The sequence below is a fragment of the Apteryx rowi genome, unplaced genomic scaffold (assembly GCF_003343035.1).
Source record: "Apteryx rowi isolate R43461 unplaced genomic scaffold, aptRow1 scaffold_566, whole genome shotgun sequence".
NCBI classification, from domain to species: Eukaryota; Metazoa; Chordata; class Aves; order Apterygiformes; family Apterygidae; genus Apteryx; species Apteryx rowi.
The window spans coordinates 413,362-557,540 of NW_020450834.1; the positions used below are offsets into that span (position 1 = coordinate 413,362).

General features: G+C 40.1%; 3 protein-coding genes and 1 long non-coding RNA gene across 12 annotated transcripts; 3 read left to right on the plus strand and 1 right to left on the minus strand.

The window, feature by feature from the left end:
• The first annotated feature begins 10,596 nt into the window (after positions 1-10,596).
• On the plus strand, positions 10,597-71,985 carry CPT1A (carnitine palmitoyltransferase 1A). 9 transcript variants are annotated; one of them, XM_026082091.1, is made up of 24 exons: positions 10,597-10,697; positions 14,453-14,645; positions 24,242-24,396; positions 25,602-25,741; positions 26,152-26,323; positions 29,946-30,047; positions 30,877-31,014; positions 31,881-31,958; positions 32,532-32,639; positions 34,763-34,850; positions 38,525-38,720; positions 39,860-40,048; positions 40,286-40,391; positions 42,241-42,357; positions 43,428-43,592; positions 44,774-44,908; positions 48,416-48,568; positions 49,562-49,666; positions 50,765-50,857; positions 66,557-66,648; positions 67,310-67,381; positions 67,968-68,070; positions 69,574-69,711; positions 71,897-71,985. In XM_026082091.1, exons 3-24 carry the CDS (start codon positions 24,256-24,258, stop codon positions 71,963-71,965), a joined length of 2,700 nt encoding a protein of 899 aa, XP_025937876.1. In that variant the 5' UTR covers positions 10,597-10,697; positions 14,453-14,645; positions 24,242-24,255; the 3' UTR covers positions 71,966-71,985. The 9 variants fall into 9 exon arrangements, with proteins under 9 accessions (XP_025937876.1, XP_025937867.1, XP_025937874.1 ...); XM_026082082.1 differs by lacking the exons at positions 66,557-66,648; positions 67,310-67,381; positions 67,968-68,070; positions 69,574-69,711; positions 71,897-71,985 and adding exons at positions 50,175-50,239; positions 52,366-55,460; XM_026082085.1 differs by lacking the exons at positions 10,597-10,697; positions 66,557-66,648; positions 67,310-67,381; ... (1 more) ...; positions 69,574-69,711; positions 71,897-71,985 and adding exons at positions 11,697-12,091; positions 50,175-50,239; positions 52,366-55,460.
• On the plus strand, positions 57,561-66,589 carry LOC112973787. The gene is made up of 6 exons (XM_026082092.1): positions 57,561-58,193; positions 60,104-60,221; positions 62,066-62,127; positions 63,446-63,604; positions 65,823-65,899; positions 66,532-66,589. The coding sequence occupies exons 1-5, from the start codon at positions 57,717-57,719 to the stop codon at positions 65,838-65,840; spliced, it is 834 nt and encodes a 277-aa protein (XP_025937877.1). The 5' UTR covers positions 57,561-57,716; the 3' UTR covers positions 65,841-65,899; positions 66,532-66,589.
• Positions 71,986-108,733: 36,748 nt separating the features above from the next.
• GAL (galanin and GMAP prepropeptide) lies at positions 108,734-117,429 on the minus strand. Its single transcript, XM_026082060.1, has 6 exons — positions 117,393-117,429; positions 117,233-117,313; positions 116,564-116,618; positions 114,938-115,024; positions 111,531-111,608; positions 108,734-108,996 (listed from the first exon to the last, which is right to left on the minus strand). Exons 2-6 carry the CDS (start codon positions 117,311-117,313, stop codon positions 108,944-108,946), a joined length of 354 nt encoding a protein of 117 aa, XP_025937845.1. The 5' UTR covers positions 117,393-117,429; the 3' UTR covers positions 108,734-108,943.
• LOC112973768 lies at positions 113,112-121,317 on the plus strand. Its single transcript, XR_003256067.1, has 3 exons — positions 113,112-113,180; positions 116,626-116,682; positions 121,147-121,317. It is a non-coding gene; the product is annotated as an uncharacterized LOC112973768 (long non-coding RNA).
• The last annotated feature ends 22,862 nt before the right edge of the window (positions 121,318-144,179 follow it).

A 144,179-nucleotide genomic window follows, 5' to 3' on the forward strand; every position in this document is an offset into this window, starting at 1 on the left:
TTTTGTGAAGGTGGTTTTCTGAAAATTAACTGGTGGTGACATCTAGCGGAGAAGCGTATTTCAAATATTAGCGATGCACCAAAAATCACAGCCTTGGATTATTTCCTACCTGTCACTCCTGCTAGCAGGGTCGGTGGTCGTGGAAGTCCAGCCTGGATGCTTTTTCTTTGTGGTTGTGGAACCAGCTAGATTGCAAAAATAGAAGTAGATTAAAAGAAAAAAAAAGTCACCGCTGAGCGTAGTTGTTAGAACAATAAGTTGTCTGTTTTCACGTTGGTAAATTTGGGAACTACCACTTGGATGGAAGGTCTGAAAATCTTAAATAGTAGGAAGTTCCAATACAGCACTTTGCATTAATGCTGCTCTGGGTGTTATGGATTTCACAGTGTGCTAAGGACTTGGTGCCACCACCAGATTGCAGGTTCATCTTTAAGCACGCGAGCACTGTCACTGAAGGCACATTGAAGTGGCCTAAGTGCTCTGCTGGGCCGGAGCCAGGGACTCGGCATCTCACAGAACCGAACCCTCTTTAGTGTGGGAAGAGGAAGGATCTGCCGCGGACTTTGCCCTTTCTCTTGATAAGGGTCCATCGTTATAAATGATACGGCGCTGCCCCAAAAGTCAGGCAGTGCTATGTTTATTCAAGTGTAACCAGGATGCAGGTGCAGTAGGTGTGACTAGAAATTTTAACAAAACACTGTAGCTTCCGAAAACAGCATATAACGAATGACAGGCAGCAGGTAGCACGGTGACAGAAGTGGCCGGGTGACAACAGAGCGGGGCGGCTGTATCAAAACCTACCTCCTCCCGCAACGGTTGTTGGACCGGCCGGTGCACCAGGGGAAGAGAAAGTCTGGCAGCAGCAGACAGCAGAGCAGAGGGCAGGAGAGCTGATAGCGCCTCGTGCAGAAGGTTCACCCCAGGCTCCCAGGTGGTGCCAGCTTCAGGCTGTAGCTGAGAAAAAAGCGAGAGCCAGGTTGGATTTCAAAGGAGACTCCATCAAGGCAGAGGCAATCCTCGGGAAGCCCTGTCATTTTAACGCGGTTTAATGAAGCTAAAATGCGCCATCACAACTTTCTTGCTTCAATAAGGTGAAATGTTTTGTTGCAAAGTTAATGTTTCACATCACTTCCTTTTCCCATTAAATATTTCACTGCTCCGTTAGCTATATAGATATAGCAAAGATCATAGCCAGAGGTCCAGCTTGGTAGCTCTAACTCGCAGAACCTAACACTTCACTTGCATTGGAAGAAATGGGGCTAGCTGGTCCACTAGCCACTAGTCCACAGTACAGTGGACATCGGTGTAGGTAGGCAACCAGTCTTTGGCCGTAAACAAACATCAACTATAAAACCCTTGAGACCAAAGATCAGGGACAGCAGAGTAGGGAAAGCAGATCCCCAACTCCCAGTCCTACACTGCAACACTGGACCATTGCGCTTGCGGGGAGGATCCACCGCACTTAATCTTGAGTCTCTAAGGATTAGCCAGGTGTAAGAGCGTTGCAGGCTCCCCTCCTAGTCCTGGAGGCAGATGGCAATGCTGCCGGCCCATGCTCTGGCTACCTGGACGAGATTGCGTYGCCACGGCTCACCAGCGCAACCGGGGGATCTGAGGCCACGGGGAAACCCTGCTTTATCCTGGGAAGCCCCCGAGCTGGGGCACCAGCAGGGACGCTTTCTGCTTCCCTGAGCCTGCTGCTCGGTTTTCTTCTTCTTTTGACTCGCGTGAACAGCCTGAACGGGTGTCAAACCACCTCCATCTTCCCAGCGGTTGGTATTTTGCGGGATCCCGCCGAAAAAAGATGCGATGATGGCACGCTCGTCCGCCCTGCCTGTCAACAGGATGGCGTGTAAACACCAGACCGGTGACAGGGTACTAGCACTGCTAGTTACACAGGGAGAGATAAACATGTTGCTAAAGCTCAAAGCACGTGCCTCATGCAGTTCAAGAGTCCATTTCGGCCAAGGGTGCCCAGCGCTTTTGTGACGGTGTTTTTCTTTCGAAAGGACAGCCTGGATGAGAAAGACTCCCTCCATCTATTTGTCCCCACCATCTCGCTTTAAAGGCAGTCTCGAAGGTCTCTTGACTGCGGCAAGCAAAACACTGGCTGGGAAGGAGGGGAAGGAATGGGAAACTCTGCCTAAATTTTCCCAATAAGTCAGGTTATGCTGCCATATACTTGATGTTTACCATTTGCATATACCTGCCTTACGCGTGCCACGTGTATAGTTGTCCGATACCTGCGCATGCTGTACGTGCTTCTCAACACACCTGGTTCAGGTACGGTGCGTGGACAACCGGCAACATCCCACATGTGCAATCCCAGGCAAGGGCAGCCTCCCTGGTAACAGCCACCCGTGCAACACTGCTATCTCCTTACATCACGGGGTGGCATATTCCTTCAGAGGCTGCAATTACCATGCCGGAAAGTCAGGGGTGAGGTCCCAGGGCTAATAGCGTTATCAGTGCAACTGCACCAGGTACTGGAGAAGGATTATGAAGTGCCCCGTCAAGACCCAGAGGTTGTGCAAGCTGGTCCGCGCTGTGTTATTAGCAGAGCTGCTCAAAAATAGCGACGGGTGCACCAGGAGCCCTACTGTAAAGGCTGACAATGAAGCGAGGTGACAGACATTAGCTAAAAAGCCTTAAGTTTTCAAAGGGACCTAGCAGAAGTGACCACTGAACAAGGGTGGGAGCAGAGCTCCCCCCTTAGCTCTGCGCTAAGCTAACTTTGCGAAAGCAGAAACTATTTAAACAAATTTCAGGCTGGGTTTTTAAAACGTCGAGCTCCATGCAGGCAGCCCCACGCTCACGAGCAAGTGACAAATAACAGGAGATCACTTGCAGAGCTCATAAGATTAAAAAAGAATCCATAATTTGCTTTCCCGTCTCCAGACAGAAGAGCTGAAGTACCTCCCCGAATTCAGAGGAGCACAGAAATTGCCCGACTCTATGAGATYGCTGAGTAATCTAGGCAAATGCCCGGCTCTTGACAAGTCACAGCTGCTTCAAAGGCAAGATCAGAAAGTTTCACTATGAGCAGAAACGTGCGGTCTGTGTGGTTATGTTGGATTAAATCCTGAAGCGTTAAGACTTCCAAGGCCTTTTTTAGCAATAGCCACACGAGGGCAGTAAGTCCTGTTTCTTACTGAAGGAGATATTTTCCCCTGAGGTTCTGAACAAGTTTCCCCAAACACTTGTTCAATATAACACGCAGAGCTGATGTTTGCATGCAGGTATCCTGAGAAAAAAAGATATCCTGAGAAACACTGCTCTGCTGTTTGCATGGACCTCACTGGTAGACGGTGGAAACATCCCGCATTGTGTGATGTCTGGGAATATTGCTTTTCTCCGCTATCCATCATTTTAAACCATTCTGAGAGGTATTGTTTTTGGAGGGGAGGTGCCACCCGAGTCCCTTCTCCGATTCCATGTACTGTCACGTGAGAGAGCGCTGAGACTTCTTGGCACCACGTGCTTTTAATAATTCCACATACTGATGGCTTGCTAATCTTAGCCAATTCTTCCCTTGACATTTCCGTTCCCTCATTAAGCTGCAAGAACATACTTATGCGTGGTGATATTCTGGTCCTCCAGCAGGTCATCTGCGCTGTTCTTAAACCCATTAGCTTCCCTGGCACAAATGCAAGCAAGACTAATGCGTGCGCAAAGGCTCCAGGGTGCAGAGCATGGGGTTTTGCAACAGCAAATCCCCGGCTCACAGCATTTTAAGAAGCAACCTGTCAGATCCGGCTTAGCTAGGAAGCCGACCTGCCTATAGATCAGTCAGCCGCCTACAAAGTCATGTCTATCGTTTTTCCCTAGGGAGTGCAAAACGGCGTTGCAAAACACCCGGTCGATCCGCGCTCCCATTCACCTTTCCTTATCTGCTCTCCGTTCTTCCTGCGCTTTGGACGTGTGTTTTAGATACGTACGGGTAGAATTTGTGCTCGGTGCACGGCCACAGAACCGGGCAGGATTACGCCGAACTAACTATTCAGTCACAAACACGGCCAAAGTCCACTGGACGCTAACGTCACTTACAGAAGTCAGCCAAACAGCGCAGAAGTACTGGTGCCCGGCTTGGTTTACCTTCTGCTGCCCATCTTGATAGGGGCCAGAGTCAATGTTGGTAAATAGGTCAGGAAAACGTTTTGCTTTCTGGCTGTAATCGTTTTTGCTAAACACAAGGAGACAGTTAAACATGCCTGAATACTTCAGTTTCTCCAGAAATCATAACAATATTATGGGGATATTTACCCCAAAAGCCAATCTTTTACGTGTCTGTAACTGGGTGATGGGTACCACAAACTTCACTGCTTTCCGCTCCAAGCATAAGCCATTTTTCCAGCCTTGCTTGGCTTGTATTATGTAGATAGACCAATGTGTTCAGGAAATACTGAATTATAAAAACATAAAGGTAATGCGTTTTTCCGATTAAGTGAGGAAGAAAGAACAGCAGGACAAACTGTTCTTTCTGGAAGGGGCTTCCTCATGCAAGGAGGAGAATAAATACGAAGATTCGAGATATGAAACTGCTTTTCTTCCAGCGCAAACACTGCCTGGGCTTAGCTTAGCCAGAGTTTCCATCTGTCCGCTTCCAGTCACCGCAGGCCTCTCCCTGCTGGGACTTTCAGCGGCGCTTGCCTCGAAAACGAAAAGCTCGCGGCTCTGCTGTGCGATACCTTGCCGTCACTGGCCGCACTTGTTGCCTGTCATGAGCTTTCTTCCGTCTGTTCCACTTACTGCGAGTTTTTTCCCTCTTCTTACCCACTCAGCGCTCCGCTTTGCTTGAGATGGTGGTGCTACAAAGTTAGAGGAAACACATTGCAACTAAATTGCCTTTTATTACGGCTGCAGATATAGGAAGATAAGGAAATTCAACAGCAAAGGTACAAAGGTAGATCGTAATTGTATGTGTGCGCTCAGCTTTTACTGAAGATGAGACCTGCAAACAGTGCAAATCTAGCTACAGGTCCTTAAAAATCTCTTGTTTATGCATTATGCATTTGAAACCGAGTCTGTGGAATTTAGTTCCTTTTGCAGCCTGTTTATGGAAAGCTACTGGCGCAGTAAGAGCAACTAAAGCACAGATAGTTCTTACTTTGGCATGAATATTATAATGAAAAGGAGCTCTCTTTCGGGACTTTGCATACTTGGAATATCCTTTTCTTTCCAGAATCAGTAGTTGTGGAACAGCCTGTAAATAGCAGCACTGCGAATCTTAGACTGCTGCAATTATGGTGTTCAGTACTACATACTTTCTTTGGCTCAGTTTGGAAATAGGACTGGCATTAGTAATAGATGCCAAGAGAAGCTTGATGGGCAGTTTTGGTTTGATCCAGATTTCTTGGGGTTGCCAGGAGGTGTTCTGAAATGTAGAGCAAGAAAATCACAAAGAACCAGGCAGAAGAGCAGAGTATGTCCTCACCCCGCTGTACTCATCACTGAGCAAGGCATTTCTGGGTGAGCACGATAATTAATAAGGAAAATGCCCTAATGAAGTATGRATGTGCTTTGATCACCTATGGGTGAACTGCTGCCATTTGGAGGGAACTAATGCAGCATCGCTGCGTAACAGACCCAACAATAACAGTCCTACTGGGTGTTGCAATGCTTTGGGATTTTGTTTTATTTGTACAAAAACTATGAAGAAAGTAGAATCTTTCGATTCATTCAGCTGGAGGCAAGTCGTCTTATTTTGTGCATTTTTCATACTGTCTCAAATTGCAAAATCATGTGAAATAAAAGTCTCTCCTCCCCACCCACATCTGCACAAATTGTTTTTGCATGGCCTTCCCATGGGCTCTGCTTAGCTGGAGTTATGAACGCCATCGAGGATCTAGGCTGATATGCCTCGTCCCCAAAATCTGCAATGCAGCAAGGAATTGAACTCAGACTTTCTTTGTCTTAGGCTTGGACTCTAAACAGCCCATCAATCTTCTATGGTCCCTGGGAATTACTGTAAGGCAGTTAATAGGTGTGTTAGAAACCAAACAAATATTCACAAATAGCTAATGCCATTGTCCTTGCGGACCTGTGTGGGTGACAAACATCTAAACGGTTCTGCTTCCTTCCACTAGTTCACAGTAAGAACCCATACACACCATATTTATCGCCCCATGGGCAAAAAACCCTGCAGCACAAGCCCTTCTAATTTTGCCTAGCATCTGAAACTGTAAAAGAAAATTACGCTATCAGTTTGTGAGTAAACATGAGTCTCTGAGTGACAGGAAGGTGGATTATTTGAAATGTTTACACGTGGACATAACAACGTCTTTCCAAAAGTATCTGTCTGTTCCTTCAATCTGAATAAACGCGGCCTCTTCTCTTTATTAGAAATGATGGTGTGCATTTTCAGGCCAGAGAGATTTCTTTCCATCAAAGCCTTGCAGAGTTTAGGGAGAGTCAGGAGCACAACCGCTGTCAGTTCTCCGGTTGCAACATTCACTATAGCTTYTGCCACGATGCAGGGTCCTTCAATGTTGTATTTTTCCCTTGTTCCCTTACCTTAGAAAACCTCCCGCTGCACACTTTCCTCTCAAAGCTTGGCCAGGCTCCATTTTGCTCCTGCCAATATATCCTTAGGTGCACGCTGTGAGGCTGGAAGTGTTGCCCTTCATACCTGGGACGTGGTCCATCTTCTGGCATCTGGGATAGTATCAGGAGATCCATATTCCTCACCCCGTGTGACTGCGAAGCCAAAGGTCATAAATAACCCAGYGTAAGGGAAAAGAACTGAAACAGCAGAAGTTGTTACGGACATTTTGGTCAGCAGCATATTACACCCACAGCTTATGGTCTGTAGTGCTTTAGAGTTTCGTGCAGGCTGCAAAGTGGACATCGATTAGYGTTTGTGCCCGCTGGGTTCGGGTGGTCCCTCCGCGGGTAATGTTGCAATAGGTAAGACTATCCGAGATGCTCAAAATAATAAGTTCAGATACTGGGGGCAGAACCCTGACCACGGAGAATCCTTGGATCCGGTTTGGGGAAGTCAGGTGGGTTTTCGCCCCCTGAAAAGTTGTCGCTGTGCCATTTCTAATTCRATAACGTACTCCTTACCGGTTAAGTGGCATCTACAAGTGTTCACTTCCCAAGGAGGCTTTAAAGCCTAGCTAGTCTGATGGCCTAAAGCATGGGCCTGGGGTGCTGGGAAGGTGCATTTGTTTTATTTTGACCTATAAACTCTAAGCAAAACCTGCAACATGCTCACCTCACTCCAGACAAATTAATGCACTAAAAGTGAATAATCAGATTTTGAAAGGGTATTGTTTAAGAGAAGAGGGGTATATTTATTCTCCCCCAAACCCCTTCCCCTGCTGCAGTCAGAGATGCACATCATATGTCCTCTGCTAGGTCTGACGGCGCAGGATGGGCTGCTAACCCTGTTGACAAGGTAGTCAAGCCAAGTTAGCAGTGCACATTTTAGCTGGCTAAAAAGAAAAGCAGGGCAAAACATGGTAACTCACCTTTCCCTGCTTAAATACTGGTTGAGTTTCTACCGTATCCTCATGGGAACATATTTAAGAATGAAGAAAGATCAAGTCAGATCCAAGTTTCGCTTTCCTGAGGCACTACAGAGCTGGCGGAGTTTGGTGTTACTCATCAGCACTAATGACAGCAGCTGAAACGGTTGACTCAGAGAGCAGTAAGGGCTTGGGAGGCAGGAGYGGTCTGACACACATAAGAAGAGGAGCATGTCGCAAGAGGCAGACACTATTAATGGTATGTGAATTCACTCAGTGACTTCCCGTAGTTGGTAAGGTGAAGTACGCAGTGTTGCAACTGCACCGTGTTTGTGCTTCGACATAAAATCCTGCATCCTTTTGGATAGTGCGTTTTGTATGGGCCACCACGTCTACCCCATCGTCTCACAGAAGGGTAAATGTGGCCATTTGGCGAGTGTGCGTGTGTGTGTGTGCACGCGTGTGTGTGCACACTGTCAGGGCCCTATGCACAACCCCCACAACCCCTCCAACATGGTCCAGATGTCTGGTCTTGCAGAAAGCAGCTGGAAGAGGCTCTGCCAAGGAGCCTCAGCAAGGCTTGCCGCTTCACTTGGGAGTAGTTTTCACGCCACTGTTCTCGTCCTTGACCCCCTGAGCGATGCTGCAGTGGCCGTGCAGCCGTGCCCCTGCTTGGCCACGGTCCCTGTTGATCTGGACCCTGACCCTGACTTACTGCCTTGACTTTCYGGCTTGGCTTCGGACTCGCCTCATGGCCATAGCCTTATCTGCTGATCCGGCTGTCCCAGTTACCATCACCGGACCTGCTCTGCTCACTGTGCTCAGGTGCCGTGGGGCTGCACCTGTGCCRGTGAGGGCATTGCCCTGCCTGCCTCGCTTTTTGTCCCAATTTTGTCTTCCCAATGCTTTTCTCCCCAATTTTGGAGCACTCCCTCAGCTGCTACCAATTTGTTTTGCCACTCAGGGTTGGCTAAGTTGCAGTGGGGCACTGAGTTACTAGTGTTTATGTCCTAACTATGAAATGGATTCTTTCATTTTCAGATATATGAAGATAACATGATGGAGAAAAATGAATGGTCTTGGTTCTGTTTCAAATGAAATGGCAGTGGTATTCCGACTAGCCAGCAAAYTGGGAAAACATCTGCTCAAGCAACTGAGACTGCACTCAGTAATTTTGTACTCTGAAGGCCTTGAACGATCCAGTTTCAATAAGCAGAATAATTCGGTTTCAAGACATCAAAGAGAAAAGCTCATCTATATTAAAACAGCTTGATTCAAGTTACATGAGAAACTGAATTAATTCAGGGGGAAAAAAACAAAAACAAAAAACAGAACACCACAAAATCGCATGGGGGATAGTTAGGTTTCTAAATTAGAGCCAGACTTAAGGTCTAGTGCTTTGACATTGTTAAAATCCGTCCAAAAATAGACAATAGTAAAAACAACAAAAAAAAAGGTGTACTAGATAAGAAAGGCTGCTACAAAGAAGGCATGCTGCATGTACAGAAGCCAAGAAGTCTTGAAGGACTGGGAGAAGCTGACCAGATGTGGTTAATTCAAGGGCTACATAAACATCAAAGCAAGCTAGAATTATTTCAGTCTGCCCAGGCACAGATAAAAGTGGCCTTTCACTGATTATTTTGATTTCTTTGGACTGCAAGGATCAGAATGAATTCCTAGGGGCTCAGCCACATCCTTACAGAGCTAGGCATGTATGGTCTTTCCTGATGGTACTCGTCAGTCTTTAGAAATCAGAAGTATGACAATTATTGGAAAAAATATTTCGAAGGTAAAAAGCACCTAGAAGGTAAAAAACCGTAACAAGACCTTTTAGGATGTCTTTGTGCAACACGAAAAACATGCAGATGACTTTTTCTTTTTAAACTACTTGTAGAACACAAGTAGGCCAAGGGGAAAAAGGTTATTCACTGCATTCCAAGAGCTGCAGTCCTTCCTCTAACTGTCCAAATTACAGTCATACCTGTTAAGGCTAAAAATACATAAAGATGGATGCTGCTGAATCTGGGGGCGTAATTAGGTTTGTGTTATTTAGTCTTTTTGTTTTTTTCTTTCCCTGCTAATACTTCTTTCTCCCCTCCTCCCCCTGCTTTCTTCTGGGCTTTATGGTTCCTTCTGAAAGAACAACATCTTCTTATAATTGCACCATTAGGCAAGGAACATTAGAAGGGTGATTTCTGACCAGCAGTAGCTTTTCTTATTGACACTGCATCATCTTATGGGTAAGGGAGAGGCTCCATCTGTAGCACCCGTGCTTCTGAATTTGGTCATATGTTTGTGCATGTGCTGCCTGTGGAGTCTTCAGCCACATCCTGGAAATGGTGACCTCCCTTAGAAGGAGCAGCCCTCCTGCCGTTACACTGGAATGAAAGACCATCAGAGATAGCCAGGCCCCGAGCTCTGCAAAGTAAAAAGCAATTGCCCCATTACGAACCTGAAATTTAATCAAATTATTGGGCCATTCTGCTCTGCCCGAGGCAGACGTGTAGGCTTTTGTTTGGATTACTTTTCAAGATTTGGCACTTTGCAAAGAATGCGATTACTTTTGCTGGAAAGTGTTGTGTTTACACAATTCCTTCAACCCCCCTGTACGTGCCGGGGGAGGGCGGCTGCAGGGCCCCGCCCGGGGAGGCCATCTTGGCACCCCGGCTGCGCCCAGCACGCGTCCTGCATGCGGAGCGCTGCCCCGAGGTGCACCTTTTCCCTCGCGCCTTTGCACCTCCCGGGGCCTCTCCTCGCCACCCCTGCAGCTCCCTTCCCCAGGAACAGCCGCGCCCGTCCCCCCCTAGGGCGGCTGAGCCCAAAGGTGCTGTGCTCCGCCATGGCGCCACACCCGCCCCCGCCTCCCCTCAGGCCTCCCCTCAGGCCTCCCCTCAGGCCTCCCCTGCACGTCGCCGCGAGGCYTCTCCTTAGCTCCGCYCCCCGCGCTTCCCGCCAATCGCACGGCCCCCTCCCCGCCCCTAGCCTATGGGCGCCCGCCTCCCTTCCCGCCTCCGCCCCGCCCCCGCCTCTCTCCCTCCTCCTCCTCCACACCCACACCCCCACCGCCCCCTCGGGCGGCGCGCCGCCGGCCCCGCCCCCTCGCCGCCGGCAGCCAATGGGGGCGCGGGCGGCAAGCGCGGCTCTCGCGCAGGGTGTGCGCGGGGAGCGACGGGCCGCCGCACTCGGATCCTGCTCGCGCCGCCGCCGTCTCGTCGCGCGCTGGAGCCGGTGAGCGGCGGCAACCGCCTCCCCTGCGCCGGCGGCCGGCGGGGGGGTGGAGGGGGCAGCGCGCCGCCTCCCCGCGCCGGGCTGGGCTGAGGGGGCGCGGGGTGGGGAGGGGGGAGGAAGCCGTTGGTCTCTTTTCCTTTAATTATCGGTGTATCGGGCCGGCGCGAAGGTGCGGGTCAAGGGCGCAAGTGCGCCGGGGGCAAGGCGGCGGCGGGGGGCGCGGGAGGGGCAGCGGCAAGGCGAGGTCTCCTCGGCATCCCGCTCGCGTTTGGCCCGGGCTTCGGCGTTGGGGGAGCGGTGTGTGGTGTGGGGCGGGGGGGGAATGGTACCGCGCTATAAGCGGTCATTCCCTGAGTCTTCAACACCCTGCACCAAGTGCTGAAGAAAACCAGTGACCTGCAGTTTTGCAGGTTGGTGGAGCTGCTCCGAGCCATCAGCAGGATGAGCTCGAGCTCCCTGGAAGCGCGCGCACGGCTTAATATCGGGAGAGTGGGCTTTAAAGTGTGCGTGCATAAGAGTTTTGTGAATTATATACATTTTATTTATTTATTTATTTTATTTTTTTGTGGGGGTGACTGGTTCATATGCTTATGTGATTGGCGGTTGCGGAGCTTCTAAAAACCGCAGTTACTGTAAGGTGCATCCGAGATATTGAGAACTTCCCTTGTCTGTATTTTGTTCGTGACACTGCCCTGGGAAGGCCGGTTTACCGGTTGAGAATACTAATTAGACTTGTTGCAGAAGGTAGATTGTTAAGGTTTTGCGGCATTCGGGGTATTCTTGCCTCATTTTTCACGCAACTTTCATATTTTGAAAGTTACGTTTTTCGGGTTTAGACGGAAAAATCAACCTGCAATATTACTTCATTCATTTATAACCCAGTCCAACACAGTTCTGCAGCAGTGTTGGCGGAGCTGCAGCAGGAAGGGCATCTTTGGGAAGGGAAAAGTGCAAAGTAGGATCAAGACAAATACTTCATTCTTTCTTTTGTCTGGCAGTTTACCAGCATTTGGAGGACAATCCTTTTGAAACTCTGCAGTCTAGAGATTATAGAAAACTGCTCACTTCCTTATCACRTTTGTTAAGGGTGCAGCATGGAGAATGGGGAAGATCTGCCTAATGCCTTCATACCTATCCTTTTGTAAAACAATTGTCTTCCTGAGTGCCTGGCCTCTTGAATTTCCAGATCTACGAGCTATTTTATTCTAATTGGATGGTCATGTGCTTTCTGATCACGATGAATGGCCAGAAAATAAGGTTTACTGATGTTATGAGGAAAAAAAAAAAAAAAAAAGTATTGCAGTCCTCAGTGGGAATCAGTAGGCTCTTCTCCTGTGGCGATCAGGTCGATGTAAATTAATTCCCAACTTGCAGTATTACAGATGACATTGTAGGTAAGTATGACGTGGGTCTCCATGGGCTGAGGCAAGGTAACCTGATGTGATTACACAGATACCGGGCCTGTGTGGTGGCAGATGTCAAATCAAGTGGCTTGACTTACCGGCTGGCTGTGCTGAAGGCTCTTTAAGATTTTTTTTTTTTTGGAGCGTTATGCGCTTGATTCAAGAGCCTCTTCCTGACAGAAAACATTATTTAAAACAAAAAAAAAGGAAACTAAGACTTTTCTTTTTTTAATGAGTGGAAGCTGTAATAGGAAAGTATGTTGCAAGAGTAACTGAGGGCCTGTCCCTTTTCTGCCCCCGCCTCGGCTCTGAGTGAGCCCCCCCCCGTCCCCCTCCCTCCCGTCGCTGCGGAAGCCGCTGCCTCGCGGCGGGGGGGGGGGCGGGGCGGAGCGGCCTTTTGTTGTCCTGGCGCGGCGCGCTGCGCTGCGGCGGCGCGACCTTTCCCCTACTTCTCCGGGGCGGTCACGTGGCGGCGCGCGCGCCCCCGCGCGGGCAGCGGGCGCAGCGGGCGCGGCGCGCGCCCCGCCGGCCGTTGGAAAGGGCGGGGCGGGCGGGCGGACGCGCCCTTCAGAGAACAGGTGTCCCCTCCCCTCCCCCCACCCTCCTTCTCCAAGGGTTTTGCAGGGGGAATCGGGGAGAAAGGAGGCAGCAAAGCGCGTGTTTGGTGCTTTATTTATTTGTTTGTTTATCTCATTATTTTTTACATTTTTTTCCTTTTTATTTATTTATTTTTCCTCCGGAGCCACCGGCGGGTAGCTGCGCTCTTGGCAGGAAGGCCGCCCGCCTCCCGCCGTGTGCCGAGGGAGGATCGGCATGCCGCATACCGCGACCGCAGCGGCGTGTGTTTGGGAAACCTTGGGTTGAAAGGTGACCTAGGTGGAACCTCGTTTAAAATGATTGCGTAAAAACGGCGTGCAAACCTCTGTTTTCCTTATGCTTCGTAAACCCGTTGCCTTTGTGCTGTGGCGGGCTGTGTCCTAGCCCGAAACTCCAGACATTGAGGAAAACAAGATCTAAACAGTTGAAAGGCAGCTCTCTTTCCCCCTTCTGGATTAACTGCATTTTGAATGGTCTGTTTAAATGCTGGTAAAACGTTTGCACCTGGTTCTTCAGTTGTCCAACCTGACATATTTGTACAGTAAATAATCATTGAGCGTTACCGCAAGAACCATGCCTTTTGCTTGCCTTTGGTCACCAAACATTGCAGTCAGTGTTTTAGGACTGTTGAGGCCCAGGAAGATGGGCAGCTGACATGTCCGGTAAAAGTGCTGCCTTTCTAGAAATGTTACCACAGAAAAGGTAAATATTGTAATTCTGCTTTGCTGCATCAGCATATATAGATGCTAATTAGTGCAGAGGGAGAGAAAATGGGTAAAATTACTAGAATCTCAGTGCCCTGGCTGTGTCTTTTTATAATAGCATTAAAAAAAACCCAAAAAAATAGAGCCTAATTTGGGGGCTTTTTTTTTTCCTGCACAGTACGATAGCTGTGCAGTGCTTTGGTTTTGTGTGCTTGTCTCTTACTCAGCAGGATTGTTCTGAATTTCTAGAAGGTCAGAAAAGGTGGCTCTTGCATGGATCTGTACCGTTTGACATGTATTGCAATACAGGCTAGAATAATGTTCTAAAAAATCTAGGAGGAATACAGTATGTCCTACTCTGTGTTTAAAAAGAAAACTGGTAAGTAATATGACAATTGTAAAAGTTGCTTTTTTGATGACAGCCGAGGAGCATGTCAGTGTTTTAGAGGTTAATATTCCTTATTGTTAAGCCAGTAGTTAATGGTCTGCTGTAGCCAGTCCTTTCTACAGCCTTTCTTTGCCTGGAGTTTCCAGTCTGATCAGATGGTGGGAAGGTAGCTTGCTATCCATAGCCTTTCTGCCCGAGGTGCCAGTGAAAGCAGTCTGTTGTGTGAACAACTCTCCAACAAGAAATCTTGATGGGATCTGTGTTGACTGCATGGAAGCTTAAAGCCTGCAGGCCAAGACTTGTATTTAAATGTCTTAAACTGCAACCTGAAACTAGCTGTGATACCTAGCTCCTAAGATGCCCTTGCTTACCRCTCTAGCTAGCAATCGGTAGTTTGAGCCCTCAGAAAAAACTGAGAGGGAAGTAGATGAACTTTTATTTACCCCATTTTTACTGTCTCTGACCTGTTAAGTGAAGACAGACCAGTCCAGATGGTACATTCATCCAGTGTAATGGAAAATACTGTTTCAGAACTACTTTGTGACTATTCTCTGGCATCAGTTTTTCTGAAACCGTTCCAGTCTCTGATCCAGTCCCTCTCAACAGTTGAAAGCTGTGTGTGAATCAAAGCTCAGACTGTTTTCTCTTGACTTTTTATTTCAGAGCTGCAGTAGACTGTTTCCCGTTGCTGTAGTTTAATGGATATCAGCAGCTAATAGCATTGGAATGAGTCTGCCTTTTACTGTCTTAAGCTGAAGTTCAAGATCCCAGCTGCAGTGAGTGAGCTTAAGGGGAGACGATTTCTGTGTGACAAGTACATCTTAAGCGCTCTTTTGAGGAAGACAGAGCTGTAAAGGTATGCTTATGTTGCATTAACTCTTTCTGTCTATCTGTCTGTGGGATGTTTGTGTGAGGGTGTGGGTTTTCTGTTTTAATCTCTTCCTCTCCTGATATGCCTGTCTCCCCAGTTTACCACTTGGGAAGGGGATAAAGAAATGGGGCAAAGATTCCAAAGGAAAACCCTGCAGCAGGTAGCTAATACGCACCCTCACGTGATCTTGGAAAGCTGCTGAGGACAGGACGCAAGCTGATAGCATGTGCCTATGGCTTTGTCAGTGGGACAGTGAGTCACTGCAAGCTGCTTAGCTGTTCTGACATCAGGCTGCCTGCTGCGGGTGAGGTTTGTAGTAGGTCCCACTGTTGCTGTACCTGGGGAAATGCATTTATTCTGTTCTTCAGCTTGTCTTGAGCCACGGCGCTTACTCATTTTTAGACAGAGTGACTTTAAAATACTGTACTTCCAAGGGACCACTGCTGTCAGCTGTAGGGGAATTTAGTTCTGAGTGTGGGGAAGAACTGGAGCCAAGGATTAGTAATCACCAAAAATGAGAACTTAAAATTGAAATGTTGAATGATGGAGAGAAGGGGAGGCTCCTGTCTCCTTCAACACTTTGCTTAAGCAACTCTGAGCATGGATTACTAATCTGACCTTGAGGACTGTCTGAGAGACAACTCTCACATAAGAATCAAATGCATGTTTTGGGGAACTGAAACCTATTATTATGTTTTCCATTGCAGCTAAAGTGGCATGAGAGAACCTGTCAGTTTAATTTGGTTTTCATCTAGATCAAATGATGGTTGGTTGAATGTTACATTAATTCAAATTTTAAAGGAGAATGATCATTTTGTTCAATGTTTGTACCATAGCCATAGGTTCACCTGAGAAGCATTTTGAGTGAATTTAAATTCTCATCCACTTGAGTGTTTACTGCATAGGAATGACTTGACTTCAGTTCTCTCAGGCTTCTCRTAATGATTTTGTGTGTCTGTAGTCTTATTAGAATATAGTTAATCATTGTAAAGTAAGTGAGTTATTGTAAGACTTGAGAGCAGCAAGTATCTGCCTGTCTCTTTATATGTTGAATAGCATGATTAGATATTATTGAAGGTTAGCATGTGAGGAAGCTATTTTGCAATAGGAATTCTTCAGAGAATAGCAGTGTCTGGTTAATCTTTATAGTAAGTTCAGAAGTCAGCTACTTAGAGAATATCACATGACCTGTGAATAAGCCATCTACTCTTTCTGAGGTTCTAGTGTCTTGTTACCTTTTTGAAGAAATCTAGTATACATTGCAAGAAAGTCATATTAGCTAGTAGAATAACCACCCAACAGATGTCTTTCTGGGCATCTGTTTAAGTGCTTGAACTGTATATTTCATACTGTTTTCTGAAGACTTTATAGATCAAAACCTCAATTTCCTTTGGGAGGCATAGTGTGACCTCTTTGGAAAGTTATATGTGAATATATGAAACTGTAGACAGCTTTGATCTTTGTTGGGATTTCTGTTAAATTGAATGATTTTACTTTAGCTTTGGTTTTAATTTTGTTCAGATATGCATCAAAGTAGCACCAGGTGCATGTGAATAAAAGATGGGTGGATTAGCTATCTTACTTGGAAATGAAAATTCTGCTGTTGTGCTAAAGGGTAGACTATATCAGATAGAAGTGGGGTAGCACTCACATAAGAGCAGGTGAGACCTTGAGTTACTGAGTCGGTGCTGAACATTGCTGTACAGCATATACTGTAGTGAGCGAATCTATTGTATTCATAGCAAATGGTGAAAATGCTACTGAAATCACATCGGTTTTGTTATTGATAATACGGGCTCTCATTTTGATAGGAACTGTACTGTTTCCCTCTTTTTTTATCATTGGGCATAGCAGTGTAAGTGGCACTTCAGGCTAGCTCTAGAAATCTACCTGCTGCCTTAAGACTAGCTGACTCTCGTTGGACAACGTAGTGCTTAAAATGCACACATGTGCGCGTGCACGCACACCCACCCACCCTTGTGTCCCGATGCGCTGGTGCTTTCAGTGAGGGCAAAGTTATTGGAGCAATGTTGAAAAAAACCAGGAGAACTGGCAAAATCTTACTGCAAAATCTTAATTCCTTTATCCTCCAAGCTAATAGTAGGTTATTGTTGGTCCCCAAAAACTTACTTTTCTTGAATGTTTGACTGCTACGAATTTGACTTCCAAGCTGTGCTGTTCACTTAAAGCATTGTACTGTTTATGCACAGGTTTTCCTCATTCACTAAGTTTATATTTTTTGAAGCAGTTCTATTATAATATCTCTTGCATTAAATTACAAGAAGAGTCTCTCTTGATAGGATTACAATTAAAACTATGCTTTTTGGAAATGTTTTTTGTATTTATGTGCAACATGAGCAGTGCTAATCATGAATTGGGAGTTTTATTCTGCAGCAGGTACAGATCTGGCTGTAAACAAGATGTTTTTACAAGTACTGACAAATGGAGTGAATGTCTGTTGTATTTGGGCAATCCCAAAATTCTAAACATCATCAAGGAAACAAAAACCTTTGCATGACTTGATTCAGAATTTTGCATTCCTTTTCTATATTGATTTTTCTTCTGAAGCCAGTATTGAAATATTGAACTATAATTTTTTCTGCATCTTCAAAAGTGTTCTTCCATTGCTTGTTTTAACTTTGTTTCTTTTCTGCTGAAATGATATGCCTGGTATATGGGAGTGTAAAAATACAGTGAAAAGAAAATATGTTCACTCTAAGGAAGGCCTTCTGTTGTGTATGTGGTGCTTGTTTTCTTCTCACCGGTTGCAGGACTTCAGCTATTTTAACACCAGGTTTTCCTTTACTAAAAGGGATATGTGGGGTTTTTTTTGCTATCTTCCAACAGACCCTGTAGTTGTAAATCCATCTGCAGGTTGGGCTATTTTATTTTTTCCTTCTCTGTCCCCAAGCTTTGAACTAAGTTTGTAGCTACTACTTTTGCACAGAACATCTGTGAGGGTGTCAGACTGATTGAATTCTACCAGGGATTTGAGTCTGGCAGGTGAAGACATACTTGATGAATGTTGCACATGAAACTACACTTAAAGCAAACTTTTGTTCTCCTCTAACCCTTTACATTTGGGTAAGAAGAGTTCCTGCTGCTCGGTGAGTTACTTTTGATACTTTTTGCTTTGGCGAACCTCGCTGTGCAAGTCTTAAACCTTTACTCCTTAGATTTACATCCACTTCTGGGATGGCTTTCTGGAGCATTACGTTACTATTAAACTGTAGCTGGTGTCAAAGTGGAAGTAAGCTATCATACTAGGAAGTTATTTTTGGATGCTGGCACTGGCTTTGTGCTTCATAACATGTCGCTTCATTGCCAGCAGACTGTCTAGGCAAAGTCAGCTGCCATGGAGTGACATCGTTTGTATACTTTGTGTAGGTTGCACTGAAAGTTTGGACTGAGAGAGGAGCATCAATAACAGAAATCTAGAGAGAAATTTGGCACAATCCATGAAGAGTCATAGACACCTCAGTCTTTGGAATTATCTTGCTTTTAATTTAGTTCTGGTATGAAAACAACAGATTTGAGCATTAAACAATTTTTTGTTTATTCATATAAACAAACTGCTATTCATGCATAGTTTGGCTTTCTACAAAAGTAGAAAATGCAGATTTCTTTAGTAATAAGAAGTTACAAAACAGGCAAGAAGAAATACTTGGTCACTGTCTTCTACACAGATGCAGCAGAAGTGTTTTAGTGTTTTTCATACTGTCTCTGATTTCACTAAGTCTGTCCTCAGGCTCTTGGAATTCAGTAATGTATTCTAAGATGCCAAAATATGCTAACAAGTGAAGATCCTAATGGCTTGTTAGGAGAAAAAAGAAATGAGGTTTCTGCATTTGTTTCCTTCCAAAAGCTGTAGCAAGGTCAGTTCCTGAAGAGAGAGATTTAATTGGTTCCATTCCTTAGAAGGAATGTGTGGATGAGGAAATACTGGACAGAACTTTCTGAAGGTTTTCAGCTTTTAATAATTCTCAGAGTTGGAATCTGTTAAGAGAACTCGTGAGAGCTCTTGATTCCCCCCCCCCCCCATTATGTATGGCTTCTTGTAACATTCAAACAGTAACTTACTTCTTTACTTGTTGATAGAAATGGATGTTTTTTTCTTTTCTCTTTGCCTCTTCTGAAGCAGTTTTATTTCAAAGGCATTGAGCCAATCGCTTGGTTTCCCAAGACCTTCCGAGTTCAAGATGTCTAGCTTTAAATGGCAAGCTTAATATGGCTCTAAGTGTTAGGGCGTGGTCTGCTTCCTAACTAAAATTGGATTGAATGTACTTTCAACTGTTATTCCTCTCCGCTTCCCACCTGGAAAACATCCTTAAACAATGCAACTGTAAATGATTAGTATCACTTTTTCCTCACCTGTCTGTATCCCTATTTGCAGCTTCAGCACCCCTCTGAATTTTAAAATTGTAAGTGGATTTTAAGAAAGAAGCAAGAAACGTTTTAAGGTTAGGATCTCATTGCCTTTGCCTTTAAGTTAGAGGTTAAGCTTGCTGTTAGGAATCTGGCAGGAGGCAGAAGACACTACCTCTAGCACAAGATGTTTCTCATTGCTGTTTTTGTGGTACCTTGCATCTGCCTGAGGTAAAGGCTTCCAGGTACTTCTGAACCCAGAACAGAAGGTGCCATCATACTTTAAGATGTGATGTTTTCCAGCTCGCAGCATTGAATCGCATACTACTGCAAGCATGCCTACCATCTTTCAGCAGCCTGTATGTGGTTTGGGTGCCGGGGATGTCTATTTGAAGGCTCTGGCAGCCTTCAAACTTAGCGTGGGGCGGTACGTGGCAATGTTTTCAGAGAAACTGCGTGCAACAGTCACTGCTTTTCCAAGAAATCTGTTAACCTTTGGTCGTCAAAGCAAAATAATTGGGGAGACTTGTTTTGTGAACTTCGTTTGATTACTGATGGATGTATGCCCAGTACATAAATGCTAATATGTAAATAGATGTTAAAGTACCACGAAGACAACTTCAAACTAAATTGGTCAGCTGGCTTGTAAGTGATAGTCATAGAATTGTCCTTCACCAAGGTTTTAGCTCCTCTGGGCCACGTAAGTAAAATTTCTCTTCAGTTTTTTCTCTGCATTTATTAACTTGCTTTCTTTGCAGGAAAAGTAGCTATGGATGTCTCTTTCCAGTGGACATTTGGACTCTTATTAGTGAGAAGTGGCAAGGCTTGCCCTATTCCAAAAGAGATAGTAAACAAGAGAAAAATGTATCTGATTAGTCAAGCAATGTATGGGAAGCAAGTGACTAAAATTAGTTCTGAGAAAAGAGGTGACAGGGAGACCCATTTAAAGGGAGATGAGTTGCTTTTTGTGAGGTGGAGGTGATGACTTTGTCTAACTCTTTTCTATTATTATTCGATCATTTCATTATCTCACTGTATCAATTTATCTGTATAAAGCTTATGAAATCTGTAGAAACACGTAAAAGCTTCATACTCAACAGTATTTCCAAAAGTAACTGTTTCAGCAATTAGTATCTAGTTTTATGAGATGCACTCTGTAATACATAACATGTAGCATGTGTATGGTGGCCTGGTACTTTTTAAGATATACATGGTAAATTTTCTGTCTCTTAAATGTTGTGTTCTGTATTACATACTTCAGGGAGACGTTCCCAATGACAAGTGACTTTTTACATGCCTGATTAAATGGAAGGGTTCTGGAAAGGTTCTGCATGTGGTGTTTCTTGTGGCTTCGGATTTCCCAGAGCTGAGGCTGTCGTATCTTTGAGTGGATGAAGAACGCGTAGGGCCTATTGCAGAGTTGACTGTTCTGCATTTATACCTTGAAATCATAAGGTCTGTGGAGCACCAGGCACGAGAACCTAAAAAGTTGAACCTTGGTCTTTATAATGTAAATATTCTAAAGTTGCAAATAGGGCACCTAGGAAGCTTTATGCATAGTAGACAGAGCAACGTGGTTTTTTTGGACCTTTGTATCAGGGCTTAGGCTCCAGTATGCTGTGTGTTTTCTTGTCCGAAGCCTGAATTCCACCCTAGTAGTACTTTTATTTGTAACAATGGAAAAAATCGTGGTAAGTTTTGATTGGCTTGAGCAGAGGGGCCAAAAGGGAGGAGGAGCAGCATCTGCAGCTGTTACAGCATGTTTGAGTAAGGCTAAAACCAGAAAAGAATAAGGAACTGACAGCTTTTAAAAAAGCAAAACAAAAAAGCAACTTAAGGGGCGGATTTGTGTGGTTTCTTTTTTAAATACATGAATAGTTTGAAAGAACACTTAGTCATGAAAATGACCATTTCAAGTGACTTCTCGAAATTGTGCTTTATTTATTTATTTTAAAGCCTTGGCTAAATTGCTAAGAAAGTCGTAAGCTCTTGTTCATGGCTCACTGTTGGAAACGAGGTTAATTAGCACATGCTGTGCAGAAATATTTTTGCTGACCAAAATGCCTGAAGTTAAAAGGAGTTACTGTTTCGGTGGTGGTTAGCTGATTGATGTGGGTGCTGCCTTACCAACTTGGCAAGTCAAGTTCGTAAATCCCACGCATGCGCCTGGGGCCTGTGCCCTTTTACCTACTTCGCTAGCAAGCACGTGACTGCGGAGGAATGCAGCGGAAGGGAAGTGTACAGCAGCTTATGATTAAATTGCTCTTTAAGAGCAAAAGAAGTGGCCAAAGAAAGGGACTCCAGGAAGTCTTTTTGCTGCTCAGCCTTTGTAATTTGGATAAACAGTAGTCTCAGCTCAAAGACTGCTATTTTCCTTTGAAAAGGAAAAGGAGCAAGCCATATGTGTATGGTTGTGTTTTTGTTTTTATTTTTCTCTCCTGTATCTTTCAGGGTGAAGTAATACACTGCTAGGACTAGACTTGCCTTTGTTTTCAGGGCTTGTTTATTTGATTCATGATTAATTCTTACTGGATGAATACTCTTTATTTTGTACTCTGGGGAATGAGGAATACATTCCTTATGGAAGCTCATTTAATTGTATGATCAGGTTAAACTTGAATTCATTAAAACTTCAGTTTGAGTATATCAGTGTTTGGGCTTTGATTAATACTATTTTTAATTTTTTTTCTATCTTAGACAATAGAAATGCGTGTGCAAAAGAGAGAAGAATTTCATTCCTTCTCTTCAGAAGCAGAGAAGATGATAGTTACAAATCCTCAGGCTGAGAAGCCACAGGGGAGTTGAAGGATAATAGAAACTAGTTGATGCAGTACTTAAAAAGCCCTGGCATCCCAGCATGTAAAATTTCATGAGTGAGCTGGAGAACCAGTTGGCCATTCTGGAGACAAATATGGGAGCTTGACTATCCTTATAGGGATATGGGTTTTTTCTTTTGTTTTGTTTTTGCATCCCAATCCTTGTCTTAGTAGTACCCCTAAACATATAATGAATTTATAATTGAAGTGCTCTCTCCTGTTGCAAACCCTGCTGAATCCGGGTTGTACCATGTGATACTGCTGCCTGTCTGTTTTACTGCTGTTTTATAGTTTTGATCTGAAGTTAGAACTAGTGATGCATAATTCAAATGAATGGGTAGACAGCAGACTTTGACTTCCTGATACTGGTCTGCAGCAGAGCCCCTRTGAATAAGCTGTCATTAATGACTGAGTCACTAAGTACTGCAAACTGTGATTGCCACTAGGGCATACAGGGCTATCTTAAAGCTTTTGAGGCTTGCCTTCAAAGCCGCTTTGGTTCCTCTGATATCCTCATCGGACCCTGTATATGCACAGATCAAATTGCATATTACCTGTAGGTTGTTGTGAGCTTTAGCTGCTTTTCTGGAAACCCAGAAGACCAGGACTGTTGGCTTCAAAAACCTAAGCGATGGCTGATGGATTTTGGAGATTAGTGAATTGCCACCAGCCACTGTAAGCAGCAGGTGTATTGCAGAGGTTGATCATTGAGGCTGATCTAGGGACAGGCACTTGGGGTATCACAGGCAGTCACTTCCTGTTGCTAAACTCCCTTATTAGGTACTGTGCAACATCACTTAACCTATTCACTTCTGCCTAATGCTCTTTCTCTTCCTATGTTCCCTATTTATTTCCTAGATCTACTATTACTGCAACATTCCTGGTTCTTACGTTTCCTAACTGCCTACTTGTGCGCTTTTGCAACCCTTCTCTGCTCCAGAGGATTTTGACACAGTAGGATATTTACAGCATAGAGGAGCAGGATGGCAGTCACAACAGACTGTTTTTGAAGTGCCCAGCTGGAAACTGCAGTTGGCTGCATGCTCTCACCTGCTGTTTAAAAGAAGAAAATACCAGAATTTAAGTTTCATTTAAAAAAATCTAACCTTCAGGTTGGCAAAAATAAATCTAAATTTGAGCCCTTGGCCTCAAAAGGCACAAACTAGTCATACTTAATTTTGATTTTGCTAAAAAGTAAATGAAAATGCCGGCGTCATCTTAGAATGTAGATGTGTAGGCGGCATTGTGTTTTGTACCACTAAAATGTGAAATTAAAACGTGCACTTGAATCGTGACCTACAGATGGGTTTATGGCCTCCTTGACATATTTCCAAGAGGATGCTGTTTTTGGATTATGCATAGAAGTTTCACTAAGCTAATAAATTCATATGGACAAAAGACTTTAGAATCACGGTCTCCTGGAATATGTGGATTGAACCTTTCCAATATTATACTTACAGCCTATCTACACAAATCTGTTTTCTGTGTTCTGATTGTAGGCACTCAAATGACATTTCTATGAATTAATAATGAGCAGAAATAACTTTTAGGATATTTATGGGGAAGTACTGATTATAGAAGGAAAGTCAGCTACGAAGATGAGGGGGATAAAGAGGAGCTTAAAGTTCACTTCAAGTTGACTACATCTTTAAACTGATTTGAGACATATCTAGGCAAACTGGATGGCAGTTGCATTTCTGTTTTAACTGCTAGTGCTTTCTGTTTGAGCCTGACTGCTGTGCCTGCCCATTATGATGGTCTTTTCTCTGTGTTAGCACTATTGTTGATTTTTCTTTGTTTGCGTAGGTAAATCGAGCTGAAGTTCTATTGAATTTCCTCTTCGTTCAACTTCAGATTTGTTTATGGGAAGGTCATTTTTCTGATAGTTGCGATTTCATTTCCTCAGATCTGCTCAGCTTTGGTTTTGCTCTAATTTGCTAGTAAGACTATGACTAAAAAAAGACAGAAAATGCTTTTTTAGTATCTCCTTTATTGCTGCAGAATGAGAAGCTAACCACCTGATATGCACTTTTTCTAAATATAACTTTAATCTTTTGCTCTATTCTGAGCTCTTGTAAACTGCATGTATGCCCAATATTCAACTGGCTGCAATCCTGCCAAAAAGGCTTACGTTACCTGAGAAAATTTTAGTTCCATTTTCAGCAGTTCAGGTTAGAAGAGGCAATTTAATTAATCTGCTGGAGGCCAGGCTGAAGTGCGAGCGTAGTCTGTGAGGAAGAGGGTAGTGCTATACATAACTTTGGTATATTTTGAGATGTTTCCTGTAATGACTGAGTGCATTGAAGATATTTTACTGGAAAATGGTAGCTTCTAGTTCCTTTGAATGAAAAGGAAAAAGTCTAAATTTTTTTTGTTTTTTATTTTTTATTTTTTTGACAGAGCTCTCTCTCAAAATGGCAGAAGCCCATCAAGCGGTAGCATTTCAATTTACAGTAACTCCAGATGGGATCGACCTGCGCATGAGCCATGAGGCACTCAAACAAATATACCTATCTGGTGTCCATTCCTGGAAGAAAAAGTTCATCAGATTCAAGGTATTTAAGACTGGCACAGTCAAGTCTATCATACTTGATGTTTATTTAACGTTTTATTGAAGTCTTGTTTAAGTAGAACTCTTTGTGTCTATATGGCAAATAAATATCCTTATTGTGAAAGACTTGTGTGGGCTTTAGTGAAGACAGGGCATACTGAGAAAGGTAGCACTGGGTGATGCTGTGCTAAAATTACAATGCGAAGGCTGAAAGGATGTGTCTTTTTGGTCCGTTCTATGGAACCAATATGATACAGATGTCAGTTAACTATGGTTTTAATTTACTTCGTTCTTTTCACAGTAGGTCATCTAATTAAATTATCTTTTAGCTTAAGTCAGAAATGCAACTTTTTGGGGAGGGAGTGGGGGTGAGAGATGAGCCACATCACATAGACTAAGGGTCTTGTACCTCTTTATATATGTACTCTTTACCAGAATTAAGGTTTGAAATTAGGGAGAAGTGTTCCATATTTTCAGGTGATTTTTTGAACATCTGTCTTATAAATTATGCTAAGTAGTAATGTTTCTGCTGTGTGTTATGGGTATAAATGCAGCTGTCTGAGGTATTTGATCTAGGTTGTTCGGCGTTTATCCAGTTTTGTTCATGGGGCCATAAATGGCACTATCTGTTTTATTAATAGTAACCTAGGTAAACTGCAGGCTAACTTAATTATCTCTTTCAAATGCATACTTCTAAAATGTAGTCTTAATAAAAAAAAAAAATCTTATAAAGCTATGAGAGGGGAATGTTTAAATGGCATAGAAAAACTTGATTCTGATTTTCAGTGTCTTGTCCAGCAGAATATTTTTAAATGGATATTCTACATGGCAAAAAGGCCTGACTTGGTGCAAGTGGGAACTGCTGAGGTGTCACTTGTTCTACAGAAGCTTACTAATTTCAGTATTTTTAGGAAAGACTTACGGGCAGGATCAGTATTGTCTGCAAAGAACTTCAAGTTCCTTTCATTCCTGATGTTGTTGTGACAATTTTCTGCAGCATAGCTTTTTTTTATTCCTCCAGTAGTCCAACTTAACTATATCCATTCCCTACCTTATGAGTTAAACATATAGAAGAAAATGTTGGAAAATCCTAACTTCTTGTTTAAAACTGAATGACTTGAATGTGTTGATTTTTTTTGTTTCTTTCCATGGTAATATGAAGTCAACCGCTTTGGTATGAAAAAATTATGTGAAGGCTTTTCTTTCCAGAATGGAATTATCACAGGCGTTTATCCTGCTAGCCCATCTAGCTGGCTTATTGTAGTTGTGGGTGTGATGTCAACAATGTATGCCAAAATTGATCCTTCTTTAGGAATAATAGCTAAAATCAACCGAACCCTTGATACAACGTAAGTAGATTGGCATCTTACATTATTCCTCTAAACTGAATCAGTTTGATTTGTAACTACTCTTCATGTAAACCCCATTGAAGTGCAGTCAATATTTGAACAGCATGTTTGTGACAGAGTAAACTTAATAAGCGAAAGGTTTAAGAGGTATAAAATGTGTAGGCTGTTATACCAGTATTACTGCATTTTTTTTTAATGAGCATTTGTGTAGCACAGTTGGCAACTTCTGTTGCCTTTGTTCTGGCTAGGCGAGAGGATGTTTGGAAGAAATGTATTAAAAGGGGACAAACTGACATGAAGCTTGTGTAATGTCTACCTGCAGTATGGCGGGGCTTAGGATGGCACTGTTAAGTTCTCGTTAAAACATAAACTGACATTAACTGGCACCCGCTGGCTTTTGTTTTACATAGAGGCTATATGTCGAACCAAACACAGAATATCGTGAGCGGAATACTTTTTGGCACAGGGCTTTGGGTGGCCCTTATTGTCACAATGCGCTACTCTCTAAAAATGCTGCTTTCTTATCACGGTTGGATGTTCGCCGAACATGGCAAACTTTCTGCAGGCACCAGATTCTGGATGGTAAGGATACATTGCCTTTTTGTTTGTACCTTAATTTCTATCTGATCTGTATTCAAAGCCTTAAAAGGGACAACTTTGGTTGTTTTTTTTTTTCCCTTCTTGCTTGTCCTTTCCATAGGATGGGATGGGAAGCTGCTAGGTAGAGATTCTGGTAATTACTGTCTTACTTTTGATGCTATAATTAAACTACTCGGAATAGCCTTGTAGAAGGAAGATCACTTGAAGAATAACTTCTAAATTTGCCAACACCTTGGGACCGTATGACTCAAATACCTACTTTTTCTCTACGCGCAAATACAGTTAAATGAATGTGGGCTGCAGCCACAATGACGGTCTTCCCCAGAAAGTGCCACCCTCATTCTTTGTTGAAGTTGAAATGTTGGGATTTCTAGTCGTCCACTCCATGCACCGTTATTTTTGAGAATGAGTGTAATCTTTTCACCTTTAAAGTAAAGTAACTACAGCTTCTGGTAATGTGGCTTTCAGTTCAGTGGAGCTTGGATATGCTTGACCTAAAGGAGTTGGTGGTGGACTCAAATATTTTATGCTTTCCTCTTAGAGTCCAAGAGGACTGTTTTGAAAGACTGGTATTAGACTGCATCTACCAAGCAGTTTGAATTGAAGTTCTTCATAATTTCGCTCCTGTGATTAATCTTCTTTAGCGATGTTGTACTTGAAATCTTTTCAGTCTAGTAACTGATATCCTTCTTATTGAAAATGCGTGACTTCAGGTGTATTATGCCGAACAACTAACCGGAGTTGTATGCTGCATTTGTTTGTTTATGGTAACTTTTATTTTATGTTGAAAGAAAATAGCATTGAATGTCCTTTCAATCCATTTAGCAGTATGTTTCCAAAATGTATTGGAGATGAATGCGCGAGGTAGGTGGATTGTTATGCCTTCCCCCCCCCCCCCCATTTATGTAGGAACAGTGACAGAGATGGTAATCTGTTTCTTGTCAGGATGAGATTAAACAGATCTGGCTCCTGTTGATAATTACGGTGCTTTGGAAAAGGGTTTAAGAGGCTGTCCTTTCCCTCAAAGGATGTGGTAGGGGTGAAGTGAGGGAGTATACATACTGGTTCTCCTAAGGATGAAGCAAGTTTTTTGTTATTCAAACAACTGTTTCAACTCCTTCTCCAGTGTTGTAGAAATAACTAAGATAAAATTAGTCTCTGCAGCCTCGAAGTTTAACTGATATGTTAGACTAACAAAATGTGGTGATTTCTTATGGGAGGTGTTCGGTAACAAGCATACAAAAATGATGCACTAAAATAATTGAGTTGAATATTCATCTGTTACAAATGAAATTTCTAATTGATAGTTTCTCCTGGAAGTGGTATCGAGAGCCTCCTGACTTGAATTTGTACAGTGCAGGCTCTGAATGGTAAGGCTTGCTGTCAGCTGCTTGAAGTTCTCACTGTCTGGGTTTTCAGCATGTCCTAGCAAATGGATATTTTAAAGCTGTTAATTTCCATTATAATACCAGCCTTAAACAGTGTGAACTGTAGTGCTACTTACCATGCTCTGCTGTATATTATGTTTCTGGCTTCTTAAGAAGCTCTTTCTGTTCTCGGTTTAAAATGCAGATTGCTATAAAGGTGCATACCCACCAGTGTCTCACTTCTGCTTAATATGAAGTTTTATTTGAATCCCTTGTTTGCTCTTTAATTATTTCCCACCAAAGGGAAGAGTGGTTTTCCCTAGTGAGAGTACTAACTGCCTTAGCTTTCTAGATGTTTATTACCTCGTGATATTCTGTAATTTGTTGGAGAGGTTTTCCAATTTTTTTTTCCTTAGCTGTTTTTCTGATTAAAAGCATGAAGAACTGTTACTGTGAATTTGCTGTCCTCTGTTCAAATAGTCAAGCATCTAGAAAAACGGGGCTTTGAGCTCAGTCACAGGGCAAAGGGTTTCCCAAGCTAGCTGGAAATCTGGTGCAGCTTTTAAGGAAAATGTTTAATCTTCCTAATAAGTTAAATTTCCTGTAGCAGTATTAGGGGAAAAATCCAAGTAGTGGCTGCAGTTAAAAAACAAATCTGCAAACAGATGCAAAGCCCGCTAGAATGAGATCACTTGTTGTGTCTGGATATGAAATCAGGGAAGTTAAGTATGTCTGTGTTTCAGATCACCTTGTTGGTCTCAAACTGTTAAAAATTGTCTAGTATAAGTTTACTTAAGAGATAAATACCTTGGAATATGTTTGCTGTTAACGTCAGCTGAGCAGGTACCCTCTTTCTCTCTGATAAAATTTCAGCCTTGCATGGCTTAAGAGTTTTGGTGTAAAACTGTTTCGTTTCTGCATGAACAAGGGTGGAAAGCAGCTTTTCTTCTGACAGTCTGAGCTATCTTTCCGACCTGGCTTTAAACTTGTCTTGTCATGAAGCGCAACTGGATTTCATTGAGCTGATCGCCAAGCACATGCATGTATGTCTAACATCTCTCTGATGCAAATCCCTTTGCAGGGAGGTCTTTGTTCCTTGGTAACACTGCAGTTTTTCACAGTTGTGCTGCCTGAAGCAGCCTCCTGTAGCTGTGCTGACCAAGGAAAAGGAGAGGAGAAAAAGCTATAGTCTAAGAAATAGTTCTGTCAGTTGCTGAAAATCTTGTTTTCTGGGCCAAGCTCTGGGAGTTTAGTAATGAAACTTTGTGGTCTATTTTTTTTCGTCCCCAGTTTAAATACTGGGCTTCACAAAGAAGCTTCCACTGGATTGTTGGTGTAATATTTGCTTTGATGCTGAAGTGGGGTGATATGTCGGGATCCTTCCACGTGTAGCCCAGAAGCTGCATGACCTAGACGTTCAGCCTCGTGCATGTTGCAGCTGAGGAGAGGTCATAGATGGAAATGCTGCTTCTGTGCCCTGTGGAAAATAGGGGTGCTGTAAAACTTAAAGCTGAGATGGGAGCTGGTTTGCTTTGGCTGTTCTCTTTGTAATAGAAAGTACCGAGTGTAACACTGGCATGCTTGCACAACTTGGTGTGTTCAAATCCTGCAGGCGACTACTGGAGACAGACTCGTGCTTGAAGAGAAACCCTGTAACAGCAATACTATTACTGCTGTTGAGCTATAATTTTGGAAAATACTGGACCGTGATTCCCAAGCTTAATTATAATATTTTATGATGGCTATAATTATCTAGGATTCTTAGCTGAGCGAGAGGCTTGATGATAATCCCGTTTTGAAGCACAGTATAGATATTTTGTAGTGTCTGCTATATAAGTAAAAGATCAACATGTAGACTTGCTTTTTAAATCTTCACAGACAAAAAAAGCATTGCATAACTCTGTCTTTATTTTGGATTGAGATTAAGGTATGCAGTACATAAAGAGCAGTTTTGCTTAGTGACGAGAGCATTGTGTGAGAAGTCGGGAGGTCTCAATGCCCCTCTATTCTACTGGACTTTAGGAACTGAACTTTAGGAAGGTTTAACCTTTAGGAAGCTGGATTGCCAGTGCCTTGTTTTCTTTGTGAAGCAGTGATAAAGATATCGGTCTGTGAAAGTTTAGTGCAATATCATTTACTGATTAAAAGAACTGAGTTACATTACTCTTTTACTCCACCATGCTCCTTTGTTGAGCCTAATAATTTGAGGCATGTATTTTGGTTTTGTCTTTTTTCAGGCACTCGTGAAACTCTTCTCAGGACATAAGCCCATGTTATACAGCTTCCAGACATCTTTACCACGGTTGCCGGTTCCATCCGTGAAAGACACAGTCAATAGGGTATGTTGAAAGAATTTAACTCACTTTTTTTGGTAACATTGAATCCATATATAGATGTCCTCGTGGTCTTTTTCCGTGCCTTATATAATCACTATACGGTGGTAATTAATATGGTCTACCAGATTAACACTTCTGCACAGAAATTAAAATAAAGGCTACAAGAGACCACTGAAACCAATGATAATTTGAAGCCAAAGGTGGCATGTTAGTTTATTACTGGATCATACGATATCAGTCGATGCGGCACTATGTAATGAAGTATGACTTCCGGGGGTATTTATTAGTCTCTGACAGATCTGTTTTTATCTTTCGCAGCTTGAACATACAGTGTGTGTCTTATGACACACAATCTTATAGCAAAGTGTGCAAGTAAGACAGTATGTCACAGAAACTGAAGGCTTCATTTCTAGAGGCTTAAAACTCCTTCTGCCTGATCTTCAAGAAGCAGTATCAATTGACTTAAGCAACAAAAACAATTCCAGAAGCTGCCAGCTTGCTATAGCAAAGGGGAAAAAGAGATAATTTAAAGCCGAAGTACTGAATTCTTTATGTAAAACATCTTGCCTCTTGAGAGGAAAATATATCTTTAGAAAAGTCACCTTTTTCATGTGTGATTTGCTGACAAATGCCTGGAAAAGATTTGTTTCTATAGTTTGAAAGCGTGCACTCAGTACAGGAGGTTATACCCTTATTTTACCAACATAATACTTGCAACCCTGTGAATTGAGTCTGAGTGCTCTTTGTCTACTGTTCAAATGCTTTGTGAAGAAATGACAGCAAGCCGCAGATCAGAGACTGCACTGACACTGATTCTTTTCTTCTTTTCTAGTATCTGGAATCAGTTCGGCCGCTTATGAATGATGGAGAGTTCAGAAGAATGGAGGGTCTGGCCAAAGATTTTGCATTTAATTTGGGACCAAGGCTTCAGTGGTATTTGAAGCTAAAATCTTGGTGGGCCACAAACTATGTAAGTAGATAAATAAGAGATGTACTGTTTAACTGACATAATTTAATTTGTTCCATGATGCATTTTTGCCTTAATTTTCATTCTTTCTGAAACTTAAAAGAAGGCCAAAAAAAAACAAAACAAAAAAAAAACCAGCCTGATGTTTTATAAAGTGCATTTGAGACCACTTAATTTGGACAGAAATAAGTTGATGTGGATAACATGGTAAACGGGCAATGCAGTGAGTAGAACTTGAATGCAGGAATCCTAGTCTTGTGTTCGTTATTCTGGAGCAGGCTACTTACCTTTGCTGCTGTCTATGGTAGCTTTTGAGTTCTGCTTATTTGTTTGTTAAGCTAATTTATAACTTAGCACTGGGCCTGGCTGCCCAGATAGTTTACAAGAGTGATTTAGGTCAGCGTTTCTGTTTAGAGCTGCCGAAGCATATAGAAGAGAAACATAGGCAAGAATCAGAACAATGTATGTTCCTTACCAGAAAGGAAACCCAATACCACAGTGAGAGATGTGTAATGTAATTCTTTTCTGAACTATTAACTAACACTTAGCTGTACACAGTTACCCTGGCTTAGGCTGAATAACATTCAGGAGATCTGATGCATTTTAAATGTTAGCTGAAGAAGATAACTTCTTCAAAAGCATATTATCGGAGAGTTGCAGCTGAAACTTTGATTTTAGTTGTCTGGCTCTTTAACTAATTTCCCTAAATATTAACACAAAGAGTGTGCGTGTGTGTGTGGAGGGGGTGGTTCTTGTTTTAAGTATTATATTGCACAGGGTTGTGGCATTATTAACCTAGCAGAAACCAGGGAAACATCGAGATTTTACTTCTTTTTTCTTTTCTCCCCCCCCCCCCCTTCATATTGCAGGTTAGTGATTGGTGGGAAGAATATATCTACCTTAGAGGACGTGGACCAATTATGGTTAATAGTAACTATTTTGCAATGGTAAGTAAATACTATAAACACCTCACGTGGCAAAGAGGCACTATAAAAGTTCTGCTGGGAATCTTACTTCTTGGTATCTTCCTTCTGGAACTCCATTGCCATTACGCATGTGACCTTTGTTTTTCTTCCTTCTAATATAAGATGCAGCCCAGGTCTTAAAGTATAGAGGTAATTTATAATGGAGACTTAGCACGTCTGCCAATTACAGACTCATGCAGTAATGACTTTTTATAGTTATTTGCTTACTGCAGTAAGCATTGCCCCACCTTGCAAAAGCTCCATGTAAAATGTTGTCGATAACGCAGTTCAGTGGGGTGTTGTGCTCATTAACAAGTATCTCTTCTAGAAGTGAAAATGTAAAAGGCCCTGATATGAAAACCAAAAATACAAAATGCAGCAGTCAAGTTTGAAGCCATCAAGTCACCACAGTAGTGCGCTTTGTATATTTTAAAGCCTTTTCTGTAACGTCATCAGAATAAACTTCAAGGGAAAAAGTGCGTGAGAAGTACACAAGTACTTTTCTCTATATAATGTGGTACTCGTATTAATTTCTGATTCCTGTGTACTTTACAGGACTTCCTTTATTTAGCTCCCACTACCCTGCAGGCAGCTAGAGCTGGTAATGTTATCCATGCCATCCTGCTCTACAGGAAGAAACTGGACAGACAAGAAATCAAGCCAGTATGTATAACAGTTTAAATGGTTGCTGATCTTTTCCAGCACAGTCTGTAAGAAGTAGATCCATTTTTAAAATCTCTGAGGAGGGGAGGGGGGAATGTCTTGTGTCAGAACTGCACGTAAAATGTAACTAAATTTGTGGACTCAAATGTCTGGGCTGTCAGCTAAGCTGCGCATGGATGGAAACTACCAACTATCAAAAATACAGGCCTCTCATGTCAGCTGAAAAAATCCTCTGCTGTATTAGCAGTATTTAAAATTAACATATGTATTTGTCCAAAAGACAAATAGAGGTTTGTACTTCTATTTAAGTATTCCATCTAATGGAAGTTACTGGTATGCACTAAGCAGCTGCTGAAATCCTAATTTCCCAGCAGGAAAACATGTTGACATATTTGCTGCTAAAACCATTCTTAAGGGAGAATTTTAAATAATCTTTGCAATAGCAGCAGGTGGATCATATGAAATAGGCTGTATTGTACGCTGAACTTTAAACTATACTTGAAAGCAAGCAGGACATATTTATGCGTCTCTTTCAGATTTCCTTGTATAGTTGCCTAGCTTAAGTAAACGTCCCAAACGGGAAAAATCAGTTGACTTGGTTTATCAAGGTGGAAATTAAAATATGATTGTTGCTGGGATTTAATCTTTTCTTAACAGGATGTAACCCTGAAGCTAGGCTATTTTTTAAAAAAAGGTGAATTAAAAAAAAAAAAATCTCTGAAATGAAATGTAAGCAATTTCATGATTTACTCAAAGTACTTACCTCATATCACCTCAGGACACTGGGCTTCCTGAAAGCTTCAGTATCCTTCAAGCAGGCAACAATCAAGTGTTAGATTTATTTCTATTCCATATTTTATTTAAACAAAACCCCAGCCTGCATACTCATTCTATGACACTGAAATGGATGCAGTATGCACCTAGTGTCATACACCCAAAGAAACATGAAGAAACTGGTTTCTGAACGGTTGTGCTCTTCAAAGCAGATGTCCTAGAGAAATTCCTCTCCTGTTTTGTTTATATACATGTTACCCAGATGATTGGAACAAATACAGTGTGTCTAAGAAATCGTATTAGGCAGGCAAAACTGCATTTGAAAAGCTCCAGACTTCAGAGAAAATTAGATCCTGATTTGGATTTTGTGACTGTAAGAAAATCTGTCTGAAAAGAAAGAGTGCAGCTGAGTAGTCGCTAATACTGCTTTATAAGGAACTTTCAGCACAGGTCGCCCTTGCGCTTCTCTGTCATATTGTGATTTCTCTTACACACTGGCTTCAGTGAAGAAGGTATTGCTAGGTATTACTAAATGTTTAGTATCTCGTAGTACTGAGTTTTACCTGGCTTTATTCATGGGTAATGCTATCCCAGTGGTGTTTCTGTGGTCTTTGATTTGTATTTTGAATGTAGGATTCCCTCTCTCATAATGTGTTATGGTGGTAGATCTCTCACCAGCTCTTAGTTATGTGACAAAAGTGCTGTCACCACTGCCAGGGAAGAAGTGTCCTCTTGTTAGCCCAAGTATTCATACAGCTGGGTGGTAGTTTTGCTTTGACACCAATGCTTGCGCTTGGGTGAGTGTGTGGGGGTTTCTTTGTGTTTTTTTTCTTCTCCCCACTTCACTGCACAGTGAGCAAATGCTCACTAGAGAATGAAGTAGCTCTGTTGGTGGTCATGGCAGGGATGTGATTACTTGTATATAACTGAAAATGCGAGAATTTGAACTTTTAAACTTATTTGTGGATCCATAGGAACAAAAGATAAGAAATTAAGAGATAATGCCTGCTCCATGTGTATGTTTTGCACCCAGTCTGGCCACTGAGAGCTCCTTGGATTTCAGTTGATAGCTTGCTTCAGTCGTCCCTTCTGAAGGGGGAGTTTTTAATAGGGAGGGGGGAAAAAAAAAAAAAGAAGAGAAAGAATTGCAGCTACTGGAATGTCAGTGCAATCTTCCATGCGTAGTTCAAGGGAAGACAAGGAACAAATTTCAGTTGATGCATTTTAAATCTTCTGTTCTACAGCCTCTCTTTAACCAGACTTTGTTTTTACTTTCCTTTAAAATTGCTGCCTATATATATATATACACATATATATAAAATTACAATTTTAATCTGTTTGCGGCATAGATTCTTCTGCTGGGATCTACTGTTCCACTCTGCTCAGCTCAGTGGGAGCGGATGTTTAATACCTCCCGTATCCCGGGAGAGGAAACAGGTAAGCAGGACCAGCCAAGGAGAAGGAACACCTTCAGGGAATTCAGATGGGTTTGGGAGGTATTTTCTGCTAAAATCTCCTTTTCCCAGGTAAGGATCTGAAAGATGTAAAGGTCACCATTGTAGTTGTTTCTCAGAATTCAATGAATCACTACAGAGTGCATAAATATTTTTCCTTTTAGAGTGACTTTGGAACTTCGGTGTTTTCTGTCTCTTCCTTTATTTAAAAGCTGACTTCAGCAAACTGTTGTCTGCCCTGTGTTTTATATGTAACCTTTACTTTTTTCCATTCTGCTTCTTCAGGCTCCTTTGGTATCCATGTTATCTTTGTGAAAGCAGTGTTCTCTTATCTCAGCCATTCTAAAGTCTGTCGTCTTTTGTTTGCTTGACTTTGCTTTTTTCCTTTCAGCTTCTGATTCACAATACCATCTCAATGTGTTCTTCTCAGTATGAACACAAGTTGTTTACATGGCTTAGAGACAGGTACAGTCTTAGTCCTGTCAAAGATTTCAACCCCACCGTTAACCGTGACCATTTGAATGCATTATAAAATACCAGCCACGCTAAGAAAAGTGTATACTTGTTTTTTCGTAGCTTCTGCGCTGCCCCAACTGCCAGTTATGGATTGATTATCCTAAGTTGTGGGTAACTTAAGTTTTTACATTTTAATGCTGAATAAAGGGAGGCAGTTAACCATGTAATTCTGGGATATTCCATCTCCTTTTTTTTAACTGCCTTCCATCGCATGGCAAGGATCCTATCGCTTATCCGTATTAGAGTTTGATTGCTCATCCCAAGTAAGAGTGGCGCTCTTTAATAATAGACAGACCTCTGTAAGATGCATGGTTTTTCTGGGTACGTGTTCCAGACTTTCCATCGACTTCTCCGGAAACTCATTCGCTGGTGTAAATGTTGGTGCCTGCCGTACTGAACGGTTATATCTCGGGCTTAACTAGTATGCTGGTTTGGTCAAGGTACACTTGACTTGCACTTTGGTGTGTATTCTGTAGTGGATTGGAGCTTTAAAATTCCTGCATCCAGCTGTCCTGGAAGTTCTGAAGAGCTTCAAGCTTTTGCAGCTTTATTCTCAGCTAATATTCTCACAGCTGAGCTTCTTTTGCTGTTGGAGTGCTTTCTATAAGACCTTGAGCTATACCATAGGCCTCTCTGCTGTGGATATCTGCTGAACAGCCTCTGGGAATTGAATTCACGCGTTTACCTAGCACCATGCCATTGTGGCAGCCTCCAGAATGGAGTATGGCATCTGTCCAAGTTATCCTTACAGTCACGAATAGCGTGAAAGAGTTGCTGGTAATTTGGAACACAAGGGGTTGTTGGTTAGTCACCTACGCTGGGAGTGCACATACAGACTGTGGCTTGAAGATGAGAGATTGTGGTTTTTGTTTTGTTGTTTTTTTTTCTTCCCATACCTACAGTTTCTTCGAGATGTGTAATCCCCTCTTATGTTCCCACTTGCCTTTGAGTGCATTAGTTCCCTCTCAGCTGCTGAATAATAAGCTTAAGAGTTTCTAAACAGACGCAGGTATATGTCTGCTTCTCTTTTCCCTGCCTACGTGCAGCGCATGCAGGATTGCTGGCATTTGCTGTCCTGTATCGAATACGTTTTTTGTGGGGGGAGGTGTTATCCAATAAACAAAGCCATGGGCCTGTATCGGAGATAAGGATTTTACTCCCGGTTCAGCTGCTGGTCTTTCGGTAGATTACTGAGAAATTATTTCCCAGCTATGCCTCAGTTTCCTTATCTGCAAAACTGACAGAAAGGTACCTCCCTACTGTGGAAACCCATGATCATGAACTCTGACATTAACTGTGGTCTTTATAGTCCTAGATACTAGCACGTTTTAAAAATCTGCCTTTTAGGCAGCTGTAGTGTATGAGCTATTCTCAGTTGGAATACTTCAGGTACTGAAAGCACTTGCCTTTGTGTCGCCCCCCCCCCCCCCCCCAAAAAAAAAAAAAGGTATGAACTGTTTGCGTATAACTTTGAATTTGGGGTTCTGTCAGTCTGAACTGAGTTTTGCCAAAAAGCTATAAAATCAGCATGTTCTAATTATAACACCTATTAAAATACATCCTGTACCTGTTTATACTTCCCCCTAACTTCTCCTGCTTCAGGCTTAAAGTATGTCAAATAGAAATACAGTCAGCTTTGTAAAGTTAACTTCTTTTCCTAAGTGCTTTTCACTTCCCATTCTGCTTTTTCAGTTTTTCATATTTTTCTTTTTCTAAAAGAAAAGACTTATCTCATTCTGCCTGTGCACAAGTGACTTATCTTTGTTTTTCAAATACTTACTGAAAAATATATTTTCCCCAAATTCTGAAAAGTAGCTTGATTTCTTGCTGCCTGCTTTAAATGATCTTTTGAGTATGTTAAGGTTGCTACAGGAGCAGCATCTCTTTTTTGTTTTAATGCTTTCATGTGGTTGCTGATAAAATCTTAATAGACGTTATATCTGACAATTGCACAATTGTTTAATTTTCATGTCTTATAGCTAGGTACATGGTGGAGTAAGCTGTTTATTTTAAGCAGAGAAGARCCTTTATGTCTTTCCATTCCCATTAACCATAGGAAACCTGTGCAACATGTTGCATGCTTTTTTTTTTTTTTGCATTTGGACTTAAGAGTTGTCCTTTTGCATGGATGCATCATGTACATGACATGAGCACAGATGCTTTCCTGACTCTGGTTGGGATGATGGAGAAAGCTACCTCACTAGATGATGGCTCTGCTGCTTTTTTCGCCCTTCTGTGGGCTACTGTCTCCAGTGCAGGAGCAGAAGAAGCAACTGTGTCGTTTCTCCTCAGTTCATAGCTCACTATATTAACAGATTTGGAAATTTGACAGTTGGGGAGTGGTGCTTAGGCAGTGCCAGGAGGATAGTCAAAGGCTCAAACATATAACTGCTTCTGATCAACAGATGGAGCTTATCTGACAAAACATTATGGCTAGTTGAGAGCACCCAAAGTATAAAGCATTTCAATGGTACTGTGTTTCTCAAATTTGTCAGACTTGTGACTTCTTTTCTGAGACTTGGTCCTCATTTTTGTAAATAAAGTTAAGAGGAACTTGTGGCCTAGGTTTCTCCTTTGCTGATTACCATAACGTTGCACTTTATGGCCATACATGGAGTACTCTGCTCTGTATCTGCCAGGATAAATGTGAACAGAAGCTCATAGGACTTAATTTGGGCTCTCTTGTGGATTTCCCCCAGCTTGCTCCAAGAGCTGTCTAGCCCTTGAACACTGGTGGTTTAAAAGTACCTTCACATAGACTCATTTAGCATTCTTTTGCTGACTGCCTAATCAAACTACAGACTCAGGGCTCACTTTGCAGTTACTGAAATACAGAATTAGTTGCTTAATACTGGCATCTAGTATGGAAACTGTTGGTGTTACACRTGCAAATAATTATCACATCTGGGTATCTGACACTTTCATGCAGCATTCTTTGTGTGCTGAAATCCTGAAATAATGTGGGCTACCAATAGTGTTAATTCTACGCTGTACTTGCTACTTGTTAAAAAATAAATAGGCTAGGCTAACTGGTAGTATACTGTATGCGGTGCGCATTTGATGTTATTTAATGTCAAATGTTTAGTGTATTAACGTTTTGAGACTTCAGCTTTGTTTTCACGTAACCGATTGTAATTCCAGATACTCTCCAGCATGTGAAAGACAGCAAACACATTGTAGTGTATCATAAGGGGCGTTACTTCAAAGTGTGGCTGTACCACGATGGTAGACTGCTGAAACCCCGAGAAATCGAACAGCAGATGCAAAGAATTCTTGACGACACTTCAGAGCCTCAGGCTGGGGAGCAGAAGCTAGCAGCTCTCACTGCAGGAGATAGGTAGGATTATTTTTCATATTAATTCTAATACTTGGAGCCGGTTGCATAATGTACTAGTTAAGCGTTGGCTTTGGAACTTTTAAAACCGTCTGCAGTCAGAATTATATCATGACCACTGATTTCATCCATTGCTGACGTGTAACAGCTGATCAGCTCAACTGGAGTTAAAAGTAACTTGGTGATGGCCACCCTATGTGCAGACTCCCTATACTTCTTGGAACTCAAAAGTTTGCTCAAATTGTGCAAAATTTTTATTGTAAGGGTAGTAACTAGAAGCTTCCCAGTGCGGAGCATACTTAAATTTTAAATCTGTTCTGGGTTCAATTTGTATCTTAAAGAGTATCTTAAATTTAAGACTGAGAATGTGAACTCAGTAACTACTATCACATATCCGTGATTTGAACCTGCAAAATAAAGCAGTACTTAACCAGTTGGTTCTAGATGCAAGGTAGTTGAATTCAGTTAAATTGTTGACAGGCTTACAGCTCAATTTGTCTGGTTTCTTCTGGACACTGGGGAGAGGAGGAGTCTTGAATTTTAATGCACTTTCCTACTCAGTGGTGTTCCTTTTTTCACACTTGCTTTTAGAGATAAATTTTTAGTTGGAAAAGCATTTGAATRTATAAGTAAATGTGGCACAACTATACAGAAATTTCATTGTGAACGTTCAGGACTGCTTTAACTTCAGATATGTTTGGGGCATTTATCGTAGATCTTTTCATGGAGATTTACCCAGGCTCTTATGTTTAGATGTTACAAGAATGGATGTTAATATCTGTGGATTGTTTTCATGACTTAATACTATTTGATTTTTTTATTTTTTTTTCTCCTGTGTAATAGATGCTTTCTTTTATTCAATTACAAATGTAGATGATACGGGCTATGCATCTTGCGTGCAGGCAAGATGCTGAATTTTGGAAAAATAAGCTTCAAATCAGTGTGATATGTGAGTTAGTTCCTAGGATTCCGCTGTACGTGTACTTCTGGAACTTTTCCCTGATAGTATAGTTTCAATGCAATGAAAGTAGATGCTTTAAATTTGATTAAAAATATACACAGATTGTCTTCTAGTGATCTTAACATTGCTAAAACATTGACTAATTTATGTAAGCTGGCTATAAACCAAATTCTTTCTACAGAGTACCATGGGCTAAAGCTCGGCAGGCTTATTTTAGCCGTGGAAAGAACAAGCAGTCCCTAGATGCCATTGAAAAAGCAGCATTTTTTGTGACACTGGATGACATCGAGCAAGGGTACAGGAAGGAAGACCCGGTGACATCACTGGATATGTATGCAAAGTCCCTAATACATGGCAGATGTTATGACAGGTACAGTGTTCACTTTGTGGAAAATCCCTTCTCTTTGATATAACGGTACTGATTCACGTATCCAATACATACGAATCAATGTCTTACAAGCTGATAAAATTATGCCTGTTTATTTAAAACATAGAAATTTGCTCATTGGTAGGTGACTTTGTATGAGAGAGATGACGTTTCTCTTGCGGTGTAAAAATGTTTTTAAAAGCCACAAAACCCTAGAAACATTCCCAATTTCTTTTTTAGGTGGTTTGATAAAACATTCACTCTTGTTGTGTTCRAGAATGGCAGAATTGGCCTGAATGCAGAGCACTCTTGGGCAGATGCTCCTATTGTCGGACACCTTTGGGAGGTAAGTGTTTTCTACAGGCAGCTAATGCAGAAGGTCGCGTGATGTTGTCCACGCAACAGTACTGAAGATCACGAGGTCCCTTTAAGTCGTGTGTGTTTGTTGCTGATAAGTGATTACGGGACTGCTTCTGTCTGACTCTTAGAGTGACTGTAGAATTTAAAGGAGCTTGCTAAAAACAGATTGCGTTGCCTTAATTTAATGGTCATAACTGTAACTTAATGAACATTGGTGTGTTCATGGGAAGCTGGTAAAAACCCTCAGCTAACTTGTCTAAGTCAATGGGTGGTTGCCTCTGTGATAGGACATTTTATTTTGCATGCGTACATGCTCCTGAAGAACTGAGCTCTAAAAAAGAAGAAAAAAAAAAAGAAAGGAAAAAAAACAACAACCCCCAAACCCCACACTTGCATGCAAAACTTAAAGAAATGGTACTGAGTTTAACTGTTCCTCTTAAGCCATTGCATCATGAGCTTCAGATTGATACGATCTTTAAATTGGCAGTTGTATTTATTTTCAGTGAATGGAATCGGTGCACTTTTGTCAGGTTCGTTCATCATGAGCATAGCTTATTGCTTGAAATCCTTTTTTGTTTGTGTTTTTTCCTTTTGAAGTTTAAGCAAATTATGTGACTGCATCTCTCAAAACTCTTTCATAAGCATTAACTAATTCTGATTTCATTATGCATTTGTGCAAATGGGTCTCAGGCCTGACTGGTGCCCCAAGTCACTTCCTAATTTTGTTATCTGAGAGTATCCATTTGCGTAAAAACAAAAAATCCTAATTATAATCACTAGCCAGGGAAGAAAGACGACAAATCTGATTTGAGATTAGCCTGACAGTCTAGCTTTGACTAGCTATTCTGCTCAGTGGAAAGGAGTTGTTTTTATCTTCTTCTAGAGAATGGTTGGTACACTTCAGTTCATGTCTCTGTGCTTGAGAATTACTATTAGTTGCCGCATTTCCTGCTAAGAATTAAAAAGCCTAAAATAAAATAAATAGAATTTCATTTCCTAGAAAATTACCTGTGGTTAGCTGTTTATAGCTTGTCTATTTTTAGAAAAAATTACAGTGAATTAGATTTTATTTCATGGGTGGCATGTTCTGTCTGCTAAGTGAGAAAGCTAAATTAAACTAGCGATTAGAAATACGTATGTAGAATGTGTAATAGGCTTTCGGCAAGTTTCTCCTTTCCATGTTGAGCAGATCAGTTGACTTTTATATGAAGAATGCTGTTTGGAAACTTGTAGGACAGAGCCTTTTTTTTTTTCATTTCTGTACTTTGCCCYATTGGTCATCTTGAAAACATTCCACTTCCCCACCCAAAAGCTCTAAAGCACGTATGAAATATGCTGCAATATTAGGTAGGATGTAAATTTTCAAAAGGACGAAGTGTTCCTTATTAAATTCTTGCAGGGGTATGCACTTACTGTGAAATGTTTCTTGATGCCCAAGTCTTAACAGGTAACAAACCTGTAGAATCTCTTCAGAATCTAAATTGAACAACGCTTGTGAAATCTAAGACTCGCTCTTAATACTGACAACTTTAGGGTGTTTTTTTAATTGAAACATTTTAATTATGTCAGTAACATCTAACAGAAGGCACTGGTGTAGTTGTGTGGGCATTTCTGTGCATGTTTGGTGTTCTCCCACTCGTAACAGAAGTAAAAATGTCTTAAAATAAGAGGTAGAACAGAGGGCTTTGCTTGCAGCTGTTTTCAGAGTTTGAAAATTATTGTATATTGTATTTCACTGTGTATTGAAAATGGAGTGTACCAATTTAACGGTGAAATCCTAATCTGACAGCTGCATGTAATGTGTTGTAATTCAAAAGATGTTCCGTTCTTTGCAGAACGTAATGACAACAGAGTATCTTGAACTGGGCTATTCGGAAGATGGACATTGCAGAGGAGATAGCAATCAAAATATTCCTATTCCTACCAAACTACAGTGGGAGATTCCAGAAGAAGTGAGTACAGAACAACTAATGGGTCGGGGAAGCAGTTGCTCTTTTCCTGAGCAGTCGTATCCCTTCAGTAGTTACCTTATTGATATGGTGCTTTAACTTCTTGAAAGTCCCATAAGATGCGTATTCTACATACACGGACATTAATCAGTTGTTTGCTAAAAACCGTAGTAAGGTGTTCAGGGTTTTTTGTTTTGTTTTATGCCACTTTCAAACTTCTGGCTAGGGAACGTCAAGTTTTTGCTAGAGATCTTTCTTCTTGGTAACATGTCAAAAATAAGTGGCCGCCCATTTTAAATGGTTACTGTACTACAGCGAGGTTTAAGTGGCTGAGGTTTCGTTGCTGTTGTCACAACAGATGCTCTTGAGTGCAAGGTTTCCCTGAGACTGTCTTTTTTTTTGTGTCCAGAATTCTGTCTGCATATCTAAAAGTTTGTTTTTTGCCTGAGTTCAGGACAAACTGTCCTAACCCTATTTGGATTTTAACTTTAAATAAAATGGTAGTGGTTTGGCGATATGTTTAATTAGGCATGTATGGCAGATCAGAAGCCACACAGTCATTGCCATTCCATATCTGCGTGTCACTTTTCTATGTTCTAGTGATCTGAAAAGTCTTAATATTGGGGGGGGGGGGATGTGAAATTCTGTTGGACTCCAAATATATATATGTACAAGCTTAACTATTCTATCTGAAAAATGAAAGCCCAGAGTGTCTTTTTTGGCTACTTGAATCTTAATTGTCAGGCGATTGAAAAAACTCCCTCTTTCCCTCCAAAAAAAAAGAGTATGTAGACAATGATGTTGACGGGCGTGCGTAATAGCAAGATATCTTATTTATCAATTAAAAATATATTTGTACTTTTTCGTCAGTTCTTTCAGGTGCCATTGAATGTATGCATATGTGTGTATTTGCACATTTGTGTATTTTATATGAAAGTTAATATTTACACAACATTAATATATTTTATTTATATTATGTATAATATGTAATATATAAGGTACATTATACTTAAAACTATATTCATGTATGTGTGTATATATAAATTTTTCTTTTTTTTTTCTTTTTTTTTTAGTGCCAAGAAGTGATTGAGAGGTCTCTGAGCACTGCCACAGCTCTGGCAGATGATGTAGACTTCCATTCATTTTTCTTTGATGCCTTTGGGAAGGGGCTAATCAAGAAAGCAAAAATCAGCCCTGATGCCTTTGTGCAACTTGCCCTGCAGCTTGCTCACTATCGGGTAAGAACAGACTGTTTTGAGCTTATAGAACCTCATTAAACTGGATGTAGTACCTTTGTGTACTTGTGATTAAAAAATATATGGCTGTGTAAAGTACATAGGCCCTGAGTCTGTGCAAGGTTATTAAAGACACTTAGTGGAAGCTGGAACAAGCCCTAAATAGATTACTAGCTGGGAATTCATTGTCCAAAGGTTGGCTTTTTGACCCTTAGGCAGATTTTTTTCTTCTGCTTAGAGACAGATCAACTAGTTATTTTGGACTTGAAAGCAGTAGGTACAAAAATTCAAGTAGGCGTGTTACTAACTTTACAGTCTAAACCATATTCAATTTATTTTTATTTTGGGGTTTCCTTTAGTTCAATAATCATGGACACTCCCTAACAAGATTAATGGCGAGATTACTGCCTGTGATTTTTCTTAGTTTGCCTTTGCCTTTTCTATAACATGCTTTTAGACAACACCTGTGTATTAGATTTCYGCTGTCTTTGCTTTCTGGCTGTCATTGTTGAGATGCTGTCTTGCTCTATTTCTGCTATGTAATTACAAATGGAATATCAAAACGTGTAGATCTCCTGGTTGCTCTCACCACTTAATCGTTGCTGCCATTGGTTAGGGTGGCTACATGGCAAATAGTTTGATTTATAAACTCGTATCATTTAGCAGACCTTAATCTGTAGATCATGTGTGTCTGCAGGAAATATGGAAGCCATGCTTTTTGGGCTAGCAGACCATTATCGGTTCTCTCATGCTTGAAAATCTCCATGCTGTCATGCCTCTCCATGCTATAAAACTTTTGGTTGTGAAAATACCCTTAAGGGCATCATAGTTTTCTAGACTTCTCACCACAGCTGTGTTAATTTAGGAAGCCACTGAGCTTCCTGATGGGTTTTTGATAGTGTTTGGATGGGGTTCAGAAGCTAAAGAAGACTGAATGCAGATGYGTAAAGTAATCCTTGTTAGTTTGGTTTTTCTGATAACACTTATCAAATTGCCATTATTAATCTTACTTTGTCTTTATTGTCTTTAGGTAAGATTGCTAATAGTGGCCTGCTGAAAGTGTGTGTTGTCGAGTTTAATTTGTGAAATGATTCATATCCTGTATGCTTACCTTGAACTCTTTCTTAAGAAAGAGGAGCAAAGTCTGGGTAAACTTCTTAGGTTGTTATTTTTCCTCTTTCAAGGACATGGGAAAATTTTCTTTAACGTATGAAGCCTCGATGACCCGCTTGTTCAGAGAAGGCAGGACTGAAACTGTTCGCTCATGTACTGTTGAATCCTGTAATTTTGTTCGAGCCATGGAAGACCCAACTGAAAGCGTAAGTGCACTACATTATTTCCTAATATGATGCGTGAGGCATATGCGTTATCACTGGATCGCCATGTCATTTCCCAGATAGTTCTTAAATGGATGCATTTGTTGTGAGCAGTTAACTGCAGCGTAAGATACTTGTCTACATCCTCTGTCAATAAGGACAGGACCTCAAGGCTACAACAAAAGAGAACAGCAGTAACTTAACCAGATACACTGATTTTTACAGCTCAGAAGACTGAAATGACTCGTGAAATTTTTGATTTGTGAAACTTTGAATGTAGATTTGTAAAAAGTAAATCATATCAGTTAAGCTTTCATCTCTGACATGGAAGCAAATATTACTCTTAGAAAAGAAACAGTTGCTTTCATATGTTGAGTTCAGTGGACTTTTTACTTTGAAGCTCCAGTCAACAAACAAAGGAATTGCAGCCTAAGTGAAAGCCTCTTGGTTTGGAAAAATTAGACAGTACTGATTAAAAGGTTTGCTGTCAAAATGGAAGAATGTATCATCAGGTTAAAGACTGTCTGTCTGGTGGCAGACAGTTGTCTTGAGGACAGTCTGTCTTGAATCCACTGCTAGTCATTATTGCCATTGATGAAGTTGATGTGATAACAAAACCTGCCAATGCAATGACTTAAGTCAAATGGAATTTCCAGTTCTTTGGAGTAGATAGAAATTTGGCCTGAAAAAGAAGATGCTGTTAAATAGGGGTGTATGAAAGGTGTTGCARCCCAGGCGTGAGTAACATCTTCACGGGTAGAAATTCTAATAAAAAACCCTAAATCTAGGACTATAATCAGTAAGTGAGCACTGATATAGCRTGCTGACCCAGTGCTATGCCATCGTGGAAAAGGCAGTCCTGAGCAGTCTGGTTTGTCTTGCGCTCTTTAGTCCTTTCCCTCCTTGCGTTCCTCTCTAGTAGAGCCTTAGCTGGAGTGCTGGGTCCAGCTTTCGGCACCGTGCTTTGAAGGCAGGTAAGGACCCACTGGAGAGCATCCAAAGGTGAGCAACAGGGATGGTGAGAAGCCTACAAACAGGATCTGTGAGGAAAGGCTGAACCGATTGTTGGCAGTTTTATCTGCTTGTCTTCAAGTAGATAAAAAGGCTGATGCAAAGATGAGGGCAACTGTCTGCTCTCTGTCCCAAGAAGTGATGGACTTAAATTTCAACGAGAAACATACATTAGGAAAACCTTTTCTGGTAGTAAAGGTGATGAGTAGGGAAGTAAACAGTGGGAAGCCTGAAAAGGATTCCTTGGGGAAGTTGTGTAGCTTTTCTTTGAAAATCTTTAAGACTGGTTTATGGAATTGTCCTTCAAGCAAGATTTTTTGATTGATCTGACCTTAGGGCAGAGAAAAATATCTAAATAAATGATCAGTTGAGGCTTTTTCCAGCCCTGTGATTATATGAATAAACGTTTACTGCAAGAAAGTATTATATTGCTGTTGGCTTATTTTTGATTTTTGGCTGCTGTGTGCATCTTAGAAGTAAATATTTGGAAGTGACTGTTATGCTCCCTTGTGAGCATTGATAACAACTGAATTTGGCTGATGTCGTATCTGTGTCATTTGGTGTGCCAGACCGCACAGGCAAAAGAGAAAAGTGCTGAGGTCTTTTGCCATTTCATTATAAAATTCACGAAAAACTGCCAACTATTGTCACTGGGGAGCAGCATTTAAAAATAATGATGCTGGCTATTGATCTCAAATGTCCAACTATTCCTTTAAAATAGAAAGAAAACTTTTATTATTATTTTTGAGTTCTTTATTTATGTAGAATTTCTAGGTTAGTATCAGCCATCCACTCTTCGCTTATCTACATGTGGCCAGTTGCATAGTAGTTACTTACCCTCTCTAAGAGGGAAATGAAACAGTCTGGGCTCTTTACAGTTTAATGAGCATTAGATATAAGCATATGTGTGAGCACTTATTGCAAAGACTTCTTACATCTTTGCATTTCCGCTAATCGTTTTTCAGACAACTGTGGCCTCCCTATGAAACTGAACCCTTAATTCCCATGTAGGAGCTTTATGGGGAGGAAGGTTGCTTGTCTGTGTTAAATCCGAACAATGGGCTTTATTCAGAGTTTAGGCCAGGGCTGAGTGAGATCTTAAAATAAAATTTTAAGTAAATCCTAAAACATTTTAGATGTTTTAACATGGTACTTAATGAGAGGTCGAAATCCTGGTTATGAAGCTATGCAGCTGGTGTTGGTTTTATCAAAATGTGGGCACATTCTGCTAAAACAGAGAAGGCATCTTCTGGGTGTATGATTTTTTTTTTTTTTTTTTTATTGAAAGGCTGCATGCACCAATAGTCTGGTGAGCGAAATACGCAGGCACCTTGTCCCTATACTCAAATTTTAATTCAGAGGCTGTTCTGAGCTGTTGAGAGTAGTTGGTTTGAACAGACCTACATGTTTGACGCCAGATCTGTAAATCATTCTAGTTCTCCTTCTTTTAAATACTCGTTGCTTTTTCTTCTAAGGCTGCTTAATTTTTGAGCTTATAACCGAGATGGTAATCTTACTCTGGTAATTGGAGAAAAACAAAGATTGTATTGTCGTTGCTGAAAAGTTTCAGACTGGTGGTATCCTGTATTACTGGATCAAACATGCTTCTGATTTTCCTTTGGGGGTGGGGAGACAGAGAGGACTTTTTAAAAAAAAAAAAAAAAAAAAAGGGGGGGGTGGGAGAACAACCCTGCCTTCACTGCTTTCTTCAACTTTTTTTTTCTTTTTCTTCTTTTTGCCTCCCCTTTAGAATTTTTCTGTAGCACTTGATATCCTCCGTGGACTGTTCTCTTCCCACAGAGCTTTGCTCCTGAATGCCAGTGATAGGCACGCTTAGCGTGACTACCAGTAATTTACCAGCTTCTCACGCTGAAAGCAAATAGGCTGCTTACCGTTTCCCAAAGAGACAGCATAAAATAGTGATATTGGAGGTAGGAAGCGACAGGGTACTATATACTCGGTTGCCATTCCACATTATAAAATCTAATGAAATGGCTATCTAGAAGTGAGTTTTGGACAGCGATGTTTTTTTCTTTTGGCACTTGCAGTGCATTTATGCAGTGTTGTCAGCCCACCTTCTGAAATGGCTCTTGCAGTTCCAGCTTTCTTTTTTTTCTTTGCTTTTTTTTTTTTTAATCTAAAAGTTGAGACTTGCTTTTCTATAGCTTTCTAAGCCCACTATCTCTAGAAGATAAATTCACCAGGGAGTAGTAAACTCAAATTGTAATCATGTGGTTTTTACGCTATTTGATTCTGTGGTTAGGTCACACTTAAATGTTTCCTTTATGCATGGTCTACAACAGGAAATAGTCAACACTGTTAATACCCAAAATTGAAATGTGAGAGACTGAAAAACTAGAGGATCCTGGTATTTGGTGTTAGATGCATGCTTTGCCTTGTACATCATAGGCTTGAGAGCCGTTGCTGTAACTTGGTTCCTGCGTTCTACCCTCAGCCCAGTTCACGTCACTGATCTTCTGCATTTTTTTTCATTGTTAGAATGAAAACAAGCTCAAGYTCTTGAGGGTCGCTACTGCCAAACATCAGCTTTTATATCGTCTTGCCATGACCGGTGCTGGCATTGACCGTCATCTGTTCTGCCTTTATGTGGTGTCCAAATACCTTGCTGTTGATTCTCCTTTTCTTAAGGAAGTAAGTGGATTTTATTGATAACTGTTAACTACACTAAATAATCCTTTGTTTACTTAATGTTTTCCRAGATCTGCTTACGTACTTGCAGAACTCTGGTTGTTCCAAGAAAAAAGGTAAGAGTTTAGGTAAGCGTTGGTTAACAGTAACATCTGCTGGTAGATTGCAAATGTAGTATAATTTTCCTTTTTTATTTACACTTTATTAATAGACATACAGTAATGCTTTCTGTGCATTTTATAGTATAATATATGTAACTGAGGATTGACAGAAAGATGTAATGGGTATTAAAAAAACAAATATTGGGTGCTTGTGGCTTTTACCATATTTTCAAGGCAGCACAACAGGGGTTTTAACTTTCTCTCAGGATTGTTGTTTGTTTGGAATTGTGCCAAAATGACTTTGCTTATTTCCTGATTAATAAAAAACGTATTCTTGCTTTTCTCCAAGTGAAACTACTCACATTTGCCTCTTTGTCCTCCTACATGTGAGTAGCAGCCAAGTTAAGAATAAAAAAACCCTTCTACCAGCTTCCTTAGACTTTCAAGAAACTTCTGCGGTGTTAGAGATCATACAGAGTTCTGACTCACTGTGTTAGTTTACCAGGATTTGAATATGGCCTTGATGATGACGTGGTAGTTGTTGTGGTGGATGGTGGTTGTGGTTGTTGATTAAAAAAGACCTGTTAAGCAGACTTTACCGGGCTGTAGACCAGATCCTTCTGTTTCCAAAAAGAATTTCTACTGAAAATATTTCAGTTCTCTCTGAATTGACATCAAGACCTTCCATGTTAATGGTTTCYGCATCAAGACTGGTGTTTTGCTGCTTTTTCTTTCTAATCTTCTCAATTGTTCACTCCATTGAAAAGTGAACTGGAGTTAATTCTTTCTGTTGCTTTATTGAATGTTTTCTAACTTACCGTGACTAGCTATTGAGAAAGCTGTATGTTAGTAAAGAGTGTTACGCTTCGTTACATCCCTTTCATATCTATTACAGGTTTTGTCGGAGCCTTGGAGACTGTCGACGAGTCAGACACCACAACAACACATTGATCTAAAGAAGAACCCTGAGATGTTATCCTGTGGTGGAGGATTTGGGCCGGTATGTTTGCTAACTAYGAAACTATCCCTTTTAAACACAGTTCTGTTTTGAATGTGCTCATCTAAAAGTTTCAGTTCCATAATATCTTACCATTGCACTTTGAAGGCTTTTGAAAGCATGTGTTTAATGCTTTCCCATGATGTGGATGTGTTCAGAAAAATCTGTCACCTTTTTCTCCTATCTCACTACAAGAATGAATTATTCTTAAGGATATACATGTCTATCAAATGTGTTACGGGGCTCCATAGTAGAGACACTGGATGAACTGGGGGCCCTTATCACATTACCTATGCACACGAGAAAAATTTGTTCCAGCCCGTTAAACGAGAGGGATCGTAGGRCTACTTTGCCACTCAGAATTTGGGGTGATGGGTACTATGTATTTTGGCTAATTTCTCAAGCTGGAACGTTTTGGGGGCTTGGGGTGTAGGTTTGTTTTGATTCGTGTTTCTGACATGACTTCCAGTGCTTCTTGAGAATCTGAACTGAATTTAAATTTCATTATCAGAGAAACCTAGCTATTTTGATGCTGCTCAGTACAGGAGAAACCTGCTTTGTGCAGCAGATTCTAAAGTGAGTACTTAAAAACCAAAAAAGGTGAGGGTCTGTCAGTGAAACAGTCTTTTTGGCTGCAGGAATTTCTTCCTTTTTTCTTTTTCCTTTTGTCTTTGCTGATGCTACATTGTCTCCTCCCTTCTTACTACTTCATCCTAAACAGGATGTTTAGGTATATAGAACCAAACTATTTTATTCCTTTCTATTTAAGGACTGAAGTTATATAGCTGTTTAGGACCAAGCTGTGGTGGGAAAAGGTCTTTGAGCAAATTCTACTTAAATAGTAAAGTGGGGAAATATTACAGACTGTATCCAGAAAATGTTAATTCCGTACACTTCAGATGAGACCAGAGCTGTTGCCCCTAAGTAACAGCACTCTCTAGAAATGATACGTTAAATGTGGAAGCTTATTTTTGCTGAGAAAAAGTTGCAAATGACTTTAAAAATTTCATAGAAAAATAACTATGTAATTGTGTATCAGATGTATTTAAAAATTGAAGGGGGTGGGGAGTTTAGCACTCATTTTTCTTTTCTTCCCCACAGGTGGCTGATGATGGTTATGGTGTCTCTTACATTATCTTGGATGAAAATTCCATCCACTTCCATGTCTCCAGCAAAATCTCGTGTTCTGAGACGGTATGGGACAATCCTTTCCTGTAGCTTAATAATTGCATTTTTATATTTATTTATAAAAAACATTTTACTCATTGTCTAAAGATTTAGCAGGACTTGCAACATACAGTGTCTCTTTTTTCTATCTTAATATCTGCTGTATATTTTTTTTCTCAAATCCTATAAATTTAATAGCTTTATGAAGCAAGGAAACTGTATTATTCTGTTTCACTTGTGCTTTCAGGTGAAATAAAGCATGTGGCCCGAGGTCATCCTTAAACACGTACAGTTCCCTGGAACTTGAGTGAAGTAATGCGTCTCTGTCGCATAGACAGTCAGATGGGATGCCTCCCACTTTCATTTACTGCAGTTTTGCTTTGACTTGGCTCTGGCTGCAGTTGTAAAGACAGTGTAAAATGCTGCTCCCTATTTTTTTAAATCTCCTTGGTCTAAATAATACTGAAAGAAGCTGGCCTGTAATCTGTGATCAGTGCTTGAGAAACATTAATAATTAATCAAGACTTTATTGGAATAAAACTCATCTATTAGGATCTAGTAGATATTATCTATTCCATATCCTGCTACTGTGGAGGCCTGCACTAAGCGACCTTTGATTCATCCTTCCGCTTCATATTTTATGACTTTGTAATAAAGTCACTGAGTTTTGCCCACATTACGTACATCTAGTCTTTTGACCTTAATTGCCCGAGAGATCTTGGTGCCTTTGGCTAATCATTAAAGATAAGGAAATACAACTTTGTCCTTGCATAGTTTAAATTGTTCTTCAGATGCCTTTTAGTTTGTACTTTGAATTTCCCTGTATTTTTTTACCAGTCAAGTCAGTGTTCCATACAGAAAGAAGGTGGCATGTCCTTGTGTGCCTGGCCTTGATTTTACTAGGGTATCTTTGCCTGTAGTAGGTTATCTAATGTTGCTAGTAACTTACATTTATAATCTTTCTTCCTTGTACCATTCATCTGACACTTACAAGAAATAGAGCAGGTTCACAGTTTATTAACACTTTGGGTCACTGCGATTTGGTTATCTTCAGTACTTCATACAGTTTTTCATTGACAAAAAATAGAAGATTCAGATGCGAACTCAAATATAAAATGCTGCTCTGTCTTTCGGCACTTCTGGGTCATGTCTTACGCTTTCCCAGCATTCTGTGGCCCTATGGAAACTAGCTTTTGCAAAATCATCTTGTATAAACTAGGTTTTTTTCCTTTTTTTTAAGTAACAATAAAAAGCTATGGAYGAATCTGATTTCAGTAAGAGATTATTTGAGTTCTGTCTGTAGGAAAGTAAATTGATAATGAAGGAAGGACTCATCAGTCATTAGTAACATAAACCCAGGTTATTTTATATTGCATTAGAATTTCTTTGTAGTTTCAGATTCCTCATTTTATGTGTTTGTTTTCTTTTAAATGCCCTAATTCCGTAAGTTCCAAAATTACAAAACATTAAAAGGTTTGTTTCTTTGCTTAAAAGAGAAGCGGTGACTTGACAGTACAGCTTTTTCTTCTTTTTAGGATTCTCATCGTTTTGGAAAAAACATCCGACAAGCAATGGTTGAAATCATGGCTTTATTTAGCCTTAAAAACTGTACCAAGTGATTTGCCTTACTGGTGCCAAGTAGACTCCTGTTGTTGGAATGAGAACTCTTCTGAACAGTGCATGAAAGCAAGGTTTGTCAAGAAATAATTGGAGAAGAAACTGAGTCGCGATCCCCTCAATCATCTATGAAAACCTTAGCAGTAACTTGTGTTCCATGATTTCTCAATAGTTTGGAAGAGTTTCTTTCCACAGAGGACAACTTTTGACATTTTGTATGTTCCCAGGGTTGACGTACAGCATCGTAGCGTCAAGGCGTGCATATTCTAACTGCTGCAGTTCCCTCTTAATTTGTATACACTTGCTCTTTTTTTTTACTTAAAATTGGAGTGTACTTTTATTCTGTAAATGAAGGGATGAAACGTATCAAGTCTTAACCTCATAATCCTAGAAAAGGTTTGATTTGGTATGAATTAATAGCAGAATGTTCATTAATGCATCTGCTGCTTTATGTCAATGAGTGACAGAACTTGTGGCTGTTTACCTTCATTGACTTTTTCTTTAAAGGTAGTTTAACATACAGGTAACCCTTGGTATGACCCAGTGTAACACAGCAACTAGTAGAATTCTTTTGCTTTTGGGGAAGAAGTATGTGCTACAGTAGGTAGTAAAGTGTGTCACCTAAATTAGCAGATATCACATTTTTCTAATTACTTACAAGCATATTTGCCACATCTTTATTTTATCTCTGTATAAATGGACCTGCATGCTTGTTCATGCCAGTGCCTTAGAAAACAAAGATCCTAAACAAGGGAAAAATCTTACACTGGGAGTTGGTTTTGCGTTATTTTAGTGGTGGACAAGCGGAGGTAGAAATGCAGATTTAGTTTTCAAATTGTAACTTAGGTGGGTGTGACACAAGTAGACCTGAGTATGCTTCCGAATGGTGCATTTAGGTTTAAAGCTGTAATGAAATGCTCTTATCTCAAATGGCAGGAAGTGGGTCCCTGTGCAAAGCAGGAGTAACTTTGTTTCAGAGCTAGATATTCAAATGTTTGTTTTGCTGTATGGTATCAGTTGTCATCTGAGGTAAGAGCTGCATCTTTACGCACAGTTTCTGGGTCCCAGAGAATGTAAATTTAATTAAATTCAAAGCTGCTGGGTAGCCTGCAGAGCGAGGCTGCCTGCAGGTGCTGCACAATCGAAGTTTGCCTGCTTTCAGCCTGGAAGGACCGCTACCGCATTGCCAACCTTCTGCATGAGAAAGGCCAACCACGAAGGCAGGATGCGGCCCCAGAGTGGGCAGTCGCGGCCATCTCGAAGCCCTCCCTGGAGAGGCCCTTGGTCAGGTCAGAACCAGGGCATGGTCGYTGAAGGATGCGATGAGGAAGAGCTGTTTCAGTCAAAAGGGGCATAATGTTTTCCAAGAAGCCTAATAGCTTGTGGCTACTATAAAGCTGAAGTTGCTTTGTGCGTGATGCTTCTCTTCCCCAAGCTTTTTGGGTGTAGCTACTTTTTAGATTGTGCCGTGCTGTAAAACGAACCTGTCAGCGCAACAATGTTTTCTTTCAGGAATATAAAAGACTATGAAATAGGTACATGGTATTCAGTAATACAGTGAATGCTGCTCCAGAGCTATACTAACTTTAAAAGCCCTCTGGGGTTGAAATAAAACTTCTTAGATCTTGGGGTGTTTTCTGGCYAGTATTTCTAACTTTCTATGCCTCTTCACATTTTTTTTTCACTCTGATCTAGATATTAAAAAGCCAGTCTATATACTTTTGAGGTGGGAAACCTCAACAAAGATCCCAGATGCTTACTTAAGCAAATCCATGCTTACACGAATGCAGGAATCCCCACAGGAATTGGCCAAAGAYGCTCACTATTTGATTGGGTATGGTGTGCAGGCGAGGAGACTTTGAAATAAGCCTTGCTGCAGCTGACAGGCCTGGCGTTCATCAAACTACTGCTACATCTCCATAGTGACCTATTCATTTGAAGCTGCAGAAATAATGCACTGTTTTTATTGACCACTGACCAATCTGTGCTTAAAATAACATTAGGGCATATTAGTTTGTAGGATTTTCTTAAAAAAAAAAAGTTTAGATTTGACTCTCAGGTTTTAAATGTTTCGAGTCTAATTGTAGTTAGTGCAGTTATCAATGCAATTTTACCTTAAAGAGAGAGTAAGTATAATTGGCACAGGAAGTGGGTTTTTATTGTAAATGTTTAAAAGGGTGGTAAGTGTTAAATGTATCTTTTTTTTTAATTGGGGTAGATCATAATTCCTAAAACAGGATTTTATTTCATTTTCTTTAAAATGTCAACAGCATGTAAATAATACGCTTTTTGGATGTAAATCTTAGAAATGCAGGTTATTAATAAATARTTAATTTAAATCTTGATGCTCAATATTATGTACATACAGTAAAACTGCTTGCTTTTTTGCTCAAAAGCCATAGGAATGTAACTGAAATTACTTAGATTTGAATGAACTTTCTAGTACAGTGTATTTAATATTAGAGTAAAATTGTTTGTATTTTAGAAAAATGATTTATCTGTTACTAAAGCCTTGAATCACTCATTCTCAGCTAGTGATTTAAGGGCTCAAAGTTAAGGTTGAGTAGGCAGAAAAAGTCGGGTTGGATGACAATTAATTGACCTGTTCATTACATAGCAGTGAGGAACCGATGGAATACCTCAACTGTGCATTTTCAGAATTTCTTACCATTTCATCTATTTTATGCGAGAGATGAGGAGAGCTTAGGTGCATTTGGAGGCTACCATTGTCCAGGATTAACACCATGCCAAACTAAATACCCTCTGCTGGTTGGGTTTTTGAGGGAATAAGGAGGTAGGTGCCTGACCTTGAAAATCATGGTTCTAATTTAGCCTTTGTACCAGTTGCTTTCTTGTATAAAATGTATTAATTTAAGCTAGTTTTTTATCTTGTTTACTTACTCTACTTCTATGGTTGGTTATTTACATCCGGCACTTTGTCTCAAATATATTTATGTTCTACCCTCTTCTATGACTTAAAAAATAAAAAAAAATAAATTCACAATTACCACTACTTAATACAATGTTTAATGTCTCCTTCCATCTTCTTCCCATTTCCCTTGCTGCTGTTTCTGGACTTGTGCAGCCATTGTTGCTAAACCCAATTAAATTCAATTTGTTAGGAGTGGTAGCAGGAGACCATTCTGCTTGTTTTAGCAGTGAKTTATAGACAGCTGGTTAACGGGGCACATGTTAACAAACTGTTCTTCAGTACAAAGACTGAAACAACTTAGGTCTTACCTGCCTTTTTCATGAGATACAAACCACTGCTGGAAAGCTGCTGTGAAACTGTCTAGGAGCTAGGAAATAGCACCACTTTGCTCTTTACAGTAAATATAACTTTAGGCATGGCACTCCCTGTGCACTCCACACAGTATGAAAGACAAAGCAGTGGAGAAAGTAGAGGGCCAGAAAGTTAAAACACCCTTTAAACTCTTTTTTTTTTTTTTTTTTCCCATCTGAAGATTCTTAGTACCTGAAAACTCCCTTGAAATTGCATTAAGACTGGGGACTGCTTTGAGGCAGCTGAAGTGGGATCTTGCTTTTGGCCCTCCAAAGGATCACTTGTGTGCTTCTTTTTTAAATTGCTGCTGAAAATAAACCTTTCCAAAAACACGGTGGCTTCACTTCCACCCTTCTCTCTACGATACTCATTTTTTTTCTTATTTCACACATAACGTTGGACATTATAGACTTCCCCCCACACCCACCCCTTTCTTGTGTCTGTCTTTAAGGCTGGCAGGTGTAAGCTGCCTCTCATGCTATAGTTGCCCAGCTGATTAATGGGATTAATCAGATCCTGTTGGGATTAATGAGCTCCTGTTGGAGTCCCACAATAAAAGAGTAGTGGCTGTTGGAAAGTGTTTGCCCAGTTTTCATGGCTGCAGCCCGGGGGGGGGGGGGAGGTGTTTCTGAAGTATAAGGAAAAGGTGGTGCCTGTTTTCTTCTTTTGTTGGGTGAATTGTATGATGGCTGCTCATGGGTAAAAGGTGGCTTGAAATTGAGTTCCAGGTGTTGGGGGGGGGTTAGTCCACAAAACACCTGAAACTGCAGCTTTGGCACTGAATTCGGAACCAGATTAGGTGCCTTTCCCCCCCCCCCCCCCGCTGCGTTCTGCGTCAGGTGTTAAGCCTCAAAACCGAATTAAAACGGCAACCGCGAAGCCGGCAAACCCAACGGCCCCTTTGTCCCTTATTTAGTGCCCGGGTTCGTGCGGGGCTTGCAGCCCCAAGGTATCGGCAAGGGAGGCGGGGGAGTGCTGCCCTCCTAAAGCGACCTGAGCCTCGCCGTGTTTAAGAAATTCCCCCGGGACACGTGCGCTCTAATTTAAATAGACCTGCCAGGAAATAATACTTTAAATTTCCTGCTTTCCTCGTGCTGACCGGAGGCGCGCGGGGGGGGAGGAGGTGCCTCGCGCGTGCGCGGCTTCCGTTAACGGTCGGGCGCGTGCTCGCCTCCCCCCTCACATAAGAGCGGGAAAGGGCGGGCGCCCGCCCGCTGTGGGGGAAGGTGAAGGGCGGGGGGGGGAAGGAAGGGCAGGGCCCCGGGGTGGAGGTGGCACCTGCCCCTGTGCCTGGAGGGAGGAGGGGGCAGAGAGGCTGCGCCCCCAGGGGGCTGCCGGGCCCCAGTCCTGTCAGGGGGGTGCGGACGGCTGGAGCCTCCCTGTGTTGGCGTGGTCTAGCTCCCGAAACGGGAGCGGGGGTGGTGCGAGCGGTTCGTGGCCTGCGTGTTTCTAATGCCGCACGAGGTGCCTTTTCTTGCATCGTCTGCATCCGGCGGCAGCGATGGAGGGGAGCGGGCAGCGTTTGGTTTCGACGTGCTGCTCTGTGCCTAATTCGGTAGCAGCGACACAAACGTAAAACAACGTAGCTATTGGTCTGCCAGTGTGCTATGTCAGATATGATTATTTTTTCATCTCCCAAAACTAAGCRGCAAAATCCTGATCTAAATTTGAATTGTTAACGTGTTTAAATGTTACAAAGGTGGTTTTCTTACAATATAGGGAGCTGTTTGTATTGTCAGTGTGGCCTATAATTTTTGAAAGCTAGACTCAGGACCCCGGCAACCTCTTCCAACTTTATGCTTTTAAGTTTCACCATTTCATTTTAATTAGGTTAATATTAAGTATTATATGTAAGTGTTGTTTGGTTTAAGGCTGTTTCATTCATTTCTAGATCTAAAAGCTACTCTGAAGAATACTGAACTAGAAAAGTTAGTTATCTTCAAAGAAAAAAACAGATGTGAACCAGCTGAGAGTCTGTCTGTGACTATGGAGAACCAGATACTGCTTGACTTAAGATCGCTTATAGATGGTGGACTTGTAACTGAAATATTTAGTGAAAATAGTCCAGTTAGTTCTGAAAACTTTAATTTGGAAACTGTATTAATTAATAATCCCATTGAAGAGGGATTGCCATCTAGTCAAGACAATCACTTATGCACCGTAGCTGTGGGAGAGACTTTGTTAGATCACTTTAAGTATCCTCTTACCTTTGAAAATCAAAATACACTAGCAAAAGTTGAAATATATCCACATGGAAACAGCAGCTGTGACAATGAAGATCTTGAGAAATATAAGGAATTGAATTTCCCAGAAGAAGCTGAACATATGCATTCACCTTATCTGCCTTCAAAGGGTGTCCATTTTCTTTCTTCTGTAGTGATGCAACATAAAAATTGCAGTGATCCGTCTTCAAGCATTTCCTCTCTAGAAGGAACAGTTAGTCAGAATGTCAGAATGATACCAGTAAGATTAAACAAAATAGGATTTTTTATGTAGTGATGTTTATTCATGATTTAAGTGCAGGAAATTAGTACGTTAACATTTATATGGTATCCGTACCACATTTAAACTTATGTCATAAATTTTATATTACAACAAATTTAGTAGTAAATACAGAAATAGATTTCTCTGTTATATTGCTGAAAATAGCATGCAGTGAACATATGCTTTTTGCTGCTCTTTTTTTGTCCGTTTTTCGAGGCGTTTTGAAATGGTTGGGTTATTAGTTGATTATTAAAAAATCTTACTGTGTCTCAAAAATATCCACTTCAGTTTTGTATATTATTATCCACAATAGCAACTATTAGGCATTTGTACAAAGTACAAATTGGGTATTACCTTTTGTTCTTTTGTACCACAGGTGACATGTATTGTCATCTTAAAATTTAGATTCTGGAGGAGTAAAAAAGTAATTTACTTACAATAGTAAACTGTGGCCTCTATTGTTAACTCCTCATGAGCAAAGTAATTTGATAAGAGAGGTTTTCTGTTGCTTATCAGATATGAAAAAWTTTTTTCTGACTATTTTAAAGTTAAAGTTTCTATGTTGGATAAATTACTATCTAGAAAGGTGTGCAGCATGAAACATTTGTAATCTGCACAGGACTAAATTCATCATCAGTGCTTAATGCAGGCTGTTCATATTTAGGATGTTTCTGTGTGCTTGCTTTTTTTCCTTTATAGCTGCAGAGTATCTGAAGAAATCCCCAAATTTTGCTTTTGCACTGTGGTTGCTTCTCAGGGGCACCTGTCCTCTGAGCAGCTGTGTTGAAATGATTGAACTTCCATTTGACGTTTGTTCCACGTAAATAGTTTGACAAGCTTTGCTGCTCAGAGAGTCAAAAATCAAAAGCATTAAAAAAAAAACCCCAAACTGGCAGAAAGGACTGGGCTGGGAGCGGGCTCTGAGGTTGCCCTGCGGCCCCCCTTGGGGGCCCATGGTGCCCCCAGCTACTTGAGGTCCACCGTGACAGTTATCTAATATGGTTTAGCTTCCTTTCTGATTTGAGACGACAGTTTTGGTTTAAAAGCATCTCTGTTTTGGAAGGCTGTTTACACGTGTCCAATATAATCAGTAGTCCTTTAATAATCTAGATCTTTCGTCTTTTGAACCATTAATGAGATTCCAAAGGCTGGTGGAAGCCTCTAGAAAATCAAGATTTGATTAAGGCATAGCAGTTGGTTTCTTCAAAGTCAAACTGAAGATAATGAGAATTTGTTAGGCTCCGCTATTCTGTGCAAGGGACTAAAATATGAGACTTGGAAAAAATCTTTCTGACCAGCTGTCTTCCTAGTGTCCTTACAGTTTGTCACGTTGAGTCTGCCTGAATCCTGAGTCTGCCCTGTTTCCTGAAGGTCTTAGAACAAACTTACAGTAAGGTTGTGCATGCTTTTGCTGAAGTAAAGAAAGCTAATTGGCTGTTTATATGCTGCTTACTTACCCTCCTAAACTGCTGTCTGTATTAGGAGGAAGCAGAGCACATACAGATAGAGAGCAAATTGTCTATTTTGAACAATCTCGACTGTAATTTGACACTACAAAATTGTTGGTTTGTGTTTGTTCTGTTTTTTTTTCCCAACTTTTATATTTGAAAATACAAATGTAGATGTTAAGTACAATGCTATTATAACTGTCTTCCATCCAAACCATAACTATACAGCAAACAGAAAAAACAGTCATATTCAGCTTTCAGCAGTATCAGCTAATGCTGAATAGGCTGCAACATTTATATGCCTAATTACATGCTGAAAATATAATTAACTTCCAATTTTCAAGGTCACTGTAAGTCAGTTTTTTGTTTATTTGTTTGGCTTTTTGAAAATCAAACATTTATTGCATAGAATAGTTACAAATAAAACGTTCTTTTCTTCAGGTGTTCAGATCATTAATACCTCCGATTGCAGGTGAGAATAACTGTATTTGTTATGATCAGTTCAAAGGAATCCATAACAGTTCTGTGCAGCCACAAAACTTGCCAGATTGCTTAAATGGTAAGTGCCTGAATTGGCTGAGTATTGTTTTGGGTTTTTTTTTTTGGGGGGGGTCCTCTTGTAAGCTTAAAGAAAGATACAGATACATACATTTCTGGAGATGAGAAATTGCAGCATAAGCCTTTACTTATCTGGTATGTTAGTATAGCTAAGAGGATTTGAGAGTGGGTCACTGCCTGTTTGTATGTGTTTATGTTGCTTCAACCATGTAGTTCAGTCTTGCTTTTGATTTTTCCCCTCCTCCAATACCTCTTCCCCATTCCTTCGTGGACTGTAAAGAAGGTACTCCTCCCTGCAGCACTATTTTTCTTTTGGATTGAGAGGAGCAAAGTTTTTATTTCATTTTGAGGATTGTGCTTTAATCTAGAAAGAGCTAGTTTAGCTGAGGAAAGCATTTTTTTAGTCCTGGTAGGTTTTAAACCTTGTTTATTCTACTGAGTTTGCTAGCTTTGGGTACCACTTGTATGTGAGGATTTGTAATTTGAACTTTATTACATGGGAAAGGACCAACTACCGTAAGCTCATTTGATAAAAGTTACTGAACAGCTATTAAATGTTACTTTCAGTCACTTCATCAGTCCAGATTTTAAACACATCCTGTAAATATGTAAAGATGCAGCATGCATTTTGCCACTAATCCTTTAAACTGTTCTGCTCTTCTGATTTCTGGTTTCATTTAAATTTGATCTTGCTATTAAAGCAGGCTTTATAATGTCCAATGATGTCAAAGTACATTTTCCATCAGATTCAATGGGTTTTTGAGCAAGAGCTTCAGAGAAAGTTTTACTGTGGGTTTTTTTTGTTTTTTGAAAGAGTAATATAAAAAGTATACACTGGAAGTGCTGCTAGGTAGAGGTTGAAGGGAGAGATTATGGGTTTACTTCTTGGAAGTATCACCTCCTATGTATCTGTCATGCTGAGCTCAGATCCATGAGAAAGCACAAGAGGTTTGGTACATTTTGCATTTAAAGATACTATCTTAGTAGGCTACTTATCTTGAAAAGTGAGGTATAAAGTTTACCATTTTCTTTCTTTCCATCTGTGAGGATTGTTTTCTCTCCAGGATTATGGTAGTGGTCAGTTTGTGCCTGGCTCTCCCGCAGGTACAGGGAAAATGCCAAAGATGGGGAAAGAAGCCTTCATCTATTATTTCTGGCCCTTATTCAAGTGCAAACTCATGCTCACAATGTGTAAAGAATGTCCCTTGCTTACTAGAAACCTCGGGATGAGTTGGGAAGGGAGAAAGATGTGACTGGATATGCAGAGCTCAATCCACATGTGTAGTGGAATCATCCTTCAGTTTCATGAGCAACCGTGCTGACCTGGAGCTTGGGGGAGGAATTGTATCCCTCTGAAGAATGATGCCTCGGAGCTCCCTGTTTGGGTACCAGCCTTGTGTGTGAGCCAGGGTCAAATAAACAGAGTCTGCTCTCGGGTAGATGCCATCTCATCGAGCAGATGTTTGCCGGTTTCTCTTTCTGGCGTACATCTTTTTTAATACATTAGATCTCCCAGACATCCTTTGTGTGATAGCAATACACAGTCTTTACAATGGCAACTGACGTGTTAATCAGCCTTGCTAACATAACGTCATTGCTAAGCGAATTTTAGCAGAAAGGCAAAACGAACCTTTTGAGAAACATCASACAGACCCATACAGAAGTCTCTCTTTCCCAACAGTCCTGAAATTAAGTCTCTTGTAAGAGAATATTGAGTATTTCTTTCATAAGAATGCAATGCTGTAGTGGCATTGAAACCTCTTTTCCTCTTATTGATACTATCAGGGGGCTGCTAGTATACAACACTGACCTCTAAGTAAGTAAAGCATTCTTTGTTTTCTATAGTAGAATCTTCCAGTGGTGTCTGTGGCTTACCTCAGACTAGTGCTTCTGTCTACGATGAAATTGTAAGTACGCACGTAAGATTTTATTAGTAGTAGTGGAAGAATTTGGTGTTTATTTTTTTTAATTTAAAAGCAGAAGGCTTGAATGTTTAAAACAAAATTTGTTCTAAGTGCCAGCGGGTAAAAAGTTCTTTCAAACACTGATCTGTTTCAAAATCTGATCTGTTCACAAAAGAGGGAACAAAAAATGCTGCTCCATAGACTTGATAAACTGCTACACGGTAGAGAAAGGGAGAATAAAATCTGGATTTTTCAGCTGTTTCTGTTCCTATGGGCTCAGGTGTAGTTGACTCCTCTCTGCCACTTTCATGTTCTGGTCCGGTTCAGACCAGTTAAGTTCCAAGATAGTTTAAGGCCACCTGAACACACTTGCCCTTCTGGAACGCTGCCAAATACCCTCGGGCAGCTGATTAGTATCTGAGTCTATATAATGTGCATTATATATAAAGGAACAGAACGAAGCATGAAAATCCAATTTTAACATTAGCATTCCCTGCCTGTTTAGAGGTTTTCTTTGCAACTTTACTGTTCTCTTAAAAGGCTTGACCTTTTAAATATCATTTCCTGGATTTGTGAAAAACAGACTAAAGAAATTCAGGTATTTCATGTAAGGGAGATTTTTCAAATTACTGGGATATTGTAGCCAAATTTTTCAAGGCCATCCATTCAGTGTTTTAGTATGTGCACTGAAGGGTGCGAGGCTTCATCTGGAAGTGTGACTTTTATGCAGAGGACGCTATAATAAATTCACGGATCAGCAAGATGGGTAGTGAATGGTTTTCACCAAGTGCAAGCGACACCACATCTGAGGTGGAAGAATGCAGTGAAACTCCGTAGCTGACCACCATGACAAAAGTTCATTTAGGAACAAGCTGATACAGGTATAACAGAATTTGCAGTCCAGTCTCAAATAACTGCTTCTTTCTTAGACTGAATGCCACCGATCCACAGTCAAGTTACGTGATTCAAGATTAATTCATAGGTTTTACRTAATTTCCCATTACTATTGCCTAACTTCCCCAAGGCAGTATAGAAATCAGTTGATATTTCAAGATGGAGGGGTGAATGTCATTGTCACTGTGAAGTATGTTACTGTTCACTGTTATGCTTCAGGGTTATATTTACTTGAAATTTAAGCAAAARTCATTCTGTCTGAGCACTGACAAGTAAACCAGCTATTCTCAGTATTACATTTGAAAACAATCTTTGCTTTAATATGCATGATTTATGCAGTTAACATTTATATTAATTGTATTTGCATTGGAATTTAAAGTAGCTTTTAAAGTATGCTTTTTAATATGTAAAAGTATTTATTTTTCAGGCTGAAGTAAGAGAGGCAGTTAGTAATGTTATGGAGAATGACCAAGATGAAGCCATTTTTCAGAATTCAAATGTAGGCGAGTCTGGCTGCAAGTTATTAGCGTTGCACGGTGTACTGGAGGAACCCAGCTGCTCACACAGAAATGATTCCAATCCTGTGGTAATTACATCCTGAAACTGATAGCAGAATTATATGCTAAAGGAAGTTATTAATTTATTTGTAACAGTCTAGCAGCAAAAAGTCCCACTTACTAGATGGTGTACCAAGAATAATAAAGCAGTCCCTTCCTCAGACTCAGTTTAAATTGTATCTAGTGATAGTGATATTTTATTTACAACTTGTATTATTTTCTATTTAACAGCTAGAAACAAATACAGTAATATGAAGATTACTTCATCTAGAGGGAAAATCTTGATTTCCAGTCATAAATAAATGAAATGAAACGTGAACAATTACAATGGCATGTTCTGGTCAGGGAACTGAATCCTAAGCCAGCATGCTACAAAACTAACTAGAATAAGTTCTGCAAAACCCCACAGAGCAGTCCAGAGAAGCAGGAATCCATCTCACCCGGGCTGARGTGCTATAGTGTTATTGCTCAACAGTTGCTTCCAAAAATAAACAAATGGAAAATAAGGGTCAAAAAGCAAACATCTAAATGCATAATGATCCATTTGTCTCAGACAGAGATTGCAGTCTGTGATTATGCAGCGTTATGAGACAGATGGTACTCTTAGGAAAACCTTTGAGTCTATATGCATAGAATTACTGTTTCTTAGATGAAAGCTCATCGTTAGTTATTTATTCCAGGTGATATGCCAGTTGGATGGAGGTACTCAGATACTCTGTATGAACAGTTCTGGCACAAGAGAACTAAAAACAGTTCATTTAATTCCCCAGTATCAAGACCAACATAATTATCTTCAATCAGGTACAATGAAAATGAAAATTATCTCTAGCATGTCAGATAGTATATCATAGATTGTTAATGTGCAATTGCATGCGTTTATGTTCCTAAGCAACATCAGTCTGAGATGAGCCAAAGTTAATGTAGCTATCACCACTTACTGTTTTACTTTATTTTATAGTACCTGCAAAAGTGCTAGGCACTTCAATGAAATAACAGGAATGATGTAATAGGTATGTTGCATTTAATGAAAGTTGTTAATATACAGACGGATTTCCATATGAAGCATGTTTCGCATATGCAGCTGACACATCTGCGTTTACCCCAAGTTGCCACCATATGTCACTGTTTCTCTATAAATGAAGAGCAGCTTTGAAGGCTGTGCTTGTACTTTAGCCTTGGGATTCTCAATCTGCAGAATATGTGTCGCCGATTTTTATGGGAACTTGAAATTCCATCAGTTTTTTAAGAAAGTGTTTTCTGTTTTACCTATTTAGTTGTTTAGTGGAGTAATACATTTTCATCAGATCAGTACTACAGTATGTAAGTGTAGGTTAGTTTTAACTTAAATATTTCTTTTCCTAAATATAGCTTCCTCAGAAACATTATAAACATTGTTTATTTCATTATTTGTTTTTATTACTGTAAAACACAGAAACACTTAATGGTGTATATGGATGGCAATGTGAAAACAAGGCCCTTTAATATTAGGCAYCATACAAGCACTGACTGCATCTCTGAATAGATGCTCCAAATACGGATTCTGTTTATTAGGAAATAAGTACAATTGTAAGATTCATCTTGTTATTAAGCCTGATGTTTGTTTATTTTCTGTGCAGGCTGGGATGCTTATTTACTTAAAAGCACTGCTTCACTAGGACTTACGCAAAGACTCCCACTTACAGCTATGGTTTTCTCCATGGGTTTTTAGTAATTTTTTTCATAAGCTCAATACCTCCACTCTAGATGCTCTCTCAGGACTTTGGAAAGTCATAAAATTAGAACTCAGGATAAACATATTTAAGTGTTTCTGCCATTTCCTTCTTTCATCAAAATAATTTAGGAYGATGGCATTTGAATTTAGATGTATTTGATGTTGCAGAGTAAAAACATCCTACGCTCAAATTCCTAGCTGACAAATTGTTGGTGTTTTTTTCTGGCAGTTATTTGTGTGTGGTGAGGTTTTTATTTTTGTTTTTTGCAATAGGAAAAACATTGTTTGAGAGAGAAATTCTAGGCTCTTCATTGACAATATTTATTGTAGGAAGAGCATAAGTTTGTTTTCTAAACTGAATTGTAGCAAAAAGTGCCRACAGAAGACAAACAGCCTCAGGAAATGTTTGTTTTTTAATAAAAGAAGTTGAAGCTTCCCATTTGTCTGTATGCTTCATTCAAAAATTATTATGCATAGATGAAACTTCATACACTGTGAGTAGTTCTGCTGTCTTCAAATAAATATCTTCTTTTCAGATGTGGGCAACCCTGTAGCAGCTGTACTTGGGCAGTTTTTGCCAGTTCCAGGTAAACTGGATTTGAATGAAAAACAGGTAAAGAAAYCTTTTTCTTTAAATTTATTAAGCACAATATGAACTCATTTTCCTCTTCTTGATTGTCAGCTAGATTCATCAACAATTCAAATAAGTGTGATTTACAGTGATTCACTGCCCTCTCCTTTTACCTATAAACCCAACATAACCTTTCTTCCCTGGTCTCTCTCCACAACAAGGCCCTTATTAATCAGATGCCTGTCAAAGAGACCAACAGATCTACGATCTGTTCCGTTGGCTTGTGAGATGGTTCTTTTTTAAAGTTTTGCTTTGCCTTCAACCTTTTACATGCCATATTTCAGCTGAATTTAATATAAATCATCAATTCACTAGCCAATTCCAGTTAACTACTGGAATTAAAAGTAACTGAACCTAGAATTATCAGTAAACTGAAAATAGTGTGCCACCACTGTGCAGCATTGAAAGCTGTTCTTGGTTTTCTGCCCTGGGAGATGCAGGAATCCCCAGGTTCTGAGCGGTTTCAAAGAGAAATGCATACGGTTTTCATGCTCTGTGCCTTCATAAGTTTTGTCAGTATCCTTGGGAATCAAATTGTTCCTGGAGCATTTTCACCGTATTACATTTTCTCTGCTAACCTACAGGGAGTCTTTTTTAAAACTTAACATAAACAGGTTATGTGCATTTTATCTTGAACAGTTTGAAAATGGATCCTTACAGTCAGTAGCTAGCACTGCCACATACCTTTCAGAATCAAATCTGCAAGGACCAGTGAAAATGACTTCAGCTGGGTAAGAAGCATGAAGCGTTTAGTCCATGATTACTTTTGAATTTTAAACTGGCAATGACTTCTAGACATTTTTGTATTACATAGCTTTTTCCTTCTTCTAACAACAATGCAGTTCTGTAAGAATGCTTTGTGTATCTATATCAGTAGTCAGGATGCCAGTTGCTGGCAGTCAAGACTATGTCATGTGCTTCAGTTTCTTAGGATCAGTGCAATTGCGCTATCCGTATGGCGGAAAATCATTTAATTTTCTAAGTTAATTGGTATGTTTCCAAATCTAACTACCATGTGTTTAGCCTGTATTTCTAATACTATTGGAACTCTTTTAAAAATGTTTAATTGGAGATCATTTTTAAATAAGAGGCAGATGTAACTCCAGTGTGAAAGGTGAGAGAGCTTTGCAGTTGCACAGCCCTTCCTGGGTTGTGTGATTGGGAGCTGACAGCCACAGGAGATGACAGTTGGTGGACAGAGAGAGATTACAGGTTACTTAGTCTTCTCTTTTCCTTACCCCACCCCTGGGAATCCATGCTTGTTAAATACTGCTGATATTGGTGTAAGAAAAAAACTATTTATTTTTTCAAAAGTATAAAATAATGATTAATTTCCATACTARCTGAATTTGTATATTTTTTTCTAATTTTTTCCTTTTTCAATCTGTCTAGCTTACATTTTGGCTCAGGAGATACAAAGTCTAAAAAACCATGTAACTGCACTAAATCTCAGTGTCTGAAATTGTAAGTAATAGTTTATCAGCATTTGATAAATGCTAATAACTGTGCATAGATGACAGGACAATCATACAAAATGTGTGTTTTAAAGTGAATACAGTACATATGAATCCAAAGTTACTTATCTAATACTGAGCTAGAGCGATCTACAGTTGATAAAAACTAGTGTCACACATGCTCAGAAATTAGTGCAGAGATGTAGTTGATTGCATATAGTCCAAGGTATGGAAAATAAAAAGTGAAGCTAAGCAGTATAGCTCAGAGTATATGTGGAAAAAACATATGATGTAAATATGATGTAAGTGCTGTATACAGAAAATCATTTCTTTGTCTCGCTGCTGCTCTCGCACATAAATAATATGCATACAGAGATGCACACATGATGGTTAAAATTTTAGTAATTGATGGTGTGGATGTATTTTAGAAAATGTAAAATTGAAAGAAAAGCTCTTTGTCCATGTATATGGGATTAAATGACAGAGGAAGGAATATTTTCCATATGTAGAAACCAGAAATTCTGCTTTGAAGTAGAATAAAACTTAAAACCAGTTAATCTTTTCACTTCTTATGTTATTTTATATGTTCATCATAGATACTGTGACTGTTTTGCTAATGGTGATTTTTGCAACAACTGCAACTGCAATAATTGTTACAACAATCCACTTCATGAAACTGAGCGATTTAAGGCCATTAAGGTAATAAAAGTACAGTATACATTGATATTTGCTTCATGTACGAAAAATACAGCAGTATTGTTTTTTATGTTACAGTATTTGACATATGTTATTTTTAACCTAAATGAAGTAAAGCCAAGTGTTGCCTCTATATTATTCTTACAAAGAACAAGCTTAGGGATTTTTTTCTTTCCCTTTATGGAACTTCTGCTACTTTGTATTGTAACTAGTGGTATGTTAACAGAAGGGTAATTTTTATTCTTGGAAGGAAGTATGCAAACCCAAATTTAATTTCAGAAAATGTTTTCACTTGAAGGAAAATATATTGTGCCCCCAAATCAGACAGTAGTTAAAGGAAACCAAATTATTATTATCCAAATTATTCTTCTCCTTGGACAGATCTTCTGCAGTTGTCTGTGTTGCTCTCTTTGGTTGACCCATGCAGCAGTCCGAAGGGAGGCTCCCATGGCAGCAACGCTGAACCCTGCTCTGCTGAGAAGCAGGTTGCTTCTATACTGGGAGACTCTCATTTTATAGTGGTGTAAAGAATAATACGTGGGCTAATTGTTGTGTATATATAAAACTGGGCAATACTTTAATCTATTAGTTATGTCTTACGTTATGTTGTAAATTTTAAAGTGAGCATAAAAATATTCTTCTGCTGCTTATACTCTACAATAAGGATGTATTACTAGCTTTGGACTCCTTGTATGCAGCTCTCTAGAACTCTTTTGTGTCATTCACATTATCTCTGGATTGTAGAAGAAGTTGATCTAAGTAGATTTAGAACTTTGCCACATCTAACCATTCACATCCAGAGCAGTTTTTGGTATCAACTGGTTTTCAGCTCTAACAACTGGTTTTCAAAGCAGACACTCCAGAGTGGTTGAGCTGATGGGTTTGGTGTGGTCTAAGCACTCTCTTCACTGTGCAGAGGGCRTCCTTTAGAGTAAGACAGATCTTGTTTCTCCCTGCAAAGAACATCCGGTTTCTCTGCCATCCGTAAATATTGTACATAGAAGACATACTAGTTTTTTAGCTTGCTTTTTAGCAAATCATGGCATCATGAGGTCTTAGGGCCTCATTAAAATCTACTGTTCCAGTGGAATGTCCAACGCTGAGTTCAGTAAATGGGCTTTGTGTTGGGCCATTAATAACACAAGATAGGGTTAAACCTCCTGAGATGTGCATACCAATGTATTCAAAGTGCTTTTTTCACTGAGAACTTTTTATTTCTGATGAGAGTGGCTTCAGCAGTGAGAGAAAAGCAGTCCTAAGAGAACTGTAGATGAGGTCATTTTGGATGTTTCATAAAAACAGTGTAAGCTGCTTCCCAGCTCAGTGTTTTAGAGTCTATGAATTCCTGCTCTCACATGCCCTGGAAGACATCTGTATCCATGTACTTCATACCGCTAAGGATGACAGTGGAAGTAAGAATTTCTTTGTTAAACATTGGATAGGAGTCATTCAGGTGCTTAAAAACATGTCTTTGAATTTCTCATAGTCTAATACTTTCTGTTTTAGGCCTGTCTTGATAGAAACCCAGAAGCTTTTCTGCCAAAGATTGGGAAAAGGAAACTGGGAGAAATTAAACCTCGCCATAACAAAGGATGCAATTGCAAGCGCTCAGGATGCCTTAAGAATTATTGTGAGTGCTTTGAGGTCAGTCAGGTGAATTTTGCTATCATTAGTCATGATCTTAACATGGATTATTTTTTGTAACTATTAGTCACTAAAAATAATTAATTCTCTTTTGTCTTTGTATTGTTCATCATAAAACTTATTGAACATAGGGGGCAGAGTCTCTTTCTTGATATGGCTCTAACTCCAAAGAACTGAATCTGGCTGAAGCTGATCAGCTAAAATTTTCAGTATCRGGTTTTAGGAACTCTCAGCCAGTTCCTTGCTCCAGAAGAAACGAGGAATGGTTTTCTGCTAATCCTGGTAGTTTCTTTGCATCTGTGGTATTTTGTTACCTTGCAAAGATACCTGCAAATTGAGGGGAGGAGTGATTTGCCCATGTACAGGACAAGGGAGAATCATCCAGCTCCACAGAGAATCCTTGGAGAAAACTAACTCACTTCCTTACTGTATTGATATTGATGGTCTCACTCTGCGAGTTTGCAAGACCAGCACATCTAGAATAAGTCCCTGGATATATAGCTCCAATGGATACTCATATGTATGTTTAAGATTTATACACTTTTTATTCTAAGTATTCTATATTTGCCAGGCTAAAATTATGTGTTCCTCTATTTGCAAATGCATTGGTTGCAAAAATTATGAAGAAAGTCCAGATCAAAAAAAACAGTTCAATATGCCAAACTACATGGACATTGGAAATAATGAAGGAAATAGCCCAGTTTTAACATCAGCATTTGAAATGTTACCAAAATCGAAGAAAGACAGGTGAATATTTGCAAATAGTGCATAATCCATCAGTCTATCTGACTTCGTTAATTTTGTTATGTAACCGTTATCTTATTTATCTAAGAAATAGTGACTAAAATGACAGATGGCTTGTATAACAGGTTTTCACTTCACATAATTTTTCATTTATAGAAACAAGAGGGTACAAAACTATCTTAAGGGAAACTCTTTAGGGATATGGTATGCAGAGTTCAGGGATATATGTATTAGTTCTGTTTACAAAACAGCAGTTATTTTTGTGTTTATCACATATTTCATTGTCTCTCTCTTTTTTTTAATCCTTTATCTACCATATACTTTTCCTTCAGTTTCTCCTTTCTTTCATTTTCCTGTGTTTAGGTATCAATTTGTAAGAAAACCTTGCCCAAAGATACAGTTAGAACTTTATATTAATAATATAAAAGTTTGTGTTGTTCAGTTAATTAGCATGTATATATCCCTCCTCCTCTAACCCTATGTCCTTTTCCTTTGGTCCATCTTCTCTCAATTTTACCTGTGTAGGCAATTTGGATCATAAAATCTTTGCAGAAGGCTGTAGTGTACTGATGCTGTTATACTTTCTAACATAGCTGTAGCACAATCTCTATTTTTGGTTGGTATAGTCAATAGTTTAATAAATAAAATACCTGTTAATAATAATTCAAATTAAAGCACCTCTAAATTGATTTCAGTGAACTTTACTCCAGGCTCTAAAATTTTCAGCCTGTATACAGTATATTCATTTCATCAACCATTACCTAGAAATGATTTTGTTAATTCCAATTTAGAAATACTTTCTGATGATATATTTTGAAAATATCTGAATATTTTCTGCTGCTGGTAATTTATTGATTAGGTGGATGGTGCCAAGTTATGCCCTTACTTGCTTGAATCGTGTAGCAGAATTAGTATGATGTCAACCACTGGTAGCTTCAAGAGTTTATTCAAAGCAAGGCAGCTTAGATGCCATTTTGGGACTCCTTGAGGGACTAGGTACTGTTTCTTTTGTCAGCAGTAGACTGAATTTACCGTTAGTACCTGCTTAAGCACTGACTAAGCCTTTTTAACACTTTTCCTGTCACGTGAGGTAGAATCTGACCATTGCTTACAGAGGAAGAGGCAGCTTACAGCATCACCTTTCCATGTCTGTACCTATTGGGCAGCATTTGCATGGATTAATTCTGTAGTGTAAATACAGTTTTCCATGTGATTAATTAGAAAATCTCAAGCAATCTTCTGGCAGCAAAAACTATTCAGTATAAAACAGTGAGATTCCTACAGGGAGATATCTTGCAGTAACAGTGCAGCTACTCTGATTTAGCTCTTTGCGTTCTACCTCTTACTTAAGAGTTTTAAATACAAACAGTAATTTTTCTTTTAAATTACTTCATGGATTTAAAATGGAGATATTTTATACTAGTTTCTTCTTCCCTGTCAGGCAACCAGCTGTATGTATATCTTGGGAAGAAGTGAAAGCAACATGTGCTTGTCTCCTGGTGCAGGCTGAAGAGGCAGAAAAAGGATGTTACTCTGTCTGTCTAGCTGAACGAATGATCATGGAGGAGTTTGGGAGATGTTTATCCCAGATACTATATGCATAACTTAAATTTAAAGGACTGAAAGCTGAATAATGTTCAATATATTATAAAACCAATGAGTATTAATTTTGATATGTTGCCACAGTCTCCATAATTTTGCCATTTGATGATCTTACTTTAATCTTTCATAGGATTAATTTTATTGACTTTAGCTGAATTGTTTCTGAATTATGCTGGGGTGAGTGAGATCAGAATCATACCCAGCATTTTTCAGGGTAGCAGTGTTTGACTAAGCTTAAYATATTTTCTACTAAAACAGATTTTATCTGTAGTTAGGGTATTCTGTCCAATTCTTCAGTCTTTACCTAGACTCTTGTTAACAGGAAGTTTAACTTAAAATGTCTTTATTGGATGTTTATGTGAGTAGAGATGTAGTAAAAAACTGAGTAAGAACCTTMGACTTTTGTGTTACTATGTGAATTGTGAAAAAATTCCATTTCCAGTGGTAGTAGGTAAATCTACTAAGCTGAGCTTTGGGCCTTCCAAAATTTGGCAATTTATTTTTCCTGTCTGCAGATTTACTTTATTGGGAAATTAGACCAACATGGTTTGGTATTTAATGTTGAAAAAGATGTAAAAAAATAACACTGATATCCTTGCCACAACTCCCCTGCCCCAACAGTGTTAAACAGTAGATTTATTAGATGGATGATCCTCCTAAAAACAGGAGGAAGCTGACCTCCTTTTTCCTTCTATTTTAAAACGTCTTTTAAGAGAATGTGACAGGAAATCTTTTATGTATATAGGATATAGGATYGAAATTTGCTGAATCCTACATTTGCAGTCCAGTTTGCCTTAAAGCTCAGAATAGCTTTTGTTTAATTCTTTATTTTTCTTATGTGGACATTTTCCCTGTGATTTTTTTTTCCCTCTTGTCATTCTTGCTGTTAGGTTAATAGTTTTATTTTCTTTAGCTAGAGTAAGCTATTTGCTGCCATATTTCTGAGAAAAAAAAACGTGTACTCAAAATGATTTGAGTGATTATGAAAAAGCTAATGGTATTTGTTTTTGACATTTTATGATATATTAATAATATGGACTTAGCTATTTTTAGCATTTGTGCTTAAAAGAATAAAGACCTTTTCCATGTCTTGTTGATTCATGAAAAATTCTTGCCAGGACAGCAGGTAAGACTGCAGGCTGCTTTAAACATTTGCTTAGTAATAGGTGTCGGGGGGGGTGAGGGGGTGGGCAGGGGAGGTTATGAGCTGCAGTTGATATGTGGATGGATTGCATTTTATGTCTATCTTTTTAATAATTGCTACTGGGGATTGCTGAAGGTCATGCGAGAAAATGGCTTCCTGAAGTGCTCCAAAAGGGAGATGGCACCACCTGTAAGCTTCATGTCTTCCTGGCTGTTTCACTTCCTGAAAGCATTTCCCTTGCTTTTGGAATGAATACCTATGTAAAGGCATCATCTGAAAAGGTATTTGTCCCCAGAGAAAGTTGCGGTGAGGTTCATAAGGGCTATAGAGTCAGTAGCCTCTCCATAAAGGAAGCAAAACACAAAGAAGAGCGGAAGAAACCTGCCCGTATTATTAAACCATGCCTTGATGAGTTAATCTCAGAAATCAGCTTGCTAGATTCATTCCCAGTAGAGGTGAAGTTCAGTAGGATTAAAGGCGGTAAAAAAGAGACTAGGGTTAGGACTCATGACATAAGTATGGATTAAAAATACAATTAGGAAATGAACTGCAAAATACAAGTAAAATGATTGAAAGGAATGGAAAAAGAGAAATAAATTGTAAGTACTGTTAGAATCTTTGAAAAAATGAGAATACAGTCTCATCCTCAAATGCATCTCAGTTTGGATGCAGGCATCAAGAGACACCACCATGATGTAAGGTGGCAAATTATTAAACCTAAAAGAGAGATAACCTCAAATGACAAGGAAAAGAAGAATAAGAAGAAAAATCGTAAGATCGTGGCTATTCATGAGGTTGGAAGATAATAAGAAAGAGAAAAAGATCACAAGGAAAAAGTAAAAGAAGTAATCCAGAGAATTAAAATGGAAATCAAGTGGGAAAGAGAAGAAAATTCTACAGCTAAAATTAAAGCATTGGAGTGAAAGGAAGGTAGGCAAATAGCATGATAAGGGAAATGAATGAGAGGAGACCTGAACTACAGCTTTGAGCAACACCTCTAGGCTCCCAGGCTCTGATAAACATAATATAATGCTGAGACTTCCACCCAGGATGTCATTTAAGAACACTTAGGGGAGGGCTTCTGCATTTTCTGCATTTTTTCTGCATAAATTTGAAAAAAACTTAATCAGTGCTGTAACAGTAAGGATCATGGTGGAAAAGTGACTGTATAAATGAGAAGGACAAAATGAAATCAATGTAAATTTGAACTTCAGCTAATATAAAAGATGAGGCACTAGAAYGTATAAGAGTTTGTGTGATAGCAACAAAAAACTACTACCAGATGTAAAAGGCTGAAATTCATTATCTTTTGGTATTATAGAGAGGTAAAAACAGTTTGAATTAACATATTTTGTATTGTAGAAGGTTTAACTCAGTCTGTAAAAACATTGCCAGGCTCTATCGTGATTAGGAGTGAAATTATATTCTAAAAACAAAAAATAAATGCAGAGCAATAGTTGGCAATATAGGAAGGAATGGACAAGCCTAGCAGAAGCAATTTCTGTTAAAGTTAACAGACTAAAAAAATCTGCTATTGAGGGTTTTATAAGCAAAAAAGAAAGCTAAAATTGGCTTTGTGTTGTTAATGGGTTATAAGTAAAGCATTTTGCAATCAGTGATGAAAATACTTGAAAACAACCTGGGCACAGCCACAGTCCTGAGACTGTTAGGTAGGAAAGATGTATCAGTTCTTGTAACTAAATGTAACCCTTTTCTACTAAAGAAGGGTTCAGTTTCATAACARATACTGCAAGAGAAAAGTTGTCTCAGGGAAAAGAGAGGCATAAAGCCAGTCCGGAGTAGGTAAAGGTGGTTGAAAGTTGTACAGAAAAAATGCAGAAAAAAACTTCAACTAATTAGAATGGGAACACGTGTGCACGCCATTAGGGAAAAAAGTAGCTTTTCAAATAAGTTCAAAATTTGCCTTTTTGCTTCATACAAGCATACTGGAAATTAGATATTAATGAATGAAACTTCTTCAAATGGCTTTAAGTTAACAAGAGGAACTAAGAAGAGCTGCCTCATGTCGCTGCTGCTTCATCTAGCAAAAGAAATCCTGGCCCCCGCAGTTAAACAAATAAAAAAGGATGGCTCAGAGATGAGGCATGGATAGCTCTCTTTACAGCAGCTATTGTGCTGTTCTTGGTAAATGATCTTCTCTTTTTACAGTATTTCACAGATGTGTTCAATCTCTGAATATAAAATTATGACATATCAGAAATAATTAGATATTCACATTTCTGAGAAAATTAAGGAGGAATTAAAAGTAACAAGAAAGCTCATGGATTCGTAACTCCATGAGCTACTTATATTTTAACCTTGCAGATAAAGCACAAAGACCTTTTTGAATCTGGGAATGTGTCAGTCTGGTCTGAAAATAATAAGAAATCTTGTATCTTAAAAATGGATAATGTTAGAGTTTTTTGATGGGTACAATAGCAAACTTATTTAAAGCAAACATATTCACCAAACTTCTTTTTCTATTTCATTTTTTTTCCTATGGGTATATCAGACAGTACTTTAAAGGCTTGGCAAACTGTTTTCAAGCTCTTCAGTGCAGAGACTGGGGATCGGCAAATCAAAACTATTTAGGCCTTCAAAGATGAGACCTATCTCTTGACCCGAGATAGTGGCCTATAATCATGAAGGTCTGCTGAAGGATGTTGTAACATGGTATGTGAAATMTTATTTAGAGGTATGGATTGATACAGATTAAAAATTATGTGGAGAACTGAATTTCTCGGCTATATATTAGGTGAGAGAGGTCAGTCACAATACAAACCACTCCTTGAGATCTCTACATAAAAATTAAAAGTTGCTTTCCAGTGCCTTCCGCATTAGGTAGGTGGTTTTTTAATTTAAAAGGGATTTCTCCCTGCAATATCTATCCCTATTTGATCATGACAGGTATCATCAAATATAACCAGCTGGTTCTGAGGATCTTAATGAGTAAAGGTTTCCCTTTCAATTTACAGGTTAAAAGCTTTGTAACAAAATCTTCTCTTTTTAGATCACTTGATCCTTGAAAAGCTGACATATATAGACCCAAAAGAAAAAGGCTAATTGTCAAAATAGCCTCAATTTTAATAGAGAGCAGGATGCAGAGGAACCTGAAAGCAAATGGAGGTATGAGAGGGAGACCTGGGAAAGAATCTCAGCTGGAGCAATGCAGAGAGATTTAAGAAATAGCTTATAATTCTTCCATATTTGTTTTGCATCAATTTGAGGTGAGGGGAGATAAAAAAGATGTGAATTAGCTGGTCAATCAAAAGGTGACTCCGAGCTACCAGTGTTCCACAGCTATGAAAAAACTAATGCTGTTGTAGTGAATATTAGAAAAGATATTTTTAGTAGAGATAGGAAAACAGTGTCATCTTATAAAACACTGCTAAACCTTCATTTGGAATACTGTACAAAATTCTGGTCATCTGTGCTCAAGAAAGATAAACTTAATTTAGAAGAGGTACAGAGCAAGTCCCCTGGGACAAGTAGGTAAGTGGAATATCTGTGTTTAGGTGGAGAGATCAAAAGAGTTTGGCTCATTTAGTCTAGGCAAACAAAGGCTGAGAGGAGGTACGATGGCTCTTTATAGACAAATTCAGGGGGGAAATATCAAAGAGGGAGAGAAGCTGTTTAAGGATAATATCAGTACATATCATTTAAATTTAGAATGGAAAAATAGAAGTAGTTTTCCTAACCATTCAAAAAATAAGGTTCTAAAATCCTCTTCCAGGTAGGATAGTGTGGGCCAGGAACTTAGAATGTTTAAATATGGAACTTCATAAAGCTATGGAAAGAGCTGCATAATTAAAACAGATTTCCTGGGGGTAGCAAATAATGTCCATGGTATGCGTCTTTGGGTATCTGATATATTGGCATGTCCATGGGAGTTTGAAAGAAGAATAGATAGTTTTTGCTGTATTGATATTATATGAATCTCATACTTCAGGGCTTCTGCTAGCCACCTGTGGCACCCCAAAAAACTTATTTTCTCCTTGATATGTCCTTCTTAGAAAACTAAGTTCTGAGCACTGACAGCTACTGAGACAAGATGCAGACAGAGTGAATTCAATTTCCTAGAGATATTAAATTCCGCTGTTGAAATGCTCAGGGCTAAATTGGTCAAACTGACTTTGGGATCATGAAAGAATTTTCAGCCAAACCATGTAGGTATGGACCACTGGAACTTTTCTTGTCTTTCATAATGTAGGTCTATCTAGGATTATCTATGAGTTTCTTATGTTCTGCTGATTCAAAGACCTAGAACATTGTTCATGGCCTCAGTCTCTGACTGCTTCTGTGGCACAATGTTCTTTTGAATCATTTGATCCATATATGAAGTGGACAAAAGAGTGCTGGGAAGTGTTTGGGGAATGTGAAGTAGATGTTCTGAGGACCATTCTAAAGAGGACATGTACATTGCTTATGATCAACAGGGACCTGGGCCAGAAGATTCGGTCATGTGGGCCTAAACACCACAGCAACAAAGGCCACACTACCTGAAGGAGAAGAGCAGAATAGGCCTGCTGACTGTAACAAGGTCCATCTCCAATCCAGTTGCTGCCAGACAAGTCATGAGGTAAGTCTGGGTCAAACCTGTAATTCAWATCGGCAGGCCAGGATCAGCAGAGTACATGGCTGAGCACGAGCATATTTATAAAGTAGCTTAGGCAGGAGTAAAGGCCTAAGCTTAAATGCAGCTCCTGATTAAAAGGGGGAGGCCCCCATCAAGGGTTCTACAGCTCTTTCTCACACAAGTCTGATCCAAGGTTGCAGCTGTGCCACGTCAGAGCTGACCTTGAGCGCAGGCAGCCAAACCCCAATGAGGGGAGGAAGAGTTGCAGAGTCCGTTGGTGCACTTGGGGTCCTGAGAACACGGTCAGAACAACAGATTTATTGTCCTACTCCGGGCTGTGTTGATCAGGCGCAGAGCTGTTCAGCAGGGACCCTTGAACAGTCCCTTTGTACCCGCCCCCGCAAAYAAACAACCCATCCCCATTTTACTCTTTCCCCTTTGCCTCTGGTTTTACTGATTTTTACATCCTTATTTAGTAGKTTCAGCCTTCATCAGTGACCCCAGTAAGTCAGCACACCCCCTTTCGCTATMCTTTCACAGTCTTCACCCGAAGGAGATTCCTGATACTCACTTTTCAGTATTTTATATCTGGAAGTTTCTCCTGTTACTGTCCTATTAGTTTAGCCCCAGGGTGAGGCAGGCCATCAGATTTTCCCCTTCCATTTTCTGCCGTGTCTGGCAGTTTCTCACATCCTTACCCTGTTAGGTTAACCCTGGCCAGGTCTGACCAGCTATACGCATACTGCAACAATTAATGACTATTACTGAAGTGATGAACTTTGTACTCATATAAAATGATTATACTGATTGTATTATATTGTACCGCTTCAATAGCRGTAGCAGTTCTTTCTTACAAGGATCATAAGACTCTAATAATGTCATCATTCAGTCTCTGTGTTTCAGGTGATTTTTATTTACATTTTTCAGCTGCAGAAGTAAAAAGAACAAAGGAGGGGAAAAAAAGAATTATTAGACCTGTTGCAGTAAGGGTTGTATGTATGTTTGGCACTTTGAGCATGTTTGTATTTCTGCTTCTGGGGGAAGCGATGACAACTCGACTCATTCTGCAGAGAGTCTGTAATCAATTAATAAGGCATAGGCAGTCCTACCCAGGTGACCTCCATTCCAGCTGTGGCAGCATGGCAACCTGCTGTGATGACATACTTGATTAAGCTATGTCAGAAAGGCATTTTGAGAGGTGCTAATAGTTAACAAACATACTAATTAATTGCACACCACAAAGCTCTGTGTTACAGAAATGGTGTGGCTTGTGGCTAAGGAGCAGAATGGGGATTAGGGAGACCTGAGTTCAGTTCTTAGCTCTGCTACAGGCCTCCTGGCTGCTCATAGAGATATTCACTGAATTTCTTTGGTCTTGATTCAGGAAATATTTAAGTCTACATTGATTCCTAAAGTTAAGCATGTTGTAAAGCGCTTTCTTGAATAGGACTTTTGTTGTCCCCTCTGTGAAGTGGGATAACAGGCCACCCTTTTTGTTCTCCTTTAGTCTGCTGGTTACTTGGGCCTTGACCCATAACCCATCCAAAGTCTCTCCACTTGCTTCAGTAGGCTCTGAGTCAGGCCTTGAGACAGAAGACTGTCAGACCCTGAGCATGTCCTTAATACAGCAGGGTCCTGATCTCAGTTGGGGCCTTTACTGTAATATAAACTGTAGAAATACTGTTAATAAGCTAAGGAGAGGAAGATGTGTATAGTGAATTTGCAAAACCCAGTAGCTATCCTGTAAGCATGCCCCAAAATAATGCTTTCATAAATCTTCATTATAGTGTGGATATTTGCCATTCAGTATTACCCACTTCAGAGACCAAATGTGACTCATTATTAAATTACTACAATCTGTGCTGATGTGGAAGCACCCCGACACTRTCTCTTTGTGAGCCATTTTTTCAGAGTAATTGCATTAGTAATAGTCGGTTACRCAGCAATCTTATGTTCCTACAAAATTAAGGTAATTACTGTAGCTAGAAACACATCCCTCTGTATTCTGTGCTAGCAAGGAAGCTGGTAAAAGGCAATGTAATGTTTCAAGTCTTTGTAACAGGAGAAACATTAAGGTATAATTATATTATTGGCATGGGGGAGGGGAAGTCTACACATTTGGCAAGAGCTTGGAAACAAAACCATAGCTGAAAACTACAAATTCCTACTCCACAAAGGGGGAAAAAAAAAGATCTTTTGTGTTTAGGTTCCTTCTTGCCATCAGTATGGAGGAAATGTATGTGGAATATTTGAACAAGGTTGTGTTCTGTGCTTTGAAAGAGGTAGATGTCTGTCTTTGAAGCAGATTTATTATGCAGAAGGTAGTATGYGCATTTTTCCTTCGAAATGGATTGTCCAGCTAGTGTGGATTTATCATTAAACTGAAGTAAATAGGAATTAATTTGTTCTTACGGCAAACCTCCTGAATACTGGGGTCAGCTTCTAATTAGTCCGCATGCTACAGAATTTAATTTGTATTTTAATTTTCACCTCCTTTTGTGTCTTGGGGGAAAATCTCCTGGCATTTCACATTTTCTTTAACACAGTATTAGATGTTTAGCATAACAGCTGAGGAACAACAGACAAGCCCGTTCCCTGTAAGCTTAGCTAAGTGATTAACTCCTAAATAGTGTAGAAGAGAGACTGAAAAGTCCACCTCTTCACAGGTATTRTGCAGTGTCAGAGTTTGTAGTCAGCGGGTGCCACTAGGTCCTTTGGGACTGGCAGCGTGTGTTTGGATGTGGGCAGATGAAAGGCTGTTGCCTAATGTAAGCACTCCCTGAAGGTTTTACTTTCTATCGCATTAATGTGTCAGGTTTGGTCTCTTTGAAATACTGTGTGCAAGCTGATGGCCCAGGAGTAGAAAAAATGGTCATATCTAGAATGTTTCTAGCAATATATGATGTACAAAACTGGTAAGAATAACATCATGCTCCAAAAATTGCTTTGATTACAGAGGTAAAGCCTTGCRGATGAGCATGGATTGTTCAATTAACATTGCAGGAGATGGGAAAGTCAGGTGTCAAGTTAAGCTAAATTCTGTTTGTGCAAGGATTTTAGAAAATGGCGTGTATAGTTGCCATTTCTTATTAATATTTGCAGCAAATAAAGTGGCTCCTTTGAAGTGATTAGAAACCAGAAATCTCATTTGATCAGAGCAACAACTTTTAAAAGGTCATTTTTGTATGAAGGGAAATGATGGATGAAAATACTGTATTTCTCTGACACGTGCTAAGAGGGTTGGGGGCCACAGAAAGCAACTTCAGTAGGAAGCTATCCATATCTGTAGTATTTCTTACATTTTTCTATCACTAATGCCAACCCCGCTTCATTGCATATCTTTTCTCTTGTCTCTTGTTAGAAGAAGCTTATTAAGATGTAGACCCTGTCAAAAGCAGTAAGTAGTAGTCTTCAATCAAGTTTCTGACTGCAGTGAATATAATAATCATCATCAGAGGTTGCTGCATGTCTGCCGTGGTTTGGAAGCTGTCAATGCTAATGCAGATATAATTATAGAAAAAGTATAGGTTATGTGCTGTCAGAGTCTATTCCTCATATCTGAACTGTTAATAGAGCTCAGTTAGGGACTACTAGTTGCAAAAATGAGAAGAGTGACAACAAAAACATTGGTGTTTGAGCTTATCTGACTTTTTTTTTTGGAAGAGGAATGCAGTGCTGATGCTCTGTCACTAGGAGTACGTTTATGTTGTTGATTATTTCTTTCATTTGGGTGAATCACAGTAGYGCTTAGGTAACAGCGCACACCAAAATTGGGACTATTGCACTAATGCAGCAAGAGAAAAATCCTTCTGTGAAGAGCACAGAGTCTAACTCACCGATGTAAATGGAAAGTAAATAAACACAAATGTTATTTGATCTATTTTTTTAGAGAGGGAAACCAAAGCAGAATTAACTTCCTTTTTTGAAGTTTCAGGGGACTTCTCAGCTTAAAGCCGTATGTATCAGACTGTGCTGCTTTATCAGCACAAAGTGACCTTAAGAAACCCACTTTTGCAGTTTTCGGATTATGTACTGAGGTACTACAGAGAAAGTATGAGAGAGACAGCTGAGCACTGAATAGCCTCCCTCAGTGTGCATGGATCACATCCATCGCATTGTTTTGGCTTTAGTGGCAATGAGTATGCATATGTCTGTGGGTTTTTTTTTTTTTTCACTTCTATGTTTTAACATTTTTGCTTCTTTCAGAAAGGGTTTTTCAGAGCCTTATACCATTTTTACTGAGGGTCTGTCTTCTAAAATAGCTTTTTCCGGTTTTAAAACTTACACATCCCTTCTCTTCACTCCAGATGGACCTGAGCATGTGTAACAGCTGACTCCTCTGTTGGTGCAAGAGAGATGGGGCATTGAAAAGATTTCTTTCTTGGGAGCTGTCCTTGCAATTGGACCTGCTAGTGAGATTTTCATACCCACCTGGGCCATCTTGAATATGTTTTTTTTTTCTACATTATAGGACTGGGACAGGCAACAAGGAAAGATTTTCCTGTCTGATGCAGGGGCAAGATTCAACAGTTAGTGAAATCAGTGGAACTCACTTGACTTCAGTGAGTTGTGAAAGACAGTGGTCTGTTAGAAAGACTTGCCTATATTGAGCTTTGTCCCTTTACATCTCACCCACTCATAGCTCTGTCTCYTGGAGATAAAAACTTGTATCTCTGCAGCATCATTCACCCTTTCCTTACACAGCTCTGCTAAAAGGAACAGTGAAAAATCGAATCCCACAATTTTTTCCAGCTTTGCTAGAGGGCAGAGTATAGAGTGTGGGCTAGAGAGCTGTATTGTAAAAGTGTCATGTGCAACAAACTTCAGCGACAGCAGAACTGACAGCCAAGGAACAGCGTAGTATTTTTCAGGCAGGAACAGCAGCCTATGTGATCCTAGGTGATTCTTTAACTGTAAACTATATGGAGATTGTGGCAATGATCATTGTCTATTAAAATGATAAAATATTAAACTTAGATGAGAGCACCTRTGTTACCCTTTTGTTCATTTATATCGCTGTTGTGCCTAGGATGCTTGCAATGGGTTAGGACTCTCTTCCTGCTGGTTAATGGCGTAAAACCCATGCAAATCCCATCAGGGTAAATTAAAAACTAAACCAAGGAGAACTGATTAAAGAACATTATAAACTAGTGTCGGCAGTGTAGGAACAGAAATGGTGAGATGCCTCAAAACAGAGCAAGYTCAGGTCAGTGTTTGAAACTTAAGTCATCTCCATACTCAAACTGTGACTGTTTCCCAGATCATAGCAATATAAATCAATGGATCTGTTTTATGGATGTGAATGGAGCAGCTGTCCTGTGTCAGTATGATGAGTGAGCAGCTGATGCAACATTTCAGTGGGTAATAAACAAAACTTGACAACTTGACATTTGCACAGAAAAGTTCAGAAGCACCTTGCTTGTGAGATGCTCTTAATTCTTTTATATCTTAGGCAAGAATCCAGCATTTTTTTGAAGAGAGTTCATGAAATTGGCGGCTACGACATCCATTAAATATCTGTTCAGATTCCTGAGCTCTGTTGTAGCAAAGTTGGCGAAGAAAACAAACACTGTAAGTTTAATTGAATTTAAATATATGAAATAGTATCAAAAGAGGCATCTATCTGCTTATTAATGTTTCTGGCAGTTATCTGAATGAGGTACAAACACATTGTATTCTTATTTAACCTGTTTTAAAGATGATGCATCACGTACATGTGATATGGAAGATATTTGGCATTTTCTATGCTGGAGCAGAGAATCATGAAGGCTACGTCTACAGGGAGACACCTCATTCTCTTCAGCAACCTAGCAGGTGGGAGTGATAGGCCCAGGCACAAAGAGAAGCCGAATATGATTCATGTGAAGTTGGATGAATATTGCCTCATTATATATGACAGGTTTTGGAAAGATCCTCTTTGAGGAGAGCAAAGAAAWGTTTGTCTGATGTTTTGAATACTGCTGCTTCCCATAGACATTTACCAAAATTACAAGGGCAGTTCTAAGCTTTTCTTTTACTTACGTTGTTTCTTGCTTATAATGTAAGAAAAAAACAAGAGCCATATTAGTAAACCTCTGGCTTCCATGACTTTCGAATGTAATTTTAATGTGATAAAATGAAGATTCTCTTGAAACAAGCGGATTTAACATTTTCTAGTCTCTAAAGAGACTTGCGCTGTGACATTTGCAGTAGTTACATTCAGTTAACATATTTTTAATTATTGTTTTTCGGCACGAGGAGATGTTTGCAGCAAGTAAAGGAAAGCTTTGTTTTATTCCAAGTATTCGACATCCATGTTTGGGGCTGTAAATCTTCTTTTGATGTTCAGAAATTCCAGTGGCGTTGAACTCAAATAGCCTAAAGTTAAAGAGAAAACAAAAATATATGTATTTTCTGGGCAGTCTTCTAGAAGGAAGCAGAGCTTGGTATCTATAGTTAACTGTCATAAATTATTCCAGCTCCGCTGARTTCAAGATCTATTCTCTGACATCAGCAGGCGTTGGCTACGGGTCCTTCGTCTGTTCTACAGCTGCTGCAGGTGAGGATCTGTCTATCTCACAAGGCTGGAATATTGTTCTTGCCCATCCAGCCTTGAAAGCATTGTTTCTCAGAAGCAATTGGGGATTATACCAAAGACTCCTGGCTGCTTTTTTTTTGTTTGTTTGCTTTTTTAGGRCTACTCCAGATTCATAGTGGGCTCGGTTAAAATAATGGGTCTGGTAATCCCCCACTCCAGATAATGTGGGGAAATGTGATCTTCCCATTGTGCTGTTGTGTTGCGACACGGTGGTGCTGTATCTCCAAACAGCCCCTTCCCAACAGTGTAACTCTGCTTTGTACTCACTTGGAGAGAGTCTAGTGTCGTAAGCATCGGAGAAATTCTCYTTGCCATAACCCTGAACTGGCTCTTTTTTTCTGCCTCCTAGCACCATCTCATTTTGTCTGTGTGTGACATTGGTACTATCTCACCACAAGTGAAACTCTGCATCCTTCTCTTGCTAGGACTGCTCCTATTCCCTGCTCTCTTCCTGCTGCAGTCGCTGTTCTTTGGGCCCTGGGAGGCGCACTGAACTGCTGCTGGCCTTTTCTCAGCTCCAGATATACAGGAAGACCACCAAACTTTTGTGGGTTTTGTTTTTTTTTTCCCCCCAAAGAAATAATTGAATTCCTAGAATACCACTGGTTTTGGAGGGAAGGGTGTGCTGTGTGCTGGGTTAATTCTGCTCTTAGAGAATTCAGTTCGTCACTGACAGCAGAGTCAGAATAATTCTGGCCACTTTGAAAAATCCTGGCCTTGATCTGTTTTTCCCTAGATTTAAGCAAGGCATGGATCCTCTGTAGTGTAAACAATTCAGGGGAGTTAAAACTATTTACACGAGCAAAAAATCTTCCTGCTACTCAAGGATTTTGCCTTTAATATGTTAAAAAACAACAGAAATATCTGTAGCTAGTATACCGGTAAATTGTTTATACTTCTTTAAATATTAATTTTTAAAAGCATACTGGAGTCCTGCAGATTAAGCTTGTAGTACTGTTCTTCATTGTCAGAGGCGTATCTTCTGCCATCTAGTAATAAACAAGAGAGAGAAAGAAACAAACAGTTCAGGAAAACTGTTCCATCAACACAGCATTCRGTTTAAAGCAACAGATATAAGTGTACTATGTGTCTCAGCAAAACTAAAGGTTATTGCAATGATCCTGGACTGAGATTTGCATTGCCTAGGCCCTGACTTGTCTAAAACTGATAGATTATAATGACATGCTGGGATAAAGTCACATGGTTTAGCAAGTCTTCATCAGCTTCTTCTCGAAATGAGTGAGAGATCATGAACATCACTACTGCTCTAGACTAAATAGCTCAAATTCCTCCAGTGCAGTGTTTTCAATAAAGAAATAACATGGTGCCTGAAGTCTGCTCCTCAATATGGGGCAGAAGATACTGTAGTCCTATACACCTTTTCGTGCTTCTAGAGTGAGATTTAGCCTGCCTAACTTTAGACATGTAAAGTTAGACTACTTCAAGCTAAGTGTCTAGGCTCTTTCTAGTATCAATGAAAAGAGAGAGTCAATCACCTCTAAAGAAGATGAACGGATTTCTGGAGGTCTCTCTCTCTCTCTCTCCATTGATGGTTTGTCCTCATCTTAGGATGGGATAAATTGTCTGCTGGAGATGCTTCTCTTTCCTCTGCCTTGAGAGGAAAATTGGACAACTTGCTTCGGCTCGATGACTAACTCGTATTTAGCCAAACTTAGGCAAGATAAATCCCACCCGCTGCCTGAACCACTGCCATCTCAGTACTGCATACAGTATTGCAGCTAAATAGCACCCTTACCAGGCGTTGGGCTGGAACTACTTAAACAAGGCTTGTGAAGCATTTGGAGGGTGAAAAGTACTTAGCACAGACTGTAGTACTGTATCATCAGGTTTGCTGTTAACGGAGGGTGTTTTATGTGCAACCTCACATGTCTCAGCTTCTCCATGTAGTGTATTCAGCCAAGCCATGATATCCTGAGCTTTTCAAACACATTCTGTGCAGTAGCTATAAGAACTATAGACAGATTGGAGAGAATATGAGAACTCAATTTACTCCTTGCAGAAAAATCAGTTCTGGGAACTTAAAGTCAGCTCAGTGGTTTCGTATGATTAGAACTAAAACGTGTCTATCTTATGTTTCATGTTTCTTGCCTTTGAGGTGCCATGCATTTAAATACGGTAAAGGTGATGCAACCTTGAATAATCCAGAATGTCTCCCAAAGTCTTAAAACGAGCAATTACAAATGAACAATTACAACATCCGTGACACGTACTTACCGCCACCTCCCTTTCGTCTTCAACGTACAATAGTTAGATCACTTCTTCGTCTGATGTGTTTTGGAGAAGGATCTTGGTTTGCTGGCAGTATTTGGATTGGAGATGAGATCAAGGTCAGTATGTGTGTGAGGGTATCTCGTGACTAATGCAGGTTGGGAAAGGAGTGACACAACAGTGCCTGGCTCTGAGTGGGCAGATGCTTTAAGCTTACTCTTAATACTCAAGTATTAACTTGATTTTGTGAATTTGTGATATAGTTCCTTGTAAGGGAGTAGCAGGTACCATCAGCTATCTTTTTAAGGCCAGAGGCATGAAAATGTGTGATTCTTTGACTAGGGAGAGTATATGGGAGGAAAGTCTGTAGCTTATATAATCTTACGCAAGGCAGTAAGTTAAAACTTAAGCTGCAAGGTCTTTGGAGGCAGGCACCGAGCCTCTGTTTTGCTTTGTCATGTGGCTCCTTTATGACAATAGATAAGTAATTCTTCATCATCATCAGGCATCATCATCAAGAGAAGCAAAACTTTTAGTTGACAGGGTTCTCTTATATGATCAATGTTTGTATATTAATATGTAAATATAGCCTATTTATGGGGGTATTTGACTAGGAAAAGGAGTGGTCATTTAGAAATACATAAACCTATGATCTTAGGTATCAGAAAGAGATGGAGATAAGATTGTTGGCTTGCATCTGAAATCTTTAAAATATTTGCAAGTTTCAAAGTATTAGCCCAAATTTAGCTTACAGAATCTTAACAACAACATACTCCTTATTTTTTCTCTCTTTTGTTAGTAGCTGATCCATATTTACAAACTTCCAGTAAGCCTATATGTGAAAAGTTTTGGAGAAAAATGAAAAAAAAAATTGCTGATGCAATAGCACACTCTCCATGAACATCACTGCAAGTGGTTTGGTGAATTTAGAACCCTAACAAAAATTGTTTTTGCAATAGTGCCAAAACTGCTAGAAAAGTCCATATGGTTGTACTTCTTCAAGCATTTTAGTTCTTTAGGTTATGAACTGTTTTTATTGAAGACATCAGGATCACAAGGATTTACATTTTAGGGCATTCACAGTTTTGTTTTAGTTGGCCTGATGCTGGGAGGTCCAGCTACAAATCTAATACAAACCAGAAGGAGTAGGAAAGTAAAAGTAATTTTTAATCCATCTCTATATTCCTTTAGTTATGGACTAGCTGCTGTTGGCCTGTAACAGTCTTCGACCAGCACAGCTTCAATAGCTTGGAAAAGCTCTAATCTGCATCAATTCCATGGAGCTAGTCTGATACCTGGAATCACTGTGGAAGCGGCTGTCTGTACTCATCTTGTTTTCCCATGTACCAGTGAGAGAGAGGCATCTGGAATATAGCATTATGATGGCTCTGTGCTAGCTGGAGATTATCCTGCTTTGAAGAATAATCCTGTGATGTGTCAAACTCACCTCAGGACTATTCCATATGCACCTCTGAAATACTTTGATTTCAAGCTGAACCACTCCAAGATTGTTCTAGTAATGTCTCAACCTAGGATAAAACTTTCAAGCAAGACAGACTTCAGAAATTAGGAACCAGAGGGCGTATAGTAATTTAGTAATAACTCTTGGGCCATCAATTACTCTTTGGAAACATATTGTTCCCAAATATTGTCCATAAAACCTTAAAGTCAAAAGAGCAGGTCAGATGTAGTCCAGAGTCTGTAGAGTAAATGTCGCCTGAATAATATCTGATGATACTGAGTAGGTGTACTACTGAGCTTCTGTGTTTTAAGTACCTCATTAATTCAAATGCTGTGTTTTCAAGGATATTTTTAGAGGGGCCACCTACTCAGTGACATTCTGTTGTCAAACAGAAGCAAGCTTTCCGCTTACTCGTCACTCACAAGCACTTGTCTTCTCCCAGTTATTTAATATAATGAGATGGTTGCTTACCACGAGGATTCCTCCGAGTATCAGCAAAGCAAAACAGCTATTTGCTAGCTAGCCTTAAAAATTACCAGAACTGGAGTTTAAAACACTGCAATAAAATGCATGGTTCAGTTTGCAGGTAGAAAGACAGATCATTATGTTTGTTTATTTTTTGAAAGGATGGACACAAGCAAAACGATGAGATAAAAGGTATACTTTAGCCATATACCATCCAACCACCACTAAAATTAAGAATCCTATAATTCTGCAAATACTATCTGACAGTTCCTCTATGAGAAGCTCATGCAAAATAAATAGACATCTGAGGAAATTATTGTAGTATAAGCATAAAAATATTTTTTCTGCTAAAAACAATTCCTGCATAATACAAATTTGCTTACAAGAACTTTGTTTTGGCCATTGCCTAATACAGTATATTAATCTGCACAATTCAGTTTGGCACAACTTTCATATCATAAACAGTTTGATTAACAGATTAGACAGCTTTGATTTTTTGTGATAGTTTAAAAATCTATTAATAGGTTTTTAATTTTTTAGTCCAAATAAGCATATATCTTCATTATTCACAGGACAGGCTTTTGAGTGTAACTTACAGCGTCCTTTGAGGTACAGCATTGATTGTGGGCCCCAATTTCTCGCTACGGCTTTACTCTGCAAGTTACAAAAAGAAAGTGGGTATTGTTTCACCAGAAATGAACCCTCTCAGAATATTCAATAGGGACATTTGTAACCCCCTGTTTACCTTTGGAGCACACCAGGTTTCAACTACGAGAAAAGCCATGAAGATGGCACAGGCACAAACCACAACAGTTCTAGCTTTCTGAAAGAAAACAACAATACTTGTAACTACTATTGCTTTCCTGCTGCAGTTAGCAAAATGGAGCAGTGAATATGATGAATAGCTTCATGCACATGCCATGATCTTCTTACCATTCTGTCACGTCTGCTGTCACTCCCTTGTACTATCCAAATTTCTGTCAAAGAGTTGGTTTGCTACTCTCTCACCCGTAAAGAGCTCAGGTAGCTGAAGATCATAAAATAGAGAAATCTCAGTTCAGTTGATCATGGTTCTTTCCACCCGTCTGTCTGACAGGCAACAATATATGCATGCACATTCGTTTGTGAGAATTAGATATAAAGTATTTACCTTCTTTTGTGATTAAAGCAAGAAAATTATGTGTCAGGCTCTTTTATACCGGGGGAGCTAATGACAGTTGGCCCCAGGAGATCTGGAAACAGCCTGTACCCAAAAGAAAAAAAACCACAACACAAAAGTTGACTAAATGTCAAGCATTCTCAGTAGGTGGTGCATACATGGAATCTTCATCATCAGTCCCCCTTTCTACTACAACAAACAACTGACTATAAGATTAGAAAACCGTTTCCTCTATATACAGAGTCTATTCCATGTGCATTTTTGTCACATACTTCTTATTTTCCGTTGTTCATAAATTATGTGGTGTCATAGCATTCATGGATCTGTAACAATTTTATTTTACATTCATGTATTTTTTCAATGGATTCATTACAGCCATTATTTATGTTTTTATTGTTTCCTAGCTTATAGTATAAAAATACATTCTTATTGCACTTTTTTGGTATGCCTGTTTCAGGCCTTTGATCCCTTGATTGCAGTAGCAATGACTGTGTACATTTAATATTAATATAATTACAAGCGATTATTTTAATGGTTGTGTTCATTAGGAAAGTAGTTTGTGCCTGTTAAAACAGCCCCCATTGATCACATAGGGTTTGATACTGTTCTGTTAATTTTCGGATTTCTAGATTTAATAATGGAGAGATGAAACAAAGGGTTAATTAACATTTCGCTTTTAACCAGTGACCTTATAGATTTGCCATGCGTGTGACTAGATATAGAGAAGGTAAATGATATCTCAGTGTGCATGGTATTTAGCCGTCTCCCTGCTCAGACAAGGCTTTATTCATTTCTAACTATGCTGRATCTTTTTCCCGCTGCAGTTGCGTGCAGAGATGTGGCAGTCCAGTAGCCCCTGTGCAGCTGGGTCAGTGGCTTGCGTGTCCATATAAACTGATACAGACCAAGTCTTGCTCCCGTTTCTCCTCTAGCATACCTTTGTCACTTCTGAAGTGACTTGGCTAGGACTCAGAAAACTGCCCCAGAGTTTGTACTAAGCAGCCAGTGGAGTTCTTGACCCCTCTGCAGAAACTCTCCTRTGATCTGGAGTAGAGCTGTCTGGTTTTCTGCTTTCCTGGACTTCCTCATCTCTGCGCCAGTTCCATAAAACACAGGCAAATGCATCCCTGTGCAGCAGAAATTGTGTTTAAGTATAATGGCTTCTGGTGAGACACGAATATTCTTTAGTTCTCAAACTGGTAATATTTTGACAAATCGTAGCTGATGTTATTCTTGTGTAGCGGTGATTACATGTAATATGCACCTTGCTTTTTTGGCTTTGTTTTAACCGAATGATTTTCTTTATTGTGTATGCTCAACTAAAGCTTCGGATAGTTGTTATTGACTGAGTGATAAATGAAAAGGTGATTGTTCAACAACTCTTAAATAACTCACTAAAACTTTCCCAAGACAAATGAGTAGAGTTTTACGGCTATTCATTACTCTGTAAGAATGATTTCATTTGAAAAGATCTGATTGCTTTAATGCCTTCACATCTCATTTAAAAATTTTAAATAATAAGTGGATTGAGGTGTTTTCCTTTGTAATTCCAAGTGCTACTTTAAGGATATGCACATTATTACTGAACTTTAAGCTACTCTTATTTTTTTAAGCATTTAGTATGGACCTAACTCTCCAGTCCTTACGTAAGTCTCTCTTACACAAAATTTTTGCTGACCTAAGAGTGCAAGAAAAGTTATTCTGAGGCAAACCAAAGCTGAATCTAGCACAACACTGTGTGACTTATAATGGCTAAATGCAGATAACTGTGCAAGGAAAAAGAAATTTGTGGAGTGAGACTTCCCTCTACTCTCAAATCCTTTGGAGATCATCAGAGTTACATCTGGAAAAGTGTGTTTACTAACTCCTGATGGAGTGTGTCTAATTGCATTTTAATCTGTTTATACTTTTGTTGCCACCTCTTGTGATGCGTTCTGCAATGTAACATGTTGTGTGATAAATTAGTTCCATCAGTTTGTTTCTAACTTTCCCTATGGAACTTTTCCATTATAAGAAATGAAGAAAAATTATTCCCTATTCACCTTTTTTTATCCCCATTTGTGATTTTGTAGACCCATGTCAAATTCTAATATTCTGATGGCCATTCTTCTGTCTAGGCGAAGACATGTATTCCATTTCATTTTCCTATTAATGGAAAGTGTTCCATACTCTGCCCTCACTGTACATGTTCTTGCTCCACTGTTTCCTTTGCTAGAAGAGGTGACCAAACCTGCGTGGTGTTTGGAAGGTAAGTGCAGTGGAGATGATCACGGTGCAACAGAGAATTTTTCTGTCTCCTCCTCCATTATTTTCCCAATCATTCCCAATGCCCCGTGAGAACTCTTCTTAACAACAAAACGGTTTAAGTATGCATATTAATATATTCTTAAAGACATCAGTTGCCAGGGAAAAGCAAAGCTTAACATTTTAAGCAATACTACTGATTTGAGTAGGTAAATACAGGCACTTGAAAGGATTTTGATTTTCAGAGGACAAATACGCATCACATTGAGAAATCCACTCCTGGGGGCTTCTCAAATTTCTTTCTGAAAATTAAGTCTATAGGTGGAAGTTTGCTATTTGTATATTACCAATGCAAAGGATCTCCTCAACTTTAAAAAAAGAACAACCAAGAGAATTGTTTCATTTTGTTTTATTTTCAACATTCAGACAGAGACAAATATTGAAATCTGGAGATCTTAATTGCAGAAAAATTGAGGTCTGATTTTTAATATTTAACAGCCTCTGTTTTGTCCAAAACTTGTAACTACAAGTAATTAAACCATTTTGAAAATCAAGCTTTTGATCTTTTCTCATCAGCCAATCTGCTCGAGCCATGAGACTTCTACTGTTTCTTGTTTGGACTGTGTGCATTAGCTTATGTTTTCTTCAGTTGTTACAGACTTTGAGAAATACTTCTTTGGAGGATTTGTCTGTCTCACTCCATTGATTTATGTGGCAGACGTTGTTAGACAAAAAACACCCAGTGGTTTTAATGTTCATTAGTTCTTCGCACAAACGCATTTTGGGAAAACCTTCCAATTTACTGAGGATCAGATCATGCACATTGTGTTTAATATGCTAAAGTTTATTCTTTGTTTGAAGGGATAAGTTCCAGGTTTCATTTTAATATGTTTAAAGGGCACAGCTGAAGAAAATTCAGTGCAAGAGATATGGGGTCCCACGTGTGAGCACGTTGCTTCACAGACTGCTAAATATTGCACTTCTTGAGGAGGCTGGAGGGATGCCTCTCTCTGAAGAGGTTAGCTTAAGCTGTCCCTTTGCTTTACCGAGAGACCTGTGCTGCGCTAGTGTGAATCATATYGAAAATGTAGTACAATTACCCGTTCCCTTGCCTGTTTCAGTGATGTACACCGATGTACAGAGTATCACTGTGTACAGCTATATGCATCCTGCGAAGAGTGAAAATTTGATTACTTTCTGTGCCTGAACTGCTGCACGCGGACTTCTCTGTAGCTTATGTTTTTACTTCTCTGTTACCAGACCTGTAAGTAAGAAAGATAACATGGTGAAAATACACAAATATCTGTCTCCCAAGAACACCCCAAAAGTTTTGTTTAGCTGCAGTTCTACAGATGAAGAAAATACTTTTTCCAAAGTTAGTCTGCCCATGCTTAGTGGCAATATGAATTCAGGGAATTCTAATGAGGAAAAATCACATCCCCAAGGGAAATTTTGATTCATTTGAACTATCTGGAATGATTTACAGAGTTCCAGCAGCTGGGGTATAGACAATAAACATAAATAGACTGGCCCATCTCTATTGCGTAGAAGATCATTATGGCTGTTGAGCAGTTCCTTCTTTATGGAACAAACCCTTTCAGAGCCAGGATGATATTTCATCAACCAGTCCTTGATGAGATGAAGTCTGGCCTCTGACAAGTCTTTCATATATTACAGGTGATAAAAAGAAGATGTGCAGGTGGCTGTTCAAGTACTCAGCTGTTTCTTAATGGAGAAATAATGTCAGTTTTGGAAGCAGCTGTTACTTGTGTTGTAAGGTGATGTGATAGCAAAAAACACAGGAGAATCTTTTGCATCAATCTAGTATGAGTTGGGTCATTAAAACTATAGTCAACCTACAGACATGAAGATTTTAACTCTCTGTTAACTCAAGTAGCTCTCTGAAATCAGTGAAATAGTTTCACGCTGTCCCTATGCTGCCTTGCTAAAAGCTGCACCACAACCAGTCAAAATCAGCCTTTTTTTTTTCATCCTGGTCAGACTCGGACCATACTGAAATCAGCAAGTTTTTCTGTTGGCCTCAGTGTCTTTGGATAAAGCCTTCTAATCTGCAGACGGTACTGGTTTGGTCAGCTCTTGTAATTTTTCTTGAAGTCCTGTCTGCTGGAAGCATCTGATGGTGGAAAATCCTTGATACATTTTTTAAAGTAAGCTTTTAACTTTCACAGTTGTGGAGAAGAAGATGAAAAATGGAACGCAGTGTTTTCTTTCAAAATGAAGGATCTAGGATACCACACCCAGTTTATTTCTTTTTAATTTCCTTTCTTTTTAGCATCCCTCATATTTGCAGTGGCTCAAACAATAACTTTTGATTGTCTGAGTTTGGCAATGACTCTGTGAAAGATAGCATAGCACATAGTTTCCTCTGCATTAACTGTAATGTGCTTTTTTCTTCTCTACATGCTGATGTTTTTTCTTTGTACTCCACTTTAGCTATATGACCTTTTCTCGAACAATTCTTTTTCAAATTTCAGGCACTTAGGGGACTACTGACATAGCAAGAATGGTAGCTGTATTGCTACTTTTCCCTCGCCTTGGGTTAATTTGCTCTTGAGCATTTAATACAGTATCTGTTACTACCTGCTTGCTACCTTGTGCCCTTTGTGCCTTAGATTATGTTCGCAAGTAGCCCCAATTACCAGTTCCCAAGGATTACTCAAGTCCTGTACCATTATTCTGCTTGCTCTCACTCCTTCCTGTCATTAGAAGATGTGATTGCTTTTACCCTTATGTTCTAACAGTCCATCTCCAACTGCCTAAATCTAAATCACCTGCTCCCCAAATAAATTCTTCCTTTTTGAAATTATTCTCCAGTGCACTCAAGGTGTTGGATGGATTATTATCCTGTTTTCCCAGGCCAGGTAAAGGCCCCATTGCTATAGTTTTCAATCCTTCAAATGCTTCGGCAGGGTATTACAGAAAGCCCCCTCTCCTTGAAGAAGAATTCTGTATATCTGAATATCTGGCCAGACTTTGAACAAGTTTTCCACTCATCTCCTCCTGAATTTCAGGATGGGGTAGGTGCACTGTTGATACAGAGAGTCCAAAAACTCTTCCTTATCTCCTTTCCCATCCTTTCCTGAGCATACTGTAGCAATCTGTAACAATTTGCCCAAGCAAGCTCTCATAACATCATTTCAGTCATGCTTTCATTGTCTATTAAGAATTTAATTCCATTTACGTCCACCCCACACACTAATGCTAGCCTTAATTGTTAAAGGGAATTGGCAGGCTTTCCCCTTGTACCCACTTAAATCTTTTTCTGCCTTGTTCAGTTTAGTCCYCTTCTTTTGATACTCTCAGTGTTGGATTGAAAGGCTTTTGATTAGCTTTCTATGATGAATACAGAAGGAACATTAGATGAGTTATGACAAAGGAAGATGTAGCTTTCTAGATTGGTTTCTGTGAACTGGCTATTTCAGAACATCCATATTGTGATGATCCTTCAGGACAATAAGCCACGTAATTGCACTAATAATGTAACGTGAGGTAAAAAGTATTCGCTCCACAGAAGAAAGATGTAGCATTTGATTAGGCCTCTGCAGCATACGCTCTGGTAAGGGAAGAGCTGAGAGCATCCACAGCCCTTTTCATTTCTGTCAGAAATGTTGTATCTCGAATGAACTCTGCAGAGGTGCTGGTTGATTTAATCCTTTCCAGGTAGTCCACCCTGAGTATTCCACAGTGAGAAATAACATGCGGGCAGCTCTCTCCATCTGGGTTCTGTACTCATCCGTCTATGGCACTGATTTCTGGGGGCATAGATAATTTCCTTAGAGCTCCTTAGCGCACTGCAGGACCATGCTGAATTCCTTGGGCTGAGAAGCAGGGCCCAGTGACTGGTGAGGAACCAGTGTCTCTGTACAGCATTTCATTTTATAGTGCAGACGAACCTTTGGTACGGCAGGATGCCAAGCCCTTCTCAGAGTGTCAGGGCCCAGAGCACATTCCCTACGCCTCCTAAGGGTTTGGCTGCCTGGGCTCAAGGAGAGCTTAGATATGATGCTCCGGAGTGGCTTTTAAACTGAAACTCCTCATACATGGTCCTTGCCTAATCTCTGTTGCAGCCATTCCCATGCCTGACTGTGTACCCTGTTGATCTGGACCCTGACCTTGACTCGTGGACTTGACTTCCTGGCTTGATCTCGGACCTGCTTCATCGCTACGTGCTTTGCTGGTGATCTGGACTGTTGGCTGAACCTGGCTACTATCACTGGAGCTGCTCTGTCCTTCTTGCTCAGGTACTGTGGAACTGATACCTTACTGGTAAGGTCACTGCCTTCTTGTCACCCTCAGCTCTTAGCTTGGTTGCCCTTGAGGACTAGCCTGCCCTTGCTGCTCCTGCTCACAGAGTTGTTGGACAGTGAATAATTTTGCAGCAAGATAAGCCTAAAAAGACTGAAGATTTTACCTGCCCTTCACCCTGACAGTGTTCCCCTATGCTAGAAAAAAATCCATCTTATTAACAAGCATCTGATATTTTGCTATATATGAAAGGTCTGTACAAACTGGTTGCCAGCAATAGCAAGGGACAGTGCTTGAATGGTTTAGGAGAYTCTTGTTTTATACAATCCCTGAGCGTGAACCCTTTATACTCACCGTGCTATTCTGCATGCTAATTGCTCAGTATTAATGGCTGATTCTGTCTCAACTATTTGAAAGCTGTTTATTCCTGCTGCTACTGGCTCTAGTGAGAGCTAGAGGCAGTTGTTTCTTCGGAAAATCATTAACAGAGTTCAAATCCAAGTGCTGGGCACCCCATATACAATCTAGTTCTTCCCTGTTCGGCTGCCTAAAGGGCACTGCACCATTACCTCTTTCACAGGAAGAGGTAGGGACTCACTGTAAACTTTCGAGTGATTAAAACCAAAATCTTTAGATAGGTCAATGAGATCAGGAGAAGGGAAGCAACAAAGTTACAGGATGATAATTAAATCTCAACAGAGAAAAATATAATTGCAGAGAAAGAGGATATGTGAGCTGGTTTTCAGGAGGAAAAAAAAGCCTCGTGAGAAAGGAGACTAGTTGCTGTCCTGTTATATGCTTAAGAAAGAATCTCTTTATACCGTGAGAAAAGCAAAGTGCTGTGGGGCAAGGTAGTGTGATCTTTTTTTCACTGACCTGCCACCTTTGAAGAGATTATAAGCTATATCCAAAATGTCATTACATAGTCTCTTTCTTCAGAACTGTAGTGAAGTAAACTCCCACATGAATAAGCAGTGATTTATGAGTTGGGTCCTTCTGGTGAAGAGGCTGTGAAGAGCACTCATTAACCTCAAATTAGATAGCTGGAAGCTGAAGGAACTATTACTCACATAATTCAATAATCTAATTATGGCAGATAATTGATGCAATCATTCTGCTTCATTTGGTCAAGGATAAAAGGCCTGATTCTGATACTTTTCCTTGTGCAGGTAATCTCTGATTGTACAAATAGTTCCTTGACTTGACAGAGGAGGATTTGCAAGACTAGGCTCAGAAGCTGGATTCACTACGGTAAAATTCAGATCCATAATTTTCCTTTTGTTTCACTCAGAACAGCCTAAGCAGAGCACTGTAGGCTGTAAAGTCTGCCATGGCTTGCAGTGACTGAGCAGGATAGGAGGAGAGTTACAGACCCAAATTCCCACGTAGCTGCTCCCATAGATTTGGACTAAATTTTAAATTGTGAAAATATTGCTTTTCAAGTATTAGTTTATAGTCAGTAAAACCTAATATTAGAAGTGCTTCCCCGCATAATATTGGCTGAGCTGCATGATGAAAAATGAAGTTTCACTTTGCATGTGTCATAGCCTCTATTCTGCATGAATATAACCCACTTCCATCTTCCAGAAATTCGTTTTTTCCATGCAGCTTTAACACCAATGTCTTCTTGGAATCCACAGAGAGACGCAATGCTCTAGAAACATGTTTCTGAATGTTTATTATACAGTTCAGAGCTGCTGATTTCCCTGAATGATCAGACAGTTGACTTACTCCTAGGACTGATGCACTATCTCCAAACCCAGTGTCAAAATTTGTGATTTGAAGCTCTCAAAGTGAATAAAACTTCTTAAAATCAAAAATAAAAAAATTTTGGAAGTTTTTCTTGTGCTTTTGAGCACAGAGAGTTTACTCGCATTTTTTTCTACAACCGCTAAAATTACACAGGTTTATCATGTGGTATTATTAAAGAAGGATTAGATTCTCACGTAGTTATATGACTTCAGGACCCAGAGCTTTAAATAGCACTCTAGAGACAACAAAACTAATAATTTCCCAAAGATCTGGCAAAACTGGTGTCCCCTCAAGATATGGCAATACCGTTGCAGCTTTAAACCAAAGACTTCTGGCTGATATTACCGTGCCAGGACAGGTGAATGTAGTGGACATGTAAAATTGATAGGTTGGTTCTCCCTTGGATGAGAGTGAGTGATTCTCCATAAATGATCTCACTTAATGACAAYTAATTTTCAGCAGTTTAATTCCTTTTTCTTTTGGATGAGATGCATTAGCAACCTGGATGAAATCTGACAGTCGGGAAAAGTTTGCTCCAGACAAGTTAATGTTCTTTTCTTACATGTAAAAATCACAGTAGCGCATAAGGCTGGCTGTCTCTTTTACCAAAAACTCTGATTGTGATTGGCTTCACTCAGTGCTGATGAATGTCTGATCATCATTCATTCCATCCTTCTGCCACAACTTGGAGGCATTAGACTGTAATTCTAAGAAAGCATAGAAAAATGGCTTTTCAAAAGTCTTTCCTTCTTTTCAATCCCTCAGGTTTTTGGGTGACCAGTGTCTGATATCCTGCATTTCAGATTTGAGGCCCCTGAACGACAGTGTACTTGTTCCRAGCAAGGTAAGTCACAGTCACCAGTATATGACTTTAAAACGATAAACCTTAGTGAGTAAGCAGACAGGATGGTCCTTATCTCTTCACTCTGGTTAGTTGGGCTCTGCCTGCACTCTGCGTCACATCGTGTCTTCTCACTAAACGTCTTCATGTCACATCGTGTCTTTTCACTAAATCAGAGGATTTATAAGAGGGAACTTGGAGCTGTTCAGAGGAGCTGGCACTAGTAGTTTATAGGCTATTGTTTAGCTCTGAGTAAGATCTGATTAAATGTAGCTGAGTGAATCATGAGAAACAGAAGCAGAGAGTAGCTGCAGGTTCTCACTTTCCTTCCCAGAGATGCCTGGTGACTGCTTTGGGGTGGGATAGCATCATGACTGTCTGCCATGTACTAAACTTTTTCTAAATGAAAAACAAGATGCATTTTCAGTGTTGAAATTTCCCTGTTGAAATATTGCTGCAGCACGGTCCTGAGTGTTGTATATAGCTGGGCAGTGACATCTTCCTTCCTAGCACCCATGAAAGTGAATGCCAAAGCTCCACGTGTAATATTTTACGCTGACGTCTCAAGGGAACCCCCCCTCTTAATGGGCAAGTGCCTCCAAACTGATACTAGTATTTACAGCTCCAGGCTGTTGGGGCCATCTCACCGTTAGTAATGACCACAGTCTCTTAGGGTGACACTTTTCRAATCCAGAAAAGAAATCATTTTCATGTCCTCCATCTGATTTCTTTTTCCTGTTTAAACTGGTGCTCGTGCTAACAAGGTATTGTAACTTCCTTTCAGCTCTCTCAAGTAACTAATGAGAGGGAAATATTCATGTGCAATCACTTGATGACAGATTAACAAGGAAACTTACCCACAATGAAGGGTTTGCACTAGGAGGAATACATGCTTTGAAAGCTGCCATTTTGCTTCTCTACAAAACTATTTTCCAAATGGTGGACTATGCAGTCTCCTAAACACTGGTTGAATCTTCCCCATTCATATTGCAAAACTTGTGAGTGATTTTTCCTCTTTATTATTTCTCATTAAAACATGAGGAAAGCATCCAGACAAACACTGCACAAGACTCYTGTGTTGTTTATTACCTGACTTTGTTCCAGTGATGTTCTTAGATTTTGTCATGCAAATGCCAGGGTGTAATTTTTAATAACATAATTTGCAGTAGGTGGGTATCACTTAGCCACTGCATTTCTCTCCGTTAGCTAGCGCACAATGTTTTATTAGTTGTTTTTGCTTCCTAGTTTGTAAAAGCACACTACAGCTCTTTGTAATTGCAACTCTATGTAAATTAGACATTTGTATTGATTTCTGTTCTGTGTTAAACACCCCTGAGATTTTTTCTGTAGAACAACATTACCACCTTGTGGCTGTTCAGGCCATCTACTGTTAGACTCGCAGAGGAACAAGACTTTCAAATAACTGCTAAGTCTTCTGCTAAACTGGCAGCCTTCTCTGCTTTATAGTTGCCCCTTACTTTCACTTGAACAGGAAAAAAAGGAAACTAAAATACTAAGAACAAAAAAAAATGTTCTACGTAGAATAAAAAAAATGTTCTGTGTATTTTTTTAAAACTAAAATCATTTATTTAAAAGAAAAAAAAAAAAGCTATAAACCTTGACCCTGCAAATACTTGAACCTTTTCTGCTGGAAACCCTTTACCTTGTTTCCCTCAAAGTTTAGCAAACTGTGGTTGTTTAGCTTAAAGAAGAGAATGCAAAAGGGTTATGAGAGAGGGCATAGTAACTGCCTTGAAACACAAAATCGGTAACTGCAAAGGCAACATGCTGTTTCCATGTCCATAGTCAATAAAAAAAAGTACTAGGTATAAAAGGCGCAGAAAGAAAATTCTAGTTCTATATCAGGAAACACTTTCCAATAGCAGAGGACAGTGAAGCACTGGACTAGTTACTTGGAGGGATTGTGGAGTCTTTAACGCTGCAGGGCTTAAAAACAAGCACCCCTCAAGTATGGTTTAGCAGTAGTTGATCTTTCTGTGAACTGGAGAATAGTTTAGATGAGCTCTTGCATTTCTTTTTTGTGCAAAGATTTTATGAGTTGAAGAATTATTGGATTTGCAAATGGGAAAAGAATTCTGTCTGTGAGGAATTCCTGGCATTTCCTTAGTAGCTTGGTTGCCTTGATTGCTTTCTTACTTCTTTATGTTAGGAAAGGATATGATGAAAGAATAATTTCTTGTCATGTAAGAACTACTTTCTGAAAGAAAGATATACGTTGTCTAGTATTTCTCCATAGAATTCTTTTTCTGTCTTTTCTCTTGCATAAATTAATAAAGATACAGCTAACAGAGCAAGGAGAAAGAATTACCAGAGGCCATCTTCTTGCTTAGGTTAGAGCCATGGAAATCACCTCTTGTCACAAATTTAGTAGAGACACTACAACTCTCCTCTCTCCACCACCAGCCTCTCACGTCAAGATCTCTTCTTTGCTCACTTAAAAGAAATTGTCAGGCCCAAAGTCAGCACAAAATTAAGGCCCTGCTGATCTACTCTTACTTCCAAATACTGCAATATATAGCCTATATGTGGCTTTGCCATTGAAAGAAATATCCAGAAACCGCTGCCATGGCTATCTAATACTGTTGAGTYCCAAAATCCTGGCAGTACAGTGTGACTTTCATTTTCGGCTGCAGTGACTTGCTTCCATTCAGAAAAATAACCAAGTAGCAAATAATCCAGGTAGTAACACGAAGTTTTCCTGTTTAACAGTTGTTTGAACTCGCCTCTGCTTTTAAGGTACCTCTTCAGGACAACTCTCCAAATAGTATAAATCCATTTTGTGTCCCAGAAATCAACAAACCTTTTTCGGTTTATAGCAGTCCAACCTTTGGCCTTCTAGCACAGACGCATTGAGCTATAAAGCTTTTTTATGAATAATATTTAAAAACTAAGAAACTCAGCAAAAAATATGCAGTCATCAAAGCTTTTAAAACCCTGTGCACTGCAAATGCTGTGTGAGCAAATTGTGGCTGGCTTAGAACCCTACCTACCCATACTGCTGCAGAGCTGGCACGACAGAACAGAAAACGCTGCCGGGAAAACAGGAAAAGTGTCCCCTCTGAATGTGGTTTTGCTGGGAAGCGGCACTAGGAGGCTTGGAAGGGAAGTGCCGCGAGACTGGTAAAGCTAAAGGGTTCACGCATGCAGAGGCTTTCAGGCTTTTGTCAGACTGTTAATGTATATTCACCGTTCAGTTTGAGAGTTACGTTTTTCTTCATTTAAAGGGCAGTCTTGCCTGCCTCAAACCACAGCTGAAGGTTTTTGTTTGTTTTTGTCATTATTGGGCCTGAACTGAATCAGAGATGCTGCTAAAAAGGTATTTTTCCCRGATGGTGTAGCGGAAGGGTACAGTTTTCAGAAGGAGACGCGAGATCCATTTTCTAGAACAATTTTAAGCATTAAGGTACCAAAGTCTTATTATCTTTCAGGGGAAGTTCAGGTGATGTCTGCACCAGAAACTTTAGCTGGCAGAACTTTTGTCAGCTTTCAGCGGCTGGCGCCCCAGCATTCCCATAGTGTGCGTGGACTTGACTGTTTGCCAGCGCCGGGTGTTCTTACTGCAAGATGCATAAGCAAAAGATCTGGCCCATGTTGCGTATGAGCCCAGGGCTGTAATCACACGTTGCTATGTATTTGCCTTGGCATTTTATTAGCACTTGTTTGGCCTTGTGATGCTGGCGAGATGGTTTTATTTGCTGGCTAGATCACAACTGTGGTTAGATATATGTAAACCTGTGGTAACAAAGAACAACTTTTGTCAGTACAAGTTAGTAGTGTCATCCAGGCTTTCTCCTGTAAGGGCCAGATTTTTTAATGTACTTTGACATCTTGAGATTCAAATTAGGATCAAGCTGGATTCCTAAGTGCACACAAATTCTTCCTTTAATGACGTTTCGCATAGCATATAAATAAAATTTTGACTCCCACTGGGAGTTCAACACCCGACCTGCTTGCACACTTCTGTAAATCCAGTCAAGCGTGTCTGCATCTCCACATACCTTAAGGCTTCCAAAAACCTGGCCTTAAATCACTTTTGAAAATAGAGGATCAGGATCCTATATTCTCTTGACTCTTCCGAAAAATGTACCTCAAGTCTGTCCGCTACAGATAAGATTCCACTCTGAATTCATAAAAAGTAGCAAGGCAAAAAGGGTTGTTTGTTTTCGCACAAGGAAAAGCAGCCTTTCTACCTGGCTGAAAAAAGGAATAATACGTATGCGTAATGGCTTCTGTAGAGTGAAGAAAGCAAAACGTGTTAAATCTGCTTCCCTGTACCCAGTCAAGAAAACTTGTCTGGCTAACACTGTCACAAATGTGCGTTATTGGTAATTACTCTATATTATGCTAATAGGTAGCTAGACTGGGGAGAAGGATACTAAAATAATGATTACCATGACAAAACTATTATGTTTTGTCAAACAGAGTTCTGGAAGCAGATGTTTGAGGGCTGTGGTGAGAGATAAAATACTGTTTATAAYATATGGTGAGAAAGGAATTCAAATGAAAATGGAACAAAAGGCAGAGAGAAAATGTAATCATTCTGAAAAAAGTTTTCTATAGTTTGAGCTACATAAAATTAATTAAGATTTCACAGATTAGGGGACATTTCCAAATAACAAAGAGAAACAGTATCATTTCTGTAATGGCCCTTTTGAATCAGTGGAGGATTCTGAAGGCATAAAATGACAGAAGGGTTTCATGAGTAATGTACTTTGCAGCAGGTGGGAAGGAGGAGAACAGTGTACGGCATGAGAGTGACTATAGCCTTTTTTTCTGAATGTACGTTCGATGTAAAACCTGCTACGTACAGAACTGAAATGTTATCATAACATTGCTCCGCTGGTTGGGTCAAATCTGAACTGATATAAATAGCCGTACCTCAGGGTTGTCAGTGCCTCTGTATTGAGTTTGATGATTCTCAGATCTACCCTCTCTTAGAAGAGGAATTATAGAGGAATTAAGAGGAATTATGGAAGAACTATGGAGAAACGACATCTCCCTGAAACTGCAGAAGGATCTTTGCAAAGCAGGATACTAATCCTCTACACTGAAATCTGAATAAATAGCAAGCAAAGAATACTAGGTCTACAAATGTGAGATAGGGACTTACATTGACATAAATGATCAGAGTCTCAGTTTTAAATCTTGTCTGAGAAATATCACCTTCAGTAATGAGTACCTAAACCTGATGGAGTATTCTCTGATGGATCAGTTTTCAACTCAATAGAAYTGTTTCAAGAGAACCTATAACCTCGTAAACATTCTGAAAGGGAAATTACGGAAGCAATCCGTTTTGAATTAATCATTTCCATGTTTGTAAGTGATAGTCAATGTTCACATTAGAAATTATAACATAACAAAGTCAAAAATATTTTAAACAAATTGAATAGAACCATTTTATCCCAATCTGAGATAGAAGATATTTTGGTATTTTAGATTTTCCCCTGAGACAGACATTCTGTATGAGACCTGTGAATGTCCCCTAGCACTCAGAAAAGCTGTGTGATTTGTATGTACTTAATCAGTGAAAAATCTGTAGAGATCAAGTCAATCAGAAATACCACAGTGATGGAACACACATGAGCTGAATCTCGAGGGCTCTGAGAATAAATATTTGGGAAGAATGCAGTGCTTTAAAAGGAAGGACATAAAATAATTCTCATCTGTAGCTCCCTTCCAACTTTGCGAAGCTCAGTTTTGTGAAGTGCTTAGTGCTGCACGCAAAGTTAGAAATGCCTTACTCTCCAAAATATTGAATATTGAGCCCTAAGTATCTCATATCAGCAACTGACATTCATCTACCCAACTACTGAGTCCGAGTAGTAGAGCAATCTGAATTGCTGTTTTCTCTCKGTGGTCAAGTTATATGTTGTCCCCAGTCCTTGCTCAATCCTCACAAAATTAAGTATCAGAACTAGTATTTGCTTTAATGTACAAACAAATGATCGATCACAAAACAGACAGAAAAAGTACTGATGTTTATTGAGGCACTTCATTAATTAGTGAAAATTCATTTGTTCTACTAATACACTTAGCTCTAATCCTTCCTTTAATCCTCATATCTGCCTCAGAAATCTCCTGAGGTAATTAATATCCTGTACTAATTGCAAAATACTGTTTCCTGTGTGTCCATTTCTAACTTTTTTTTTGTATTGCATATTCTGAAAGCATGTGAAAAATGTCATGGCTTTTCCTGTGAGTTATTAATGCATTACTTCATATACTATCTCATATCTCCTCATGTTGTTTGAAAGGCAAAAAAACAGCTAAGAAGTGGCTAGAACCTTCTGTGAACTAATTTACCCCGAGACGCTCCRTTATCTTAGGAGGATAGCGTGCTCGTTAGACAAAAAGGATTATAAATACAGTACTGTAATACAATAAAAAGTTCCTTTTTATTGTAATACTAAACTTGAAAGCAGATTTATGTTGCTCCCAGTATCAAGCTTTCTCAGTATTCTGAGTGCCTACCTAATTTCTGTATGCTAATTTTTGCAGTCTGACCTTTCCGTGAGTAGACAGGTGGGAAAATACATGTATCCTATCAGCTGCCTAATGACTTCCTCGTCTGAATAGGCTGTTTGGTGTCAGCTGTGCCCCCGGAAATAGCCTCTTCTACGCTGAACCAGTCTTCACGTAAACAAGTCCCAGGGAGATTACCTGGCGGGTGGAGCACTGTTTTAAAGCCATCCCTTTTTTGGTTAAATGTGGTATTCATTTCTGCGGAATTGTTAGGCAAAAATTTGGAATTTTTAAGTTTCCTTTGTAAATCGGCATGGGATGCTGGGCAGATGAAGAATCCCCCTTTCATTGACTTTGAACTGCGGGTCRCGTCGTGAGGGTGGTTTTGTAAGTCTGTGCACACAAATGTCCATAACGTGTTGTAAGAAACAGTTCAGGCTGGGACCTCTTGAGCTAATTGAACCAACTGGGACCAACAGCCTTTGATGGACTTTTCTTCCATGAATTTAGCTGTTTCCTTTCAGAACCAATGAAACCTCCACAACACACCGTGCCTATCAGCAYCGTGATTTCATTTTGAAGTGCATGGAAAAGGACTTTTTCTGGGGTACGGTCCTAAACGGTTTCTTGATCATTCCATCAGGTGATTCATGAATTCCTGGGTTACAAGGAGTGAATTCCCCYGGCCCGTTCTCCATGATGTTCCAGACTGTCAACTCTCTCCTTATGAGTCTGATTCTCTAGCTAAAGAGTCACAGTCTGTTTAATCGCCGTGGGTGTAAAAAGGTGCTCCCTGTCACTGAAGGTACTCAACACTTTTCTCTATAGCTTTTCTAGCTCTACAGTACGCTTTTTTTTTTTGCAGTGAGGTGACCAGAACTGCAACCAGTGTCAAAGTTGGGCCTGGAGGTATAATGATGTTTTCTGGGTTGTTTTCAGCTTTTTTCATTATAATTCTTAACATTCCATTTGCCTTTTTAACTGCTGCTGAGGTTTAAAGCAACGTTTTTAGAGGACCGTGTACAGTGAGTGTAAGCTTTTTTTCCTGAGATAATTTAGACCGCTATTATATGTAGGTAAATTAAGGTTATTTTTCTCCATGTGTATTCCTTTGCTCGTATCAGCATTTAATATCATCTGCYATTCTGTTGTTTGGGCACCCAGAATCAGCCAGCCTCCTCTTCATTGTCGGTTCTGTTTGACYGCTGAGTAATTTCCTATCGTTGGCAAACATTACAGCAAAGTTTGACTCATTTTTTTAGACTTCAGCTTTTGTCTTGAAGGCAGATATATGTTTGATCTAGTCCTACACAGAAGTGGGATGTGTTTTATGGAAATGGGCAAATTAGTAAAATAAGAGTCTCTTTTTCTATTTTCTGCTGAAACCTATAGCATCTTTTTATCTTCTCTTTGCTCTGTTGAAACTCGAGGCTTTCAAATTATGGTGTAAAGGCCATCTTTTATCCAGCATTTGTTTGAGAGGCTGATTATGGAGATAATATTCCAACTATTTGCAGAATTTAGATCTGAGACATGGAGATGTAAGAAATTCTTTAAATAAAACGAGAACATTAATAAAATAAGAATGTTACTGAAATCTGCATAGGAAAAAGAAAACCCTTTACTGCTTTTCTTTTGATTTTAGAAAGTTAAGAGCAGTGGAGGATAAAGAAACTTTAAAAATTGTAGCTTGCTCTGTATTTTGGAATATTATTACCAATATGAACTTCAATGTGGTAATTACTGAGTGAAAGGGTACGCACTGTCTTCAGCAATTAAATAAAAATGATCCGTTGTGTTTTTTATAATCTATGCATATAACAGAGCAGTGTAAAGAGCTTGTGGGACTCCCTGCTTAGACACTGTTGGAAATCTTCCCAGGAGCTTGGTCTCACGAGGTTTTTCACTGTAAAGAATTTCAAGCAACCATTGCAACGAGACTGCATGCAATATATCTACCACCATGTAGGACGCATTTTAACTTTAATGAGGTTGACAGTGTGCTAATTTGATTTAAATAATATTAACCGTTTACTTTAAACTCAGTTCCTTATCTTCTGTGAAAAGAAAACAAATTTAATGCTAAGATTATGTTCTCTTTATGTGATTGTAGATTCAACTGCTTTTTTGTAGAAAGATGACGTGTGACTGAGGGCTGCAAATGCATACTGCTTTTTAGCAATTCAGAACCAAAGTCCATGGAAGTCAGTGGAAAGATTCCGCTTGATTTTAGTGGGCTCTGGTCAAGTCTAGAAACTGAACATTACTAGTGAAATTGAGAGTCTGAAACTACTGAATTATAGTAATGTATGCAAGTTAAATTTCGTTCTATTCATTTTGCAAGTTTTGGAATCCCACTAATTTATCAAATAGTGTAGGTCCTGCAGCACTTTCAGTGTGTACTTTTTGCATTACTCCTTCCAAAACACCCCAGTAAATCTCCCTCCGAAGCTCTCRCTCGAAAGCCCATTGAATCTGATGGAAAATGTACTCTGATAACATTGGACATTAGATCAGAGGCAGAGCGATTATCAAAGGGACAGCACAAACTGATTGACAAGGGGCGCCTTGTGGCTTCAAATTAGCCACTAATGGCTTGGCTTCTAGAACATATTCTGCTATGATAAAAGTGAAAAACAGATTATGTAATAGTTGTTCTGCGAAATTTCCTGTCAGTCTGTGTGCTCTGGTAAGCAACATTTTGAAAGGACAGTATTTCATTGCACTAGGCTCAGTGTGAAAGTCATCTAAATGTGAAGAACCTTTAKAAAATTTTGCATCTTCTCAAACCTTTCCTTATTTGTTCTGCAACATTTATTCTRTAGGGGCATAGCATTCTGGTCCTGGTGCATCAAAGCTCTTCAGTATTTGCTAAGCATGTATTCAAGCGCTTTGCTGGACCTGGACTAAAGACCCTTGTAAAATCAAGTATTTGTTTAGCTTTGGAGCAGGCAGTAGAGTTTCATCGTTAAAGAGCACAGATGCAATATTGTAGACAGCATAGGAAGTGCACAGCTTGTGCAACTAGCGCTTTGTTTAAGAAGATTTGTGTGAACTTGTGCAGAACAGTTAAATTTGTGTTCCTTGAAGCTAAGCTACAGTGTGGGGGCTGGTTTATTACAGGTGAATAACATGAAATGTAAAATGAACATCAATCTGCTTCATGTCAATGAAAACATGGACAGGAAGAAAGATTTCCATGGAGCAGAGAAGTACAGACAGATCATCTCTGTGACATAGACTGTGCAACGGTAGCGGTGTGCRGTCACTTCTCTTGTGCTTCTCAGAATCAGTCACCTAAGTGCTTAATAGGCAGTATTTGCTTTAGTTCACTGTAATTTTTATTAATATAGATACAACATAGTCTAAATAATTTCACTTGGGTTTGGTATACTAGGTATTGTGTGCTGTTGTGCATTTAATTTTAAAATGCTGTTTAAAGGGAAATGAATCAAAATGTAATTGCTCCTTATTTTTATTTTATCATTTGCCTACAGAAAATTTTTACCAAGGCAAAATTTTACAATGCAACATCACAGGAAAAAAAAAGAAAAACCAAGAAGGCATAATGCTGTTTGCCATTTATCAGATTAATGTAACCAATAATTCTCATCTTTTGGTCATTTGGATCTTTTGTTTAGAATTCAGTCTAAATTTACACTACAACAAAATAAAAATGTATTCTTTTTCAAGATTGGTTCGTTTCCTCTGGTGAAGGTAGATTGTCGAATGCTCCCGCCTCTGCAAAAAGGAAAAAAAGAAAAATCTGAGAATTAACAAATATGTAAGTATGCATATTAATCTGAGCAATTAAATAAAAATCCAGTTTCAGTAGTGTACATCTTTGTGTTTCTTCTCTCAACTGTAAGAGGCCATCCTTGTACTTCTCATGGTTTCATTTCTAAACTGTGGATTTTCTTTTGAATATTAATGATCTCTCCCTGTTCAAGTTCTCACTTTTTTAAGAAACAGCCACAACTTTCCTCATGAATTTTACCAATTTCATTATGTCAACTGAGAGGGCTGAATCTCAGCATCTCAAAAGTTTTCATGTTATCCAGTTAGGGCCATCATCCTACATCTAGCTGTAGACAGGCAAACTTTTAAACCTGGAGGGAGTCATTTTAAAAGAAAGAGGTAAAGGCCGCTTTTAGTGATCTCTAAGATATTTCTTATAATGATATCAGTTTAAATATTCACTTTATCTTGCAGGTGGAAATTTATGTCTAATTGGAATAACCATTCCCTGAATGCCMTGGTCAGGATTGTTTTTTCAAGGGAAAATATTTGAATCAGTGTATTTAATGTAGTAAAGTGAAATTTGAGAAGTATTAAAACATCTCTACTACATTAACACTATTATCAAAGTAAGGTGTGGTTTTTCACCTCGAAAATCAGAAGTTCTGTGTAAGAGTTTGTAGCAGGTCTTGCCAATAAATATTGCTAAGGGGGAATGCTGTAACATTCTGTGTCTTTTGTAACCTGGGAATACAAGAACCATCTCAGGGAAAAGCCATTTTATATAATTTGGAGATTCCTTTTTCATTTATTCTGAAGACAGATGGTAACAATACAGTTTATTCTGAAYAGAAAGAGCTGTATGTCATTACTGTCCTAAACAAGGACTTGTCATTCTGCAGGTTACAGTGCAGCCTTTTTTGCTCACTTGTGCCGGGGAAGAAGTAGCTTGTGCTTCTATGAGATGCATTTTTTCTTGCCTGACTCAGCAGCTCTTAGCCTGCGCATCAGAGCATGCATGTGGAAAGCTCAGCACGTCTCACACCCTTTCTTATTCGGCCCAGATACTAGCTTTGCTGCCGGAGCTCACACAGCAGGGTATTTCTATACTCCGAATGTTTCTATAGCCCTCAGTGTTWAGGGCTCCTTTTTCCTCGTAGTGGCACAATAACCAAGTTTCTTTTTTGTCCACARTGAATATACAGGACCAATCTACTTTAAATATATATTGGAATTATGTTAGGCTCTTCATACAAGAGCCATGTTCACAAATATTTTATGTGCACTAATCATAAAGAGTTTCTGTAGCATATGCAAAATTGGTTAAATAAGCACTCTGTTGATGTTTTCTGTAGAGAGAATTTTTTTTGGGGGGTGGATGCAAATCATTTAGAAAATGATGCCAAAGATGGCTAGAATTTCATTTCCAAGATATATAGGTTGAAAATGAATAAGTCTGAGTATTTTTTTTCTTAATAATGAAATTAATAAAATACAAATGTAACAACTAGCTCTTTGGTATTATTCCACAGCATACTTTTACTGCAAAATTACTTATAATTGTATATGAAGGTAAGAATATAGAAGTTACAGATTTATTGAATTATCTGCTTTCTGAGCCAGAGAATCTCAATCCAATGTTTACAGTGACAATATTTTTTTCTCATTATTTTCTTTGCAAGAACATACTACTTTTTTGTAGGCAAGAGCTTTAAAAGGGCTGGAAAAGATACAAAATTTACAGTTTGCTTTGGCTGAAGTTTTTTGAGAACCTTATTCATAAGTTCGTAACATAACGTAGTGGAGATGTTTTAATACTTCTCAAATTTCACTTTACTACATTAAATACACTGATTTAAAAAAAAAAACCCTCAGAAGAAATCAGGTTTCCCCTTCCCTTGATGCTATAATAAAGTTATTCTTATAGAAACAGCTGCGAGCTCAGTTCTACAATTCTTGTCACAATTGTAATGACTCCACAGAGAATTTCACTAGTGGCATTTTGAGCTGTTTATTAACATGAAGCTGAGTGTTGTTACAATGTTACGTGTGACTTTATTGTAGAATACATGCAGAAGGGGGAGATGTATATCTTTGTCATGAAAATAAATGTTTCGGAATTTCTACCAACTGTTCTTGGCAATAAACTAAGGTTTTGCTTAGCATAAAACAATTTGATAATTTATTATCTCCCATGTACTCAGACTGTATGTAGTCTATGTTTTCAGCTTTCCTAAAAGTTGGGTCCATACAATTTTAGTAGTAGATGTTATTATTTTTACAGTGCCCAGAGGAATCAAATGGTATTAGAAGCCTGCTGTGTTGGAGCTTCATTCACCTGCACTGCACTAAAATGGAATTGACAGTCCCTCTCCAGAGATGCTCTTCGAAGTCTTGCACGCACAATTCCGGAGGAAAGATTTGTACGTTCAAGAAAAGTCCTATCTTCTCAATAATTTTTACACCGGTAAGGCTGACAGAATAAGATCTTTAGTGATTCTGCTAAATGTAACCAGATTAAAAAGGTGTTCACTAACCTTTAAGATGCAAGTAAGTCAAAAATTCGATTACTGTGCGCACAATATTTTCATCAGCCAGTGGTCTTCCAAGATTACCTAGAAAACATGTTGTTTATTAATGTTAACATGATAAAGATTTAATGTATGTACTATTGTGGCTAAGTTTGTAAACACTTGAAAAGTTTGATCTGAAAAAAAATCCTTAAAATCATTAATGGAAAACATCAGGGCAGTATTTTGTCCCATACAAGGAGACATTTCATGGAAGAGCAAAGGAACTCTAAAGTRATTGTAATTCTCAGAATCAAAGTTACCCAGCTTTGTACGTTGTTGCTGTGTAGGAGCTACTTTGTCACCTTAGTGGTCATGGTTTTTAAGGCCATGTGAATACTACTGTAGAAGAGATGTACTCTGTTTTCAGCTCTCCCTTTGTGTTCTCTAGCCTGGTATTGAAGGAAAGGGTAAGTTTAGCAAGCAAGTTCACCAGCTTTACAATAGTTAAAAGATCCTCGTGTAGTCTGACTTTGTTCCCAATCCATCACTTGGGTGATACAGAACTGAGCTGCAGTCCCAGCCACTAGACCTGGGATTTGACTWAAGGCTCAGTAACACATGTTTTGGCATGTGCATCTAGTACAGTATGTTCCCCTTTAATCTTGTGCAAGCAGGCCCTTTGATGCCTCTCAAATGGCCCAAATTATGAAGCTCCCTGGAAGCTCAGTTACACCTTGGAAGGTTGAGCAGTGTGTTTACTGTGCCTATAAAAAATGGAGGCATCACGCTTTTTAATCAACATCATGGACACTTGTTCTATATTAGAGAACAAACGGTGGGCAGTTTCACTGTGGTTTTTAGTTCTCTGCATATAGTCGRAGGAGACAGGTACCAGGTTCCCTGACTCACAGTCCATCATTACACCATGGAGCATTCTGCCTTGTGATGTGATAATCACCGTGGGCTGTGTTTCATCTCGGAAAATAGCCTGAAAGGTTGGGTCTCTGCAGCAGGTAAATCTTGGGGGAGTTCTTCCAGGGCAGAAGAAGAGAAGACTTAGGTCTGTAGTGACATACAGGTCAGAATGGAGACTGAGCTCTGAAGCCCAAATGAAAACTTGATGGGGAGAACTGTAAAGGATAGGGACATTTCTGGGTTATATACAGAGAGTCAGAGTCTAAGAAAGTCTATGGGAGTTTGCATCTTGGTGTCTTGTCTTCCACTGAGCTAAAAAATAAGCATGTTGATATTTCTTACATCAATTATATTTGTATTTTCATTCACATTTTTTAATCTCATTTTTGTTATGATCAAAAACATTGTTACAGATTGGTATGATTAAGCATTAATAAATCTGTGGGTTGATGAACCACAAATGTGATATATATTACATAAATATTTTTCTTTGCAGACATGAGCATATTATACACATATTTCTATATACTCTGCTATTGGCCTTATTCTGTATAACCAGCTATTCACAGACTCTAAATTCAAAGAGCATAACTGTTTCATCACTAAAGAGTCTCCTAATTTTGCATGTAGATTTTTTGACCTAGTGTTATGTGGCTAACACATCTTAATTCTTCTAGGTTGTCTGGAGAGCTTGTAAATTCTGCAGTATTCCTTCAAGAAGAGAGTACAGTCCTTTGCATCAATTCTTCTAGAATAATAGTAAGTAGATTGCCATTTTAAGACAATTTTTTTTTGAGAATCAGTAAAATTTTCAACTGAAAATCATTTAATTTTTAACTTAAAAATTCTGAATACCTTATCCAATTTTATATTCAAATTTCCTTTTGATAGGAACTAGATAAGGAACTTCAGGTTGAGAACAAACTTTTGCTAAAGAGCAGTGCCTAAAATGAGGGAGAGGCAAATCTATGATTTTTAAGGTCTCATCCAGACAGGTTCAATGGGTTTATTCGTAATTGTGGACAYGCAGCAGTACCTCACAGAAGTAGTGAGGAATTCTTTTCACAGTTTCATAGCTCTTAACATAAAGATCATACTGCCAGCCCCTTTACAGAAGTATGCCCACAAATGGCAATGTGCTGCATTGTGAGCTGTACTGTTAGATAACAAATGCTATCTTCCTTTCATGTGGTTTCCAATTGACAAAATATTATTTTTATACCAGTATTTGAGGAAATAGTTCTTTTTTGCTACATAACTACGTACCAGAAGTAAACTAGCTACATTTAAGAAATGTATTAATGTTACTCTTCTATTTATCGAGTAAGTATGTGCATGGAAGAAATGAATAATGTTTCCTTTATTTATGAACTTTTATTTAATATTAGATATGTCTGCATTGTGCTGGCTGGATTTAAAATAGACTGTAGGATCTCTTGGGCTGGGACTTCATCCTCTGTTAATGGAGGGATGAACATATAATAGTACTTAAGTAACTACCGCTTTCCTTGGTTGGAGTGGGAAACTGACTGCTCTTTGACAAGCAGAGGATGATCTTCATCCTTTCTCACTTCAGATATCTGCAGCAGTTTGGTTTCTTATCATCAGGAGAAAAACAAACAAACAGGTGTTTCTAGAGCTTACTACATCTTATCCTAAAGTAGATGCCTAAATAGATCCTAAAAGTGCCAGCTTCTCTTCATTGGTCATAACAGGGGGCTTGAGACATATACTGTAGAGCCCCAGCTTTGGATAGACAAGTCTATACCAGGTATTTCTAGAGAGCCTAGCAGAAAGCTAAACTGCATCCTTTTAATTGCCATTCACTCCTGAACATGAAAAATGGGAACAATACACTTACTTGACTTTAACTGGTTTCCCAATCTTTTAATGAAAAACTTGCTAAAAAAAAAAAAAACAAAACCACCACCACACACACAAACAACCTAGAAAATATCATGGGACTTAACTCATATTTTTTATATATATATATGTATATGTATGTATATATATATATATATATTTTTTTTTAAAGTGTTGAAGAACCATATGACAAAACCAATGCCATATAGTTTTGATGTCAGGCTTCAGGTCTAGAATAGAATACTTGCCAGTTGCCATAGCTTTCCCTACTGATAGAATCCTTTATGATCTCTCTTCCCCTTCTTCAGCAAAGAAGGGGAACTCACTTGAGTGTCTGGGATGAAATTTGAAATACTTTTTTGAACATAAGTAGATGGGTTCATTCAAACTAATATGCTTGTTACTTTAAAAGTAACATAATTATGGTACTTTTCCCTGGGCACCAAGGTGTTTTAAATGTTGACCATGTATAAAAAGCACACTTCTTGGCTGAATGGGCCTAATTTCATTTTTCTTCCTTACTTGTGTTCAGTAAGATTTTTGTTCCCATGTGCAGGCATAACCTTGTGTTGAGGCAGCTGAATAACTCAAGGACAGTAAATAAATTACTACATATAACAAATTAACTCTACGGGCTTTCAGAATTTCATTACCTGCTTTTATATCCTCATCAGGCTGTATTTCACGTTTACCAGTGAAACCATGTTTGTCATTAAATGACCTGTGGTTATCTACTGCATCTGACAAAAGAATTAGAGATCAGAGTAGTTAGATGATTTAACAAAGTTCTGCCACATGGCTTGCTTTTCACAGACTTCAAAGAAAAGAATACGATGGGCGCTTTTAATGGAGCGATGCTTATGTACAAAATGACAAGCATTTTCTTTAATGAAAATGTCACTAAATAAAGTAACATTTCTTCCAAAATTGGGCTTATGATTTGTATCAGTCACGGACCCAGTCCTGTGCTACATACTAGTCAAAACTCTTACTGAATGCGATGGGAGTTGTACAGGAAATGCAAGTTTGTACATTCATGCGTAATTTTGCAGGTTGTTTTCGCTACTCTTTGCCCGCTTTTTAGAAAACGTTGCCAATGAGTTCGCTTAAAAGTAAACTGCCGCTAGTTTACATAAATAACCTTCAAAAACTATCTTACATTCCCCTGGTGCCTCTTCTCTCCCCCTTGCAATGGGCATTTCCTTTATCAGCAAAAGCTGATCAATACGACCTGCAACAAAGGATGATGCCTATTACGCAGTCTTAGATAAATGGTACTTGGCCAGTACATTTCCCCAGTCAGTTCTGCTTTGGGGCAAATATACTTACAGACATTTACAGAACCAGGGAACACATTTAAGATGCATTAACTGGTTTTCAAGCATCCTTAAGGGTAGTTAAAAAGAATGAAAACAGGCATATTAATGGTTTTTATATGGAGAGTCACAGTAAGTATCTGTAAGAGTTGTCACGTATCAYTGAGATTGAAAATATGCAAACACTGGTAATGAGTATTATTAAGTTAGCAAGAAATAACGATAAAGGAGAGATTTGAGACAGCTAAGCGCTGCATTTCCAATGTTCTTTTATGATCTGTATTTGGGGCTCTCAGCCTTTGTAAACCAATGTTTGCCCTGATATTTTAAAACACAGTGTGCATTAGATACTTTCCCATAGCGAATTGTTAATATTTATGATCTTTGATTTTGCATTTTTTAAATTTGTTTTGCTTTTATTAAAAGTAGTATAATAAAGCCAGGTGCGAAATAGTCTAATAAAGCCAGGTAGCAAAGGCATTTTCAAATATATTTAATGTTAAATCTGAAATACTTTCAATAGTGTCAGAGTTTCACATTCTGTCATTCTTCCTATTAACATCTAAAATGCCCTAAAAGTTTGCAGCACTTCCGCAGGGAAGATATTCTCCGATTCTCATCCAATTTCTGATGGAGACAAAAGGTACAAATTTGGGGTAGTTACACATTCGCTAGGCAAAAATTACAGTGCAGTAGTGCAAAGACTGGCCAGATGCACCTGGCTCACAGCACAGCTCTGCTTTAGAAGAGACAAGTTACTGTCTGAAATGACTTGATCCTGTGCAAGACCTATAATAAATATCTAAACAAATATTCTCCCAAATGACTCTCCTCTGTCTTACAGATTTAGACAAAATACCTAGTCAGACAGAGTGGGTAGCACACTTTAGCAAACAGGGTTTTGCAAGAAAAAAAAGCCTTTGAGTTTTGAAATAACACCCCAAAATGGAGTGCTTGACTTACGTGGTCCAAGTAGGTAACCGGCACTATTCAAAGTCCAGCCTCTTTTTTCTTTTGCCTTAAAGAAAGAAAGAAASAAACGCAAGTAGACAGTTGGATGAGCGCCACGCTGCCTGCTGAAGGTAAGGAAGCAAGCAGCACCCARATGGGGGCTTCTGGGGGCAGCAGTTGTCTCCTGAAGGCTTAGAGTAGAGGGGGTTTTGCAAAAGCGAAAGGCAACGCAGCAGACCGCATCGGGGGACTTTTGCCCCCTCCCCACCTCGCTGGTAGTTTTGCTGCTGCCGTCCGTGTAGTGGCTGTCACTCTCTACAGATGAGCCTGCGAATTGTACTTTGGAAGTAGTGATTTCACTTTCTGCTCGGAGTGTGTGGCACTTCCCGATAATCATCTCAGCAAACAGCAGTATTTGCTCTTAAATACCCGTTTGCACTTGCACGGCAGCCTTTGCTCCCTTAGGTAGAGGTCCAGATACTCACCGCCGCTCCGAGTGGGATGAGGACATCCATTGGGTTCTACGCGGCAGACCAGACCCTTTCTTTCCCTCCCCCCCCACACRAGAACTAGTATTCAAGAGTCTAATATTCGTAATTAATTAATATTCTAATATTCTTAATTAAAAGCCCGTTTATTGCGGAAAGCGCCCCCCCCCCCGCCAGTGAAGTTAGCGCTTACCGATAGAACCAGCCCAAATGTTTCCGACAGGGCGGCGCAAAGGATTAAGGAGAGGAACAGGAAACTTGTGCCCCTCTGCATCTGAAAAGAGACGCTACAGTGAGGCCGGATGCCGCCGGCGAGGGGCGCGGCGGCGGGGGCGAGCCCGGCCCGCAGGTACCTTGAGCCGGGGCGCGGCGGCCGGTCCTCGCCCGGCGGCGGCTGCTGGCGGCCGGCCGGCGGGCGGGCGGGGGGCGGCGCTGCGGCTGGCTGCTCCCGCGGGCCCTCAGCGCATGGCCGCGGGTGCGGAGCGGGAGCGGAGCAGCGCTGCGCGCCCGCCCCGCCGCCCCTGCGCTCTTTATGCGCTGCCGCCCGCCCGCGGGGGAGCCGAGAGCCGCCCACCTCCCCCCCACCCCCACCCGGGTCATTTCCCCTCGCCGCCTCGCTGCACTAGGAAGGGCAGAAATTACAGCAATTCAATTAGAGGCATTTGGAAGCGCGGCGCAGGCTGCAGGGAGATAACAGCCCGCGCCATTACCTCTCATTAGGGCGGCGTTGGGCCGGCTGCTCCGCGGCGAGAGGAGCCCCGCGCCGGGCAGCCTGGCCCCCCGCCTGGCGTCCGCTGCGGCCCGAGGAGGGCTGGGCTCCGCCGGCGGGCGAGGAGGCGAAAACTGCACGCGGCTCCCTGTAGCCTGTCGCTTTCAGGCGCAGAAGCGGAGCGAGACAGGAACGTCTCCCTGTGRTGCTGGCTAAGGAGAAGCACAGTGTCTGGGCATAGCGTCCGGGAGCAGAGAGGGCATCCCCCTCCCCTGCGGGCCAGGAACCGGTGCTCCCTTAAAATCCCTTCGACTCCTGCCCTCCGCTCTAGTATCGGAGCAAAACGAGCTGAGGAAAAACTTGTTAGCCTACTCCCTTGCTGCTTCAAAGCATGAAGAGATGAGGGAGCTCTTTAGCAACCTGCTTGGTTCGTTGTTTGTTGCCCAGGCTGCAAGCCAGCAATGTTTTGTATCTGAGATAAAACTTCTTTTTTCTTAAGCTTTTGTGTAAAAGGGTAGAGATTTAGCTCTCCCCGCTGACTAAAGTAGCCCCCAGCATGTTAATTTGCGCCAGTGAAGTTTCACCGGCTTTGCTTATCTTAGTTGTGGTTACAGCAAGCTAGGGATGTGCAAAACAATTAACAAGGCAGCGATTCCGATGTTAGTTTCCCTTTTTCCCCTGCCAAATTATATTTTCTCTGCAGCAGATGAGTTTATTCACTGCAGGTCCCCCAAATCCCTTTGTCAGTATGAAACGCGTAACAGATGTTACACAGAGTAAGCCAGGCTTCCAGTTCCTTTTTCTGAAACTGCTCCAGCTTCCCTGCACRCTTTTACAGGGGGTGCGTGTTTGAAACTGAGCGTGGAGCAAAGGCAGCCACTGAGCAATGCAATACTCTTTACCTTTTGCAGGTTTAAAAGCAGGTAATGGTTTTACTTGAATGTAGCACAATGTTCATAATCCAGGCGAGAAACGCAAGCTGTGTCTTGTGGTTGTTTCCTACCTGCCATTTTGTTCTTTTTGTGTCAGGAACAGTAAGGTTTAAATAGTCTCCATGTCATTAGAGCTCTGATATAAAACTACTTGAATAAAGTTTATTTAATACAATCCTTAAAAGCTAAGGTACATAAATAAGAAGCATAAACTTGCAGATTTTGTCTGATACTTCATATCGTTTACTGAGGGTGTTTTGTCAGCCATGACCTGATCCATAAAATTCAGACTAGATATATCTGGAAAATAAAAAGATCATTTTTGCAAAGTGTCATTTTTTTGATGCGCTTCTTGCTGAAATTTCCTAGCATTCAGCTGTTAACTTCCAAAAAGTCATTTAAAAAACTTGAAGCTTCTCTGTGACAAAAAATATTTTCTTTGTGTTATTTGAATAAAATCACAAGAATTCTGTCAAGAGGTGTCAAAACCTGGATTCAAGAAGCATTATAAAAATGTGTTCATTCTGCTAGCTTTGGCTGCAGTTTGTTCTTCAATTTCCCATCAAAGGTATTTGAAACAATGTATTTAACCTGTAATTTTTATTCCAGTTTCCCAACGTAATTCTTGCATCTTCTTGTCAAATTACAGAGTAGAATAATCTCTTCATCTTCATTGGAGTCAGATGCAAAAGAAAGCCACTTTGTATACTCAAAGGCTTAATCTATCACTTGCCCATCATACTTTTTGTCTAAATCTATCTTTAGGTTAGTGTCAATTAAATAATTTTATCAGTGATTCCTACAATTGATGTTCTCATTCCCTCGATTTGCCTTGTCAAGAATGCTATTAGTCTTTTTTATTCCTTAGGAATTCTAACCCTCACTGCTCAGACAGAAGAATTAGAATTTAGTCTGAAGCCTATTGTAGCTTGAAAAATGGCCATCTGTTTGACTATGTGGTTCATTTTCTTATTGAGGTGACTCTTCAACAAGCTAGTTCCTCCCTTGATTTATTTGTTGATTGTTCGGTTGGAAAGGCTTAATGCAGTTTGCACAAGCTCTTAGGTTATGCCTGGTCCTCAACCAGAAGTTCACCAGCAGACAAACTCACAAGGAACCTCATGTAAAATCTACTGAAGTCAATAGTACAGTAAGCACAGATGATGAAACTGTCTCTGATGTCTTTAAATCGATACATGAGAGACTGGATCACTGTTGTCTGTCTGACACAAGAACACGTACTCTGTTCTATGATTGTAACTGCATTTCATAACAATTAAATGAAAACACAGGGGAAAAAACTGTTTTTCAGCCAGAGTAAAACCTTCAAATAAATGTTTGAGGAAATGATGGTATGGATTAAACAAACAAGAGTATTGAAATATTGGGCTCTGGCAAAAAAATGTTAATTGCATTTTGTCACTGGTGATTTCATTCTGAGGACCCATAAGTGGTAAATCCGAAGGTCTCTACTATATATTTAATGGAAAAAATTTCTCCGATGCACAGGTGATGAAGTAAGAGGATCTATTTTATTTTTAATTAACATAAACCATTAGGAATGGTTACTTTGTACGATGTTCAGGCAAAACACTGAATAAAAGTGTATTTTGCAGTATGTTTTGAAAGAGTCTGGAGACGCAGTGGCTCACTTCACCACAGAGCTTATTGAAAGATAACAAAGCAGGAAAAAGGGTCTTTGCTATTTCTGTGTGAAAGTTATATAGCAGGGTGTGTGTCTAGCAATGGATTAATGAATGTTAAAATCAAATATTAGAAGTACTGCATTCACTGAGTGATGTCCATTCTCATGAAAAATGAGTGAGGTTTTTTCTTCCTCCCAGGTAACATCAGGTGCAAACATACAATTTAAGACCATGTTCATGTATGTACACAAAATCTCTAATATTATGTAGGTAATGGGAACAAAGTCCAGGCTTGGAAGAAAAGTTTCTAGAAAAAATTGTCTCCCATATGCAGGAGTAATTCCAGTGATGCACTGGCATTATGGAAAGTAGTGCTTTACTATGGGGAGGTCATCATCCAGCTAACTAGAACGGATTCTTTCTAGAGTTTGAATCTGATTCAAAATTTGTCAAGGGATCACTGACGTGCTGTGCCATCAGCAGCTTGTGTTACTGGTTTTGTGCACTCTGAAACAATTGTAGGTTTTTAAGATCAGTGTTTTAACACTGAACCCTGAGATTTACCATAAGTGAGCATGGAGATCGCAAGTGCGAGGTTTTCTGTAGCTAAGTGTAATTCTGAGTGGGGAAGGCACAAATTTCTTTCAAACAGAATACAGAAACTGGCAGATCTGAGTATCCAGAACCAATGAGGAATTCCAGTTGCCATAAGGCTGTGAACTGCCTCACTGATCTAAAGATTTAATGCTGGGCTGGTGGCAAATCAGGGCAATGTCACAGAGGTGAGAAGTTATCTGGAGTGTTTCTTTCTATCCAACAGCATTACCCTCCTCTTCAAGATCTGAGTCTCAGACGACTGCTCTTTGATGAACTGCGGATCTCAGTGAAGAGAGAAGTTGAAGACGACACCTTTTGCATTTGATCTGAAGATGACATAGAACTTCAGTTTGCAGCTGTATCATTCTTTTAAGGTAGTATGCTCTTTAAGTCTTCCAGAAACCTCTTGATAATTTTTTTCCTCACAGGTATAGAACCTGTTTCCTCTTTAATGGATACAGAATAGAGCAAATGGTTACCAAAAAAAAAAAAAGAGTAATAAGAGAAAGGTCATTTTCTTCATCCTTCCAAAGCCTTTGCTATTGTTTTCTTCCCATTTTCTCATTTTATAATTCCCATCTAACCCAATGGCTAAAATGTGGGCAATTTTCACTGAGTTAATCTTTTGCCCATTTTACCACCTGCAGCTCAGTGTCAAATAGAGCTAAATATTACAGATAACTTCTGAATGAAGGGCTATTTTCTGAATTACACTGATATCAACTAATAATTTCCAGTTATTATATCAATGAGTGCTACTAGTGCTATTATTCACACTACATATATCATTACAACAAAAATGTGACTACCATACATTAAACCATCTTACAGCTTTTTAAAATGATTTTTGGCTCAAGAAGCACATTGATTTTAGACTAACTTCATATGAAAAAAAAGTAACAGAGTAAAAGGAAAGAATAATAGAATAAAAGAGGAAAATTCTGAAAGTAAATTGCTCTACACATCAATAATATTGTTAAAGTGTTAAAAAAAGTCTTGATTCCTGTGTCGTAAAACTTGCTTAAGGAGTGTAATATATCTGTAAGAGCTGATTAAATTAGCTAACAGGTTCAAAACCATTAAGGACAGGTTGCTAGCCAGCACAGTCACAAGAGCTTCATATCCTAAAAAAGTCAGACTAAAATAGAAGCTCTTTTGATGAAGGTTTATCTAATGATCTGAGAAAAGCCCTGAGAGTTTGGAATATTCTAAGAAATACCATATGCCAGGGTATCTGGTTGTCACAGTAGTGGATCAGTACAGGTTGTGCGTCCTACTGCCATTACAGAATCAAATATGGCAAATCAGCTCTTGGTGATATCACATCTCTGTAAGAGGCAGCTGAGATTGGCTCTCAGCTCCTGCTGAGGTTAGAGCTTAGCTATTTGGGATGCAGCAGCCCTGGTTGAGTCCTGCAATAGCTGGGAACTTCTGACTCAGCGAGCAGGCTCAGGACTGTCAGATGCAGCAGCTCCTTATTTAAGTTCTGAATTCAGATGCTTTCCTGTAGAAAGTTCGTTCTTGCCTCCAGTTTCCATTTAATTCCTATCTCAGCAATGACTTCCTCCTCCTTTGAACAGTAAATTAAGAAAGAACCCATGTCTACCAAAAGCAAGACAGCTGTTTCTGCTCCTGGAAGATCTCAGGAGGAAATACTGCCTACCTACTGATGAGAAATGATCTGAGAGGCAGCTGTTGCCAGCCTCCTCTCTCCTGGTGAGCAAGTTCTAAGCTCACCAAAAGCTGAGAAGCTTTTCTTATTTAGAGGCAGCAGGGATCTGAAATATTTTTTCTCAACCTCCTGTTCAGTGTGAAATCATACATCTATTACAAGCTGTTTCTCATTTTAATTACTGAGGGTACACATGTGAATAGCTCTTTGGGTATACTATATAGATGCATTGTGCCATACGATATCCTTTTTCTTATACATCACATAAAGTAATCTTTTTTGCATATTTGGTGCATTTTAATGTTAAACAATCTGAAGATTGATTGCTTTTAAAAATGCTTGCCTGTGTTACAAATAATATTAGTTCCTTATTTGAAAACAACATCATCATAACTCAATTGGAATTTCTGTAGTGGCTTTGAAAGCTCTTAAGATGTGCTTATGACTCATGATGCAAAGGTTCCTATTATTAAATTATAGCTTTGCATTTAGATSAGAATGAAACCAATATTCTGCAGATATTGTGATTTTTTCATAGGACTTTATCTCGGTGTCCCTAGATGAAAGAAGTCTGCCAAATATAAACAATTACCACACATTTTCTTAAACTATATTTTAAAATGGAAATTAAAATGGATTAATCTAAACATTATCACAGAATCACAGAGTGGTTGAGGTTGGAAGGGACCTCTGCAGATCATCTAGTCCAACCCCCCCCCCCGCTCAAGCAGGGTCACCTACAGAACATTGCCCAGGACCCTGTCCAGACAGCTTTTGAATATCTCCAAGGATGGAGAGTCTACAACCTCTCCAGGCAACCCCTTCCCGTGCTCTGTCACCCTCACAGGAAAGAAGTTTTTCCTCATGTTCAGATGGAATTTCCTGTGTTTCAGTATGTGCCTGTTGCCTCGCGTCCTGTTGCTGGGCACCACTGAGAAGAGTCTGGCTCCATCCTCTTTGCAGCCTCCCTTTGGATACTTAAACACATTGATAAGATCTCCCCTCAGTCTTCTCTTCTCCAGGCTGAAGAGTCTCCGCTCTTTCAGCCTTTCCTCATAGGAGAGATGCTCCAGTCCCTTCATCATCTTAGTAGCCCTTCGCTGCACTCGCTCCAGTAGCTGCATGTCTCTCTTGTACTGGGGAGCCCAGAACTGCACCCAGCACTCCAGATGTGGCCTCACCAGGGCTGAGGAGAGGGGAAAGATCACCTCCCTCGACCTGCTGGCAATGCTCCACCTACTGCAGCTCAGGACACCATTGGCCTGCTTGGCCACAAGGGCACATTGCTGGCTCCTGGTCAACTTGCTGTCCACCAGGACCCCCAAGTCCTTCTCTGCAGAGCTGCTTTCCAGCAGGTCAGCCCCCAAAATTCACTCAAAATATTATTCCTTAATTAAAAAAAGTGAGTTATCAATTTATGAGTAATAAAATAACAGATCTTTCACCCATAGAAAAACAAGTCAGTGCTTTTATGGCTTTTATTTTTTAACAGGGGAAAATGCCAGTTACTTCTTTAAGAAGTATATTGCAATATTATAACACAAAGATAGCCTCATCAGTAGCCAGCTCAGACATAAAGCATATTCAAAGTAATGCAATAAGGAGCCACAGAATAATATTTACATCAAATACTTTACGTCACTACTTTTATATTAAGTTTTTTTAAGTATAAAATAATTAGGCAGAATGTTAAAAGATAGATGTTCAGTTATGAAATACATTTTTATATCTTTGTTGTTGTTTTTTGTTTTTGTTAAAGTGCAAATGGAATTAGCAAGATATTATTACATAGCTTTCATCGTCCTGCTGCAGCTGCACTGAGTTAGTCTTTTTCTACTTTGATAAGAAATTRCCTATTTAGTTTTATAGGACAACTGTATATTTTGAACTCAGGCTGGAAAAAAATTGATGTTTTGCATCATGTTCCAGAGGCAGAAGGGCTTGGGGCTCATTTGACCTTTTGCAAGGAAGGCTGAAAGTGATAGCTAAATGGCTATCGCTCCATATTCTCCCATATCTTCCTGTGGGAAAAGGCCTGTAGAAATAAGGAAATAACTTTCTTCTCTTCTCTCCTGGAAGTCTTTTCACTTGAGGCCCTGATGGTAGGAATACACTAGTTGAAGCCGAAGTTGTTCTCCCCAACACCATGGAAAACCCTCCAAAAAAAAACCCCAAACCCCCAAAATGAGCAAACAAAAACTCTAGAAAAACAAGACCATTTGATCTCAGGCTTAAAACAGTTCTCAGTGGTCCAGCTTGCTAAATGTGGAATTTCAGCTCAGATAGAGATGGTGGATTTTATGATGCATTGAGATGTATGATCCAAAAGAGATTGTGCGAAGCAAAAAAATTATGTTAAAGTTATCTTTGTTCACACCTGTGATTCCTATGGAGGCAAAGCTTCTGTTATACTCGGTAGGATGGGATCTTGATGTGCACTGAACACTAACAGCACTTCTGATTCTCCCTGGGAATGGAAGTGCTTAACAGCTTTCAAGATCCTAGCTTCCATCAATACTTTTGACATATAAGGTGGACACATTGGCCTTTTTTGTATTTGAAAATCTTTTGTTAATACATTTTAGTATTTTCAGTGGAATAAGGAGGAGAAATGTCAGTATGTCTATGCTGCATGTGACCTTTTCCATGGCTTTGCAGAATAAAAATGCCAATGATGTCAAAGTCCTGCAAAAGATAGGTTAAATAAGATGCCCATACAATAGTGTTGTATGGCTGAAAAGGAAATGTTCATGAATTCTATACAAAAAGCCATTTACTTTCTGCTTGGATACTGGTTTTTGCCCTCTAAAGTGCCTATTCTTTCCACTGACTACAGAGGGAGCCCATGCTCTTAATTTAGACCAGGATTTTAGGCAATGCAGGACTGAGTAATATGGTCATTTGCATTTTGGGGCAACAGGAGAAGGCTGAAAGTTTCTTGGCTAACCAAAACTACAAATAAAGGGCTGTTAAGGTGCAGACAGAGCTTGCACAGTCTGTTGAAATGCTAGCTTTAAAGACAAACAAACAAAAAGATTCCCCAGCCATCACTAAAGAGTCCTGGCAAGGCTGAAGGAGACGTGGAAGGGGAAAAGAAAGACAAAACTTTCTGCGAGTGGTTTGCATGGATGTGCAGAGGGGGTTGATTCCCAACAARTTCACTTCAGTTGCTTACAGCCCTCTCCCCCTCTCCCCAGGTTTTACTATCACAGAAAATATGTGTTTGAATTTTAGCTTTACCACTCGCCAGCCTCCTGACCTCTGTCAGTGCCTTGCAGCAGCCTGTCCTGGCCCCTGCCTCTGGCTGTGTGAAAGAGAGGGAGAGCAGGACCTGTGAGGAGCTGAATTGTCCCTGCCATGGTCTCTGCAACTGCTGCTGCAGTTGCAGCAGCCTCATACACAGATGAATCCTGCCAAAATGCTGGGTTGAGACTGTGGAAGCAGGAGAAGACTTGAATCACTGCAGTATGATTTATATACCACATCGTCCAAAAGTATCCATCATATGCTCTGCTGACAGTGTTCCTATCCTGCATATCTCCTTACTGTTGGAGATAAGATGCTTAAATGCTCCTGGTTATGAAATGCCCAAGGTGTGTTTGCACACTGAGTATGACCTGGTCGCTCCAATCCTCATGTATCCAGCAGACTTGGAGGCAAATATCATTGCCAATGTAGCATGACATCTGTTTCTGCCAGTTTTGCACCTTGCAAACTTAATGACAAAGAAAAACTTGGGAGTGAAGAAGACAGACAGACACATGGGACTGAATTTAGCTTGTTGAACTGTAGGTATTTACATGTGAGTTAAATATCAAGTTCCCATGACAGTCAATGGAGAGTGAATGGATATGGTCAAGAGTAGTTCCAGTTAACCTAAGTAAGCACCTACATTTGGTTAGCTGACTAGCTTGCAGTGACTCTTTTGGCTAGCTATCCATTGGCTATTATGGGAGCTTTGACATGTGGCCTACCTGTAGGCAAACACAGTTCCACCCCAGTGACAGTCTTTCAAACATAAACATATTTTTTAGGAAACAGTGATAAGTTGTTCTCCATACCTAGTGGGGGTAGAAGAGGATGGAGCTGGATTACTTTGCAGCAAAGAAGACTGAGGTTAGATATTAGAAAAAAATTTCTAATTCTATGGGTAGAAAAAGACTGACTTAAGCAATCTGATGATGGAGGATTTCTCTGGAGAACAGATTAAGTGAATGTGTCAGGAATAATGCAAGTACACTTACTACTGCACAAGAGTAGCACCTCAACTGGACGGTCTCTTCACCTCTATCTTTATGTTTGTGTCTGTGTCAACAAAACCAGTGGCCAGTGCATTTCTTAGAATTATTTCAGACCTATCTATGCTGTGACATAATCTGGATTTTTACTTTTGTGACTAAACTCACTTTTTAATTTCAGGTACTGTCCCAGAGCATTCATCACCTTTACTACCTAGCTTCCCTCACATGTTATCATCTTACCCTTTTTATCTTCTTTATTACTTCTTTGTCATTCTTGTACTTTGCTGTAAGATCATCTTACTCCTTTTCATATTCTTTCTATCTTTATCTCATTCGATTGCCACTCTTTTTAGCCTGTTTTCCTGAAGAAACAGAGCATATAGTATTATTCTGCTGTCTTCCCTTTTCTTCTTTTCCCACACTTGCTTTTGGAAAAAAGTTTCAAATGAACATGCCACTAACAATAAGGCATAACCTGTAGTGAGCTAGGTTTCATTAACTTTAATGCTGTCTGAATTACTGAATTTGTTTTTATTTTCATAGACTCATACAGCGATTAGGTTGGGAAGGACTTCTGGAGGTCATCTAGTTCAGCCTCCAACTAGATCAGGTTGCAAAGGGCCTTAAGCAGTTACAGTCTGAATATCTCCAAAGACGGACATTTCTGCACCTCTGTGGGCCTGTGCTCCAGTGTTTGACCATCCTCAGGGTGATTTTTTTTTTTCCTTGTATCTAATTGGAATTGTCTGTATAGCAACTTCTGTCTGTTGCCTTTCATCCTATCACTGTGCATCTCCTAAACTGTGCGTGGTTGCAGCACAGAGAAAAGTTTAGTTGTTGCTGGTGTACTGTGTGACACAGAGTTTGTAGGAAACGGAGCCCATAGCCTCCTTGAAACTCCTCTTTTCATCTCAAAAAGATGATCACAATTTTTGTATAAGCAAGATGTTGCAAAAACAATCGCCAGTGTTTGTCTTAATTGGCACCTGAATCTGGAACCACAACCGGAAGAAGTCCTTTGATCTCAGCTCTTGAGCACTTTGGCTTATGCCGTTTGAACTTCATCAGTTGTCCTTTCCTCTTGCTTTTCTGCCTACCATGACTAGGCTATATATGACTGTAAATTAGCAGTCCTGTTAGTGAAAATGGGAAGTGTAGCTTTCATTTTGGGATAGTGACAGTGAATGAAAATTTATTCCAAAATATAATTCAGAATTTTGCAGAACTGTCTGTCATTATGTCTATCATTTTGCCTTACACCTAATCATCATAAACTGAAAAATAGACCCTATTATTTGCAGAATAAGACCTACATATTTAGTTGGAAAGATTTCTGAAGAATTTATTCCCAGTTTAATATAAACCAAAAAGAAAAAAGATCATCAAACCAAGGCACTGTCAAGCGCTATCTGATTATGGTAGCTGGTCATGTTTTCCCAGAAGTCCTGCTGCTTCGTGTGCAGCTCAGGTATTTGTGTTAGCACCTTAAATTCTGTAGTTTTTTTAGTTTGCTTATCATTACTAATAAAACAGCAGAAGCTGTAGTTTAAACCTCTGCTAATGATATATTAAACAGAAAGATAATTAAGTTTGTAGCTCTCTCCTAATCTCTTTTCTAAGTTTTTCCTCGTTGGAATCCATCTAGCCTTCTCTTTAATACAGCGTATTTACAATTTCTTGTGCTTATAACATTAATCTAGCTTATTGTGTAAGACAAAAAGACTCCCTAGGTTCTTTGCTATTATTATTTTCCCGTAAGAAATATTGTCTTCTTATCTAATCTATCCTTGCTTCAGTATGAAAAGATCCTACCAAGGAAAGTCCAAAGAAACGTGTTTTTTTAAGGGGTGCTTTTAATGAAAGTGACCCCCATCTCCTTCTCTGGGAGGGGTGGTGATTGTTGTCGCTTTTAAAGAGCTATTAAGTCCTACTGATCCAGTCAAATACACAGTGAATATTCACTAAGCCTTTGATATTATCAGCCAAGTTATCAAACCAGCTAACAATACGGCTAATTCAGAGGCACACTGTATGTAATGTCTGCACGTTGTGTGTAATGCCTGCATTAAGTAGGTCAGTCCTGAATGAACTTCCCATGTCCTTACTAAGGCAAGTATGTTCTGTTACTTTCTTTTGAATTCCACTCGTGCTTTTTAACTAGTAAGTCCTTGTTCTGAGGGCTACACACGCACAGGGTCTGTTTTTCTGACAGCAGTGCAGGCAGGCACATCGTGATGGTCCACCTTCTGTTCTCCAATCCAGGAAAAAGCATGCTCTTCTTCAGTTTACTTTCTTTTTACCTTCCCAAGAAATAGAAGTGAAAGAGACCTTCTAGCTGCTTCTAGACATCAAAGTGGGGTATTAGATGTCAACTCTTCAGTATCAAATAAGAATGAGTTTCCAGGAGTCTACTTTTTTCTGCTCTCTAGTGTCAAAGAGATGATAGATTTCAGTCTAGTCTTGTATCTGCCATGGTGTGGGATAAGGGTCTGTGGTGATCTGTGATCCTCCCTGCCATGGGGTAAACAGTGGCTACAAAGGGTGATCTGCGGTCTGATGCCCATGCCGGTGAGGGGTGAGGCAAGGCCCAGGGCGAGGCAAAGGTCTTACCACTCAACATTGCTCCACCCAAAATGACACCTGGGGCAAGGCGGGAGTCTCGCAGCCTGGTGTTGTTGATAGGGGCAAAAGGAAAAGGCCAGCAGCCAAGGACACCCTCTGCTGAGCTCCACAAGGACCAACCATCCCACAGTGTTTGACTCAGCCCCACCTTGCCAAGAGTATAAATTCAGCGTATAAACATTCCTCCATTTCGAGGACGAGAACACCAACCTACAGATGGGTCGACGGGCCTGGACCTCTCTCCTCCCCAAAACAGGGACGCCTTTTTGGTAAGGTTTGCGCCTCTGACAACGTCGGACATTACCCCAGGGAAAATACCATTGGTGAAAGCGCTTAATTATCAGTTTGATCTCAGAAAAAGTAGAATTTGTTGCAGTAAGTGCATTTATCACCGGTAATCCTGAACCTGTTAATCTGTCGCTTTAATAAATTGTTTATGTTGTTCAACTTTGTGAACCTGACTCAGTGAAAGCCCTTTTGAGGAGGGCTCTGGCAGGCAAACGTTGATTACCCCTTTCCCTCCCTTCATGCGACAGTAACACAGGGCTCTTCTTTCATCAAAAGGAAATTAGAGAAAAAAGCAACCTAGATTAATAATCACAGAACCTTGAGACTTTATTGTCCCTAGGAGATTAAAGAACTCCTCTGGGATAAAAGATACAAACTACATGTATACGTTATATAGACAATGCTTATGCATTGCTTTTGGGCAGGGACAGTTGCAATGGTTGGTTAAACTTCATGTTTTGGGGAAACCCCAAGAGTTTTTATTAAGTAAGTTTATTAGGCAATTTTCATGGCAGTAATGGATTTATGGCAGTACATTTCCTACTTTTTGCTATTGAAGTTGCAAAGAAAAGCTTCCTTTCAGCTCACAGAAAAGTGCTGATATTACATATATTAAGAAAATCTTCGCACTGTCCTTTTATCTTCCGAATATAAGGGGTTATTCTGTTCAAGATCACGTACTTTGCAGGTTGACACGTTGTGAACCTCTTGTCATACCAAGAGGATTTACTGCCTGACAGTGTCAATATAGCATCCTAAAACCTGGCCCTTGGAAGAAAGGATTCTAGACGCAACAGTCCCAGGTTATTTCTGTTCTATCAGTGGACCTGCACAAAGTTCACATTGGGTTTTAATAGCGGTGGAGTTACAAAATTATAAGGTTATAAAGAAACCGCATCAAAAGCAATCATGGTATGATTTTTTGACAAAGTAGAAGAACCAGAAAGATGAAAGCAAAGCTATATAGATGCCTAAGTGCTAAGCTCCAGACAGTCTCACTGTTGATGTAAGTAAATAATCTGTTCTGGATGTGAAGGGAGGTASTCCCATGCAGGCCCAAATATAGAAAGACACAACAGCCAGGAGGAATACTAAACTGAAGACTAGTGGGGACGGTTTTCCCTGTGAGCTGAAAGGAATAGTGTGTAAAATGTGTAATGGAGTGTTGAGAAACTTCCTCAAGAATGCCACAAGAACTTTTTTAGCAGCATTATTAAATTGTGAATTTAGGAATGCTCATTTCTTATTTTCCATTGCAGGGACAATGCACAGTTACAGAATAAATAACAAATCTCCCAGTCAGGGATTTACAGACCAACTCCAGTCGCATTCAAAATGCCACTGCCATGCCCATCAGTCATAGAACATCTTCCTTCTTCTTCCCTGATCTTCAGCAGTGCAACAAATGTCAGAAAAATCAGTCTTGACACAAACAGTCTTGACTGTTTCATCTAGTACTGCTTCACTCACTTTGAGAATGTGTCACATTCTCAAAGCTGAAGTGTGATAGGAATAAACGGGAACCAAGTATACTTTTTAAAAGATAAAAGTAAAGAAAACAGGATAATTAAAATGAGAAAACAAGAAAAGAATATTCTGACTAATACATATATTTCTATCATCCAAAAAGAGATGTAAAATTAATTCAGAAAACATGTATTTTTCCGCATTAATGCTAAAGAGAAGTATTCCTATATAAAATATATAAATCCCCATTTGGGAAGCTCTGTATAGAGTATGCAGTTGTAATGATTTTCATTATTTTCTTGTCATGTCATAGATAAAGCATGCTTCCCAACAGCCTTTATTTGCTACTGGAGGCATGTAAATAGGAATGGGATTAGGTTATTGCTGAGGAAGTGAAATACCAGGGTACTGTGAAGTTTTGAGGCCACATGGTAAATTATCAATAGAAAAAGAACTTGTAATTCAAAGATCCCAATCATTTATATATCACAGTACAGTATATGCAAGCAGCAGCTCAACACAATTTTTTTAATGTTGAAGAATATATATTGTCACCTCATAGTTTGTATTCATTCTTGTAATAGTTAATATTCATTTTAAACTCTATTGATGACCAAGTTCTATACATTATTTAATTAGGCATATGAAATCAGTGTTGATCTGTGTAGACTGACAGCACACAAACTTCCTGACTCCAGCAGCTGCTTTGAAATTCTGATGTGAATGACATTCATGATGACTTCTATAGCCTTTTCATCTTCCTGGCAGGATCCTGACCCCAGTCCTCCACCATTTTCAATGTCCTCAGGAAACCCATGTACCAGTATATCCTGAACCTTTCTTCTCAAAGACCGACCACTTCTACCTTTCTAGCACAAAAGCTGTGCTCACATCCAGGATCCTGACTGCTCTTCATCTGCCCTCAGAATTTTCCATAATTCTCTATCATACCAGTTCCTCAGTATGACTTAAGAGATCAGCTTTAAGTTGCTCTAAAATCTACTTAGTTCAAAAGCCAGGTGTCTAGTAGATCATCATAGGAGGTATTGAGCCCCTAGATTAGCTTAACATTGCCAGAGTTATTTCCCTATACTTGGCAATTGTTCTTGCGGTTGACTACTATATTCATTTGTCTCTGAGTAAAACCAATTGTTCCATTCTTTTTTTGTGATACCTGTGTCTTTTTTGTGTTAGTTGTCTACCCTGGCAGCTGAAGAGCCATTATGATATTAGCAAAACATGGCCAGCTTCTCTGTGAGCTTGACTGCTCCTTTAGCAGACCTGCAGTAGTCATCTATTACAATAAATATTTTACCTTTGAAAACATGCTGTGCCATTCTCAACAAGAACTGGTGATTCAGGTAATTAAAAATGTCATATGAGTAACCTGGAGTTGTGTGTTGCTGTTTAATGTGCTTTGTTAACATTTTGATATTGAATCGAGTAGTTATAACAGAGACTGACAGAATAAATAAATAAATATGCATAAGACAGAAGATGACCTACCTCAGAGTCTACCTTTTCCATTGCATAGAGTATCATATTTCCATTAAAGATAAATGCTCCACAAGGATACTTAATATACTAGCATAATGACTCGCCAGATAATAAGAACTATTTTTCCAAATGTGGCCTCTGGGAAAACAAAACCAGTTATAACCAGAAATACCAGTTGTAACAAACCCAAAAGTCTCTGATATTAAGAATGTCTTCTTTGATTTGAGAGATCATCAGCATCATGAAAGGGCAGATTTTCATAATTGTAATGATGAGAGGTGCACGGATTGATGTCCTGCCCCTTGCGCCATGTTTTCTGGTGTGTAGTTTCACATGAAATTGAAACTTTGTCCTGTAGGCTCTTTGTGCCATGTAGACTTGGTCTTTTCCTTTGAATTCTGTTGTACAGCTCCTATTTCTCTTTTGCTTTTCAGTGTGCTTTGCTAAATTTTCTTATTGTTATTTTGGTAAGATAGGTTATAGAAATGACTATTCTGTAAATGTCTGAGTTTTATGAAGGAGAAAAAAAAGCTGATATAAATTAGTTCTCAAGTTAACAATTTCCTGATATATTGCTTAGAAAATTATCCCCATCAGGTTTTTTGCTTTCTTTTAAATTTTCCGAAAGAAGTTTAGAAAAGCACTGGATCTGATCAAAGAGCTGACTTCTTTATTATATACATCAAGTCAATGAATTCAAACTTTTTGTTATCTGTAATGGCCTCAAAAGCTTATGAAGGTAGCGAAATGGATTAAGTCTCATAGACCATCTGCATATAAAACTGCTAGATTTTCTCTCCAGGCTCTCCTTCTGTTAGGTAGAGTATCTTGAAAAAAAGGGGGTTCAGTGAAAGACTTTTGAAGGGCTATTATCTGGCAATTCTTATATATATTTATTAGAAGGCAATGACTTCTTTGACCTTTAAGCCTCACTACATGTCAGGCTTTTAATAGGTGGTGCAGTTCATTCTTTAAAGGTCATTCTCTCCCCAGTTGTGGAATCCTCTGTGACCTGTTCTTTAGAGGCCACTTGTTGAAATTGTTTAAGGAATAAGAACAGATGAAATACTACTTTGTAGAGAAGGGTAAACCATTTATGAACGCTGCCAACTTATCACACCAATCTGCAAGTTTGGACTTCAGAGGGAAGCCTATTAGTCCAAGTTGTTGAATACATTATTGTGTATGTACAAGGGAACCCAGTTTCATTTTATGATTACTATTTATATCATTATCACTACAATTTCCTAATATAAGGAGATTCGCAAAGAAAGTGCTGTAAAAGTACACTATACTATTTGTACTGTCAGATTTTAACAGAATTGGATTCCTTTCCCTCAACTGAGCCTGACCTGTTTCTTCATATCTTCACACCAGCTATAATATTTAGTTCCATTTTTGAAATGGATTTTTATATATTACAGAAATTATTTTTTTCATTTAAAGGGTAATTTTAAAAACTTATTTTGCATTTTATTGTGCAAAAATACGAGGTTGTTTTTTCTTCATAAAGTATGGCTGAAAAGCTTGACATAAATTATGTCAAAATAATAAGTTTCATTGGAAGCATAAGATTTTAGAAAGTTATCTTTTACCTCTTGATATCCCTTATTCCTCTAAGTTAGGGCAGCATACCATCTTCTTTGACGTGCTGTTCAAACTGTTTTCTGGAGGGGTGTTAGAAATGGTTATGTTTATACTACATCCTGTAGAGTATCATAGAAGAAACTCAAGCTGTTTTTAGATGAGCTAATTTGGATACTAGGAACATGGAGCTCCTGCTTTTCTTGGCAGAGTGAATTGTTTCTTGCTAGGCCAATTGTACCACTCCAGCTAAACTGTTACCGGAACCTGCGTCAGCTTAATCTCTCTACATATAAACTGCAAAAGCTAGGGCAGGTATCTCAACACTTCATCGCTGTATAGAGATTATAATAATTTTCTGGTAAGGAATTCAGTTAAATTTCTTCTGGCTTACCTATGAAATGCCTCCAGGAACATAATGAATAATGATTTCAAGGGAAGTCTCAGAGCAAAACTTAACCCCCTCCTCATTCTGATGACGTATGCATTTTTGCTGATCTGGAAGACTGATTGTCCTGGATGTGATATTCCTTTGTCATGGCTTCTGTTCTCAGATGGGATTCACCCACAGTTGCTAAAATTTGGACTGATATAGCCTGGAATCTAAACATAACAAAAGACACCTCCTGGAGAGATTTCTTCAGGAAATGTTCCTTCACATCATTTTCTGTTCATGAAGAATGTGTTTCACATGGATTCTACTTTTGATTTACAAGCACCTCTTAACTGTGTGAAAAGATTCCTTGGGGCTGCACCTCTGCCCTATGACAGTCCATGTCTTCTTCCACTACCGACATAAAAATTCACTGAGAGACTATATATCACATCATTCCATCTCACCACCAAGACCAGTGAGATGGGACACATTCAATGTCCTTCTGCTATTGCTGCTGCTTTTGAAGATAATGTAAGGCTAGTGTAGCTGATAGCATACTTTGGGATTCAGCTGCAATTCTGTCCACTCTGTAAGCATTTCCTGGATGGATAAGGAAGGCCTGAGCAGTAAATGCAGTCCAAACAGCTGAGTTTGCTTCCTATCCTTACAAACAGTGAGTCTGCAATAAACAGCTACTACTACTGTTGCATCCGTATGAGAGAGGGATGGAGAAGTAAAGAGGTGCATCACATGCACACACGTAACCCTGCAGAACTCTAGGTAACTTTGGCTGCTGCCTTCTCAAAGCTGAAGTGGAGCGAAGCGGAGAGAATGGAAGGAGGACTTCATCTTATGTATGCATAGATGGAGAGAGAGTTCAGCTTCTGTTGCTGTGACTTGCAGGGATTAGTCTGGAGAAAGAATTGTTTTTTATTTTTGGTCTTTGCTTTTTTTGTAGGTGGATAGTTCCTCCTATTCCCAACACAGTATCAGGATACAGACTTTTACAGCAGGTTTTAAGAGAGGTCTGTTCTCTGATTCCACAATGATATTTAGTTCAAGCACATTCTGTACACTTTTTTTGTTTGCATGAAAAATTTAGATATGACTGTTGCTTATTTACTGCTTTGCCATGCTATCTCAAAAGACCGTCTAAAATTATTTATCCTGGAGCACACTGTGAAAACATTCTGAAGCAAACAAAAAGATGATGTAGCTCTGACTCTGTCACCCCTACATGCCTTCCCATCCAACCACACGTTCCAAGGGTGAAATGTCTGAGTGTGACTGCAGTATCTACAAATACCTGCATTAGCTCGGAGCTAAATAACTCAGGAACTTCTAGCAAGCAGACCATACCAGAACAGAGTCCTACTCAGCTAAACCAGAAGCAGAGTGAACCAGCTGGGGTTGAACTGTATGGCACCATAGCTGGTGATGCCCACCTGATAAGCTCAGGTGTGTCTGCACAATCACTGGTAAGACAGTGTAGATACATACTAAGAGAACTCACAAGCTGACCTAATACACTACTCGCATCTTTTAAGAAGAGGTAGTGGGAAAATAACAACAGAAATGAGACAAAACTTGCAAATTCCCCTCCAGGAACAAAGGCACAAGAATCTATGTATTTACACCTGTGCAAACACTTGCAACTGGACAGCAAGTGGCCTGAAATGGATCTCCTGGTAACTCATTGTCAGCTAAAAGTGTGCCAGCGATCCTAGTTACCTTTGTTGATCTCCTTTTCCCTGCCCAGCTCTTTGTTACCTGTCACACTGTCCTGTTTGGCAATAAATAACTTAGTTATGAAGGTAATGCAGAAAAAAAGATCACTGTAGCAAAGAATGTCATGTTTAATAGTCACATCCCAGTTTTTTATAGCAATATGTTTTGTAATCTTTATATGAACAAAAGGGGTATTTCCCCTGGAAATTTTCCTTTTTTTTGTTGTTTTTTTTTTTTTAAATACCAGTGTGGAGAATTTATAATATGCTAAATTTTCATAAAGGAAAAGATAGAAAAATTAGCACATTCTCCCCCAGGTTATGTAAGGAAAGCAAAATGCCTATTCTGAAACAAGAACAGACTAGGATTGTTGTGTACTGTCATAAAAGTACTAAAGAATTTGCCTCGAAACATCTTGAATTTCTATCATATATCATTTTGAAATCATTCAAACAGATCTAACTATAAAGTAAAAAATCCTACCTACTGGGCCGTCAACAGCCCCAAGGCTAATCCTGAGGGGACAGATTCATGAAATGGCTTAGATACCTGGAGCTGGATTCAGAGGGACTTTGGAATATCCTGCTCCAAACATGCAATTTTGACATCCCTTGCTCAGCTATCACCTTAACTCTGGAGATGCCCGACTTCTTTTTTACCTTCAAGTCCCCTTGCCTTGTTGAGTTTGATGGATCACCAGTAGCACCTCATCCTTCACAGCCTGTGGTCGCAGAGCATTCACAGGGTAGCCTGATATCGGGTGACTATCCTTTGTATTTTTTCTGTTCTCAAAATGGCTTCCTTAATCACTCTCGTATCTGCCAAGCATATGACTGAAACCCAGTTCTTATGAGCACTTTCTGCCTTTCTTTTTCACAAGGCTTTTTGTTCTCCTAACTCATCTTCATAGATTTACCCAGATTTTCAGGGTATCTTGCCTAATATTCTTTTGCTGGATTTTTCTATAGTTTGAAATTTTTTGCATGTACAACTAGAAACCTCTGAAGCAGAAGAAAGGTGGTTGCTGTTGTTTTAAACTGGGTATGGCCAATCTATGTATATTTATAGAACACTTGTATTACCAAACAGATGTTTGGTGTCAGGCCAGAATAATGATATCATCAACTCTTCATTATCCAGTGCACTAAGAGGCCAGAATAGTCCATTTTCCTTGTAAGAGAAAAAGCCTTATGACACAGGTTTGATGGGATGTGATGGTGAGCGTGATGAAGAGACATCTGAGTGTATGGGGTGCACAAGTTATTGCTTCCAGGCTCTTGCAAGTTCCTACACAACAGGTCCTACAAGTCCATGTGCTCTGCGGTCCAAGAGAGTTCATTGGCTTGGCCAGGCAGATAGCAAGCTAGCCTACACTAAATCCCATACTCAAATAATTTTGCAGTATTATGATATTGAGGTGACAGTAATGGGGGTCATGGAACCAGCACAATGATGGTGGTGGTTCAGGAGCTGGGAATATCCTACAAGGGGATGAGATGTATAGAGGTGCAGTTCTATGCAAATGCAGATTTGTTGCCTGTAGGGACAGGTCAGATGCAAAAACAACCTAGCTTGCATTTACACTGGAACTAATAAGCCCTGCCCATTCTGCCTCAGTGCCATATGAAGCCAGGTCAGGTGTCTCTGCAAGGTATTTTAGAGCCTTTTCTGTATTTCAGTACAGGTGGGCAATACAAAAACACCTGACCACTCACCACAGGCATTTAAGTCTAGCATCACTATGTGGGAGGGCAGCTAACACTACAGGCGCACTCATGCATCTGCATTGCTCTCTGGATTCTAATAGGGCTTATTAAATTTGGCACAGTGCCAAAACAAAATTAGCTGTATATGTTCTCAGAGCAAGGAGAACTAATTGACCTATCCTGAATGCTGAGGAGAGCAGCGCACAGATACCGAGTGCCCAGTAGTTTCTGAACGATGCTTCCAAGTGCCCTGGCTTCTGAGTTTGCAGAGCAAAACAGATATTGACCTGTTCATAAACACTCCCACGTCAGATGAGACTTTGGTTCTCCATTAAGCTGCGCTGTCACTTTTTGTAGGCTCTTTGTAGCTGCTGTACAGCTACAGGGCTACCCCAGAGCTTAATCTCTTGCATCCTGTGACACTGTGTACATGCTTGGACTGTCATATGTGTCATACAGCCACACTATTTTCTGCTTGCAAAATGTAAGATTGAAGACACAACAGTCTGAGTTTGAAGCTTTGGACCAGAAATTCTGTTGAAACTGTACAGTTGTCCCCTTCTTAGTCAAAATACGTGCAAGTGCCTCCCTCCCCAGTGTGGTTCATTTGACTTTGGCCCCTGACACTGAGCATGTCCAAGAAGAGACATGACTATTCAGTGTGGCTTCAGCTCATGTCTTGCTCTCTGAATGTACCACCTAAGTAGTTTTCATAGAGGTAACCTAGGAATAGGTCACTAGTTTTCCCAAGAGGTTCCCCCAGACCTGACAGAGGGACTTGAAAGATTTTCATGGTGTCTTAATAAGAGTAATTCCCTTTCAACACATCCCACTACTCAAAAAAGAAAATCTCTCACAATATTTTAAATGCATATGATATCCGCCTAATAATGGGTGAACATTAAAGAAGCTCTTCTGAAATCCATTCTGGAACTGTCGCATCAGTGCATCAAGTGCAGCAAACACTAATCATGGCAGCTCTGATCTGGTGAGACAACTGCAAATGTTTTGCCTCCTACAAGGATGCTAAGTATTTTTCAGATATGCAGGTGGCCCTTGATTAGGGTGGGTCAAGCACCCTGGGAGTCAGTGCTAGGGAGAGGCCCATATAAGAGCCAGGCCCAGAGTGCAGCTCCCAGAGGCAGTGAACAGAGGCAGCAGTTTGCACAGCAGTGTTTGGGCTCTGACTAGAACTTGAGGATCTTGTTGGAAGTTGTGGGCTTTCTGAGGACCCCTGAGGAACTAGAAGGTGATTGCTGTGAGCAGGAAAGGGGAAGCTAGGCAAGAACAACTGCAGGAGGCCTTAACTTCTCCTGGGAGAAGCTCTAGCTAGGAGTAGCTGCTGCTAACAAGCTCTCTTGGTTGCCCCTGACCAGAGGGAGTTGGGGCCTTTGATCCAGGTGGCCCTTGTTTAGGGTGGGTCAAGCACCCTGTTAGTCAGTGCTAGGGAGAGGCTATATAAGAGCCAGGCCCAGAGCACAGCTCCCAGAGGCAGTGAACAGATGCAGCAGTTTGTGCAGCAGGGTGCATGAAGGCACCTTCATTTCCAGTCTCTCTGGGTATGCTTCCTCAGGTATGGTCATGACACGCTGCAGAGCGCATTCCCCAGTGGCTGTTGGAGTTGCTGTGTTGGCTGTGTCAGAGGCTGGGACCCAGACAGACCCTCTGACAGTAGATGCAGCCCTACAGGTCTCAGGCTGCAGGGAGTGCTTGGGGCCTCTCCAGGAGGCCTGGGCTGGCAGTCAGCTCTCCTGCAGGAGGTGTGCTGCTGTTGATGAGTTGTGTCGTCAGGTAAGGGAGTTACAGGAGGAGGTCAGTAGGCTGTGTAGCATCCAAGAAGATGAGCAAGAGATAGGGTATTCTTGGAGGCTGTGCAGCTTCAGGAGTCCCAAACCCCCACAGCAGTGGAGTTGCCGGAGGGCTGTATGCTATGTGAAATGGTACATCATAACACTGTAGAAGGCGGCTGGAAGCTGGTCACTGCTCATAGGAGGAGAAAGGCTCCTACTCCTCCCGAGGACTCGCATTTGAAGAACAGGTTTAGTGCCCTCCAGGATGAGGAGGAGATAGGCATGGCTGCAATGGAAGTAACTGGGACAACAGACCCTGTGCCTTGCAGGAACACCCAGAAGGAGCGGCGGGTGATTGTTGTGGGGGACTCCCTGCTGCAGGGGATGGAGGCATCTGTCTGCTGACCTGATCTCTTCTCTAGAGAGGTTTGTTGCCTGCTAGGGGCTCGCGTGCGAGATGTCATGGAAAGACTGCCAAGGCTCATCCATGCTTTGGACTGTTACCCAGTGCTGCTCTTCCAGGTGGGTGCTAATGACACCAAGGGCAAACTGGAGACCATCAARCAGGATTTCAGAGCTCTGGGGATGGTGGTCAAGGGTCTGGGAGCCCAGGTCATCTTCTCCTCAATCCTGCCAGTGAGGGGGATGGGTGAGAGGAGGAGGAGACAGACCTTCCAAGTTAAYGACTTGCTGCACCGCTGGTGTTGGTTTCTACGACCATGGGACCCTGTTTGAAGATCGACAACTGATGGYGAGAGATGGGATCCACCTCACTAAGTGAGGCACGCGTGTCTGCCAACAGGTTGGCCAATGTGGTAAGGAGGGCTTTAAACTAGGAAAGATGGGGGAAGGGGAGAGTTATAGTGCCAGGGTAGTTGGCAAAACACAGATCAAGTCAGGATGCCTCCAGCAGGTGCATGCAACCAGGGAAGTGTGCATGGGATGTGGCTACGGAGGATCCTCTTGTACCCCTCCTGGGAAACCTGCATGCTCGATCACCTCCCTGAAATGCCTGTACACCAATGCACACAGCATGGGGAATAAGCAGGAAGAACTAGAGATCTGTGTGTGGTTACAGGGCCATGATCTCATTGCCATTACAGAGACATGGTGGGATAGCTCGCATGTCTGCAGTGCTGTCATGGATGGCTGCGTGCTTTTTAGGAAAGACAGGCCAGGAAAGCGAGGTGGTGGAGTTGCTCTTTATGTGAGAGAGCAACTGGAATGTATTGAGCTGTGCCTAGGGGTGGATGAAGAGCGAGTCGAGAGCTTATGGGTAAGGATCAAAGGGCAGGCTAGCATGGGTGACACTGTGGTGGGTGTTTACTACAGGCCATCTGATCAGGAAGAGGAAGTCGATGAGGCCTTCTACAGACAGCTGGAAGTAGCCTCATGATCCCAGGCCCTGGTTCTCATGGGGGACTTCAGCCACCCTGATCAGTAGCAAAAGGAAGACTAGGGAAAATGTGGGCCCTTTGCTGAATGGGGTGGGTGCCCTGGTGACGAAGGATGCAGAGAAGGCAGAGTTACTGAATGCTGCCTTTGCTTCAGTCTTTACGGCTCAGGCCAGCCCTCAGGAACCCCAGACCCTGGAGGCAAGAGAGAAAGTCTGGAAAAAGGAAGACTTTCTCTTGGTGGAGGAGGAGTGGGTTAGAGATCATTGAAGCAAACTTGACACCCACAAATCCATGGGCCCCGATGGGATGCACCCACGAGTGCTGAGGGAGCTGGCGGATGTCATTGCTAAGCCACTCTCCATCATCTTTGAAAGGTCATGGAGGACAGGAGAGGTGCCTGAAGACTGGAAGAAAGCCAGTGTCACCCCAGGCTTCAAAAAGGGCAAGAAGGAGGACCCAGGCAACTACAGGCCAGTCAGCCTCACCTCCATCCCTCGAAAGGTGATGGAGCAGCTCATCCTGGAGGCCATCTCCAAGCATGTGGAGGAAAAGAAGGTGATCAGGAGTAGCCAGCATGGCTTCACCAAGGGGAAATCCTGCCTAACCAATCTGATAGCCTTCTCTGATGGAATGACTGGCTGGGTAGATGAAGGGAGAGCAGTGGATGTTGTCTACCTAGACTTCAGCAAGGCTTTTGACACTGTCTCCCATGACATCCTCATAGACAAGCTCAGGAAGTGTGGGTTAGATGAGTGGACAGTGAGGTGGATTGAGAACTGGCTGAATGGCAGAGCCCAGAGGGTTGTGATCAGCAGTGCAGAGTCTAGTTGGAGGCCTGTAGCTAGCGGTGTCCCCCAGGGGTCAGGACTGGGTCCAGTCTTGTTCAACTTCTTCATCAAGGACCTGGATGAAGGGACAGAGTGCACCCTCAGCAAGTTTGCTGATGATACAAAACTGGGAGGAGTGGCTGATAACACCAGAGGGCTGTGCTGCCATTCAGAGAGACCTGGACAGGCTGGAGAGGTGGGTGGAGAGGAACCTCATGAAGTTCAACAAAGGCAAGTGCAGGGTCCTGCACCTAGGGAAGAAGAATCCCATGCACCAGTATAGCCTGGGGGGCTGACCTGCTTGAAAGCAGCTCTGCAGAGAAGGAGCTGGGGGTCCTGGTGGAAAACAAGTTGACCATGAGCCAGCAATGTGCCCTTGTGGCCAAGGCAGCCAATGGGGTCCTGGGGTGCATGAGGCAGAGTGTTGCCAGCAGGTCAAGGGAGGTGATTTCYACCCACCCCCCCCTTACTCAGCCCTGGTGAGGCCACATCTGGAGTGCTGGGTGCAGTTCTGGGCTCCCCAGTACAAGAGGGATGCGGCACTACTGGAGCAAGTCCAGTGAAGGGCTACAAAGATGATTAGGGGACTGGAACATCTCTTATGAGGAAAGACTGAGGGAGCTGGGCCTGTTTAGCCTGGAGAAGAGAAGGCTGAGAGGAGATCTTATCAATGTGTACGAGTATCTTAAGGGATACTGTAGAGAGGATGGAGCCAGACTCTTTTCAGTGGTGCCGAGCGACAGGATGCAAGGCAACGGGCACAAACTGAAACACAGACAATTCCATCTGAACATGAGAAAACTTCTTCACTGTGAGGGTGACAGAGCACTGGAAGAGGTTGCCCGGAGAGGTTGTGGAGTCTCCTTCTCTGGAGATATTCAAAACCTGCCTGGATGCAATCATGTGCAACGTGCTCTAGGTGACCCTGCTTGAGCAGGGGGGTTGGACTAGATGATCTCCAGAGGTCCCTTCCAACCTCAACCGTTCTGTGATATGTGAACTTGGTAGTTCCTGCAGCTGCAGAGAAGCCAGACAGCAGAGCTGTTTAGTTTATGAAATGGACAATAAAAGGTCAGATATTTTGGAGAAGCAGTCATACTTTTAAGCAATGCTCCAGCCAAAAATAACAAACTACCAGACCTGCCTCACTTGTTGTAACCATTATGTTTAATGATAAGATAGATGCACTCTTCAGTACTCTTCCCTCTGTTGTCTGCAAGAGATTTTCTCATCTACTATCTAGAGGTCATTTCATCACAATAACTTCTTTATAGTTGAGAAAAAAAAATTGCTTCAATTGGCCAAGGCTGTTCTGATTACGGCATCTCCTCAGTTCCTTAATGAAGAGTTCCCATGAGTTTACCCATACTCCTCTGTGTGCCTGGAGACTCCAGAGCAGATGCTCCATCCTGATTACAGAACCCTGTGCTCATGGCTTGAGTGCCAGCAGGCTCGCTTCACGTGAGCGGACCTCCTTCATCTATGTACAAAAAATTCTGATTAATAGTCAAAAGCAGTCAATGAGGCGGACTTACCTGGCCACAGAGATCATGTTTGCTGTTGTTCACACAGGAGACCTTTTGCCCCAGCAGGATCTTGCATCCCAAAGCCAATCCTAAATAATCTAGCAATTTAAATAACAGTATTTCATCTGTTGGTTCAGTGAAAGTGCTATTTGCCCACCATCTTCCTATTGTGAGCTTCTCAATTTCTCTCAAGCTGTGCTTTTAGAGTTCCTCATGGATTTGATGTACTTTTCCTATCAGTGAAGATCTAGTCTTCTAGATCCTCCAGGGCAGGATCTGAACCTGGTACTCATAGCCCTGCTGAGGAGAAAGTCCTGTAGTAAAAAATCTCTAACCCAGGAAACTAGTGAATGAGCATGTGTGCAGACGATGCATCTCAAAAAAAAAAATGCAGCTCGTATCCCAGTACTGGCTGGGAAAGAACAGTTTATCCATTGCTGGACAGAGGGAAGTTAGAAAGACAGACTGCTATTTCTTTCTCAGTTTGGGAAGCGGTTGGTAATGTTATTCCTTTGAAGTCATGTTAGGGGTACCC

What these genes read in the sequence shown, in the direction of transcription:
- LOC112973787 (XM_026082092.1), top strand. Translation starts at nt 57,717, where the DNA reads ATGGAGAACCAGATACTGCTTGACTTAAGATCGCTTATAGATGGTGGA. An exon ending in AGAATGTCAGAATGATACCA is followed by an intron (nt 58,194 to 60,103) that starts GTAAGATTAAAC and finishes TCTTTTCTTCAG; the next exon opens with GTGTTCAGATCATTAATACC. An exon ending in CTTCTGTCTACGATGAAATT is followed by an intron (nt 62,128 to 63,445) that starts GTAAGTACGCAC and finishes TTTATTTTTCAG; the next exon opens with GCTGAAGTAAGAGAGGCAGT.
- GAL (XM_026082060.1), bottom strand. Translation starts at nt 117,313, where the DNA reads ATGCAGAGGGGCACAAGTTTCCTGTTCCTCTCCTTAATCCTTTGCGCC. An exon ending in CATTTGGGCTGGTTCTATCG is followed by an intron (nt 116,619 to 117,232) that starts GTAAGCGCTAAC and finishes TCTTTCTTTAAG; the next exon opens with GCAAAAGAAAAAAGAGGCTG. An exon ending in GACTTACTTGCATCTTAAAG is followed by an intron (nt 108,997 to 111,530) that starts GTTAGTGAACAC and finishes TCCTTTTTGCAG; the next exon opens with AGGCGGGAGCATTCGACAAT.